Below are 144,179 nucleotides of genomic sequence, written 5' to 3' on the forward strand. Positions count from 1 at the left end.
TTTAGCATTAGTGATAGGACGAGGTGACTTGACCTTCAGTGAAAGGACAGATAAACCTGTGATCATGCTTCTTAACTTTCCATCCTAAAAAGTTTTATGAATTTTTTCTAAGAATGTTTTCCTTGGCATGTGTCTCCTATGCTTCTCTCAGAAAATTCTCTGTGGAATTGATTTGAGTGATAGGAGACAGGTTAATTCATGGGGGAAAAAGAGAGGGACATGAAAAATAGGTATACTTTCAATTGTCATGTGAATTCATGTGCCCATCATGAATTCTCATTTTGGCACTCGTTGAAATCATTTGTCACAAATTATTCCCTCTTATAGAAGTGCATTGACATACCAAATAATATGCAATTCAGGTACCTGAATTTAGTGTGTGTGTGTGTGTGTGTGGGGAAGGATCGCCACATATTTCCTATTTTCCCCAAAGTGACTAGTTATCTGGATTATTTCTTTTCACACAAACCAAGTTACAAAAATCCTATCACATCAAATGAAAATAAAAGATAAATTCTTCTTAAAGCAATTGTGTATGTATGAATGGAACCATTTATTTCTTAACCTGAATGGCAATAAAACTTACATGGGGTCAAATTAAAACCTACCATTGAGTAAGAGGAAATATGCTAGGACACTAATTTAAAAATTTGAATGTGCATTAGGATCAGATGGAAGGCTGGTTAAAACACATATTGCTAGGCTTCACCCCTAATGTTTCTAATCAGTAGATTTGGGGGTAGAGCTGGATAATATGTATTTCTCACAAGTTCCCAGGTGATATTGATGTTGCTAGTTTGGAGACCAAACTTTGATAGCCAAAGATCTAGGTCTTTAAGATTACAAGATGTATGCTATTAATTCTGAAACCAGAACACAACTCTTTAAAAAATAACTGGCAATACAAGGTAACACAGGGGCCTCAAACTAGCTGCACTGTGTATGATGAAAGTGCCATGGTGAGAGAGATCTCTGGGTTGGCAGGATTTGATTTGATTCTCTAGCATGGATCTTATTAAGATCACCAGAGATGAAGATGGAGGGCATTCTAGCAAAGGTAAATGAAACTAGTTAAGACTTCAGTGCCATCCCATAAGGAGTTCCGATTTTAGTAGCAGATAATAGTTCTTTCATCCACACATTCCCTTCTCCTGTGGCAGGCTGACACAAGGATCTACCTCCACATTAGGGCTTGCGTGTGTGTGTGTGTGTGTGTGGGGGGGGGGGGGGTGTTGTAGGAGGGGGTGGTTAGTGAGTCTGGTGATTGATGAAGATACTACTTTAAAGCTTAAGGTGGATTACTTGCAGCGTCAGGTCAATTTTTCCCAAGTTGTAGATTTGAGAAAGCTGGCAACTTTTGGCCATCTCCTGAAATACTAGGTAAAGCTTTCTTGGGTATGGATTTTGGTTGTTGATAGCAACAGGAAAAACCTTGCATAGCTGGGCCGACTTCAGCTTTTGTCACACACAGGGCCTGAAGGGCACAAGACGGTGCACTAGAATTCAGTGCTTTTTTTCGGTCTTTAAGGTGCACAGGTAGGAGTGATTCGCAGCCCCTGTGAAAATGCAGACACCGATTCAGCGGGCCCTGGATCATGCATTTCTAACAGGTTCCCAGGGGGTGCTGATGCTGTGGCTGGACCGCGCGTGGAAGGAAGGGACGAGGGGCCGCCAGCAAACACTAGGGAAAGAGAGGTGCCTGGACCACCTCCCCTGACGCGGAAACAACAGAAGCGCTCCCTGAAGGGACGTCTCTCCGGCCCTCCTGAAGAGCGGGGCGGTTGAGGCCAAGGGGACAAAGAAAAGGTCGGCCCGGGCAGGGGTGGAAGGGGGAGCGAGGGCGGGCAACGGCGCCCAGCGAGGGCGTCAGGTAGCGCGCGACGGCGGCGGGCGCAGGTTCCGGGCCTCCCGCGCGCCTCCCCCCTCCCGCGGCGCCATTTCTGCTCTTTCGGCCCTCGGCGGCTCCCGTCGCGGCCCCGGGAACGGCCGCCGCCGCCGGTGGCACCGAGGCGCGGGCGGGCGGGCACCCACCTCGCCGCCCAGGCGCTGGGGCTCCCGGAAGCGGAAGGGGAGAGCGGCCCGGCCCTGGCGGCGGCGGCGCCACCGACGAGGAGGCGGAGGACGCGGAGCGGGAAGGGCCGCGGTGGCCGCGCGAGCAGTGGCGGCGCCGGTGAGTGCGTGAAGGCGCGGGGGGCGACCGGCGGCCCCCAGCCCCGCCCCGGGCCTCGGGTTCGCCGGGCCCCGCCGCCCTCACCTGGCCCAAAGCCTGCCCCCCACCCCCCGCACCTGCCCCTGCTCTGAACCCCGCGTCTTCTCTGCGCCCCGCTCGCCCCTGGCCGGGCATTTCTCAGAGCATCTTCAGCTGGAGGCGCAGCCGCCCGCCAACTGCTCCCCCTCCCCCCGCTACGGCTGGTGTGTGGTTTCAGGCTGTGGTCGAGATGGTTTGGGGGAGGCTTTTTTTTAAAAAAACAAAAAAAAAACCAACAACAACAACAAAAAACATTAAATCTGTGCCCTGACTTTCTCGCCTGTGAGCTACCATGATTTCTCTGCATCCCTCCCGGAGACCTGCGCGAGGATCTGGGGTTTTTTTTTTTTTTCCTGTGCTGTCAGGGCAGAGCCTTTCATTCATTTCCAGATCGCTGGTGTGAGGCTGCAAACGACTAGCTGGAGGAGGAATAGTTTGCTCCTGTTTTAACCTTTTGCCACCCACCCCCAGATCCAAGTGTGGTTTTGAGAAAATGGCTTGTGGATGGCAGCAGCTTGCCCTTGTTACCGTTCACTGTTTGTAGGTCGCTGGATTTTAACTGGAGAGTCCTTTTAAAGTTGTGGTCGTTCTCAAGCTGTATTTGGGTCATATTTTAAGATCCTTGTGAGTCAGCGGAGGATGTCTGTATCTGCAGGGCTGCGAGGACCTGACCACTTATTACTGGAAAATGTCGCCATACAGCAATCTATAAAAGTACAAGAGGAAAGAAAAAGCAAGGTCATTGTGGGCTGGTCATAATTCAGTGTAAGGTTACAGTCTAAAATATAGAGGACTAAAATATAGAGGATAATTAAGTGCAAGTTAGATGTGTCAGATGGATCCTTGGCCTACCATGCTAATATGTGTACTTTAAAAATTCATTATCTTACTTGTAATATAGTAACAACAGTAGTGGTACTATGTGATGAGTGCTTAGTATGTGCCCTCCCTGAACCAAAAGACTTTTGGTGTTATGTCTTGTTAAATCTTTCCAATTCTTTATTGAGTTGAATTATTTTAAAGATAAATTCTGAGAGGTGTTGTTTTAATTGTGCTGTCTCTTAATTACAATAAGGTTTTTGAAGGAGAGGTGAGATGAGAAATCTTTCAGAAAGAATCAAGGGAGATTTGGGGTTGTAGAAAGAAAAACTAGATTCTAGTCACATTGCTGTCAGTATTTGGCTGTGCATTCATGGCTAGGGAAGTGATCATTCTGTCCCTCATCTATACAACTAGGAAGCCAGACTAAATCTTTGCAGGGTCATTTTAGCTTTCCCAAGACCATGTGACATGTTAATGGTACATTTAAAACATTTATCTGAGGAAGCATTAGTAAAATTATATCAAAATATAACTAAAAATGGTTGAATGGTTGAAATAGAAGCTGTAGGTGGAATAAGTGAAAGAGAGTGTATTTTCAGTAAAATGATGGTAACTGTGTCATTGCCTACCTTTGGGGTATTTTAGTTAATGAAAGGAATTGAAGCTTACAAAAATGTATATATACAACTATCAGCAGGTTTTAAAATAAGAAATAATCAGTGGATTATGAAATTTTTATTACTTGCCTACAACCTGATTTCTTTAATTTGTAGGGACTGATTCAGAACCTGTGTGAAAGCACATGGATAAAATAATACCTTGGATTAGTGAACAAACAAGTTGAAAAGTCTAGTAATATCTCCGTAGAATTTTTTTTTTCTTCTGGAATTGTAATTGCGTGTGAGTGAGTGAAACCTTTTTCAGTGTTGAAGGCTACATGTTGTTATCAGTACACAATGGAAGGCAGAGGAAACTAGAAAGTTGTTCCTTAAGCTCAGTTTTACTCTTTTAAGAATGAGGGCATCTTATATTGTTTTAGTAAAACCACTAGGGCTCAGATTCAAGTTTTCAAATCCATTAGATGTACATGGTAATTTAGCACAATACTGACAATCTAGTAGAATACTAGCAATCTTAGAATAATCTCATGTATTAATACTATTTGAACTATTTTGAATCAGTAAAATTTATAGGGGAAAGATCTAAATGGAAATACACACCACTTTTTCTTAATGTCAGGCTAGTGATTTGGGGAGGTAAGAATCTTTGGTAAGTTGAGTCAGCCTCGGTTAAGAAGTATGGTCATATATGTAAGTACTGTTGCTCTTGGTAGCTACCTGGCCAAAAGTAGTGTAATGGTAGTCATTTTATTTCCCTGGATAAAAATTTGCATTTTGAGTTTGTCTTCTGTCTTTCAGGCCTCCTTTTTCTGTAATTTTTCCTTTCTGGTGGATTAACCTTCCCCACTTAAGAGACTGACTAGTATCTACTCTCTTCAAGTAATTGTTGCTGTTTCCACAAATGACTCTTTAAGAATTAGTCTTTAGTACTCACTGATTTTACTTTAATTCTGACTTAACATGCTCCAGTGTGATTTCAACCATGCTTCTGATTTTAAGGCTTTTATCTGTATGGAGCAGATAACTTTTTTTTAACCTACTGCAAGATTTTCAGCTTCAGCAATTAAATGAGACTTTTTCCTTTTAGTGTTAGTGTTCTTAAATCCTGCCTGCTTTGATTAAGCCTGGTGTGAAGGAAATTGAAATCAGTCTTTTTCCCCCCAATCTGTCTTGATACAGTGGGTACTGGAGTTAAGCAGCTGATTTCCCTTCCTGTTGGGAAGAACATGTCCGATTCATGCCCAGGAAATACCAGAGCCTCTTCATTACCAGCTTTTACTGTATCTGAAGCTTTTTCCTTACACTGTTTTTCGAGCAGAGGTTATCTTTGGCCTTTTTGTCCCAACCTGACATTTAATTCCTGTTTTCCTTTTACCTTTCCTGGCTCCTTTCCCGCTCCCCTACCTCCGTAGATGAAAATTCCCACGTTGACATTTTGTACTGACTGAAAACAGTATTTGGTAGTCTTCGTATCATCCCAAACCTTCCAATTTATTTCTTGTTAGGATGTTCTCATTAGTCACTGTAGTGCTCTATTTTTAATAGAGGTATTTTATTTTTCACTCATGAGGCAGTCACTTAGAAGAGTGTGGCTTGTGTTCAGTGTTGCACAGAATTGAAAGACTTGATCTAGGGAAGGGGAAGCAGATTCTTGATACCACTGATGTTGCAAGTACGTTGCACTCTGACACTTTGCCCACCCACATTTTCACCAATTCCTGGAGAACTTAGCTATTGGGTAAGAATTCTTGCTTTAATTGTGCATTGTTCATATCTTCTGAAAGCAAGCTGTGATTTTTTTTTCCCTCCATGCTTCATTCCTTAACATTCCAATACTGCTCTTACTTGAGAGATTTAATTTACAGGTTTTAGTTCAGTCACTGTTTGACCACTATTTTAGGTACAATCTCTATTTTTGGTTTTCTGCTTAGAGAGACCTCATGCTAAAGTTGAAGTGCAACGTCCCTGCTAGCTTATAGTACCATAGTAGTTGAAAGCCTCTACTCTCTTCGGTTTCTGTTGTTTGACAAGTAGTTCTCAGACTTTACTGTTAAGAAAGTAGATAGTTGGGCCTCCCCGGTGGCGCAGCAGTTGAGCGCTGGGTTGCGAGGCTGCCCGCAGCCTCTGCATCGCTGGTTTGATCCCCGGCTGCTCCCCAGCCACCAGAGGAGGGTCCCACATGGCGCGCAGACTTCTCCTGCCACCCGCTGCTCCCCTCAGCAGTGTACTTTGGTCCTTCTGCCTGCTCTGCTCCCTGTTCTGACTCTAGTGAATTCTCTCACCCTCCCGTGCTTCTGACTGTACCCAGTGCTTGTATAAATAAATAAATAAATCTTTAAAAAAAAAAAAGTAGATAGCTGCTTTACCTTATATGGTTAAATTATATCACTTCCTTATTGAGGGGACCTCAAAATATGTTTCGTCCTGGACTTTGTAAGATTAGAAGTAAAGAACTCATCTTTAACTCTCCTTTGCGCTTCTTCCCCCTAACCTCTTTCAAGTTACCATTTTTGGAGGTGTTTATCATTTGCTAGGCAGTTTGTCATTTAAGGAGGACAACAACTCTGCAAGTTAGTATTTTTTTTAAAGATTTTATTTATTTATACAAGAACTGGGTACAGGCCAGAGGCGCAGGAGGGTGAGAGAATTCACCAGAGACAGAGTGGGGAGCAGAACAGGCAGAGTGATGGAAAACACTGCTGAGGGGAGCTTCGGGCGAGACAGGAGAGGTCTGCCGCGCCATGTGGGTATCTTTCTGGCCAGCCGGGATTCAAACCCATGCTGCAGAGGCTGTGGACCGCTTCACAGCACTGCATGCAACCCGCTGCGCCACTGGGGAGTCCCACGAGTTAATATTTTTATCTCTACTTTACAGATGGCTAATCTTGAACTTAGAGAGTTAGTAAGAGTCTGGATCATAATTGAACAGTGCTGTCTTTAATATTTGTACAAGATTAATTTCCTACTCTGTTGATATTAAACTGAATAATACCTATGTAATATAAAAAATGAATTATCACATTATTAGAGAAATGGCTAGAATAACGATGGCATGATATTTTAGGTAGAATTATTGAGCTGCCACATTTGACCAATTTTCAGAGTAGATGGAATCAAAAGTTAGCTATCTGCAGAAACATACTAAAAAGTGTACAGTTGTAATAATGTTTTTAGAATTCATTCTAATGTACAACCATAAGGTTTGAATTTTCTATGTTTGTATGATACATTAACCGTTTTCTTTTGACCCTGTGGGAAAAAAACTGGGGGGAGGTTTGTTTGACAATTTCTTCTGTAAATTGTTGTGTTCTTCCAGACATGGCAATGTTATAAATGTTTAATGATATAATTCTGAAACTTTGGATAGTCTAAGTTATTACAGAATTTCTTGAATTCTTAAGGCCAGTGTTGCTTTTATACCACACAGATGAGATTTGATTCCACAATGAAGGGGCTGAATTTGAACTTATTTTGGATACCCTGGTTGCAATGTAACTTTTATAATTGTAATGGTAAACTTAAAGTAGGATTTTGCCCTTGATGTTAAGCCAGTGTTCAGGGTTTGACTGGTGGATGGTTGACCTGTGCTATTTCCTAATTATGTTACTGACAGCAACTACTATTTTGCTGGAACATTAATAGGCCACCCTAGAGTCATGGCCTTAGTAGCGTTGTTGACGTTGGGCGTGTTTCAGAGTATTGTGTTGTGTACATTTATTGTTTTCTGGAAGAAGATGAGTTCATTCATTTACCATTACGGGAGCAGCTACTGTACTTTGTCATTCCAGATTTTGTCTCTAAGAAGTAAAGGCACGACCAAGCAAACCACTGAAAATTCTTTTAGAAAGTTAGGAGTAGAAACAAATACATTTGACAGTCTGACACTCAGGGGCAATAGGAAAACTACCCTGGGAAAAAATATAGGTTTAAAAAAAAATCTGTAAGGGAATGGAAATGTAATGATAGTGGTTTTACTGAATCTTTCCCATCTTCGGTATATAATAGTTTATTGCTGTAGTAAACAGAGTATGCTTAACAAATTCATAACCTTCCCAACCCCCTTTTTTTTTTTGTCTCAGAGAACGGTACCAACATCTGCCTAGTCTCTAAGAAACTTGGGAGCCATGCTAGAATCTGCGCTTTCCCTCTAATTGATCACCAAGCCCTGGAACTTTTATCATCACTTTCTTAATCTGCCTTTTCTCTGCAAATCTCCCATTTAAGTGTTCCTTCCTCACGTCTCCATCCCTCATTCTCCTTATAAGTCACCACATTTGAGGTACTTACCATGTCTCCCCATTTCTCACCTGGGTAATTAGTAAGACTAGCTTATTTCATCTAGCCAGTCTGTTTTTGAAAGTATTGCTTTTCTTTCCCCTCAAGTGCAAGGAAATTTCTTCTGCTTAAAATCCTTCAGTGGTTTCCCACTGTGTGCAGGGTGAAGTCCAAACTCATTGACATGGTTTAATAGTGATTTTCACTCTTAGAATCACTTTCTGTTTGTGGGTCTGTAATCAGTTTAGTAGGCTGTGACCAGCATTATATATTTTTGTTAAAGTGAAATAGAATAAAGTAGAATATCAGAATACTATACATGTAGAAAGGTAAATATCAATTCATTAAACTTTGAGAGTTATGTATTTCAGTTATAGATGAAGTGTATTCTTATATATTTTATATATTTCTGTGTGTACTAGTAATGTTATAAGATCTATTTCTTAGAGTTGATTATGAAAGGGTTAGACATGCTTTACTCCTTTCTCTCATAAGCAATGCCTCTGTCCTTTTTGGTTTCCTCAGAATGTGTTGGCATTTGCTTATCGTCCTCATGCCTTTGCTTATTCTACCTTGTTCAGAACAGCCTCCAGTCTTCATCTAGCTAACTCATAGGCATCACTTTCTCCAGAAATAATTTCCTGATGGCAGTACACTGTACGAAATTTTATAAAGTAACCCAGGAAACACATGCGTTGATATAACTGAAAAAGTTCCATGAGCCATTTCCCTTCCTATATGAGATGCTTTCTTGCCCTCTTGTCCTGCCTGATGTTAATCTTGTCTACTAATCTATCTTTATTGAGGATAGCACTCATCTCTTTTCACAAAGTATAGTATACATTTGAAAGATGTTAATTGAATTAATGAAATAATTGGGTCAGCATATTATATAGAACATTTTAGAGTATTGTTTAAGCTTAAATTGTAGAAACGAGCTTTCACTGCTGAGTTTCTTAATGGTTTCATTAAAAAAGGGTAACTTTCCTTCATTCATTTTAAGCTAAAGTTTACCTCTGTTTTAAACTCTTTATTTTGTATTTACCAATTGTGATTAGATAGTTCTAGCCTCACATGTTGATAGATATTACATTGCATTCTGTCACATCAGTATTATCATTTTGGGATTTGTAGTCAAGTAAGTTTGAACCTAAAAGCTATATACATAATGACAATTTGGGATTTGGGGGAATTGGGTAGTTTCTAAAGAGAGAGATTTCATGTATAATGGTAATCAGGTGGAAGTTTTTGAGGTTATGGGATGAGACATGAAAGTGTAGAATCAGTGGAGGTGAGTCCTTTTATTTATGAATTGAAAACTTTTGTAATTGATATTTCACCATTAGAATATTTATCTGTTTATTATTTTTACTTTTATGAGAGATCATTTTTTTAAACCATTAATAGATTCTCATGAAGAGCTGCTATTGAGGAGAGATCCGTTTGTTGGGATATGATTTAAAAAAAAAAATGAATGAAGATACAGCCTCTAAATGCAAGTACCAGAGAAATTGCAACACATCTCAGTGAATTTGCAAGTGGTAAGTCTGCATTTACTTTTACATGGGAATGTATTTTTGGATATATGGCTTAGGTCCTCGAAGTCTTATGTTTAGATGCATTTAATAATTTTTCATTAGCAAAAAAAATTGTAGTTATTTAAAAATACTCATATTAAATTTTAAGTAAATATTTTCTTAAGTCTTTTTGCACAGAAAAATAATTTGTATTATAATGAGAGTTTTGGAAACATCTTTTTGAATTGTTTATATTATATGGCTTTACAAATGATGTTTTTGCACTATATGTTAAAAATATTAATTTTAAAAGTAATATAAGGATGAGAGTGATGAGAGGCTTAAACATTTTGTTTCAAAGTTTGTAGTGTAGTCAGACCTGCTATGCTGTCTTTATCTTTCAGTTGGTTGAGAAAAATTTAGAAGCATATAAATTTATTAATAAACTTAGAACACATAAATACGTATATAAAATGTGAAAACTTCTCACTACTCTTAATTTCCTCACGCTGGTGATGGCTACTGTTAACACTTTGGTTGATGTGTTTTCCTCCACATTTTCTCCCGCTTACGTACACAGAAGTCATTTATACCAATAATATTTTCTAGTGAAAAGGAATCATGTAAATGTTTACCCTCGAACATTTAATTATGAAAATTTCAAACAGAAGAGTTGAAAAAAATGTATAGTGTGACATCTGAACCCCCAATTAATTATTTACTGCAATTAATGCTTTACTGAACTTCGTCACACATATCCATCTCTCTGCCTATCCATCAACCAACTTTTTTAATTTTTGGATCCATTTCAAAGTAAATTGCAGATTTCTGTACACTCCCTTCCCCTTCCCCTAATACTTTAGTGTACATATCATTAGAGTTCAATATTGGCTTACCTTTTTTCCCCAAAGGTAAATTTACATGCCAAGGAATGCACCCACCTTAAGTTTATATATGCTGAGCTTTGACAGTTCCGTTCATGTGTGTATCTCATTTAAGACAGAGATCTTTATCAACATTCCCAGAAATTTTCCTTATGCCTTTTTCTTGTCTATCTCTGTCTTTTTCTTTCTCTAGGAAATCACTGTTAAGATTCATCCCTTCTGAGATGTTTCAGTGGTGGCAGATGGCTATGACTGTTTTTCTCCTTCCCAACTAGTATTGCAGGGCAAAGTTTTCTAAGTGTTTTCTAAGTGTTTTCAAAGTGTTCTGTCCAACATTCCCAATAAGCCCCTGGTGAGTTTCGGGGAAGAAAAGCCTGGTGGAGGGTTTAACCCTTGAAATTTCTGGGACCTCCAGAATTTTTTCTTACGCTGGTTCATGTTCTGTTTTAGCAATTTATGTAAGGACTTTTAGTTTGAGTTTTCTAATCAGTACTCAATTGTTTATGTCAAAGGAAGCTGAAACTCAGTTATTAACAGCAGATTGGTCAGATTATTGTAGATGAGATACAGGAACTTAAATGGCAGAAGGTTTCCAGATATTTTTTGCAGTGAAATGGAACAGAAAGTCCAACTATATCTTTTGTCTGAAGATCATTGGAAATAATTAAATGAAGTTGAGAAATACTGTGCCCCAATAGCAGGTCAGTTTGGATTGGTAGAAGAGAATCATGAAAAGTTAAGTTGAAGAACTTAATGGAGAAATTAATTAGATTAAGAAAGTTTTCTTCTCTTCAATAAACTCATATTAAGTTATCAGAACATAACAACAAAGTATGCAAAGAGAAAAAGTTTGAGGAAGACAAGAAGTTTTAGGATCATCTCAGTAGTAAATACCAAACATAGTGAAATGTCAATGGAAAAAAACACAAAACAATGTCGTAGAGAAGTATAATTCTGGGCAAGAAATTAGGAATGAAAAGATTGTGGGTTTTTGTTCAGATCCTAAAAATGGAGGAAAGGAAGACCCATTTATAGAAGAAATAATAGAATATACTTCTAGCAATAGCAAAGTTACTCTCTTTAACTCAAGTGTCCATCCAGTTCCTAAGGAGAGCCAAGTGACAAGAGGAATGTAATTGCAAAGACTTTTTATGATTCTTCTTTTCTCACAGAACATGTGAAAACAAGGAATTTGAAATCAGCTCTGCCATAAAGTTATTTTCAGGCTATCAAGATAAAAGATACTACTGATTTGAGTGCATTTTTCACTAATGAAGATGACTGGCAGAGGCTGATAACAAATCAGATAAACAAAACTGAAAAGTTCTACCTTTAAAATGACTACCAACCTAAAAAAAGAAAAGCAGAAAATATGTTGGAGAAAGAACAGTTTAAAATAATGTTGACAAATGCTTTGAGTAGTCAACTGAACTGAAATTATCAGTGTTGTTTTGACTAGAACAAAATGACTTGTATATCACTTTCCAAACTTTTTCTGATGTGATGAAATATTTCTATTACATTTTTGCTTAGCAAATACCTCATTTAAGTTAACCATCCTATATTTGCAAAGTTAGCTCCTTTGCTCCTTAATTGGATTTGTCTTTCTTCCTAAATCCTTTCATCAAAATTGTGTACCTTCAAAACTCTTCCTTAATAGAATACAACTTATAATGACCCTTTGTAATTTTTCTTGTACACTCTGAAGTTTGTAATTTCTTTTAAATTTGAGACAGTATATGCCCAGACTGTAGTGAAATTTCAGCTTATGTTTTACTATGACTGAGATTGTTTTTCCAAAAAGAACAAAATTATAATCATAAAAATTCAGTTATCAAAACTCTTTAAGAAACTGTTTTTCACAAGTTCAAGTTTTGTTTCCCGGCATTGCATCATACACATGTTACCATTTCTGTTTTCCAAATGTTTGGTGTGTGCTACAATTAATAAATTGAATAATTAAAGACAAAATTATTTGTGAGTCAAAAAAACTCAGAAAAGATTCATCTCCTTCTTCCATAGAATTTGCCTAGGTAACTGGCTTTATCGACTCAACACTATGTGTAATGGGTAATCCTCTAGATAGTTCTCCTTAGAACTCCTTTTATCTCTACTTTTTTTCTTTTCAAAGTGCCTTAGCTTGGAAATGTATTTGATCATTCCCCTGTTTCTACTTGACATTTAGGTTGTGCCGTACTTTTTGTGATCACAAACAAGTGTTCTATAGACCATTCTGTGCATATATATACCTGTACAGTCTCATGAATGCATTAATAGTAGTATTAGAAATAAATTTCTGTGTCAAAGAGTTGATATTTTTTTATTTTTTATTTTTATATTCCCCATACAATTGCGACCCCCTGATTTTGACCCCATTCCCTCATCCCCCCCCCCCCAATAGTGTGTCTCTGGTTCATATAGTTGTTTTGTTTGTTGATTTTGATTTTTTTCTTTCTTATAGTTATTCTTTTTCCTGGACCCTTATTTAGGTTTTCTAGATTCCTGTTATGAGTGAGACCATCTGGTATTTTTCTTTTTCTTTCTGGCTTATTTTGCTGAGCATGATCCCTTCCAGCTCCATCCATGTTGCTGCAAACTGCATGTGTTTATCTTTTTTGAATGCTGAGTAATATTCCATGGTGTATATGTACTACATCTTCTTGATCCAGTCATCTATTTTTGGGCATTTGGGTTGTTTCCAAAGCTTAGCTATTGTAAATTGTGCTGCTATAAACATAGGGGTGCAGGTGCTCTTTGGAATTAATGTTTCTGTGTCCTTTGGGTAAATACCTAGGAGTGGAATTGCTGGATCATATGGAAGCTCTATCTTTAGTAGGTTGAAGAATCCCCACACAGCTCTCCGTAGTGGTTGGACCAGTTTGCACTCCCACCAGCAGTGCAGGAGAGTTCCTTTCTCTCCACATCCTTGCCAACATTTGTTGTTGCTAGTTTTTTTAATATGTGCCATTCTCACTGGTGTAAGATGGTATCTCATTGTAGTTTTGATTTGCATTTCCCTGATTGCAAGTGACGTTGAACATTTTTTCATATACCTGGTGGCCATTTGTATTTCCTCTTTGGAGAAGTTTCTGTGTAGCTCTTCTGCCCATTTTTTGACTGTATTATTTTCGTTGTTTTTGTTGAGTCTCATCAGCTCAAAGAGTTGACATTTTAACAGATACTGCCAATTTGCTCACCAGAAGTGATTATATCCGTTTATGCGCATGAATGTTCTTTTCCCCATGCCCTCTCAAGGATGGATATCATCTTGCTAAAATTTTGTCAGTACAAAGCATGAAAAATGTACCTAATTATTTCACATTACCCTCATCAATGATGTTCAGCCACTGAATTTTTTTTCCTCTTGTAAATTATTTGCATGTATTTATGTACATACTTGCCTTTTATCAACCAAGTAATATTTTTTCCAGGAATGCTTTATCTTTTTCATGTTTTTTTGTTTTCAACTTTGGAAATTTTAGTGTTTTTGTGGTCAAACATGGCTTCTAGTCTTGTTTGTAAAGACCCTTTTCATTCTCATGTTATAAAGGCTCTTGCTATTTTATTCTAATAGTTTTGTCTTTTATTTTTAATTTAGAAGACAAAGACATCACTGTGCACTGAGGTGCCAGGAAAAATTTCATGTGGAGAGTGAAGTTCAAATTGACCTTACATTATGAGTTGAATTTAAATAGAGTAAAGTAGAATGGTAGAGTAAAGTAGAAATAGAGTAAAGTAGAAATAGAGTAAAGTAGAATTCCTCACTTAGGAGGAATGGGAAAAGGAATATATTTTTCAAATTTATGAAACAGTAATAAGACCACTTTGGCTGAGATGGAGAGTCATATAAAAGTATAGATTAGAGATACATTTTTACTGGGTTTCTTATAAATTATTTTGGCTAATTTTTATCATTTTCTGAAATCTGATGGTAGTTTTCTGTCACATAATAGTTTTCTGTTATTTTCTTTTCATTGTGACTTTAGTATATTTTTAATAATTTATTCTCTTTCTGAGGAAAATATGTAGTGAAATTTAGTTTCCTGAAAAGGCACAAAAGGAAAGGAAACCTCCTATTAGATAAATTGAACATTGTAAATATTTATGTGGTCTAGTTTATTGGAGTTGAATTATAATTTCTTTTAAGAAAAGCTTGTGCTGTAGTAATTTACATCATTAATGAAGTTAATCATAGCACTCAAGTACCAGATAGCAATCTTAAAAAATGTTGAAATACCAGCCTGTCCTCTGGTTACATCAAAGTTTGAGTTATGAGCTCACCATTTAATATACAAATTAACATGTTGGAATCACCAGCTAATGAAAGTATTTTACAAATGCCATCCTTAAAACCTAGAGCAGCCATATGTTTGGTTCAGTTGTTGCTCAGAATGTGTAATAGTTTCTGTTCAACCATAGCCACGCCTGGTAGATCCTGCAGTTCTCCCAGTTATGTGACTCTGGTTGTAATCTGATTTGGTGCTCTTGGAGGACTACCGTTTCTTGTCTACACTCCAATTGTAAGGATTTATGCTACTAATTTTTAAAAATCAGGTACTTTTAAAAAAAATAATTAAAATCTTACTGCTCTTTGTTTTATTTTTCTAATCCTTGCTCACTTTTCCTTGGGGGTGCTTGTTCTTTTGAATTTGTTGTCTGTATATTTACATCCAGAAAAAAACAGACACATTCTAAACTATTCATTATTTAAACATCTAAGAAAAAACACATTTTAAACTATACTTTTCACTAATTTTCTGTTGTGGGAATTCTTTCAGTGATAAGAAAAATCTCCTCTTTAGTAGAGGAGAATAAAAAGAATTCAAAAAATGAATGAGTATTTGATAATTTTCCTACTTGGTTTGCTGACTTGATGCTTTTATGTTTCTAATAGTAATATATTTAGAGATAAGTAATTAAGTTTTTTGTATTCTATATAATTATTGGAATTTCTATTTTTTTTTTTTTTAGTCTTGAGTGGAACCAAAACATTAAAAAAAGAGGAGGAACATAAAGCTAGTAATATTGAGTATATTGAAAGACAGCCTTGTATCTTTTATTACTCACTGGTTGACAAGGATGAAAAAATAAACATACTGTAAAATATTTCTCTCTTTAGCTATGTAGATAGCTATGCAAATAAGTACCATTTGTCCTTTAACTTCTTTAGTTACTGAAATGATAACAAGGAAATTAAACAGCATGCTTTGTCTTCTGTGATTTTACTCGCTATGATACTCATAATTCTTTTGGTTTTTGAATTGAAAGATAGTGAAGTTCAGCTTTAAGTTTTCCAAGGTTCAGGCACTAGTCCTATTTTAGAATTCACATATAACTACTAATTGAGACCATATCTGGTTTAAACATTTGGGGGGTGTTGAATTTGAGTTACTGTGTTCTTTTTTGCTACCCCATTATTTGCAAGTTCTAGGGATGATAGGATAGGGCTAATCTATTATTGTTCTGGCAGTTTTGTAGCTTTGAAGAACATTGACAAAGCTTCTAAGGGATGGCACCCTGAGGCTCTTCAATTAATGACAATTCTTAGAATGAAATAGAGTGGGATATAAACTGAAAATCTAGGAGTTACACTTGACTATTTCATCTGTAACCCTTAGTATATAATCAATTAGTAAAATTTACTAGTTTGATTCTAGCTATTTCTTCAGTTGATCGCTTCTCTGAAATTAATTTTGGCTTTTTATCTTTTCTTTGTCTAACTTGACTCTGTCTTTGATATTATTCTTAACACAGAGCTGCAGTTATTTAAAGTATGAATCTCATTTTGTTAGCTCCCTGCTTCAATAGCTTTCCGGTATCTAAGAATGAAGTCCTAATATTTTAAGATGGCATCTTTATGGCCCTTCATGATAAAGCTCCTTTTTCACTATTTACTCTCCACTGAAAGCTTTATGACTTATGATAGCAGTTTATTATACCCTCCACAATTTTTACTCTTATTTACTCTTTCTTCTATTGTCACTTTTCTTTGCTTGGATAGCTGTTACTCACCTTTAAGACTGAGCTCAGGTGTTACCCTCTAATGGAAGTCTTACCCTGATTACCTCATAATATCTTGTCCACGTCTCTGAAATTTACCAAGTTATTTTAAACCCATCTAATCAGCCTTTCTCCCACTAGACTGTTAATTCTTCTCAGAAAAGACTATATCTTGTTCATCCTTGTATTTACAAGGTCTACAAAGTAACTGGTACTACAGTTAACTTGCTGGTATTATAGTTATTTACTGAACTGAGTTCAAGTCATTGTTGTAACAATGGCTCTGTGGTCCTGGATATCAGTCATCTGTGTCATAGACATCTTCAGGAGCATTTTAAAATATTTTATTTGTTTTTGAGCTTTACCGCATAAAGAACTATGATTCAGTAGCTCGGGAATGGGGCTTAGGGATAGTATTTTCATTAGGTTCCTCACTTGATTCTTGTTTGCTCATAGGTTTGAGAAACATTGTCCTAGTTTATTGTATTATTCCATTGTATTGTATGAGAAAGTTGCCCCCTAGAATTTAGAATTTATTGTTTAAGTTTTATGAGTTATCTATACTAAAGTATGTATATATTTATATGTCACTCTTTTGGTATGGTGCATGTGTAGAACTATCTTTAAGTATCTCATATGGAAGGTCTGTTAACTTTTTGTTAATCACCTGAAAAAAAATCCCCATTTGAAAAAGATTCTTCTTAAATTGATAGTAATAAGATTCCTTGAAGTTCATTCATGAATTCTAATGTTGTTGGAAATTTATATTTTAATTTTTCAAAACAATTTTGAACTTTTTTTGTTTAAAATTAAGTTGCATAAATCTTTCATGTACTGCTCAATGAATTTTCACATATGTGTATGTATTCATAACTCACCACCCAGGTCAAGATATAGGTGTTTCTAGTTTGGCAGTTTTCCCTCTTGTCACTTTTTAGTTCTGACCACTATTTTGATTTGTATAACAATCATTCGGTTTTATGATTAAATCTACTAAAATTTTTGCATATGTCTTTTTGGTGGATATGTGCTCCCATTTCTGTTGGGTTCACATGTGGAACTACTGATAGATTTGTGTTTAACTTCAGAAGGTAATGCCAACTTATGCTCTATAATAGCAATTCATAATGAAAATTGATATTAAATATTTGAAGGTATGGTTAAATTGAAATATCCCAAAACTTATGTTTGTGTTTCAAGTTGTGATATTTTGTCAAAGGAATCAGCTATACAAAGAAAACTCATTAAGTACCATTTTGTAGTTGCCTTATTTAGTTTTGTCATAATCAAATAATTTTTTTCTCTACAAGTAATTTTTCTCTTTTTCCTCCCTTTTTAGGATTTTATTTGTGGGTTAGCAGGCAGTTACAAGACTGCAAAATGGGTCTCCGGATTCACTTTGTTGTTGACCCACATGGTTGGTGCTGCATGGGTTTGATTGTCTTTGTCTGGTTATTCAATATTATTATAGTTCCCAAAATTGTCCTCTTTCCTCACTATGAAGAAGGACATATTCCTGGCATATTAATAATAAGTAAGTTTCTAGATCTTTATTTCTTTTCATAATCAAAGATTTTCTCACTGTGAATATTTTGGAGTTCCACTATGATAACCTTCCTTTTAATATTATTAGTGCTATTAATAGTAGTTATTTACTAAATTATTGAAGTTTTTTTTAAAAAAATAACCTTTTTATCTAATTCTGCAAATATATAAATTCCAATTTGTTTTTTAAAAAAACTGGCATAATAATACTGATATGCGTGTGTCTGTGTGTATTTTTAATATTTCTGATGTGTATTGTGGAAGGAGTTTCAAGAATAAAGATGGTAAACATTATTGAGAAATAAAAATTTTATGATACAAAAATTATTGAGTAAGATGTTGGTTGTGATAACTCTTCAAACTTAGTTATTTTCTACTCTGGTTCATTGGTAAGGCTTGCTTATGGTTAGAAGAAAAAGGTTGAAATTATATATTTTACATGTACATCGCATTTATAATTTTCATGTTCATTACATCATTTTGACCTGAGAAGAGCTGTGAGAAATACGGTCTCTGTTGAACAAATGATAAAACTGACAAACACCATGCAGTCAGCCTGGAGTTAGCACTAGCTCCAAGTTCCCCATTACTTGTGCAGTACTTTCTTCCCCACCTTCCTCTCCCCCTCCCCATGCCTATATTCTTTACCTTTAAAAGCTGAAATTAAAATGACTGAATATTTTCCCTTACTGTCATTTCTCTAGTTACTCATTTTAAAACTCAGGAGTTTCTAGATTCTTTATTTTCAAATTGAATCTTAAGATCCATCGAAAGGAGTGATTAAACTCACTAGCTTAAAGTAATTTTGAAGATAACCAGTTGGAATTAGTGAGAAAGTTTAGTTGTACAATAGGTTTTAAAATTCTCCTTTTACTTCTTGCAAATAAGAAGTAATTAAAAGGGAACCCCTTCATTTATATCATTTTTCACAGGGAATCTCTATGGATAAAGAATCTGATTTATAACAAGTTCATCAGTTATTAATATGCAAAATAATATTAAGAAAGAAAGAAAGATACATTAACTTGTAGCTGGTAGTAGCAGTAGTATTTGGTAGTAGTATTTCATGAGTGAAATGAACTGTTTAATTTTTCCATCTTTTGAAAATTATTTATCCTTATGCTATTAATTAAAATATGCATTTTAAATTTTAAATGTTGATAAAAGATTGTGAAGTGTTAATGATTATTTCTTTCTTTTAAAGTATTCTATGGCATTTCCATATTTTGTCTGGTTGCCTTAGTGAGGGCCTCAATAACTGATCCCGGAAGACTTCCTGAAAACCCAAAGATTCCACATGGGGGTATGGTATTTTTCAGATTTATCAGTTTAACTATGCCGGAATTATTATCTTTATGAATGTATTTTATTGCTTTTATTATATATTAGTTATATGTGTCACGGAAAATCTCATTTCAAGTCTTTTCTCAAATATTTCCTTTCCATACTACTCTGTTTAGGATAAGTCATTATCAGAACAAAGAATGTGCTTGAATGTTTTTTGTGGGATAAAGACATAAGAACTGCATAAAAATTCTTGAACTTTAAAAAAAAATAAAATTGCAAAACCTAACTGACTGCCAGCATCCCTCACTCTCTCCTTTTTACTTTACTGGTTTGTCCCACTCTTCTTCCCATTCTGTTGCTATAAGTTCTGTGAGATTGTAGGTTTTTTTGGTTATATTTTATTTATTCAGTACTATAGCCCTAGATACAGACAGAAAAGTCTCTGTCACTTAGTAGAAACTAGGTAATTATTTCTTGAATGATACATAGTTATCTGAGAAATTGTATTTCTTAGATTTTTATAAAGAAATTTTCTTGATTGTGCCACTTCATAAAAATAATATTGCTTGGTGTAAACATTTATAGTATTATGAATACAACTGCCTATATTTCTCCAGGTTCTAGTAATTCAGTGAAAACTTTGAAAACCTTTTATTTTTTGTCAGTTGATGAAAATTTTTAATCCCTTTATTGCATAATAACCATTTAAACCATAAGAATTGAAAATATATTGCTTAATTTATTACTTGCCAGATACAGTTATCCTCTTTTCAGGCTTCATTTTTTAATCATTTGTTTTGTAAATTTTGAGAACTTTGGTGCTTTCTTCTAATAAGCAATTTATATGTTTGTTGTACATATTAGAACGAGAATACTTTTAATTTGTAATTCAGTGGTTTCCAAAATTGCAGCACATTACAGTTAACTATTATGTGTAGCAAAATTTGAGAGCCAATGTAGTAATTCCTTCTGAAGTTAGATTCAGTGGCAAGACACTTTCAGAGCCTCCCTTGAATTCCTGATAGTTGTTTTTCAGATCCATCATTTAAGGGCTTACTTTGATAGCCTCGCAAGTTTAGAGATTATAAGTTAATAGGACATGGATGTTGAAGTTTTTAGAAACTATGTTGAATATTTAGTTTTTATTAATTTAGAGATGCATTATCAGTGTCACTTAGCAGTTACTGAGTATGTGTAAACATTTATACATGGGCATGTAAGGTGGCGCTTTGCAATATAGATTAATCTATTCTCTACTGGCCTAATCTGAAGTCTTTCTAAAATACTGATATACAGTGTTGTCTGCTTCAACTTTAAAACCCAGTGGCCCCAGCAAATCAAAGAAGCAAGCTTTTCATAATTCAGGACCTGTTCCTGAGTTGTTGGTAGTCAGACACACAAAATGTCACCTACTACAAATAAGTGTGATGGGTCAGATAGGAACTGTTTCATATTGAAAACCTCATAAATCTCATATTATCTATCATGGCTGGCAACTCCTCAACTACAGCAAAATTATCAAAACATGACGCGCAGACCTCTCCTGCCGCCCGCTGCAGCCCTCAGCAGTGTACTTCAGTCCTTCTGCCTATTCTGCTCTCTGCTCTGGCTCTGGTGAATTCTCTCACCCTCCCATGCTTCTGACTGTACCCAGTGCTTGTATAAATAAATAAATAAATAAATCTTTAAAAAAAATTATCAAAACATTGCTGGTAATCTTAGATCTTACAATTTATTTCTCAGAGAAAATAGAGGATTCCCTTTTTTATGAGAACTTTCATGATTCTTCAAAAATATAGCAACTTATTGAAAAAATTAAAAACATTCTTTTTAAATAAATATAAAACAAATTGTGTCTATGGGTCTAATTAAGTCCCCATGAAATTAGTGTGTTACCTTTAGTTTATAGACTTCAGGGATGGAGGACACCATGGCATCTTGCTGAATATATGGATATTCATTATATTTGATTTCAGTTAATGTTTGGTCTCTTTTTTTTCTTCTCTGAGTCTAGAAGACTGACCTTTTGCCCAATTGAGTAAAGAAAAAAATTAATCATATTTTAATGTGATCCTCAAGGTAATCGTGACCCTCAAGATAGTGATAGTCCCTTATGGGCACTCAGCCGGTTGTTAGAGAACTACTAAGGCCTAAATTCTTGTCTCCACTCTTTTAAAACCATGGATGGATCTCTATATCTATCGGCTGATAATTTTAGCTCAGTTTTCACCTTAGCTTTGATTCTGGGGAAAATTGAAGTCATTATATGTGCTTTCAGGTGCTGCTTACATAATTATTTTGTGAATATTTTTTTTTAAGCATACAAGAGCTGGGGTACAGGCCAGAGGTGTGGTGGATGAGAGGATTCACCAGAGACAGAGTGGGGAACAGAACAGGTAGATTGACCGAAGTACACTGCTGAGGGGAGCAGCGGGCGAGTCAGGAGAGGTCTGCCGTGCCATGTGGGTTGCTCCCTGTCTGGTGGGGAATCGAACTCAGGCTGCAGTGGCTGCAGATAGCTTCATAGGTTGTGTCTTAACCCTTGCGCCACCAGGAAAGCCCTGTAAATATGGTTTTAACTTAGTAAAAAACATAAAACCCAACTTTTAACTGTGAAAAATAATATAGAAGTTGGGGTTGTACAGTTTATTCAGCTCTGTTTTAACGTTGAGCAGTTTCATATTATTTTTTTAGAAAAGGAAACTAAAAACCACTATCTTTTTTGATTTTGACCATTTTTGTTGAAATACCCTGAAATATTTTACATGCCTGTCTAGTAGTCTGGTTTTATTTTAAAACAGAGTAAGTTTAGTATCTAAGTGACTCACAAAATATGAGGCAATTTGAATATAAGAGAATGTTCCAGTTCTCATACAAAGATTCCTAGAATTTGATTTTATTATCTTCTGGGCATGTAGATGAAATAGTCAAATGAAATCTTTACAAGTCTATATTATTCAAATTATTCACATGTGTATTTGAAATATATGAATATTTTTGTCACTTTCACATTTTATGAAATGATTTTATTGGTGCTGTTAAATTTTTTTAATAGTTTTATGGAGTATAGTTTACATGTCATATAATTCACCCATTTAAAGTGTATGGTTTAATGGCTTTTAACATATCCACAGAGTTATTAAGCCAATACCACTATCAGTAGTAGTACATTTTCATCATCAAGTGCTTCATTTGCATAATTTAACTTCAGAATTTTTGTCATCCATAGAGTCACTTTTGAACAGATTTACAGAGCAAAATCTTCCTTCTAAGTTTTTTAAAAAATATAGCACATTTTGAAGTTATCTGATGCCATCCCTTGAAATTCTGCTCAAAACTTAAGTGTGCATGTGCTATTAATGGCCTGTCATGTATTCACCAATAGTTTTTGTTTTTTTCCCCCTTTTATTGCTTTACAAAGATGATCTATAAAAGGCTTATTAGCATTTATTTCCTACATTGGCAGTCAGTTCTGTCAGAGAAATCTGTATTCAGATCCAAACCTTGTATTGGTTTTGGTAGTTTTTCTCCCAGAAGCATTATGTTATGATTTGAAATATAGTAGTTGAGAAAGGGTCTCTTAATATGCAAGTATTTTAGAAGGTTCAGAAAGTGATTTCTTCCTGAGGGATTAAACCAAGTCAAATCTTTATATTCATTTAGACATTTATAGCAATAATAAAGACTCATGGTAATCAGTATAATGCTATTAACTCATATTGAACAGCCTCAATCATTTATGGTGTTTGTCACTTTTTCTTTGTTTTATATTTTGATTTTTTTCTTCCCTTAAAAAATGTACCTTTTAGTTTTTAATTTTTTATAGCTACAGAAAATTATCAATTGGTTTCCCGCTCCCATAACTTTTTATTTTATATTATTAGCTGGCTAGTCTAAAAGTCTTTTAGGTATTATTCATCAGTCACCAAAATGTATCAGTCACCAACATTATATTTGGACATGAACAAACCCTAAAAAAAAAAGGGGGAAAAAAAACTAAGAAATCATTTCTAGATATATAGAATAGGTTGAAATAGATTTTTTCCTTGCTGTACAAGCAAAAACAAATATAATCAATTAAATTTTTAGATTTTTAAATTTTTACTTTTTTCTTTGCTAAACAAATGGGGTTGGTTGTGTGTATACTTGTGCATGTGTGTGAAGTGTGAGTTTTCATAGGTATTTTTCATTTGAGATACTTGTATATCTTAAATTTGACTAAAGATATGACTCTTAAGCACTTTCTTTAAATAAGTTAATCAGCCAGACCATATATTGGCAAACTCTTCTTTGCTATAAAGGGCCAGATAGTAAATATTTTCAGCTTTATGGAACATATGGTCTTTGTTATAACTCCTGAGCTCTGCTATCAGAGCACAAAAGTAGTCATAGACCATATGTAAATGAATGGGCTTAGATATATTTTTTAAAAAGCCTTTATTTATCAAAACTGAATCTGAATGTCATGATTTTTACAAACCAAAAACTATTTTTTTCCCCGGTCATTTAAGATTGTAAAAAACCATTCTTAGCTCATGAGGCATACAAAAACAGGTGGTGGACTGAATTTGCCTGTGGACTATAGTTTTGCCAAACTGCGGTCTAGACTACGCAATTACAGGCCTTCTCTGATGATAGCCAAATTGTGTCATCTTTTCTGAGGGTACAATATTTTAGGTATGAAGTAAATAACTTATTTCTAGTACATTACATGCTGATTTCTCTGAAATTGACAATAATGAATATGTATCTTCTATAATTTAATGGACTGGTTTAAGAACATAAAGTTCTTATGTTGTCTTTCAATGAAAATTGGCTCTTCAAGGACTCTCCTTCCTCACCCTTTTCCTTGCAGTACAGTCTTGTGCTGCATAGCAGTGTTTCTATCAATATAGGAGAAACTATACAACTGAAAGGGCCTGGGCTCCAAATTCCTATTGTCAAGTGCTGTCGTAACCAATGTAAAGTCAGCATTTTGTGCTGGCAGCAATCTTGTCCATCTAATGTTTACTGCATCTCTTTGATATCATCATTTTCCCTTGTGCTTGATTTAGTTGTTTTTTTTTTTTTTTTCATAATTATTCCTAAGCATATAAAATCTATGGTCAGTAAGAGGCCACATCAGACCAGGAAACAGAATCAGAGTGATTAAGGACTACAAAAGTAGATAATCAGGGATGGCTAGTTCTTGCCAGATGGTCTTGAAGAACAAGAACAAAGAGAAGGAAGCTGTTAAAAGGATCTGCTTCGTTGAAAACAAGACGACTAGCAAAAATTCAAGAAACGCCTGTATTAGAGATGGAGAAACATCTAATGACCTGGATTGAAGATTGAACATGGAAGTGTTTGCTGCTCAGCTCCTTGACAGTCAAGACCAAAGTAAAAATTTGTTTGCATTGTTGAAACAAAAGACTGGACCAAGCTACAACGTTGAATTTACTGTTAACTATGGGTAGTTTAAGTGATTTAAGAAACCTTCTTCACAGGCCTCCATGGTGGCCCAAGGGGTTCAGTGTCAGTACTGTGAAGCTATCTGCAGCCACTGCAGCACAAGTTCCATCGCTAACCCACATGGCGTAGCAGACCTCTCCTGTCTCACTCACTGCTCCCCTCAGCAATGTATTTCAGTCAGTCCGTCTCTGGTGAATGTTCTGCTCCCCACTCTGTCTCTGGTGAATCCTCTCGCAGTAGACCTCTCCTGTCTTGCCCGCTGCTCCCCTCAGCAGTGTGTTTCAGTCAGTCTGCCTGTTCTGCTCCCTACTCTATCTGGTGAATCCTCTAACACCTCTCCTCGCACCTCTGGCCTGCACTCCTGTTCTTGAGGGCATAAATAAATCTTTAAAAAAAGAAGAAACATTATTCGTTATTATATAATGAAAGAGTGATGAGTCTGTGAGTTCTAATGTAAAGGCAGCTGAAAAAAAATTTTTTGAAAGATTTGTTTATTCATACAAGCTGGGGTATAGGCCATAGGTGCAGGGAGGGTCAGAGGATTCACCAGAGACAGTGGGGAGTAGAACAGGTGGAGCTACTGAGTTACACTGCCGAGGGGAACAGTGGGCAAGATGGGAGTGGTCTGTTGTACCATGTGGATTAGCTCCCTGGCCCGGGATTGAACTCATGTTGCAGTGGCTGCCGATAGCTTCAGAGTGCTGATTCTTAATCCTTTGCACCACCAGGGATGCCCGGCAGCTGAAAAATTTTAAGAAACTCTAAATAAGGGGCCTCCCTGGTAGTACAGGGGTTAAAGTCTCAGTGCTATCAAGCTATTGCCAGCCACTGTGGCATGAGTTCCATCCCAGCCAGGGAACTACCCACATAGCACAGCAGACCTCTCCTGTCTCCCCTGCTGCTCCCCTCACCAGCGTATCTCAGTAGCTCCACTTGTTCTGCTCCCCACCCAGTCTCTGGTGAATCCTCTCCCCCCGCCCACACCTCTGGCTTATACCCCGGTTCTTATATACATAAATAAATATAATAATCTTTAAAAAATAAAAAGAAGCTCTAGAAAAGCTTACTGTGGAGGTAAATTACTTGTCAAAGCAAATCTTCAATATAGATGAAACCTCCCTATTCTGGAGAAGGGTATGTGAAAATACTTTCTTCTATTAGGCGTTCAAGTTAGTGCCAGGTTATAAGCTTTTAAGGACAGGGTAACAGTCTTGCAGACTTGCAGGGACAGTGTTGCAGACTACAGATTAAAACCTTTTGTGATCTGACATGCAACCCCGAGGACTTCAAGTATAGTAAGAAGTACACAGTGCCAGCATACTGCTGGAGCAATGAGAAACCATGGATCACTCAATTCTTCTTCCAAGAACCACTCCTGAATTGCAATGCCAGAGAAATGGAGAATTACTGTTTGAAATATATACATTCTATTTTGTTCACACAGCAACAAAGCTGCCTATCAGTGAGTTTCTCAGAATTATCCCTGTTTGGATTCACTTACGTGAATTCAAAGTTTTAATATTTGGATGTTTAATATTTGGATGTTTCCCATCTAGCTAAATGGGAAAAAAGATTATGCTTTTGACTTTGTATGATGCCACATATTAAATGAGGCTTTATTTCATTTATGGTAAGACTAGTTTAGTTTGTATGTATTGAACTTTTTATCATTGCTCTTTTTTGTTAAAATAAGAATTGAAACAATTTTAATGAAGTTTTAAATGTAAGAGATTTCTCAACTTTCATATTATTGGATCAGTTGGCTATAGATATTTTCAGTGGTACTTATAGCAAAATGTCTTCCTAAAACTTTACTATTTAAAATTTCAGTTTATTAATCTTACTCTGAGTCATTAAAATGAAATAATGGAATTAAAGTAGTGTATATTTTTTTGAACATTGAAATTTAGAAAATGATCTTCTTTTGCTTATATTTAGGATTTTTCATTTTTTAAATTGTAAAATTATATGTCAGCAGGCATTTAGTGACCACATACTATATACTAATGTCACATTTTGCATGTACTAATATTCATCCTAAACATGGAAGTTAGGTTAATTTTACTATGCCCAAATTTTTAATGAGGTTAGGGTGAAGTTTAAATGTAAGTGATGAAGGATTTAAGAATTTTATGAAAGTAAAATTCCACTTTAACAAATATGATAAATTCTGATATAATAAAGTATTGTCTTTGTTGATGACTCCCATACAGTTTCAGTGGATTTGTTTAGAATACCTTATAATGAAAACAATTAAGTTTTTATTTCTGCAAATTTCATGCTTTTATCACAGAACTTAATTTTAGGCTTTCATTCTTCACTACAGATTAGAGGTGGTCCCTACTTGTGAAGAACTCCTTTATTTCTATTAACTTTTCCTGTTATCACTTTCACTTCTAAAATTATTCTAATCCCCTCTAAACTCATTTGAAGTCAGGGTTCAGTTTCATTTCTTCTTTTGAGCCTTCAGGTAATAAATGTCTGGAAATTAATTTGCTTAAATATTTAATACTGCAATTTGATTGTATTTTAGGGTTTTGTCGTTAGATTTTACTTACTATTCTAGCTGAAACCCAAATACATTGTTTTCTTTTACTTTGACTATTAATAGTCTTATTTTCATAGTTTTAAATTAGAAAGACATAAATAAGAAATTAAATTAGAAAGAAATAAATAAGACATATAGAATAGAACAACAGCTTTTATGGCAAACACATTTATACTGGAGACTTAGAAGAAAAATTTCAGTATATGCTGGAGACTTCTTATATCTTTGAGAAAGTTGTTGCTGAATTTTGACATTACTCATTCGCCTTCATTAAATGGATTCTAATTTCCTTCTTTAGAAAGGGAGTTCTGGGAATTATGTAACAAGTGTAATCTGATGAGACCAAAGCGTTCCCATCACTGCAGCCGCTGTGGCCACTGTGTTAGGAGAATGGATCATCACTGTCCATGGTAAGAAAAGAATAATTCATTTTTAGTAAAAAGTAAATCTTGATACTTAACAGGTTTAAACAAAAATTATATTAAAGTTACACAGTTTTTAAAAGGTCATTTTTCTTTGGTCATATGGTTCTGTTAACTTCCAAAGTCTTTTCTGCAGAGATCGTATTCTAAAACAGAGTACTGAGCAGAAAACTAGGAAAGTACATGCACCCATGTAAATGCAAATGAACTAAGGTATTTGTATTAAATGAGGCAATGTGTGTAAAGCATTCAGTGCAACATCTGACCCAAAGAAAGTACCTAAATGGTAGATGCTACTGTTTCTACTTGTAATGAGTGCTATATATATCCTATTTTTTGAATTTCCCTTCCTGTTTACTAAATTAAATAATAATGCATTTCCGATATCCTGATACATCTTTTCTCTCTCTTTTAGTCTTTTTCAGTATTTTGATTTAGATATATTATAAATATTGCAGGCATATTGAGTGATTCTACTGAACTGTCAACATTTTTTGTCAATAGGGGGCTCTCTTGTAATATTTAAAGAAAAAGTTCACTTGAGAAATAGAATATTTAAAAACAAATGCTGTGAGAATTCTGCATTGTATCTCACTTCAGAACTGTCATAAAAATTTGTGAGCAAGATAGTGTCTTTAATTCTGTTTTCCTAACATGGGATTGCTGTATAAAAATTTAAGCTGATGTAGTGCAGTTCTCTATAAATATATGTACATGCATACATGTGTGTTGTACACACATGTATGCATATATACAAAATTAGCTACAAAATGAACTTCTTAAGTTTATAACTGCATATTTCTAAAGTTAACTAACTTTGCCTAATAGTAATGCTAATCAATTTAAAGTTTCTGTTATTTTCAGTATCTTTACACAAGTTATTAGTAGTCTTTTAGTGGAAATTTGTGTTTTATTACAAACTGATTATTTAAGTAGAAGGTAATTGAAATTGGAGAAAAAAAATTTCAGAAAACAGCATACTGCTATATAAAATTTAAAAATTTTGTGATTTTGTTAACAAGATAGGATATGACATTTAGTTACATTTTAAAAATTTTATCTTGAATCTAAATCTCAGTGATCATGTATAGTCACAATAGTAATAGATTTTTTTAAAAGCTAGGTATTTAGATAAGTGGCAGTATTTCTCATTAATGAAAAATATAATATTTTAAATATAAAATATAAATATAAAATATAAAATATAGTATTTCTCATTAACGAAAAATATAATAAATGTTCACGATACATTTGTATATTGATATTTCCTTCCAAAATAATTCAGTAGTTAAACTTAAAAGATAATCAGTTAAAAGTGGATGGTATGGGCCTCCGCGGTGGCACAGCCGTTGAGCTCTGGGTTGCGAAGCTGGCCGCTGCCTCTGCGGCGCGGGTTCGATCTCTGGCTGCTCCCGGGCGACGGGAGGAGGGTCCCTCATGGCACGCGGACCTCTCCTGCCGCCCACTGCTCCCCTCAGCAGTGTACTTCTGTCCTTCTGCCTGCTCTGCTCCCTGCTCTGGCTCTGGTGAATTCTCTCACCCTCCCGTGCTTCTGACTATACCCAGTGCTTGTATAAATAAATAAATAAATAAATCTTTAAAAAAATAAAAATAAAAAAAAAAAATAAAATAAAATAAATAAATAAAAGTGGATTGTATGATAGAGATTAGTGATATTATTTATTTTTAAGGAATAAAGACTAACTCAGTGACCAAATAAATTACCCTTTAACTTAAATTCTAAAATTGGTGTGGTTTCTCTATTTTGGGACCTCTTGTTTCCATAGTTTTACTTATTTTTTCAGAATGTTGTTGGGAGGGAGAGGGAAAGCAGAAACGGCTGGAGGATAAGAAGGGAAGGTGGTCTAGATGCAAATAGATTTAGGAATTTTCATGATTATATTCCCTAATATAGTACTGCAGAGATACGCAGAGAGTGAGGGAAATGTACAGTGTAAACTGGAAGGAAGTAGAATTTTTTTATATGTGAAATAGAACTGCCTTATTAAATTTTTATTGCAATAATAAGTTACAGATGTGCATTAATAAGAATCAACATGTGTATATACTACATTAAATTCCTCACTAAAAATCCAATTCTATCATTCATTCACCATGCCATTGTCCCCTTTTCTGGGTGTAGCCAGCCCCATTCCCTGTGATAACCACTAATTGGTCTTACAGTCCCAAAATTTATTTTTGTTTCACTTAGTTCATCTGTTTGCTTTCTAGAGGGAATTGTGCTTAGTGAAATTAGCCAGACATAGAAAAACAAACTGTATGATTTCACTTGTATGTGATAGAGAATTTTTGATATTTTCCACACTATTATTTTAACAGCCTGACAGTTTTAGATTTGGAGATTAATTCTCAGATCACCTCAGAATATTCTGTATTTCTGATTGTGATCATACTAAGTAGTTTAATTATTACAAAAACAAGTCTTACCTGTATAGATTAGTGCCACAGTGTTTCTTAAAGCCCTCTGGATAAGACGAATGCCATGATCATAGCAGTTATGTCTCAGATTTTGGGGGCAGGAAGAATGAAAAAAGGATAAGTCATCTTTCAAGCAACAGATGTTGAAGTGTATTTTTTAGTTCATATAAAAGCATGTTTCTCTGTTAGTCCTGCTTATAAATAACCACACACAGGAAATTTTCTTGTTTACAAAACATGAGCTCATAAGTCTTAGAAATTCCTTCAGGAGATTTTTCAGTTTAGTTCTATATTTGATTTTTTAAAAAATAGTTTTATGGACATATGTTTAAAATAACAATTGGAGTTAGGAATTGAACCTGGTTTTTTTATATATATATTTTTTTTCAGATAGTGACAGTATACTGAAAAATCTAACAATATATTGAAATGAAAACATTTTCATTGTGCAAAGTAATTTTTAGTTTTGAAATAGAGTTTCTGCTAAAATATTGAAAATTTGGGTAGAGTAAAAATTTGGAATAATAAAATATTCACCTGCATTAATCTTGAAAATTTGGGGATTGTAACATTAATCCTTTGTCCCGCTTAGGGTTATCTATTGTAGCCCTAAGAATTTGTAAATAGTTGGTATCTGCTTTTATTTTTAACAACCTTAGATAGTTTTTAAAATTATGAAAAATTGTGTATACTTAGCAAGTGTGTCAGAATGACAAGTTGAACTTATTTTGTTTTGAATCATTCAAATTTCTCTCCGCAGCTAAAAAGCTGTGATGGAAAGTATTATATAGGAGAGGAGCATTCTTGTTTGCTTGGATACTATCTCTTCTAACTGCGTGTGCTTTAGAAAGTGGCTAAAACACCTTCGTTCTTGTTCCCATATCAATGAAAGGAGGAGACTGCCATCTGTTCTTCCTGCCTCACTGAATTGTAGTTGAAGGGCATCATGTATGTGGACTTCCTGTGTGCAGTAGCAGTGCCTTACAGTTGTGAAATGGCATATTTATATTATCTTTTCCTGAATACTGTTGGCTTTTAATTTATGTGGCTTTAACATATTTCCGCATATGTGGAATGTATAAAATTGTTTATTTTCAGTTTCACCAATTTTGAAATTAATGTCTTATTAAAGTTGAAAATATTTCTTTTTTCATTTTTTTTCCTTCAGGATTAACAATTGTGTTGGTGAAGATAATCATTGGCTTTTTCTGCAGTTGTGTTTCTACACTGAACTTCTTACTTGTTATGCGTTGATAGTTGGTTTCTGCCACTATTACTACTTTCTGCCACTAAAAAAGCGCGACTTGGTAAGAGGCGTTTATATCCATTATTGTTAGAGGAGGTATAACATACAGTTATTATAGTTATTAATATACAGCAATGTCTTTAAGTGAAGAAGTTTGAAAACAACCCCCCTCCACCAAATTGTTCACTTTACAGTATTTACATTATATTGGGATTGTGAAAGTGGACCATAGCCTGACGTTTTCTTTACCAAATTTATTTGTGATTGTTTATTAGTATAGAGAGATTGTCTTTAAAAATCAACATATTTCTTTCTGAGTATATGTCATTGAATTTAAAAAATATTTACAATAATCAAAAACAAAGGGAAAGTGTTCACTTATTTTCAGAACTAAAAACAGTCAAATATATTACTTGTTCTCAAAGGACTGTTAAGTTCTTGAAAAGGAACTTTTTCCCCTATGACTTTTAACAATGATTAAGGGAATTTGTAGAATCCATTATAAAGTTATTATATGTGCCATTTGAGACAATGCTTTTCCCATTTTATCAAGAAACTGCAATATATGCTCATACGACTTGTTCAAAATGGTCACCATAGTGGTGGTGGTGGTAGTGGTGGTGATAACAGAGGATTTTTAAACACTTAACTATCTATCAATACTGCACAATGGGTATTGGATTTGATTCTTGATTTAATGGTTTTTCCTCCGTTTTTATAGATGAGGAGATAGACTTATTAGAGGTAAAGTATGTTACTGAAGTCACGAAGCCAGGAAGTGATTATTCAACTAGTTTTAGTTGTAAAACTGGGATTTGAACTTGAGCTTATATTTTTGTATTTTCTGAGTCTTGTGTGTTTTGTGTGCAGAGCTGGTGAGTGAGCCTGACCCTGTGTGTTATTTAAACTTTCTGGTTTTAAATACCATGAGAGAGAGAAAGAGAGAGAGAGAGAGAGAGAGAGAGAGAGAGAGAGAGAGAGAGAGAGAGAGAGAGAATATAAGAGTAAGAGAAAGAGCACATACAGTATGCATGTGAGTAAGCCAAGCAGAGAAGGAGAAAGGGAAGTATAGAATCCCTAATGAAGAATGGTAAAATTTCTTACTGTTCATACTGTTTACATTTTTAACAACTTTTATATTAAAAATAACAGTTTAATCTTGGAATTTAGTAGAGTAAGAGAAAGTCTTTTAAGTTCTATAGATTTAGATCTTGTGTCTTCAATTTGTTTTATCAGTGTCATATTGTTTTCAATGTAAAGAGCTTTAACCTCCTTGATTACATTTATTTTTATGCAATTATAAATATTTTTAAAATTCTTTTTCTGATACTATTATTGTATTGAATGCAACTGATTTTAGTATACTGATTTTGTACCCTACAACTCGACTCTGAATTCACTCCTTAGTTCTAAGAGTTTTTTGGTGGAGTCTTGAGGTTTTTCTATGTTTAGTATCATGTCATCTGCAAAGAGAGAGTTTTACTTCTTCCTTTCCAATTTGGTTGCTTTTCCTTTCTTTTTCTTGCCTTAATTGCTCTAGCGAGGACTTCCACTTCCACTTCTATGTTGAATAATAGTGGTGAGTGTAGACATCCTTGTCTTTTTCCTAATCTTAGAAGAAGAAAAGCTTCTAGCTTTTCACATTGAGTATGATGTTTCTGTGGACTTGTTTAATATAGCTTTTACTGTATTGAGGACATTACCTCAATAGGTAGTCTGTTGAGTTTTTATCATGAATGGATTTTGATTTTTGTTACATGCTTTTAAGGCATCTATTGAAATGATCATGTGACTTGTATACTTTTTTTGTTAATGTGGTGAAGCAAATTGATTTGTAGATACTGAATCATCCTTATATTCTTGGAATAAATTTCCCTTGATCATGTTGTGTAATCCTTTCAATGAATTACTGAATTTAGTTTGTTAAAATTTTGTTGAGGGTTTTTACATCTTTGTACATTAGGATACTGGTCTGCAGTTTATTTTTCTAGTAGAATCCTGTTTCTGATATCATTGTAATGCTGGCATAATAAAATGATTTGTAATTGCTCTTTCCTCTTCAATTTTTTGGAAAATTTGAGAAGTATTGGTGTTAATTCTTCTTTTTATGTTTATTAGAATTCACCCATGGAGGCAGCTGGTTTTGTTTGTAGAGAGTTGTTTTTTTTTTTTTTTTTTTATTACTGGCTAGTAATGGGTCAGTTTAGATTTTCTACTTGGTGGGTTCTAAGAATTTTTTAAAGGCTGTCCAATTTGTTGGTATATAACTATTCATGGTAACCTCATGATCTGCTGTATTTGTGTAATATCAGTTGCAATATCTCTTCTTATATTTCTAGTTTTGAGTCTTTCTTTTTTGCACATTAAATTCAAAGGTTTATCTTGTTTATCATCTGAAAAAATAATTCTTAGTTTTATTGATTTTTTAATTTTCTTTTTTGGTCTTTATTCCTGCTCTTGATCTTTGTTATTTCATAACTTTGTACTTCATGTGTTCTTTTTCTCGTTCCTTGAAGTATAAAGTTAAATTGAGATATTTCTTATTTCTTAATGTAGGCATTTATTGCTACATACTTCCCTTTTATATGCCCAGTTAGTTTTGTTAAGTTGTATTTCCATTTTCATTAGTCATAAGATTTTTTTTTAAATAATATTACTTAAATTTCAGGTGTATGACATAATAATCAGGTATTTGTATACATAGTGAAATGATTACCAGAGTCTATTATATATCTCTCACCACACATGTTGAGATTTTTTAATTTCTTTTTTGGTTTCTTCTTCGGCTCATTGGTTTTTCAGTGGCATGTTGATTAAACTATAGATTTGTGTATTTTCCGGTTTACTTCTTGTAATTGACTACCAATTTCATATGAATCAAGTTTTCATATGAATGTAACAATGTGTGTGCACTTGACAACATCTAAAAATTTGCTGATAATATTATGGGGTTCTCTTGTGTATAGCAAGTTGTTTTTTTCTTGGAATTTTTCTGATTCATTTTCTTTAACTTTTGACAATTTAACTAATATGTATTTTTGTGTGAATCTCATCAGATTCATCATATATGACTCTGCTTCCTGGATCTGGATGCCTAATTCTTTCCACAAGTTAGGGAAATTATTAGCCATTATCTTTTAAATAACCTTTTTGTCCCTTTCTGCTCCCTCTCTGAGACCCGTAATGTGCAAATATTGATCTACCTGATGTGTCCCATAAGTTCCATAAGCACTCCAAACTTTTTCATTTCTGTTTCTTTTTTGCTCTTCTGCAAATGAATTCCGCTGCCCTGTCCTCTGATTTGCTGTTCCTTTCTGCCACTTGATCTAGTCTGCCACTGAACTTCTCTTAAAATTTCATTTCAGGGCCTCCCCGGTGGCGCAGTGGTTGAGCGCTGGGCTGCGAAGCTGCCCGCGGCCTCTGCGGCGCTGGTTCGATACCCGGCTGCTCCCCGGCCACCGGAGCAGGGTCCCACATGGCGCGCAGACCTCTCCTGCCGCCCGCTGCTCCCCTCAGCAGTGTACTTCGGTCCTTCTGCCTGCTCTGCTCCCTGCTCTGGCTCTGGTGAATTCTCTCACCCTCCCGCGCTTCTGACTGTGCCCAGTGCATGTATAAACAAACAAAAAAAAAACCAAATAAATAAATAAAAAAAAAATGCCTCTATTAAAAAAAAAAAAAAATTCATTTAAATTATTTTGTTCTTAAGCTCTGTGATTTCTCTTTGATATTTTCATATATTTTCTGTTTTTTTCATGAAATTCTCACTTTGCTCATTCATGATTTTCCTGATCTCAAAAACATCCTTAGGAGCATTATTCCAAATTCTTTATAAATCACTTATCTCATTATGGTCTGTTTCTGGAGTTTTATTCTTTTCTTTAGAACATATTCCTCTGTTTATTAATTTTCTTAGACTCTTTGCATTGGTTTTTTTATTCCATTACATTAAATAGTCACCTCTTTAAGTCTTGACAGAATGATCTCATGTAGGAGATGAACCTTACTGTTCACCCTGCCCCACGCTCTTGAATCTCTCTCAGACCTCTGTGATTGTCAGAGTCCCTTTCTCTGTTTTGAGTGACTCACAGCAGGTAGTGTATGCTAAGACCCATTTTTCTGTGGGTATTTTCTCTCTTTCGTGATGTACAGGAGTCATTCAGATAATTTCTGGAATTTTTTCAGAGAGCTGTAGATTCAGTAGGCCTGTGGGAGGAGTTGGGATCAGGAGCCTTTTGTACCATCTTGATTGAAAGTCATGAGATTTAAATTTTTGTTACTGTATTTTAGCAGTTATTCCAAGATGTACTTTGGTGTTCTTTTCTTTTCTTTTTTTTTTTATTTAAGATTTATTTATTTATGCATGCAAGAGCTGGGGTACAGGCCAGAGGTGCGGAGGGTGAGAATCTCACCCTCATGAGAAATCTCACCCTCAATTTAAATCTCATGACTTTCAATCAATCAAGAGGATTCACCAGAGACAGAGTGGGGAACAGAACAGGCAGACTGACCAAAGTACACTGCTGAGGGGAGCAGCGGGTGAGTCAGGAGAGGTCGGCTGCACTATGTGGGTTGCTCCCTGGCCAGGGATCAAACTCATGCTGCAGTGGCTGCGTACAGCTTCACAGGTTGCATCTTAACCCCTTGCGCCACCAGGGAGGCCCTTTGGTGTTACCTGTTTGAGAGTTTCATATAACTTCTCTAATCTGTGACTTGGTGACATTCTTATGTAATGGAACTTTCTTGGCCTGTTTCCTTTTAAATACTACTTCTGCCCAATTTTCCTCTTGCCCATCTTTAATTCTAATTGTGTATACATGAACTCTCACTAAACTGCATACATTTTTGTAGTCTTTTTCGTATTTTCCTTTACACTCTACGCTAGATATTTTCTGTTGATCTATTTTCTGGTTTACTGATCAGCTTTCTGCTCTGCCTAATTTACTGGCAAGGTCTTCTGTTGCTTAATTATATAATTTAGTCATTATATTTTTCACTTTTTAAAAAATGATTTATTTATTTATGCATACAGGAACTGTGGTACAGGACAGAGGTGTGGGGGGTGAGAGGATTCACCAGAGACAGAGTGGGAAACAGTACAGGTAGACTGACTGAAATACAAGGCTGAGGGGAGAATTAGGTGAGACAGGGGAGGTCTGCTGTGCCATGTAGGTCGCCTCTCTAGCCGGGGATCAAACTCGTGCTGCGGTAGCTGCAGATTGCTTCATAGTGCTGACGCTTAACTCCTTTGTACCACCAGGGAGGCCCCTGTTTTTCACTTTTTAACTTTCTACTTGATACTTTTTTTCATATAAATCACTTCTAGTAAAGTTCTCCATTTCTCATCATTTTTAAAAAATATTTTAATCAAAGTTATTTTAGTGTCTATGTCTAACAACTTCAATATTGAGATCTTCTTGTGGGTCTAATTTTGTTGCCTTTTTTCCTCTAATGTTTTCAGATATTTGGTTCTTCAGATATGTCTGATAAGTTGTATTGGATACTTGGGTTTTATAAGACAAATTGTGGAAGTTCTGGTTGATAATTTTCTTTTTCAAGATATGATTTACTCCTTTTTTGAATAGGCTATAAGAAAAGGCACCTCTTTATCCAATTAAGGGTTTGTATAGCAAATATTTCTAAGGCTAAAATATAAAACATATATAACATTTTTTGTAATACTCATTTTTCTGACGTTTATTGTATTTTTTAAGAATGCTAGAAAGTATCAGTAATTTCAGTACAAGAGTCACTGTTACTACCATTGACATTAAAAAAAGAATAGTGTTACACAGGAAGTTTTTAAAAATAATCCTTCTTGCGTTTGTCCTTCCATTTTCCTGTAAAACAAACAAAAAATTATATCCAGCTCTTGATTTTGTGTATAAAGCTAGCCAGAAAATGTAAGTACCCCTGCCCATTCACCTTGTTACCCTTTCCATTATTTGGGTTATGAAATAAAGATCCCCAAAGATCTCAAGCTACCTTTGGAGATTATATTGAAATTAAAGATTATAATTAAAGTATTCCATGGACTTGGACTCTATATTCTGCTGTCAGCCACAGTGAACTAAAGGCTTTAGTTCTGCATTTTATTTTATACCCTTTTGGATAGGTAGATGGCAGCATAGTATTTTTTGTAACCTTTTTTTTTCTTTTTTCTTTTTTTTTTTTAATTCTAAAGCTGAATGTTTATTCCCTGGGTGGGGAAAAGAAAGTGTTAACAACTCTTACTTAGGTTTTTTTTTTTTTTTTTTTTAAGGTGAAAGTGTTTATTCATTAAACAAAAGAGAAAAAATGGATTGCCCTTTAAACTTTGTTGTAATGGCACTTAACCTGTATTCATTAGAAAACTGGTACATTATGGTTAAGCTCATGGGAAAGAGAGAGTTGAGAGAAAGCAGGCTATTCACAAACTCTGGGAAATGAACGGTTTGGAACCCCGATTTTCTTCCCTTTCTCTCTCTGCCTAGATTTCTCTTACAGAGTTTTTTCTGAGTTGGATTGTTTTAATTGCTTTGCATTTGCCCCATTGTTTTGTAGAGTAACAATGCTTTTTAGATTTTTTGCTTAATCGTTGCTTTTTAAATATCTTTCCACACACTTTCTGTGTTTTATGTTTTTGCAATGTGAAGTTTTGATGAAATACTTTAATGTATCCTTTAATGAGAGGATAGTAAGAAGGAGGCAGTTAAAAACTTATTCATCACGAATCATTGCCTAACTTTAAAATGTATTTTTAAACTATAAATACTGATTTAAGAGCTTAGTCTTATATTAAAGAAGACTTATGGACCTAAAAAAGAATTACTACTCTGTTGAAAATAGTAACTAAAAAAAAAAAATCCTACAGTTTCTCAATATTAAGGTGAAATGTATATTCTAGAAAAACTGCAAAAACTTGAGTAATAGGTTACTTTTAAATAAATGGGAACAAGTTAAATATTTTTAATTGGAACTATAGAATACAAAATCTATAAAGGCTGCAAATTTTGAAATATTTGGAGAAGCTTTTCTATCAGACATTAAATTATTTTGACTATTTGTTTATCATCCAGATGTATGTTGAATTTTATCTTAAAGCCCTCTTGAAACTAATGTCTTGCATTAAGTAATTATTAGCATGAAAATCATTTTAAGGATTTCAAGGTTTGTAATTTGGAGGGCATGATTTAGCATTTTAAATAAATAAAATAAATGGATATTAAAGAAAATGAATTTTTATTTTTGACCAAGTTCCAGATTTTTGGCTATTTTTCACATAATTATTTCAAATGTTTATAAACAAATGCCTGGCTTTTTCGTATATTGTTAAATTATAATAAATCCATTTCTTTTTATTGTATGCCAGTTGCATATCAAAAATAGTTTTAGAAAGTTATAATTCTTTAAGTATAAAGAAAGGCATTACCATGCTTAGTGTACTTTGTTACATATATAAGTAGTGTGTTTCCCATATTAGAGATTAAGTGACCGAGATTTAGCAAAATTCCATAATTTGTCTAATCAGAATTACCACTTAGCAGAGGTGTGAATTGGGACCATTTCTTTCTGTCTCTAAAGTCATGCATTTTTCCCCAGGGAAATAATTTTAGCAATATTATTTTTGTAGCCTTGTTTATTTTTTAAAATACATATATTAAAAATACTCACAAAATCTGCTTGTTGAACCTCCTGATTGGTAATATACTTTTCTGTTTTCATTGAACCATCCCATTTGAGTGGTTTATCTAATATAAAGACTGTCAAATTATATCTTATAAAGGCATTGTAGTAGATGAAAAATATTTTTAAAACCAGGTACTTGCTCTGGTAATCAGATATTATAGGCATTAGCATCTCTCTACATGAGAAATGAAAGGTGCTTTTCTTTTTTAAAGAAATAATTTGTGATTCTTAGCATAGAGTTTATGCAACTAATTTGTGACATACCACTTCTAAAGTTACATCATTATTTTAAATGTGCTAGATTCAGATAATTTCTAATTGATTCCTTTGTATCTGTCTTTATATCTAACTGCATTTAAAACATGGAGAGAGTGGCAGAAGAGGGGAAGAAAGGAAGAAATTTGAAGAAAGGATATTTAATAAATAAATAAAGTTTAGCAGTCAAACCAACTTTCACCTAGGAAGATACATTATCATTATTCTATTGACTTATATATCTAATAGTGTTGCTAAGGGATTTGGTGTTAGAACTGTGAGACAGAATTATCCCTGGCTAACAGAGAATAGAAGAGTTTGTTGGAAGTAACTTTTTATATTTTAATCTTCAAATATCCTGAATACTTCTGTTACTTATTACTATTTTTTTTAAAATATCTTAGGCTTCACTCAGTAGCCTTCCCTATTTCTAGAAGATCATTTATTATGATCACTAAAGAATGGACAAAATTGCTGAAATATGAATTTAGCTTTTTAGATTTTTTAGCAAGAGTTGAATTTTAAATTCAACTATTAATACTTGATTGTAAAAATCTAGCCAACAGTAGCATGGAATTAAGATTAATATAAAATGGAAATTATTTTAAATGTTAGTATGACAGTCATTTAGTGTTTTTTGTTCATGTATTTTGAAACAGTAGTGGTGATATCATTGGTAATTTTTTTTCCCTTGCAAGGAATAAAGTCAGATATTTAATTAGTTCATCTTTGTAGAGAAAACCAGTTACAAGCACAGAAGCCATATAAATCTTAATTTTATTCTGTAGTACCGGTCTACTGAGCATATGTCGTCATTGAACGTGTTTGTGTAGCTAACAGTTTATCAATATTATAACATTAAGCATACAAAATTGGCTGTTTGTATTTCTCAATAAAAATGGTTTTATTACTTTGAATTTAAATATTAAACCATGGCAGCAATCATTTTTTTTCACCATGAAGGACACCCCTTTAGGGCAGAGCAGAGAGAAAGAGAAGGTAAGTGGGTCCTCTATGATGTTGAGTACATGCAGGGAACCACCAGCCTTTTCCTAGACTTTCCAGGAGTGAGAGCTGAGGAGACTCATTTTATTTGTTTGTTTATTTACTTACTTATTTTTTTAATAATTTTTTTTCTCTGTTGTCTCACCTATATTTTTCTTTCACCAAAAACTATGGCATTGTATTAAATGGTCAGTGCTGTAAGAAAATATTAATCTTTTTTTTTTTTGAAGAGTTGCTTTTTTAGAGATACTTCTGCAAAAAAATGATTTTTATGAAATATTTTGCCCTCAGCCTGGCCGTTACATGCCAGTGAAATTCACTCCATAAAAAAGTTGCATTCATTTCTGTATCAAAATTTAATGTGTAATTCTGAACACTCAATGATAGTTGGTAAGTTTGAATATTGATTTTTTTTTCTTAGCCATTTCCATCAGATTTAACAAGACTGAAAAATGCATTTTACTTGTATGCTGAAAGTCAGAGTTGATACATAGAATAATTCTATAATTTCTTGGCCTGTGTTTTAAAATATAATGATAAAACTTAGCTAAGTCGCATTCCAAAAAGTGTTGATAGCCATATAGATACAACAGGATTTTATTTTACGCAAGAGTAGTTACCACATAAACCTACCCTCAATATGAGAAGCTGGTTATTTAGTCATTTTAAAAATTAAAATCTGTATATTTTACATTTAACAGTGGCTGTTTCCATTCTTGAAAATATAGAAAAGCAAATCCCTAACAGTTGTAGAAGTAGGCAAGAGAGAGAATCTCCCCCAATCAGCATAGGGGACATAGGTAAACATAGGTAATGTTTGGAGATATTTTTGGTTGTCACAATTGGGGGAGTGCTACTAGCATCTATTGGGTAGAGAATAGGGATAGTACAAAATATTCCATAATGCATAGGGCAGTGTACTCCAACAAAGAATGATCCAGACCAAAGTCTAGTGCTGAGGTTGAGAAATATATCACTTAACTGTTAATTTTCAGATTAGTCCTATAAAAACATGATAACTATTTTTAAATAATAGTTCATAAAGAAAAAAAAATGTTTCCTACTGATTGATATAAAACCTATTAATATTTGAATGTAAAATATAAACATATTCATTGTGTGCCTACTGTGTGCACTGGTCCCTGTCCTAGGCTGAAGATACAGCAGTGACAAACTGAGTTCTGTATTTAAGGAGCTTATGTTCTAATTGGGGGAGACATCAGTAAACAGATATATAGTATATAAGGTAAGTATTACAAGTACAGTAAAGCAGAGTAAAGAATGGAGGGTAATGGTTGATATTATATTAAGAAAGTCCTTTTGCATAGTGACTCTTGTGTAGAGAACTAAAACTCAAGCAAGTCACAGATACAGGGAAAATATGCATTCCAAGGAGAGGAAAGAACTGTTGCCAGGAGCCTGAGTTGGAATCATACTTGGTATTTTCCAGGAACAGTGAGAAGGTTAGTGTGTCTTGAGTGGAGTGAGTTTGGGAGAGAGTAATTGGAGATGAAGTAAGAGTGTTGAGGGTTGGAATTAGAGGTAGAGACTTTGTTTTGTTAGGATGTTTAGTAGTTGGTGCTTTGGAAATTGTTGGAGGATTTTGAGTACTTGTACAAACTCATTCACATTTTACAAAGAAATTGTTATAAACTATAAATTACTATATGGCACCAACACCTGAAGTAGGGGATCCTGTACATATAAGACGCAAACAATGATATAAACCAGTGTTATCTCAATAAAAATAGTTTTAAAAGAATAAATTTGACAAGAATGGTGACAAGAAGGCCAGTTACTAGACTATTAAAATACAATGAAAACATTAAGTGATTGTGGACTCCTGGAATTATTGAGAAGTATTCCATGATATTTTGAAGAGCTAACAGGATTTGGCAATGATTTGAATAGGGAATATAAGATAGAAAGAGATAAGAGTGGAAGATTCTTTCAAGGTTTTATGGGCCAAAGTACTGTAAGAATGGAAATACCATTACTGCAGTAGGGAAGCCTGTAGGGAAGATAGGTTTTAGGAAGAAGTTATAGATTTTGGTTTTATGCATCATTACTTTGAGATACATATTTGACCTCCAGGAAGAGAGGTTAACTGGACAGTTAGATAAAGGAATCTGGATTTCAATGGGGTAGTCTGAGGTGGATATACACATTTGGGAGCTTGTAGCATACATATAGTATTTAAAGCCTTGGAACTTGGTATGAGTTTTTCTAGGGGGTTCAGTATAGATAGATAAGAGGTCTGAAGACCATTTTTCAATTTGAGAAGCCAAAAAGATGAGGATGAACCAGAAAAGTGACTAAGAAGGAACAGCTAGTAAAACAGCAGGCAGGGTTAAGAAAGTTGATGGTATATTAAAGGACAAATTATAGCAGTGTGCTGTGGAATATAAATAAGTTGGTAGTCATATAATAGTATTGGGAGGGCCTCCCCTGGTGGTGCAGGCGGTTGAGCACAGCACTGTGAAGCTGTCCTGCAGCACCGGTTTGATCTCGGCCGACCAAGGAGGATCCCACGTGGTGTGGCAGACCTCTCCTGTCTCACCTGCTGCTCCCCTCAGCAGTGTATTTCATCAGTCTGCCTGTGCTGTTCCCTGCTCTGTCTCTGATGAATCCTCTCACCCTCCCTCGAGTCTGGGAGTTAGTTTGAAAGATAGGAGATGTTCAGAGGCCAAAGTGTTTGAAATTGCAGCTTTGTTATGGATGTAGTTAGGGTAAACAATCATAGTTTGGATTTACATTATTGAGAAGAATGAGTCCAGGAAATTCACATTGTGAGTATTTTAAGAATTATTTGTTAGATTATAAGTAGTCAAATCTGACAATATTTACTTGATTGTAAGAAGTCAAATCTGACAAAATGGGTTACTTCATTTTGCTTTTATCAAGAAATGATACCCTTACTACTGCCTGGCTTTGTAACATTTTGAAATTTTAAATGATAAAATTCTAAAAATTCACCAAGTAGGAATATGGAAGTATTTTTGCACTTTGAAGCCTCTTTCCTCCTCTGCTGGTGTATGTGGCATGTATGTCTTATACATGTTGTCTATGTGTTTTTTTTCCCCGTTTATCTCTGCTGTTATATATATACGTAGCAGTCTTTGTAAATAATAGTTTCTTTTGTCCAAGGAGACACTATTCTTTTGTCTATCTTCCTCATTTTTACTCATTCACTCAGTTATTGAGCACCTCCTGAGCTAGTGATGGTTCTAGGCTGCCAGGGATTCATCGTTGAACACAAGAGGCAAAAATTCCTATCTTCAAAAAACTTGCATACTATTAAGAGAGGCAGACATTATGTAAGGAAATAAATATGTGAGGTGCAGGTGAGAAATAATAGAAAAAAATAGAGCAAGGAGATAGTGCAGGAATCTTCGATAGTTTGGTCAAGGAAAAAGCCTCTGATAAGGTGATACTTAAGTAGAGATCCGAAGATAGTGAGCAGGTGGGTATGTGAGGACAGGGTTTTTAGGAAAGAAATGTGGCAACCCTGATGTAAGAGTTTTCTTGATATGTTTGAGAAGTAACAAGAAGCTTAGTGTGATCAGATCAGAGTGGGCCAGGAAAAAAAGTGGTAGGTGACTTTCAGGGAGCCAGTCTGACTCTTGCTGTCTTTCCTCTGTCTTTTATATCCGTTTCTAAACCTGACATCTTTGTCTCTTTATTCACAGGCCGGTGGAACTAAATTTTAGTTTACATTTTGTTATATGTGTTTTGAAAGAGTTCTGTTTCTGTTTTCAAAATAAAGCTAATTTATACTTCATGATCAAAACTTTATTTTTTCATTTTTTGTACCTTTTATATTGTAAAATACACATGCCAAAGAGTACACAAAACAATGTACAGCTCAGTGAGTTATTGCAAAAGCTCTGAACAACATTAATTTGACTTTTTTTTGTTACGATATAGTTTATTTTCATTGCTTATAAATATTGTCATAAATACAGTACTTTAAGATAAAACAATCTATCCATATATTGATGAACATTTACATTGCTTCCTGTTCGGGGGTGTTACAGATAATACCACCATAAACAACTTTGTTTGTGTCTCTTGCTGTATGTATACATCTCTTAGATGAATACATGGATGTCTTTCACATTTCTACCAGGAATTGATTTTTGTGATTCTTATGAGGTAGGAGTCAGAGTTTAATTTTTTCACAGATGTATATGCAGTTAATTTAGTACCATTTATTGTAGAGATAATTCTTTCCCCCTTTTCTGCAGTGACATCTTTGTCATAAACCAAGAGCCATATATATGTATTTGTCTCCAGCTCTTTTTTAGTTCACTGTCTATTTGTCTATCCTTGTGGTTGTACCACATGCCTCATAACTATAGTTTTACAATAAATCCAACAGAAGACCGTTTCCCAACCTTTCATTATTATTATTACTGCTCCCCAAGGGAACCTTTTTAGACATTTCTTCCTTTTCCTTCCATAAAGTTAAGTACTAAGCAATATGATTTTGTCAGGTAGGATTGATTGGTGTATGGCCGTGAACTACTGTGATACCTAAGATTTATTTTCCCTCCAGGAGCCAATTTTCTCCCTCCTTGAGGGAGAAAACCCCTAATGAAAATGCAGTAAAACAAAACTCCTCCTGCCTTATTCTTTTCATATAGGAATCATATGCTTTTCTTTGTTCCTGAGATATATAGAGACAGATTTCTTAGCAGTTTCCACAAATCAAAACAAAGTAAAATAAAGATTCTCACCAGTTAAGTCTATACTGTATTGGTGGGGGTTTTGTTGTGATTGGATATTTGGTATTTGGGATTGGATATTTACATTAGTTATGTATTGCTTAAGGACATTTCTGTCAGTGACAGACCTCATATAGGATGGTGGATCCAACAGACTATACCATATATCCTAGGTGTGTGGTAGGCCATACTGTCTTGGTTTGTGTAATTATACTTTAATGTTCACAAAATGATAAAATAGCCTAATGATGCTTTTCTCGGGACATGTAACACATGACTGTTCTGAGTTTCCTGATCCATAAGGATGGTAAAACTCTTAGAAGAAAATTATTTCAGAAAGAAATTTGAAACATGGCTAATCCAATAATCAGAAGTGAATAGTTCAAACTTCACCTGCAAAGAATATTGACAGTTTTACCAGTGAGTTTTCACTTTACGAATATGAAAGAAAACTGTAATTCCAGTCATACACAAGCTCTTTAAAAGAATAGAAAATGAGAGAGCACTCCTCAACTCATTTTATATATATACAGCATATACTGACTACTAGTCTGATTATGAACATAAACAATTCCCAGACAATGTATTAGCAAACTAGTTAAATATAACCAGTTTGATCATGCTGAGCTTATCTTAAGAGATGAAACGTGATTTTTGTTATAGATAAGTTCATGTGTTTTATCACATTGACTACAAAAAGAAATCATACATATGAATATAATCATGTTATCAACTCTTAGCAAATTAGAATTAAAAACTTCTCTTGTCAGATAAAAGATTTCCAAAAAGTCAGGAACCCAATACACAACAATTCTATCATGCTTACTGGTGAAATGTTGACTTCTTATCCTCCATGTTGCGGGAGAAGGCATTAATGTCCATTCTGCTTAGTATCACCTCTGTTATTAAAGAAATGGTATAACTGCTGAAAGAAATAAAGCCATCATTACCCTTACATGATGTGACTGTGTAAATAATTTGTCCATGGATTCTTTTGAATTATTAAGAACATTCAAGAGGTGTAACTACAAAACAATATTGTGCAAAAATCAATTCTGTTTGAATATATTAACATACATTCCTTTAGACAATGAAGTTAATAGTAAAAACCATTTATAAAAGAATCAAGAAATTGGAAGTTCCTGAATTAAATCTAACCAAAAAAGTACAGGAGATCTCTAAGGAGGGAAATTGTTAAGCTTACTGGAGATACTGTTATATGTGTGTGTGTACCTGAGCATATTTTATAAAGGTGAAAATCTAATTTTAAAATATTCATGGAAATTCCAGTATCTTAGAATAACCAAGACGTTGTTTAAAAAGAGCAAGATGGATGACTTGATCTACCAGGTATAGAGAATTATTATAAAGCAATAGTAACTAAAACCTGTCACTAGTATAGGGATGCACAGTGGTTGAGCGCTGGGTTGCGAAGCTGCCCGCAGCCTCTGCAGCACCGGTTCGATCCCCGGCTGCTCCCCGGCCACCGGAGGAGGGTCCCGCATGGCGCGCAGACCTCTCCTGCCGCCCACTGCTCCCCTCAGCAGTGTACTTCGGTCCTTCTGCCTGCTCTGCTCCCCGCTCTGGCTCTGGTGAATTCTCTCACCCTCCCGCGCTTCTGACTGTACCCAGTGCTTGTATAAATAAATAAAAATAAATCTTTAAAAAAAAAAAAAGTAAATCAAGAAAACAGAATAGAGTGCCCATATCACTTTTGCATGCATGGATACTTGATCTTTGATTACTGAACTTTTTAAATAAACCATCCTGTAACAATTGTATATCCATATAGTTAAAGTCAGTTCAGACCCCTCTATTTCACTGCACAAAAAGTAAACACCAATTTCAGGTGGATTGTAACTTAAATGAAAAAGGCAGTACTGTAAAGCCTTGAAAACCTTTAGATGGATAAATTGGAGAATGTAATCGTTACCTCAGTTGGGAAAGATTTCTTAAGCAGTATAAAAAGCACTTAAGGAAAGATTGATAAACTGGACTACATTTAAATTAAGAATTTGAGGTTATCAAAAATGCTATAAAAAGAGTGAGAAGGTAAACTCAGAGAGGGAGAAGTTATTTGTAATATGCAACTGAAATACATTAGTATCCAAAAATGTATGAAGAATGAATCAGTAAGTAACCTTTACCTTTAAGGAACAGAGTGAGGGAAAGAATGTGATGAGAAGGTAATGCACAGGATCCTCTGCCTACTTTCAAATGTTTTAATATTGAGTGCATGGTGTTACTTTTCTTTAAACTGAACTTAGAGTTTGTACATTATCTGTGCATAAGCATATTTCTTAACAAAAATTGGGAAGAAATTAAGACAAGAAAGAAGTACAGTTATTGTATTTGTTTGCTAAGACTGCCAGAACAAGCCAGCAAAGATTGGGAGGCTTAAACCACAAAAATTTATTTTCTTACTGTTCTGGAGGCTAGAAGATCAAAATCAAGATGTCAGCAGGTTTGGTTTCTCTGAAGGCCTCTGTTCTTGGCTTGGAGATAACTGCTTTCATCCTGTATTCTCACATAGTTTTTCCTCTGTGCTGAAGCATTCTTGCTATCTTTGTGTTTCTGAATTTCCTCTTAAAAGGACAAGATTGAATTAGCACCCACCGTAAGGGACTCATTTTACCTTAAATCACCACTTTAAAGGCTCTGCCTCTAAATGCAGTCACATTCTACCGTGCTGGGGATCAGGATTTTAACAGAGGAATTTGGCAAGACACAGAATTCAGCCATAATAGTGATTATATCATAAAGATCATGAGCAGGAAATGGGTTCTTGTGATTTGGATAAAATTCCCAAGCTAATTTTTAGATTCAGAAAGTGTTCTATCAAAAAAATCTAAGGTAGAATTAAAGATGATGTTCCCCATGGTGCAGAACTAGATTTAATGACTCAAATGTAGATTTATTACTGAAGATATTAAGTATGTGTAAACTTGGGTACAGTTATGTTTGAAAATATAAGTGATAAAAAGCATTTTCTAAATTAAAGTATTTCAGATAACTGATTTACATAACTAATCTTTTATTTGCATAACTAATCTTAAATGTAAATATATAACCAGATGATAAATATAATTGTTTAGTTAAGTCTTTTAGTTTTATCTTTATCCCTAACATTTGTAAATTTTAAATTTTTTTCTTTTTGTTAGAAGATGATATTTGATCTTTTTATTTGATCATATATGAAATTTTTATTAAGCTCTAGTATATGTATTTCTAAAATTCACCCCACTATGCAAAGTCAGGCAATGGAAACCACAGGGAAAATGGAGGCCGAACACTTCAAAATTTCACTTGTGACACTTAAAAGGGTAGGAGCCTAATAAAAACAGCAGCACAGTTTACATGGATTAAATGGTCAATTAATGTATAAATACCATAAAGAACATAGTATTTGCCCGGAAAGAGACCTGGAATTTTCTTGTGAAAGTGGGCATCGGAAAGTGTTGCAGCAGGTAAGTTATTGTGAAGTGATGGAGGGAGGGTCATCTGAAAACACAAGGGAAATTGTAATATCAGATGTGGATGAATGTGCTTTGTGGTAAATTGAAGTTGTTAGGATAAATTGAGTAGATGTTTCAAGGGTGGTAGGTGTGTGTTTTGTGTATTTTTACATGGCTTGATTTAGATGGGTATGATTTTCTGTGTTTACTTCAGGTTTTCCACAGATCAAGTCACAATGAGCAAACAATGCTATAATCAAATTGTTGCTTAGTGTATCAGTCATGTTGGAACAAATTTGTGTTTTCAAGTGGTATTTTAGCAAAACTTACTATTTTTAATTTTTATATCATTCATAACTCCATCTTTTCATCTTTACATGTTTCGCAACAATTCTGAATTAGACTCTTTACTAAAACTCCGAAATCACTTATATTTGCCTGTAATATGACATCTTAAGTTTCCCATTGAAATTTGTTTTTCCACATTAATCAATGAGCAGTTTGGGTAAGGAATCAGATTATTGCTTACATTTGGTAGGTAATCACAATGATATACGGAAAAAACGTTAATTCTTTTGTTTCAAGCAAATACATTATGCTCAGTGACCTATTTTTGGTATTGTTACTAGTATACCTTTAAGTCTTAATCTGAAGCAGTATTTAAAAAAGCATGTTTGAGGATCCTTCTTCTCACTTACTGATTTTATCTACTGTGGTTCTTTTAGTTCAGATTTACCAACAGCTTTTGGAAAAAGAGTTCTTTCACGGTCATTCCATTGATCTCTCTGGTTGATAACAGTGGGGGTAAATAATATCCTTCTTGTTTTCCTGTCCTACCATCAGAATTTCTTTGGTTCACTTTCAAGACCCTTGCTTTTATATTTTGAGCCATAAAATTAGTTTCCTTCATAGTTTTTCCATTTCTTCTTCCTGTCTTGACATTTCTACCATCCTCAGTGCAAAGCTGAGATCTCTCTAAATAAACTGCATACTTCTTGAGGACATGGACCATATCTTTATCATTTTTACAGCATAACATAGTGCTTGGCAGTGGCAGTTGGGTGAGTGGATGAATGAATGAATGAAGTAAGCTTAAAGAGAGTTATCCTTATGATTTTATTATTTTCTCTTCCTTTTAACTAAGTTACATAATTTCAGTGTATCTTGGTCACTTGAACTTTAATAATAGAAGCCAGGTTTGTGCATTTAAGCTTTTAAGCTGTATGGTAGTAAAATTTCCTTTTTGTAGAACCTAAGATTATATACCATCTGTTTTGTTTTTCTTTTAAAGATTTATTTATTTATGCATACAAGAACTGGGGTACAGGCCAAAGGTGCGGGGGGGTTGAGAGGATTCACCAGAGACAGAGTGGGGAGCACAACAAGCGGATCTCCTGAAATACACAGCCAAGGGGAGCAGCAGGTGAGACAGGAGAGGTCTGCTGCGCCATGTGGGTTAGCTCCCTGGCCAGCCTGGGATCAAACTCCTGCCATGCTGCAGTGGCTCCTGATAGCTTTGTGGTGCTGCAACTTAACCCCTTGCACCACCACGGAGGCGCGCCACCAGGGAGGCCCTCCACCATCTGTTTTGTGCTTGTTTCCCCCTGCAAATAGTAAATGAACATACCTAACTTGCAACATTAGGATTAAGGAGTTTCATTATTTTTAATACAATAATGTAGTAAAATCATTAGTTTTGTTACTCATTTTTCAAGTATGTATTTATGAACTAGAACAAATTCAAGGGTGGATGCAGTTTTTAAAATAATGGGAAATATTATGACTCAGTTCTGCATTGTTATTGCAACTAAGTATTAAAATTATTTTTAAGACTTTTATTTTTTCTTTATTATAGGATCTCTTTGTTGTTAGACATGAACTGGCCATAATGAGACTAGCTGCCTTTATGGCCATTACTATGTTGGTTGGAATAACTGGACTCTTTTATACTCAACTGATTGGCATAATCACAGTAAGTATACTTGTAATGAAACATACTTAATGAACATATTCCATAATTATGAACTTGATTCTATAGAATTATAGAAAGTTTGGAAATTAAAGAATAAAATAACCTATAGTCATTTTATATATTAACATTTCCATAGGCTGTATCATTTTAAAGTAGCTATGAACAGTGTACATACAATTTTGTAAAGTACATTTAGAAATTGTATTTTTACATGAGCGCAGACTTTGTTTTTATAACTTTTAATCGTTTCACACTGTTTAGTGAATATATTATATTTTAATTAACCATTTTCCTGTTAATTAGCATCTTGTATACAGTAATTTTTTCTGTACCAATTAACACTACTTTGTATATCTCTTTAAACTATTTGGAGTAAATGCCTCCAAATGGAGTTGATGATTGAAACATTTTATTAGTAATTAAATTTTTACATGCATGTATTAGCCAGATAGGGTTTATCAAATTAGAGAAGATCAAAAAGTGAGAAAGATCACGAGTTAGAATTTAAAAGTTTGATAGTACATTACATTGAAGAAGATAAACACTTTCTTATGTATTATTGGTGGGGATATATGTTGGTATGACTATTCTGAAGGGCCAATACCACTATCTATATCAAAATTTAAAGTACACAGTTCTTTTGACCAATCTCTGCAAATTTATTTTGTATAGATTATTTATCACACGAAGCAGTTTTTCAGAATATATTCAGTGAAAAATATATAGTAAGAAAAATGCTTCAAAATAGAGTATAAAGTGACAGCAATCAAGAAATTGTAGCGTAAGGGTAGACATATAGAATTATGAAATAGAATCAAGAGCCCAGAAATATATACTTGTGTTTTTGGTTAATTATTTTTCAACAAGAATGTCAAGACTATTAAATAGGGGGAAGAAGAGCCTTTTCAACAAATAGTACTAGACCATTAGCTACTCACATGTAAAAAAAAATGAAATTGTATCCTTACCTCATACCATATACACAGATTAACTCAGAATGGTTCATAGTTCTAAACGTAAGATTTAAAACTATAAAACTCTGGGCCTCCCTGGTGGCCTAGAGGTTAAGTCTCAGTGGTATCACCACTGAGGCCTGAATTTAATCCCTGGTGAGGGTGCTAACCCACATATGGCACAGTAGACCTCTCCTGTCTCTTCCAGTGCTCAGTATTTCAATAAATCCTCCTGTTCTGCTCCCCACTCTGTCTTTGGTGAATCCTCTTACCCCCTGCACTTCTTTGTATAAACAATACAAAACTATAAGACTCTTAGAAGAAAACAAAGGCGTATATCTTGGATTAGGCAGGGTATCTTAGATATGATTCCAGAAGCACAAACAACCAAAGAAGAAGATAAATTGGACTTCATCAAAACTATTCAATATAAACTTTTGTGCATCAAAGGAAAAGGACACTGTCAAGAAAGTGAAAAGACAACTCACAGATTGGAAGGAAATATGCACAAATCATTTATCGGAGGAAAAACTTGCATCTACATTATATTTAAAAAACTTGATAAAACTTCAAAAAGGCAACTTAGTTTAAAACATGGGAAAAGGATGTGTTAATTGACATTTCTTCAGAGAAGATATTCAAGTGGGCAATAAGTATATGAAAAGATTCTCAGTACCATTAGTCATCAAGGAAATGCAAATCAAAATCATAGTAAGTAGTACCACTTCATACTCACTGGAATGACTACAATAAAAAAGATGAACAATAGCAAATAATAAATCAGAACCATCATAAGCTGTGAGTGGGAATATAAAAACAGTGCAACTGCTTTAGAAAACAGTCCGGCAGTTCTTTAAAACGCTAAACATGGAGGGGCCTCCCTGGTGACGCAAGAGGTTAAGCACCGCGCTATGAGGCAATCCGCAGCCTCTGCAGCACGAGTTCCATCCCCGGCCAGCCAGGGAGCAGCCCACATGGCTCAGCAGACCTCTCCTGTCTCGCCCGCTGCTCCCCTCAGCAGTGTATTTCAGTAAGTCTGCCTGTTCTGTTCCCCACTCTGTCTCTGGTGAATCCTCTCACCCCCCACATCTCTGGCCTGTACCCCAGCTCTTTTATGCATAGATAAATAAATCTTTTTTAAAAAAGAATATACTTAAAAAAAATGTTAAACATGGAATAATCAGCATCTAATGTAGTTTATCTCCTAGGCATATACCCAAAAGAAACAAATTTGTACATTTTTATAAAAGGATAATTCATAATAGTCCCAAACTGATAGTAACCCAAATGTTCATCAGTTGATGAATGATACATAAAATGTAGTTTAGTCATGTGTTAGAATAATAATTTGACCATCAAGTGAAGTGAAGTACAAATGCTGGTAAACCTGGAAAATAGGCTAGGTGTTCTAAGAAGCCAGTCACTAAAGATTGCTTGTATTTTTGTGTGTTCTCATTTATATAAAATGTCTAGAGTAGGTAAGTTTTTAGAGATAGAGGCTTGGTAAGATGCTTAGGCTTGGAAAGCTGGGGATTTGTAATAGCTAACGAATGTAGGGATTTTTCAATGGAGTTATGAATGTTCTAAAATTGATTGTGGTGATAGTTGCAAGACTCTGAACATGCTAAAAAAATCATTGAATTCTATACTTAATTATGTGAGTTGTAAGGTATTTGACTTATATATTAGTAAAGCTGTTACCCAAAAAAAGTATTTCTACCATAAGTTAACTATTAATTTTAGTCATTTGTTCATTTTTTTATATATTTGTTGATATTCTTTTTCTACTTTCTATTAAAGATCTTTTATTAATAAGGAATGTTAATGAAAAATTAGCTTTCTAATAAGAAACAGCAGGAAATAGCTGTTGCTTTATATCCATCTATCTAGTCTTTCACCTAGTCTTTGAAGGGTATCTTTAGAAAGATATATTAGAAAGTAGTAATGGTACTGGCATCAAAAGAGAAGAATTGAAAGAAAAAATATAAGGAATGGAAGGAAAACATATTTACTGATAACCTTTGAATATTTTACAAGGAACTTGTATAAACTCCCTCCCCCCAAATTTTATAAAAAAATTTTAAGCTCAGAAAATTTTAAAGAATTTCACAGTGAATACCCATCCAGAATTAACATGTTTGACTATTTGGATTATCTCATTTCAAGCTATCCATCTACCAGTTCATTATATGTTTTCATATATATCAAAGTAAGTGGCAGTCATCAAATAGTTCATTACGCAAATCATTAACTGGAGCCCAAAGCTTGTTTACATTTTTTTTCTTTTGAGAAAAAATTTACATATAATGAGATGTACACTTTAACTTATATTATAAAATAAACTCTGACAAATGCACACATGGGCAACCCAAGTCCCTTTTGTGTATATCATGTTACCATCACCTCAGAAGGTTCCTTCATGCTTCTCAGCAGTAAATATGCATCTTCAGCAGAAGCAACCATTCATCTGATTTTTTCCCTCTATAGTAGTAATTGTAGAACTTCATATGAACCCATTTATGTAAGTCTTCTTTCACACAATATATTTTTTGAATCATCCATGTTACTGTATGTATTCATAGTTCCATTTTATTGCTGAGTAGTATTCCAGCGTAAGGCTATTCCACAGTTTGTTTATCTGTTCTATTGGTGGGCAGCCAGACTGGTTCCAGATTTTGGCAAATATGAATAAAGCTCCTATGAACAATCTTATTCAAACAGGTACTCATTTTCTTGTATAAATACCTCAGGGAAGAATTCCTGCGCCACTTGAGATAGCTTTGCATTTTATTTTGTAAGAAACTAGCAGACCTTTCCCCCAAGTGATTTTACCATTTTGAACATATATCAACAATGTATGAGAATTCTAGTTGCTCCATAGCCTCGTCAACATCTGTTGCTGTCAGTCTTTTTAATAGTAGCTATTTTGTTGGCTTTAAATACTATTTCACTGTTTTAATCTGCATTTCCCTGATGACTAATGATACTGAATACTTCTGTGTGTGTTTATTAGATTTTTGTGTAATGTCTACTTAAATATATTTTTATTCATTTTAGACATACTTTCTAATATCTCATGATTTCTCTGATGATGTTAAATAACATAATGATATTATTTGTAACAATGCCAAGGTCTTCTCCTAATGTCTTTTTTTTACCTTATTGTCTATTCATAAATCATGTCAAAATTGCCAGATTATGCCTGCAGTTTTTGTAATTTCTACTTTCAAATTTACCAAAATCATTGATATATATTTCTACCACTTAGAACATGATTTCTCAGATTTCCCCAATTTCTTGCTATTAATGATTACAAGTATGAATATTTGGCAACATCCTGCTAAGAGTACAAATTACTTAGGAGAACTGTTGGGTTTCTAACTAAGGGTAATTATTTCCTTCTCATTTGACAGCCTTCCTAGCTTCAGAGAAGGAGGTCTGGCTGCAGACTTCAAGATATCTTAAGAATCCCTACTCTAAAATTATAGCATTCACTTCTGAGTTGGACATCATAAGTAATTTATTTATCATATTTGTTGGTTTTTAAAGAATGTGCATCAAATGCCATTCTAACTCTGTTCCATATACCAACAAGATAATGTTTTCAAATTGCATGATTTTCTTTTGTGCTGTAATGTTTGCTGTAATAACATTTCATTGATTAAAATAGCGGAATTGGTTCTCATGTGATATATTTGAAGTGGAGTAGAAACCACTTTGTACTCTTTATATATACTGGTACATATAGTACTTTCTCAGAACACTGTACTAGACAGAGCTGATATCTGTAGGGATTATGTATCTGCAGAAGCGTTCAAAAAAGAATGCAGGTATTAAAAGAAATAAAGAGAATATATTATTTTTGTTTGTCTACCCTATATTTACTCTAATGCCCTTGAATCAAAGCATTTTTGGTGAAAAGTTACAGTTAATTTTTACTCCATTTATGTGGGATTTAGTAGTGAACTTCAAGCAATACTATTTGGATTAAAAAAATTTTTTTCAAAGGTATCCAGAATGCATAGTTTAAAGGTTAAGGCTTAATTATTTAAAGTTGATTTAAAATGTCATGGACTTTAAATCTAATTATTAGCATTTAAATATAATGGCTTGATATTTCAAAGTTAAGAATACAGATTTTGCTTACTTCTTTGTATAATATGCTTGCTGTTTCATTTTGTGAAAAAACTTAGATTACCTACAGGAAATTCACACTTGGACACACTTTTGTCCTCTGAATCATTTGTCCTTACAGTGTAAAAGAAGGCAGATAGCATCAGAAAGTAAATGGGGAAGAAGGAATCAAAGTAAATTTAATCCTTCCTCTGAAATGTCCCTCTTTCCCTTTCCTCTATAGCCTAAAGACCAAGAATCATTTTGAAAAAATATTGGAGGAGTGTTATTATCATTGTAAAATTATGTATTTATATAGTTTGAATTTAGGCCTATTAGAGAACAATTAAAACAAATGCTGTCCTATTTTTTAGGTTTAGATTGAGGTTTTAAGGAAGCAACATATCAATTTTCAGTAATTTCTATTATTTGTTTTCACTTCTATTGACAGTAGAAGGTAATAGGATAATCATGGTAATGATAATCTAATGTCATTTTAGACCTAGTAAGAGCAGATTATCTGACCCAGATAAAATAATTAGAAATTACTGAGCTTAAAAATAGTGGATTTCTAATCCCATTTCAAAGGTTAAAAGATCTCAACACAACCAGATGTTTCTGTGGAGTTGACTAATCTTAGGCCCATTTTTAAAGTATTATCTTTGATTATATTTAGATTTAGTTTTAAATAGCATTAAAATAATGTTTTCACATTTTCACTGAAATTAATATTGAAGTTAAAGTGTTTTCAAAACAATCTGCTTTGAAGCATTCTTTAATTAGGGAACAGATTCTTCTAATTATTTCTTACTTAGACTGTTTAGCTGTCTCCCCCCCACCCCCCGTTTCTGAATGAAATGACTAGTGATGTTATTATTAATGTAATTGATGTTATCAGAATTTCTTATTGAGCAGTATTTCACACACAGCCAAGAATAATGTCCATTCTGATGAGTACCAATACTAATAGTGCTGTGTGATTACATTAGTCATGTTTTTAGTCATTGGGCTTGGAGAGAGTTAATCAAGAAGTCCTGTAACAGCTGGTACAGCGCCTTCTGGTGAGGTTCTGACAGTGAGCTATTGTATACCGTGACACTGCTCTGACAGTTTATCTAAATTTTGTATGCAAGCATTTTTGTTTTCTGGGCTCCATGGAGTTTATGTAATAACTTAAGCTTTTGATGGTGTCTCTGAAGCTTCGTGCTTTTCTCAGTTGTGTTGAGGTTGACGCTAGGGTGGGGAAGATGTATTTCCTTGCAGTTTAGTAAAAGTCTTTAAATGCTCAGTGAAAGATTTTTGCATTTGGCCTTACAGGTACTAACTTTGATTTCTCTCCTTAAGTACTGACTCATGGTTATCTCAATAAATACAGAATCACAAATGCAGGGATGCCTTAATTTTAACTTGGCTATCTTATGCAACAAGAAGTATCTTATGTTCAAAATGGTAAATTATTTTAAATGAGTTTATTTATTAAATAGTGCTCTCTATATCTAGACAATTAGTGGACTTTCACTTTACTTTTAAAATATACCTAGAAATGTAGTCCTGAGGTTAATACTTAGCAATTAAATTTTGCCAAGTATCCCACTGACTGCTGTGAATTAGCAGCATTTAGCACAATCTCGGTACAGATTATATTGGTTTACTCAACTCCAAATCAGCATTGCAAATATGGAAATCAATGCTAATTATGCTGAAACCAGTTCACTTTTCATAAAGGAATCTCTACAGCATTCTGGGTTTTTTAAATTATATTTTTGTTTAATTAAAACAAAATGCATTTCTAATGTAGTATTTCCAATATACTACATATGAAATATCTTCTTAGTTTTTTAAAACCTAGAATATTCATTACAATTTAAAATGTTGCTTTTAGGTGTTTTTAATATCATATATTAATATTGTCTATAATAGTAATCTTTGAATTTTGGATATAATAGAAAGTTTCATAGAAACTAGACTCCTCTTTACCAAGGAATTTAGTTTAAATACATACTAAGTTACATTGTATGATAATATAAAAATCTTTTTAAAAATTCCTGCTATCTTCAAAATGATTATATGTAGAATTGGAGTGATCTTTATCATAAACTTATCCCTATGCGAAAATGTATTTGTATTATATCATCTCTGTTTGCTTAGTGTAATATACTCCTTGGAAATATTTCTCATAAGATTAAAAGTAATTAAAAAATGTTTTCAATCTATTTATATATATTTTTTCAGTAGGAATAGTGCATTTTAATTTTAAAGCATTGTTAATTGCTTAAGTGATTAAACAGATGCTTTTTTTAATGGTAAGGAAGCTAAACATTTGAGTTTTCCTTTTACTTGCAGCTTTCCCTAGACAATCATTTTATTATCTCATGTTCTGAATCCACATAAATATTTAATATGACTTTCGAACATTATAGGATAGGAGAAAACAGTAAAATCTTATGTTTTAGTTAACTTGTAGAGCCTTTTCCCTCAACGATTCATTTGTTTCTCTGTCCCTTTTTACCAATATTTAGTTACTACCATCTTACATCTACTCACAGCCAAAAATCTTACTGAAAGTATACTTTTGTTTTAAACTAAGAGTATTTGAATTTGAGTATTAACTGCAAGTAATTTTTAAGCTATTTTATATGTTTCTAAGCTCAGATTAAAGTCTTATTAATACAGTATGTCATTGTATTAATCGTCCTCTCTGATGGCCTCTGTGTTTTCTTGCAGAATTACTTTTTTGTATATTTACTTGACTAATTTCTCTAGGTAACAAACTCCTTGATTAATAGGTACTCAGTAAAAATTTTGAGATAAGTGAGTGTGGTTTATGCCAACTTTAGAACTTTTTAAGAAAAAGATAGATTATAAACTTGTACACACTGGGTTTTATCTGTATATCCTCCCATGGTCTCTGTCATTCTGTCTTCCATTATAAAAGCCATTTGTTTGTGTAACCATTTTTAAAAGTTAAATTCTGGTGTAGTGAGAGGTTATATCTCTAAACTCTGTCAGAAAGTGTTTAGTAACCAACTAGTAAAAACTAGGAATGTCAGTTATTGAGGAGTTATTAAGGGATTTAACATATATTAATTAATCTGTACAAAAACCTATGAGGTAATTATGACTTGAAGAATGAGATGCAGAGTTTTAGGTTTTTGACAGTCAGAAAGTGGCTTGAAGAAGAAAAGAATGGGAATTATTTTGGAAATACATATTTAGTGTCTATAATGATAAGATCTGCCCTCTCACTTTAGTTCCATGATTGATTAAACGTTTATGTGAATTTCAGTTCTCTAATGAATGACTTATCTGGTGCTGAGTTAGAGATGGATATTTAACTCTTTCAAATGAGGGATAATAATGGATCATGTCTTCATTAGATTGGCAGGAAATTTTCTCTCTAGATTTCAAAAAGAGAGAAAGAAATTTAAAATAAGGAATCTGTTGTTTCTCTCCATGTTCAATTAATTTAATGCGGCAGTGTATGTATTGAGAACACACTTTATGCTTGTTAGTGCTATGATGCAAAGTTCAGTGAGCTGTGTTGATTAAAGTTCAGTTGATTAGAGTTCAGTCCCTGTGTTGATTAGAGGTCCTAGAAAGTCACAGAAGTCCATTTCAGAAGTAGTAGAAATTAATAAGAGATAAAACAGGTATATAATCTCTAGTTGTGGAAAACTTTCCTGAGAATGTTTCTAAGCTCAGATTAAATCAGCAGTCAATGAATTAGGTATGTGCAACAGTTGAAAGCATTGCCAAGACCTATAATAAAGTGATCATTGAGGTTAGATTGAACTCACTTCAAGGAGTCTTTTTGATAGAATGTTCTTACTTTCATCATGTCTTCAGACTGTCAGTCTATAAACTCCATTTAAAAAAGATTTCCCAAAGAAAAATAAATAAAATAAAAATATTTCCAGTGTTAATCAGATCCAAAGGCAATTTTCTTACTTCCAGACTCCAAAGCAGTAGTCTTATAATCAGATAGATTGTTTATTCCCTTATATGCCATCTTCAGATATGCCAAAGGACTCTTCAGCACACTCTCTCTGCCATATAAGAACATATATGGCAGTGTTGCATAGTAAGAATGAACTCCAAGCAGGACGAGATATTGGATGGATTGTATCATTAAGTTGTCGTGTTCCAAGAGGACTGGATTCTCTGATTTGTTAACCAAGGAAAAGTTTGGTGATAAATTCTTACTTGTCCCCCATCTCTCATTTTTCCTAATAGGCAATGCATACCTTTTTTACCTTTTCTGCTAGGAATTTTTTTTTTTTTTTCCCTCATTCAGGCATAATCTCATTAGTTAGGATACAGCTTTCATTTGTAGCCAAGCATATTTCCTTAGAACTTGAAAGACCATTTCTTAGGGTAAGATCAGCCAACCATCATGAGAAGAAAAGCATGGTTGATAAAGTAGGTAAGGCCTGTGTTTCTGTAAGTCTTCTGTTTCTAGTTTATTCTTTTTTGTTTTTAAAGAAAAGAAACTTACCCTTTTTTTTAAATAGGAAAGCATTCTCATGTCTCTTTTACTTGTATAGACTAATGAAAATCTTAGATTTTTTAACATAAGATCATATTCAGACATAAATACTTCTGTGGAAGTAAGATAACCTAATGGTAGATCCTATACAATCAAAGCTTGTTTCTTATCAGTCCTTGAAGAATGGATTTTACTGGATAGCTGTGATTTACACATAACTAAGATTTTATAAGCTATACTTAATGAAGATATATATCTTACTGGCTATTTTCTACTGGTCCCTACAGGAAATACTAAATCTTAAAGGAATTACATGTCCAAAAATATTTTAATTATTTTTAGTGTGTTTTTTTCATTTTTCATTTTTTTTTATTTTTTACATCATTGTTCATTTTTAAAGAGTATTTGCTTCCCCCACCACCCCCAGGTATAGTCCTCATAAAGTTTCCTTCACCAATGCACCTGTGCACCATCACCTCAGTCTCCTGTACTCCTCCCCCTTCCCTCTGACCCCTCTCCCTCCCCCCACCTTACAGTATGTCTCTGATTTATAATAGTCCCTTTTTTGCTTTGTTGTGTTTTGTACTGTTACTATTTTTTTACACTGATGTCTTATTTGGTTCCCCTATATTCCTGCTATTAGTGAAACCATCCGATATTTTTCTTTTTTCCTTCTGGCTTATTTCACTGATCAGAATTCCTTCTAGCTCCATCCTCATTCTGCGAATGGCATGAGTTTGTCTTTTTCGATAAAATATTTCATACTTCTCTCTGCTTTGTAAAATCAAAAAACATGTATTATATGTAATTTAGCACTTGAGAATAACTTTTGGTACTCAGTATCCTTTCTTCTTCTAGTTTGCTGTTTCAATTGTGAATGTGTTTGTGTCATAACTTGTGTTGCTCTAGTGCATTTAATAAGTGCCAGTGCAATAATGTTGTGACATGTTTGGCTGTTCAAATACAAATTATACTTTTTCAGTAGTATTCTGGATATCAAAGAGATAAGCATTTTCATTTCTAGTGGGGAAAAATAGCATTTTTTAGCTAGCCTCTTAAATCCTGTTCATAAACTCATGGTGAACATCACATCCTTTGATAGAGTAACCAAACATTTACAATGATTTAGTAGGTAGTAGTCTACTTATTTCTTGGAACACATTCTAGAAAGATGTCAGAAGTACTTGAAAAAACTTTTCTTAGATGAAGTCCTCAAAGTTATAATCTAGTATATTTCCATGTAATAAAAATTAAGTGGTCTGATCTTGCAATGTTACCATAATTTTTCAGTCTATTCATAGATCTTCTGTTAATGCTAATGAAGCCAGTATGTTTACAATCTTTTTTTTCTGTTTGTTGAATTGTTTTTCTTATATATTTGTGTTTTGAGCCTCAGAAAACACATAATAAGAAATTGCATTATTATGAAGAGACTGACTTTTCTATCGAACAAAAGGAAATAGTTTTTATCAGGATACACTAATCTGTTAACTTCCCTGTTTTGAAGTAATAGATATTGTAGTGTGGTGAATGCCTTGTTGAATTTGCGTTTGCTTACAGAAATCCAGAGCCAGTAACCCTCTTACGCTGTTGGCAGTTTTCTGTTCTTTAGTATCTTTCATTTGTCATTGGGTATTTATTTTTTTTTGTACATTCACTGACAGTTGAATTAAAAATAGATACTAGACTTTTAAAAGGATTATCAAGGAAAGGAGTATAATAAAAGGTTGTATTTCAATGAGGTGAGTTTCTATAATTTTTGTGAAGTTTGTAATTGAAAAAAAATTTTGTTATGCTGTAACACTGATTCTGTTTTTTCAGGGGAATTTTGGCAATGTATATAGATAATTTAAAATTCTTAGTACTCATACATAAACTCTGTATCTTTAGAAGAAACTGAATAAAAACATGAAATACAAAGTCTTGATAACTTAGTTACTAAGTATATTTTTTTAATTTTTAATAGGATACAACATCTATTGAAAAGATGTCAAACTGTTGTGAAGAAATGTAAGTATAAATGAAGTCTATGGTGTTATTATTAAAAATGGAAACAACTGGTCACATTTGAAAGATGTGTGCAACATAATGGAAACATAATTTTCCTGGTGTCTTGTCTAGGGCCTGAACTAGACAAGTGTAAATCAGTCTTATAGCAGGAATCTTCTAGCCATGATAGTTTTTGAGCAAAATAAATACTGATAATTCTTGTTCCTTGTCTAACTAAAGTACATTGAATTATTTGTCCTGAAAGTACATCAAAAGAGATTTGCTACTGTGTTGTTGACACACATTCTGTTAATCCTGAGATTCTCCTCTGCTTCAAAAGTTCCTCTTGGTTGATTGACGACACAGATACAATATCTGCTATCCAGAGTTAAAACTCAGCTGCATGCCATAATGAAAGAAAAGCTGTATTTGTGATGCTGGGACACAATTCATCAGAGTCCAGTAATGGATCCCCAGCCAACCTGTATTGTTTTAGCTGACTGAAGTGCACCATGGGAGTGCTGTCTTTCACTAATAATGCTGTCTTCTGTAGATCGAGGCCCCGAAAGCCATGGCAGCAGACCTTCTCAGAAGTTTTTGGCACTCGTTGGAAGATCCTGTGGTTTATTCCTTTCAGGCAGAGGCAACCACTGCGAGTTCCCTACCACTTTGCCAATCACGTCTAAACAGATGGATGGTGGGCACAGATGGGTCCTCCATGCTGGAAATGCGTTACAGGTTTTCTGATAATAGAACTATGACAGTCTTCAAGTCAATTAAAATCCACCCACCAATCTTAGGCATCATAATGTGCCCCAGGCTTTATTTTAATAGTGATCTTGATCCTGTTGTGGGACTAATACAAGATCTATATTTAAGTTTTAAAGCATGTTTACTTTCAAATTTGGTATCCACAGGGATTTCTTTAAATGCTTTTGTTATTAATATCAAAAGGCAATGATTGGTTTAAAATAATTTACATGATTTCTTTTAGTACTGACAATATTACTTATTTTAATTTATTGGACATTTCAGATGTTTATTTAAATTTTCACTCTAAGCAGTACTAACCAAATCTGAAATTAATTGTTCAGGTTTTACAAAGGTTGATACATCTTATATGTAAATTTTCTTTTTCAAGTACAATATAAAATATATACTTCCTTTTATATGTGCTGCAGGATTTTTTAAAATACAGTTTAGGATTGAATGACAATAAAACAAAATAAAAGGGGCAGTGTTTTCTTAGAAGTAGCTTTCTAGCTTTTTCTACTTTTTCTTCATCAAAAGAAAGTAAAAACACCACTAAAATAAAACACCAACTACCTACCTTATTTAGAGAAAGCTTAAATTTTTGGTTCACATTAGCCCTCCATTTTCCTCCCTATACCGTTGTGTTAAGTGGTGGTGGTTAAAATATTTGCTCCAAGGAGAAATTTGTGAGCAGTGGGCATGTAGTCCTATTTTACCCTAAGGTTTTGATGAGGGAAAAGGGTAGAGAATTTGCAATAATTTCACAGATACTTTTTCTAGTGCAGTTATATTAGAATGCATATGTTTTTAAGATGCTAGTATAACTAGGTAATATATAATGTACAGTATAAAGAGGAATATTGTGCTTTTGAAAATACATATACTTTTATTTACCTACTAATAGATCTAAAACTGTACAATAAAGGTTTATATTTAATAGATATTGGCCAATTGACATTGAAATTTTATTTATAGGAAGTTACTAATAAATGTAACTTTTGTCTATCCATAATCAGTCCTCCAAATTGAAATTAAATTGAAATTGGCCAACGATGATTTAGATTAAAAGACCTTTTATTAGTAGCTAGTGTTAGGAAATGACTTTGAAATAAGAAAATTTAATGATCTATATCACTAGCCATATACAAATTAAATTGCAAATAGTGATGGTCTCTTGAAAAGCATAGAAATTTGTGTGAAAAGACATGTAGCATGCTTTGAAAAAAATTCAGCTTTAAAATTTTTTTCCATTAGAATACTGCAAAATCCATGTATCTTTAAAATATATATATATGTGTGTGTGTGTATATATGTGTGTGTGTGTGTGTATATATACATATATATATATATGTATATATATATGTGTCAGTCTTTCCCTTGAAGAGAAGATTGAAGGGGTTTTCTGTTCTTGGCGCATGTCAATATTTTCCTTTTAGTTTTGATAATAAGAAGTCATACCTGGGAAATCACGAGAACAGAAGGTTACAATTGTCAGTCAATTAATTATGTTCTTTCAGAAATTGTAAATATCTTCTAAAATAATAGACTAAGCTGTTCTCAGATATAAGTACCATGTTTTTCGTGTTTGATTAGAATGCTTTATTTAAAAACTTAGAGTGGCAAATGAAAATACTTATTGGTGCTGATAAGATACATAGTAAATTTAATATGAAATATATTTATAGAGCTTAATGAATCACAGAATTGGTAGTTTGTGTCAGGCAAATAGGTTCAGTTTGTGCTAGCTAATTTATTGACCAAATTGACCTGGTATTAGAACTATCTATTATAAGGAAATAATGTATAGATATTGTAGATAGATCAGTTGAATGCCTCATGTTGAATATATTCATTTCAAATGAGGGCCTTGAGAAAATCACAAAGTTTAGTCAAGACTCCTTAAAGTGCTTTATAAAACATATTTATATTTCATATAATAACAGCTACTTTGAACGGTACTAGAGATATTCAGTACCAACATTTGCTTTAATAATGAGAAGCAGTGGTGGTCACTTTCCCAATTATGAGGATTTTGTTTTATTTTTTCTTAGCTATCCCACTTATAGCACCCATCCTGTTCCCGCCTTCTCTTTTACCTTCCTTGGTCCTCATCCCTGTGTATTTACAGTTTCTCTAAGTTCCTTGAATACAAACACTAGGCAAGGAATGTGTGTGTTTTGTTCGAATGGCAGAAATGCTATATATCAATATGCTTATATAAGAACCTATATTAACGTATCGCTATCTATACTTAATCCTGTAACTTTTGGTATTCCCAAGTTAGCACACCTAACTCAGTTTTGTAATTCTTAGATAACTTGAGTTTCCTAGGGAGTATGTAAACTCCAGTGTTCTCTCTGCGCCCTCTTTTGGCTAATTGGTGTAATTATACTGGCTCTAGAGAGTTACTGCCTCATAAGTAAATTGTATAGTCAAATTCTTCATATCAGAGGTACAAACTTAGGGGGAGTATATGTACAAAAATGTAAAATTTTATGAAATGAATGTGTTCTTGTGTATATTGTCAGTGTCTAGTTCATGAAAATATGACTGCTTTTCTTCATTTATGTATTGTCTTTTATTTTTACTATCAAATTTGTATTAGATAAGGATAAACAAATGTAAACCATTTCATGAATTTTATGTTAAGCCTTATTTTGACAAATTAGGTTCTTAAAATGAGAAAAGATGTTACATTAAAATTTTACACATTTAAGATGTTACATTAAAATTACACATTTATTATGAAACAGAGAAACTTATTGTAGTTACAGTGGCAAACAAGTATCTAATATGTTTTATTGCATATCTAAAAAATACATTTAGTTTTCTTAATCTCAGTTTGGAATGATTTTTATCCTACTATTGCATTAAAATGTTAAGAAATAAGAAGTAAATAATTCTTTCTATACTTCCTTTCCTCATTTTTTTTAAACTTCCCTAGTCAGAGTTAGAGTTACAGCTACAGTTGTAGTAGCCAATTATCTATATATTCTGGAGAATCATGAAAATAACCAATGTTGTTGAGCATTTGAAATAATTATGAGTAGTGAGATTGCTGATCTGATCTATTTATTAGATGACCTATTTCTTCATCTTCCGTTACATTTTAAGAAAAATGTATGCTAAAGGATGTTTTACATCAGAAAAGTCGTTTATTAGACTTTTGGACATGAAAGATTTTTACCTAGAATTATGTTACATGTCCTGAATAGTTGTGTTTGTTGTTCTTTTCTGCAAAGAAAAATGTTTATGGACATAAAATTGTAGGTAAAAGTTGACTGAGTTCAGAATCCTTCAAACAGTGAACATTCAATTGTACTTTGTAACCAAGACTTACACTTTAATAATCAATGATCTTCCAGCATAAGAAAATGACTATTTTGCTGGAGTTGTATTAAAAATATTTATGTTTAATATGAGATAGCTATATTTAAAATTACAGTTAATTAACCTCTTAACAGAAGAAGGCATAGTTTGCTTTTAATAGTAATAGAAGTAGAGACAGTAAGCATACATAAAGTATAGTTTAACAACTGAGTTAGAATTGTCCCAATTAATGAGTGAATTTCTGCTAATGCTTAGTGGTATTTTTCTCTAAGGATTAAGGATTACAGCTATTTTTTATTAGACTTTTTCAAGTGACTTCTATTCTAGTAGTTAGTTGAAGTGCATAGAAGTAACATATTTCACCCAGAGGGGCATATTAATTCTGAATGCTAATCATAAACACTTAAGTTAGGACAACACTTCTATCCAGGAAGCATCAAGTTATTTAGATTATGACCACACAGTTTTACATGTGTTGGATCACAGGGTACTACAAGTGTTCTCACATGTGTTGCTATAAAATCATAGTCTGTCCAGCCCTGGTTTACAATGACATTAATATTCATCAAAAGAGCTGCTTGTTTCTCCCTGGACTTTTCTCTAAAAGTTTACCCAACACAAGTTCATTAGTTTATAGCTGCTTCCATTAAGCAAGTTTTTTTTTTTTAAAGATGTATTTATTTATACATACAAGAGCTGGGGTATAGGCCAGAGGTGTGGGGAGTAAGATGACTCACCAGAGACAGCAGGGAGCAGAATAGGCAGTTACACTGCTGAGGGGAGCAGCAAGCGAGACAGGGGAGGTCTTCTGCACCATGTGGGTTAGCACTCTGGCCAGGGATGGAACTTGTGCTGCAGTGGCTGCTATATCTTCCATAGCTTGTTAATGCTGAAATTTAATCCCTTGCGCCACCAGGGAGGCGCATTAAGCAAGTTTTTTACATGAACTCTAATATATGTAGCTATATCTCAAATTTATTTGCTAAACTTTACACTTACAAACATTAAGTAGTTTAGTAATAGGTACAAGTATTAGGTTTTGTTTCTTCTAATCCAGCTACTGTTGCTTTCAAAAATGTAAGTATTGGCAAGTGTGGTTAGTAAGTCGTTTAGTATGTTCTGCTTGCTAGTATTATTAACCATATAATTAACTAATGAATGAGTATATTATTTAATGTGCACATTTATTATTTTCAATACTAGAAATCATTCTTGTAATTTTCTTATTAATCATAATTCGCATTATATTCTGTTTTTAGCCATTTTCAGGGGAATTCTAGACTATTCCATTGTAGAATTTGAGAAAGTAATAGAACCAACTTGCTTGAAGTCTTCTGATCCAGTGTTGTTAATTCTTTAAACTGATATTTAGCATTTCTGCTGTCTTTATATGATGGTTTTAAACTTCAGGAAAGAGCTTTCGCTGATGTATGTATCCTTTTGTTATAATTGTTCAATTTTTAACAACAAATTTGCTGCATATTTGTTCTTTGGATATTGCAATACTGCCTGCTAGTGCTAATTTGAAACAGATATAAGTATCTTATTTAAAAATTTTATCATTGGTATTGCCAGTATTTTCCATTATTATATCTTTAATGTTCTTATGTCCTTTTCTTCTTATCCACTGTAGAGGACAAGTACAAAAGAGTAGTGAGTAGTCAAAATATTGGACAAAGAAAATAGGAGACCCTTATTAAAATTGAGAGAAGGTTAGCTAGAATATGGATAATCAACTTCTCAATAACAGGGCTGACTGCATAGACTTTCTATGACATTGGAAAACCTCCCTGCTGCAGTCATTTCAGCCTTTATCTCTATTGACACCATTTTAATGTAAGAGTTGTTAGTACATGTACTTATTTTATTCAAGGAATTTATAATGTGGGTCTCTTCAGCTGGCCAGATACTTTTGAGATGATATTCTACTTTTAAATATTATAAGTGTCGTGTATGCTAATATGAAGTATTAAGAATAATGTGGAAGGTGCAGCTATTTAATGTCAAGGAGGAATGAATAGGTTGCCCAAGTTTGATTGAGAAAACTGAGACCTTATTTATAGGTCTCAAGTATTACAATGAAGTTTATCACTAGAGGAAAAGTGATTTTGTATATAAAAGATAATTTTTACCTTAAAGTTTGGGCAATTTTGGAATTCTTGATACCTTGAAGGTCTTCATATCTTTCGGTATTGTGAATACCTGCAACATGTAATGTGCTTTTCACAGCTCAACACAACATTCTGATCTTTTTTGGTATTGATAGCTTTATATATAAACAAAAATGTGGACAAAGCTGCATCAACAAAAGATGTGTTTTCTTTTTGTAGATTCACTTGCCTGTTTGACTAAGTACAGGGTTTAGTTGCACTGACTGTTAACTAAAGGGAAAGCTTGTCTGCATATTGCTAAGCTCTGTGTTCTTGCCAGTATGCACTGGGTGACATTGTAACCTACTGGTGCCTGAAGTTAGTGTTTTACAACCTCAACAACTACAGCATCCTGGTGCTACTCACTTTAACATTGAGTGACATTTTTAATTCCTGTACCAAAGAGTTAATTTTCTTTTTGGTTGACTCAGAGTTTTCTTTTTACATCCTTGTGTTTGTAAAATAGAATTTAATGTTACAAAGAAATATTAACAGATCTTAGTTTTTGCACACTGCTGCCTCAGTTTGGTTGGTTTTAAATCTCACTTGAGTACACTTTTTTAGTTAGGCAGATTAGTTTGGGTTTCCTTTTGTATTTTAGTATAGATTGGCTATTTAAAAGGTAGTTTAATAGGTAGAAGTTACAAAAAGTAATTGAAGCACTTTTCACAAAATTTTTTTTGCAGGAATACATAAGAAATAATAACTATACTTTTATTTCTATAAATGAATTATATAGTTTATTGGACCCCTTTAATGAATGCTGAAACAAAATGCTAAAATTAGAAGTTATGGGTCTACTCTGATTACAATTGAAGAATACTGCATCTGTGTGTGTGTGTATGTGAGTGTGTATAATCTTTAATGGCATGAAAGAGTATTGCCATTTATCTATTTTCAAATAAAGTTTAAAGAATGCTTTAAAACCCACTTGCATATATAAACTTCCCCAAGAGTAAATGATGTTAATAGAAAATTGAACTTTATAAAAAAAATTAGAAGTCTGGATGTTGTTACTCGCTTTACGTAACAAAGAAGGGTAGGATTATTTAAAAGAAACTTAATTCTGCTTAATGATTCATTTTACAAAAATTATGGGAGAAAATGCCCTTTCGAAGTACTGTAGTAGTCCCAATATAATTGTGATATATATTCTATCCTGGATCCCATTTTTTTTTTCCCCACAAATTTTCAAAACATTCATTTAGTGTCCTTGAACTGTCACTGAAATGGTTAAAAATTCGGGCAAAAAGATAACAGTTTGTATGTACTGGAAAAGCAGACAGTCGCATTTAGGAATGTTTTGCATTATTTTCAGTCAACTGAAATCAACCTCATCTTGAATGTAGGTATTATTTATGGTTTTGCAGTGTATTCTGAATGGAAAAAAAATTCAAGCCTGAAATTTATGTGAAATGTGACTCCTGTATCTTTGAATGACACATAGAAATACAGATGTACATGTCATTAGAGGTAAATGCAAAATATGTTTGAAAAATTGGATGAAGCAACATTATGTCCCTAATCTGCCAATGATTTATTTCCTAGATTTTGTTGCTACATACTGATTTCTGAGTTATTTGCCTTGTTTATGTATCATATAATTTAGTGTGGCTGAATGTAATTTGTTCAGGGTACTGGGTGGTAGAGAATTTACCACTATCTGCTGTCCCCCAGGGATAAATATAAAAAGAAATTTCTACTTTAGCACAGGTAGAATAAAGCAACTGATATGATAGGAAGAATTTGCACTACAATCAGAGTGAGGTTCAGACAAGGGAGTTGAAAGTCCCAGGTGGGGGACAGGACAGGCTGTTGGTGAGACTGAGCACAGATGATCAAGCTGTATGAACTCTGTGTGTGGAGTTAAGTCTTTTAAATTCTGACTGCCAAGATTGACGAATAGGGACTATCTGTGTTATTTTTACACTCCTAAAATCTTGTCGCAACCTCAAATTGTGTCTATCATCTCCCTGAGAAGAAAAACTTTTATTTTAATAATGGTATGTTCCAATATCCATATGAAGATCCTGTTTCTAAATCTGTTGGGCATTTTTGCATTTAGTGCATATATTTAAATCTGAGTGCTGTTTTCCTGTGCTTTGTCTGTTGTTTTACCTTGGCTGTTCCCCTAAGAGCATTTAAAGAGAAATTGTCACAAAACTTCTAGTGCTGATGAATGATAATAAAGAATATACTCGTGGAGAGATAACAGGGAAGAGGGAGGTTAATGACATGTGAGAACCATGTTCCTGAAATATTCCTATTTACATGAAACATCTACACTGGTTCTTAAAATGAAAAAAAAACAACACATCATCTACCTTAAGAACAATTTTTTTTGAAATTTATTTTGTGATTTAATTTTATTCATGTAATATTTCTATTTTTCTTTGCATATTGTGTTTAATTTAAATTGTGGAATTTTTACTTCTCCTGAAATGTATTATGTATTGTATTTTTAGAAATCTTATTTTTAATAAATATTTTTTAAAAACATAGGGTTGTTTTTCTCTCCCTCCCTTCTTTATTAAAATCAACCCAAGTTCTAGATTTCAGCCCTTATCAGCCTGATAGCTCACTTTTTTAGTTTTATACAATTTGGATGACTGTTCAGTTAGTAACCTTAGGATATTATTGTACTATAATCTCACTATTAATTCATTTTCAAGAAGAAGAATTAATTCATTTCTCAGGTATACATGAGAGTTGAATGCATATTTGCCTACAGATGACTAAGATGGCTAGATTCAGTCTCCTAATTTAATAAATAATTTTGTAAAATTCTATTTTGTGGAAATTTTTTTTTTGAGGAATAATTTACACAATATAAAATGCAGAGATTTTAAGTATACGTCTAGGCTCTATTTTAAATCTGGGCATATTGAGTTAAAGCTTTTGCTCTCCTGAGATTACATTTTAATTAAGAGTATTTGGACAGCTTCTTATTGACAGATTTCTCAAGTCTCAATTGTCTTCTGTATGCCAGAATTCCCATAGGAGGAGTCTGTATTAGTGAGTATAAATTAGTCAAAAATATCACCTGAAATGTCTTAGAAATGGTGAAGGAATAGAAACTGCCTGGAGATTGTAAAATGGGGCTTATTAACTCTGTTTAAAATTCTTTCTAAAATTTGTATTATAAAAAGTTGATAAACTGGATTAACAGATAAATGAATTGGTGATGTTGCAAATAGAAAAAATTTTTTTAAAGATTTATTTATTTATTTATACAAGCACTGGGTACAGTCAGAAGCGTGGGAGGGTGAGAGAATTCACCAGAGACAGAGTGGGATAACAGAACAGGCAGACTGATAAAATACACTGCTGAGGGGAGCAGTGGGCGAGATAGGACAGGTCTGTCGTGCCATGTGGAACCCTTGCCGGTGGCCGGGGATCGAACTGGCGCTGCAGAGGCTGCGGGCAGCTTCGCAGCCCAGCGCCCAATCGCTGAGCCACCAGGGGAGACCCTGCAAATAAAATTTACTTTTGCTACATTGGTAAATCAAAGCAAACTGTTACATTCTGATAACCTTTCAAGAATTATAAAACTTTAATCTTGTTCCCTTTTTAATTTCTCTTGCTCTTATTCTAAATAGCATTTTCAGAAATTGTGCTCTCAGTGATGATTAGTAACAGCAAATCTCAAATGTTTTGGTTTCAGGACTGACTCCTTTAAATTCATGAAAATTATTGCAAGTCCAAAGAGTTTTGTTTATGTGGGTTGTCAGTATTGACTATATTGAAATTAAACAGAAATATTTTAAGTGCTTCTTTATTAATTCATTTAAACACATTGAAGCCTTTGCATGTGAACATAATGCATTTTTTAGAGAGCCATAATTTTACATTTTTGGAAAAATTTAATATCTGCCTTCATAAAAGAGAGTTGGATACTTGTACTGGTACTGCATTCAACTTGTTACATTAGTCTGGTTGGAGTACCTGGAAAAATCCAGTATTGTGCAAATAATGCAGCTAGGAAAAGGAGGAATATTTGATTTATTTTTATTGCGGTGACATTATTTTGTAACACTGTATATGTTTTGGAGTACAGGTTTACACTTCTTGAAATGTGTGATACCAAGCCATACCTACCACCAAAATACTAATGATTCTCCACCAAAGTCTACTGGACCCACTCTCTACCTTTTACTCCCATCCTCCCATCCCCCAATCCTCCACTTTCACCCCCTCTGGTAACCTCAATTCTGTTGTCTGAATACAAGGATTTTTGTTTTATCTGTTCATTTGCTTTGTTTCTTTATATTCCCCATATAAATGAGATCATCTGGTATTTTTCTTTTCCCTTCTGATATGTTGCACTTAGCATAATCCCCTCAAGTTCCATTTTTCTTGTCCCAAATGACAAACTTTTATCTTTTCTATAGGTGAGTAGTATTCACACACACACACACACGTCTTTATCCAATCATTTGTCCATGGAAAACTAGGTTGTTTCCATAATTCGACTATTCTAAATGCTGCAGTGAACATAAGAGTACATATACCTTTTTGAATTAGTGTTTTCATAGTCTTTGAATAATACCTAGAAATAGAATTGCTGAATCATGTGGTAGTTTTATTTTTAATTTTTAGAAGAACCAAGGAGGAAGATTTTAATATTCCTTTCAAGTGACTAGATATTCTTTGCAGCTACATAAAAACTCAACAATTGATGGTTCCTTAAATTTTAGTTTCAATGTGGAACTAGAAACAATGCCAAGGAACTCTTCATACTCTGTTACATTAAAATCTACTCGTCTCTTTTTTACTTTCAAAGGCCCTTAACCCATACATGATTTTGTGACATTATTCATTGGTCATTTGGAAACTATTAGAGTAATGCAAATCTTACAAGTGTTGACACATTTCCTTTTATAAAGTTAAGTATAAAAAAATCACCACTGATCTTGTTAGAAAAATAAGAACTGGAAAACTGTTGTGCTTATAATAACATATTACATTTTTCCAAATTTTGTTTTCCCTTGAAATCTTGAATTTTATCATTGGTAACCACATACTAGTATTGGTTCTCCTTGAACTGACAGGTTCACTCATTTTTGAGAAAATGTTTGCCAAGTACCCATGACTAAAAATCCTTGGTTCTTCAGTTACTTTTTCAAGTAAAAAACAGTGTTCCATGAAAAAAGTGGTTAGTTCAGCTGGCAAATCCAACAGTCACACAAGTCCTTCTCCTCAAGAATAAACAATCAAGCAACTAGTCAAGTGCTGTGTATGTCCCATGTTGTCAATATTTAAAATGTACTCAAAAATCAAGAATTTATGAAGCTGGCCATTTTTACTGCTTTATCAAGTGCATGTTAAGTGATACTGACTTTACTTCATTTTTAAGCTTATGTTCGTTTGTTTGTGTCAGTTTGTTTAAATCTCATTAATTTGGCTCCGTTTGGGGAGGAAAGCAGTGAGGGAATATAGGACAGAGTGTAGGCATCTAAGCCTCAAGTTCATGGACTCTATTTGATAAATGAAGAGAAACATTAACTGCTAAAAAGAGGATTTATGCTTGCATATTTCTGCTTTTGAAGCACTAAAAATACAACATCCTTAATGAGTCATATCTATTCAGCCTTGTTATATGGACAAAAGCTAAAAATACATGATTGTATTATAATACTTCATTTGAGAAGCTGCCAGGTACTATACATAAACAAATGCATACAAATGCTGCTTCAGGCTTACCAGTTACCCACATGAGCAACAATTATATTAGCGTGCAAGGGCAATTGGAGGGAAAATTGGACCCTGTGGACATCCAGCTGAGCAAACAGAAATGAGGAAGGATAGAGGATGTGTGTTAGTTTGGAAAAAAAATCTAAGCTTACTTAAAAAAATATTTGTATCAGTCACAGCACATTCTTTATACGTCCTCTAGTAGCCTAGTACTTTTTCAAATTAGCCCTCTTCTCCAAACAAGAAAGTGCTTTTGCTTAAAGATCAAACACCCAAAGAGCAATGTGTTTTGCATGGAAATAGGAAACTTGGAATATGCAAGTCTAAGCTCAGTTGCTGCTATTATAGAAATGCACTTAAGTGTGTCAGCAGCAGTTTAATTGTGGCATGGTCATTGATAACTACCCTTAATGCTGAAATTTACTATTTTTTATAAAGAGAAGTGTTCTCTAACAATATAACTTGTGATTCTTGGAAGATGCAATTATTGAGACTCTAATGTGATGCAGAGGTGTTATAGTTCTACTATCAATCTATGGATGAGTGATCATTGATGGATAGTGACCATTATGTTAACGAAATTTGTCCTGTGAATTGTCTAAGCTATGTAGCTGTAGGCCAAATACCCTCATTCTGATGAACAGGTTCATATTTTAGTGACAACCAATAGTAACCAATATCAAAATTTTGGGTGTGATTAGAGAGTTCTTAAATGACTGAAAGTATTTAAAACAGCCTATGCAACGTGGGTTCAATCCCTGCCAGCCGGCGATAATCCCACATGGAGCAGCAGACCTCTCCTGTCTCGCCCGCTGCTCCCCTCAGCAGTGTATTTCCGTCAGTCTGCCTGTTCTGTTCCCCACTCTGTCTCTGGTGAATCCTCTCACCCCCCGGGCCTCGGGCCTGTATCCCATCTCTTGTATGCATAAATGAATAAATCTTTAAAAAAAAATCAACAATGAAAAATATCCATAGTAGAAAACACCAGTTCATCCAAATATTACTGGTTGGTTTTCTTTTTTAATGGTTATTGGCTTTTATTATTTATTTAAATAATAATTTATTCTTATACTGTGCTAACAGAGTTCTTCCCATCAGGTATGATCATTGTATGGTCCCCACGACCAAATCACCCCTAGTCCACCACCTTCCCTCTTTGTTCCTATTCCTCCACCTTCCCCTTTAGATGCTTCCAATTCTATAGCCAGTTTGCAAGAGTTAACTTTTGAGGTTGTCATTGTCTTTCCCTATTTCTTATTATGGTTTCTCTAAATTCTATATACTGGTGACACCATCTGGTGTTTATCTTTCTCCTTTTGACTTGTTTCACTTACCATAATCTCTTCCAACTCCATCCTTGTGGCTGAAAATGGCATGAGGTTACCTTTTTTTTGATGATTACTTTTCCATTATATCTTCTTTATCTACTTACCTGTTTTGGGATATTTAGGCCTTGGCTATTCTTAATATTACTGTGAAGTGCTCTAATTTTTCCTGTTTTATTTTTCATGTGCATTTTTATATTAAAATAAGTAAATGCAATAATTTGGGTCATCACTGAGATTGCTAACCTCTACGAGAACCCCTGGTGTTCCCTACCTCTTGTTGTTCAGCTTGTAGAATCTTCTTACCAGAAGTAAATACTATTCTAAATTTGGAATGTATCATTCCCATATATTTTTATACTTTTATGTGTAACCAGGAAATCTATTTGATCAATTCTTTAAAATTATAAATCTCCCATAATAGCCCCTATCTTTCATTCCTGTTACCTTTTTTCCCATAAAACCATGTAGAACAAATGTGAAAAGTCCCTACTCCCACTGTCCTCCCCAAAGGTAACTGCTGGCAGTAATTTAGTGTGCATCATTATTATTGCCCTTCACATAATGACAGACAGACAAATAGATCCATCAATCACATGCATGCATGATGGTTTGGTTTTCATAAAGAGAATCACACTAATCCACTGATCTGCATTAGTAACATAATGTGTCTTGGTGATCATCCACCTCAAGATATAAGTCTGTCACATTCTTTTTGAATTTTCCTCTAGGTTTCAACATATCAATATCCTTTAATTTATTTAACTGTGCCTCAGTAATGGACACCAAATAGAGTTCTGAGAGATTTTGGCTGCAAGTAACTGTGCTATAGTAAATACTTGCATAAAACTCTTTGTGCCCATTTGCTAGTATTTCTGTAAGGTAGAGATAAGAAATAAAGTTGATGTTAGAAGATACGCATATTTTTAGTTTCAATAGAAAATGCAAAATTGCCTTCCGAACCCCTTTATTTACAGCCATATTAATATTAAAATTTGTGTAAATCTAATAGAGGTAGGCATCTGTTCATTTTTTTTGTCTCCAAATTCCTTGTTCATGGCATTTGGGTTGTTTACTTCTTGTTGAATGTTAGTAACTCACTATTTTCTGATGTTTTTTTATTTATTCATTATGCTTGTAAGTTTTAGCCAATTGTTTTTCTTTATGGTGATTGATGCTATAGTTATTGCTGTGTAACAAATCACCCCAAATTTAGTAATATAAAGCAACAACCAGCAATTTTTTTTTATGGTCACAGATCCTGTGTGTTAGGATTTGAGCATTTTTTTCTTGATTCCATGTTATCTAAAGCCTCAGCTAGAAAGACTTGAAGACTGAAGGTCTGCCACTGGGACTTCAGGCAGCTACTGCCTCGTTTATTCACATGTCTGTCGGTTGATGCTGGTTGTCAGCAGGGACTTTAGTGGCTGCTGTCATCCAGACCATTACACGATCTTTCCACATCTGAACTTTTCTACAGCTTGGTGGTTGGGTGTCAGAAGACAATGGTCCAAGAGATTTAGAAGTTATATCATGTTTTCTGACCTAACCTTAGAAGTCACAAGTTTGCCTAGATTCAGTGAAAGGGGCTGAGACGCCATCTTCTGGAAAGAGTGTCACAGTCATATTTCTCAAGAAAAATCTGTTGAATGGGATATATTATTGAGGACATCTGTGGAAAATAAAATTTCCCATAATCATCATATTTTATGGAAGAAGTAAATTATTTTGAAATTTAATTATTTTCTGAATAATTAAACTGTCTAGGTTTTATCCTGTTTTAAAAGGCCTAAATCAAGATTAGTATTTTTCAAAAACTTTGGTAGTTTTGTGATTTTGCATTATGGTTCTGAATCTGTTTGCAAACTCCAATGCAATTTTAGTTTTTGTAAACTTCAATAATTTTTTATATTTCTGTAAACTAATTTTTGTAACAAGTTTATAGTGGGAGAATAATAGTGATTTATTTTAGATCTATAAAATGTCAACCATCATAATTTTTGCATAGTTCATTTTTTGATGTCTGGTTTGTAGTGGCACTTGTTTTTCTTGAAAGTATATATAATTTGCATTTTATTTTTCCCATAGTTACTGTTAAAATTTTCAGAAGTGTGATTATATTTTGCTAATTGTAACTTTCATACAGGAAAGAGTATTTTTAAATATTGCTACATTAGAAACAAGAAATATTTCATGATTTTATTCTCACTAATTTTTATGAACATAATTTGAATTTTTAAATAATATTGTTGTGTCTTCCATTTAAAAATCAGTTTCATTGAAGCATAGTTTACATACAGCAAAATATATACATTTAATGTGTCTGTTTCCTTTGGTTCTTACCAATATATTCGTCTTTGTAACTACCAACACGATTAAGCCATAGTATATCCAATCACCCTAAGAAGTTCTCTTGGATCCTTTTGCAGCTCAGCTCTAGGAAACACCTGTCTGCTTTCTGTCACTATAGATTAGATTTGCCTTTCCGAGAATTTCATATAAATGAAATTATATAGTATGTCCTCTGTTTTTGGCTGGCTTTTGTTTGGCATAATGATTTTGAGAACCATTAGTTTGCAAGTATTTGTTTATTTTTGTTGATGAGTAGAAGTTGTTGATGAATAATCCTTACTTTGCTATGTATTCACTTGTTATAGATACCTGGGTTGCTTTCAGTTTTTATTATAATGAATATAACTGCCATGAACATTCACATAGAAGTCATTATACAGACATATTTTCATTTCCTTTGGATAAATGCCTTTGGATAGAATTACTGGGTTGGATGCTAGGTATATCTTTATAAACACACAAAACTTCCAAAGTGATTGTGCCATTTTACTTTCCCACCGGCAATATATGAGAGAGCTCCAGTTACTCCATGTTTTCTTCCACCACTTGGTATTGTCAGCCTTTTTCAATTTTAGCCACTCTCATACATCACTTGTGATTTTACATTTCCTTAAAAACTAAGATGTTGAGCATTTTACATACATATTGATCATTCTTACATATTTTTTGGAAATGTCTTTTCAACTCTTTAGGCCATTTTAAGTAGGACTGAAGTTAAACTGAGGACTTTGTTATATATCCTGGATACTATTCCTTTGTCATGCATATTTACTGTAAATTTTTTTTTATTGTTGTGGTTTAAATGCCATAAAACTAATCTGCTGTATGTGCATAGTTGAATGCTTTGTGGTAAATATATTGTTGTGCAGCCATCACCAAAATTCAGTTTTAGAACATTACCATCAGTCCCTGCACCCACCCCAAGAAATAGGTACCTGCTGCTTTGTTTCATTATAGATTTACTTTGTAGAAAGTTATGATAAATGGAATCATACATATTTAATCATTTGTGTCTGTCTGCTTTCAGTAGTTTTGAGGTTCATCTATGTTGTACTGTGTATCTGTAAGCCTTTCTGTTTTGTTGATTAAGACTATTTATGGAAATAACTTTTTTTGTCTATCTGATCCATTACTTGATGTATGTGTGACTTGCTCCAGTTTGATGCTGTTCTGAATAATACTGATATGAACACTTGCATAAAAGTGTTTATGTGGACTTATGTTTAATTTCTCTGGGATAGAGAGACCTTGTTGTGAAAATCATTATTGGATAGTATATTTATGTTTGAGAATAAATTACCCAGCTGGTGTCAAAAGTGACAGTAACATTTTATATTCTCACCGGGAATGTGTGAGGGTTTCAGTTACTCCACATCTGTGACAAGGTCTGATAGTGTTTTTAGCCATTTTAGTAAATGTGTAGTGGTATTTCATTGCGGTTTTAATTTGTAATTCTCAAATGATTAATGATGTTGGGTATCTTTTTCATATGTTTACTAACTATGTATTTCCAAGCATGCATTTCTAGGAAAAAAATCCCTCTTGGTTGTGACATATTATCTTGCTTAAAAACTGTTAATATAGTAGCATTTCAAGTATCTTTGTGTGTGTGTGTTATAAGGGATATTGATCAATAGTATTCATATATTGTATTGGCTAGGTTTAGTGTTAAAGTATTACTGGCCTAAAGTAATGGGTTAGACAGTGACTCTTCCTTTTCTGTTTCCTGAAACAGTTATGTAGTAACAGTTATGCTGTTACTTTAAATATTTGATAGATTTCATTGGTGAACCTAATGGGACCTGGGCTTTTCTTTGCTGATAGGTGTTTAGTGGCTTATTTAATGTATTAATTTGTTATAGGTCTATTAAGGGTTTCTATTTCTTCAAGCTTTTTTGGGGGGGAATTTATGTCTTTCTATGAATTTTTCTGTTTCATCCAAACTTTCTAATTTATTGGCACAAAGTTGTTCATAGTATTCCCTTACAAACCTTTTCATTTCTGTAGTCATTAGTCCTTCCTTTCATTCTTAGTTTTGTTATCTTCCTTATTTAAAATTTTGCTTTGTTTTATATATATATATATATATATATATAAACATATATATATATATATGTTGGGGTATTGCATTCTATGAAGGTAAATTATGACAAGTTGGTTGATACATTTGTTCAAGTATTTTGTATCCTAGGATTTCTGTTGTTCTATAAGTTATTGAGATTATGGTATTGAACTCTCCAAATATTGTTGAGTTATATATTTTAATTGTTTCGGTTTTTGCTTCATATATTTTAGGGCTCCATTGTTAGATAAATATGGATTTATAATTACTGTATCTTACTGGTTATACACCATATTTTGGGTTTATATATATTTATATTTATTATATATTTATATATATTTATATAAAATAAACACTATAAATATATTTATATAAATATATAAATATATTTATAGTGTATATTTGAAATATATTTATATTTAATATATTTATAATGTATATAAATTATATATAAATTTAATTTATATATAATTTATATTTAATTTTAAATATATAATATTGAATATATTTATATTATATATTTATAAATTTATATATTTTTATATATATACACACACACACAACAAAAAATATCACAAAAGAGGAGAGAAAATGAACCTGTACTGGGAAAACGTTTCTGTATTTTCTTGAATTTAATCTAGTGTTGACCTATATTGGCTTATGATGTGTTACAATAGGCATTCTAATGCCTGGAGTAATCACTAACAAATATTCCAATAAAATATAGTTTTAAATCAGTAGAGGAAGTAAAATGGCACACACAGACACAATGCATATACACATGAGAAAAGGCAGTATGGGAGGAATAGAAGAAAAATATACGCAGTATGAGAGGAACATTGGAGAAAAGATGTAAGATATAAAATGATAAAGTAGAAATAAAATAGAAAACAAAAAGAGAGTACAAAGGATCAGTGAAACCAAGAGTGGTTCTTTGAAAAAATAAATTGACAAGCCATTAACTAAGCTTATGAATAAAAGAGAAAGCCCAAATAAATACAATCAGAAATGAAAGAGATGACATTACAACAGATAGTGCAGAAATACATAGAATGATAAACACCCTATTATGAATGTCTCTCTGCAAACAAACTGGGGTATCTAAAAGAAATGGACAAATATTTAGACTTATACAACCTTCCAACACTGAATCAAGATGAAATAGACAACTTAAAATGGTTCAATCACAGGTGCTAAAATCGAGAGTAATAAAAAAATTCCCTAAGACTAAAAATCCAGGACTAGATGTCTTCTACAGTGAATTCTACCAAATCTTCAAAGAGGACCTAATATCTACCCTACTTATAATCTTCAAAAAAACCAAAAAGGGAAGAAAACTCCCCAGCACATTCTATGAGGCCAATATCACCTTGACCCCAAAACAATACAAAAACCGTACAAAAAGAGAAAATTATAGATCAATATCTCTGATGAACACCAACCCTCAACAAAATCCTAGCAAACCCAATACAGCAACATATTAAGAGAATCATCCACCAAGTAAGCGACATCTCACATATGCAAGACTGCTTCAATATATGCAAATCAATCTATGTCATTCACCAGATTAATAAAAAGGAAGATAAAAATCACATGATTTTTATCAGTGGATGCTGAAAAAACATTGGACGGATTCAGCATCAATTTATGATAAAAACTGTAAAATGGGAATAAATGGAACATATCTAAACATTATAAAAGCCATATATGGCAAACCTACAGCCAAAATCATACTCAATGTCAAAAGGCTGAAAGTGTTTCACCTGAGATCAGGATAAAGACACGGCTGTCCACTGTCACTACTGCTGTTCAACATAGAATTGGAAGTCCTAGCTGAAGCAGTTAGGCAAAAAAAAAAAAAAAAAAAAAAAAGACATAAAAACAATCCAAATTGGAAAAGAAGAAGTGAAACTCGCCATTTGTAGATAATATGCTGATATACTGAGAGAAACCAAAAGACTATCAAAAAACTAATAGAAATAATAAATGAATACAGCAGAGGGTACAAACGCAATACACAAAAATCAGTGGTATTTCTGTCTACAAGCAAAATATCAGAAGAAATAGAAACAATGAATACAATCCCATTTACAATCACACTCAAAAGAATGAAATACCTGGAAATAAGCCCAACAAAAGTGGTGAAGAACCTACACACACACACACACACACACACACACACACATATTGAAAACTATAAAACTGTTAAAGGAAATAAAAGAAGACCAAAGGAACAGAAAAATTTCCCTTGCTCATGGATTCTAAGAATATTTTTTAATACATAGAAGGAAATATAGGCAAAACACTACGGGATTTGCACATCAAAGACATCTTTACAGACACATCACCCAAAGCAGTGATAGTGAAGACAAAGATAAACAGCTGGGACTACATCAAATTAAAGAGCTTCTGCACAGCAAAAGAGACAATAACAAAAACAAAGAGAAACCCCACCAACTGGGAGAACATTTTTGCACCCAACACTAATGATAAAGGACTGATCACAAAAATCTGCAAAGAGCTGATGAGACTCAGCAACAACAAAGAATATAATCCAGTCAAAAAATGGGCAGAAGAGCTAAAAAGAAACTTCTCTGAAGAGGAAGTGCAAATGGCCAACAGACATATGAAAAAATGTTCAACATCACTTGTAATCAGGGAAATGCAAATCAAAACTACCATGAGATACCATCTCACACCAGTGAGAATGGCACATATTAAAAAAACTAGCAACAACAAATGTTGGCGAGGATGTGGAGAAAAAGGAACTCTTGTGCACTGTTGGTGGGAGTGCAAACTGGTCCAACCACTATGGAGAGCTGTGTGGAGATTTCTGGACCTACTAAACATAGAGCTTCCATATGATCCAGCAATTCCACTCCTAGGTATTTACCCAAAGGACACAGAAACATCAATTCCAAAGAGCACCTGCACTCCTATGTTTATAGCAGCACTGTTTACAATAGCTAAGCTTTGGAAACAACCCAAATGCCCAAAAATAGATGACTGGATCAAGAAGATGTGGTACATATATACCATGGAATATTACTCAGCATTCAAAAAAGATAAACACATGCAATTTGCAGCAACATGGATGGCGCTGGAAGGGATCATGCTCAGCGAAATAAGCCAAAAAGAAAAAGAAAAATACCGGATGGTCTCACTCATAGCAGGAATCTAGAAAACTTAAATAAGGGACCAGGAAAATGAATATAAGAAAGTGAAAATCAAAATCAACAAAAAACTATGAACCAGAGACACTTTTTGGGGGGTGGGGGGCGGGAGGGGAAGGATTGGGGTCAGAATGGGTCGTTTGCAATTGTATGGGGGAATATAAAAATAAAATTTAATATTTAAAAAAAAAAAAAAAAAAGTCTTAATTCCTAAATCAATTTACAGATTCATTGCAATTCCCATCAAAATCCCAATGACTTTTTTCAAGAAAATTGAACAAATGATTATAAAATTTATATGGAAATTTAAGAGTTCCCAAATAGCTAAAGCAATTCCTGACAGAAAAGAAGAAAAATGAAGTCATTACACTTAAAACTAAAAAGTTTCTGTACCTCAAAAGAAACCATCACAGAAACAAAAAGGCAGCCTACAGAATGGGAAAAGAAATATTTGCACATCATACATCTGAAAAGGGGTTAATCTCCAAAATTTACAAAGTTCGTACACAGTTGAACAGGAAAATGACAACCCAATCCAAACATGGACAAAAGACCTAAATGGACACTTTACTAAAGAAGACATTCAGATGGCTCCAGACATGTGAAAAATTGTTCACCATCACTTTTTATAAAGGAAGTGTAAGTCAAAACTTCAATGATATATCACCTTATCCCTATGGGAATAGCCCATGTAAAAAAAGAATGAAATCAAAAAATGAAAGCAAGGATCTAGTAAAAAAAGAAACTCCTCCACTGTTAGAGGGAATGCAAGCTGGTACAGCCAGTTTGGAAAATGATATTTCCTAGGAAAATAAAAATGGAAATTCCTTATGATCCAGTAATACCACTTTTAGGTATTTATCCTAAAAATATGAGAACTCTAATATGAAAGATTTATGTATACCAATGTATATAGCAGCACTGTTCACACTTGCCAGTTCATGGAGCCAACCTAAGTGCCTTTCAGAAGATGAATGGGTCAAGAAATTGTGGAAAATTACATGTGAAAGAAGATGAAATAGTGGTTTTTAGGACAAAATGGATGGACCTTAAGTTGATTATATTAAGTGAAATAAATGAGAAAATGAAAGATGTCAGACTTTCCCTCATCTGTGGAATATAAATAAAAAAATACACAAGCACAATTTAGTAGGAACAAATTTTGAATTCAGCCAAAGAATTTAATGGTTAGCAGAGGGAAAAGAGGAGCGGGAGGAGGGGGTGAGAGAGGGAAGCAAAGGGACTTATAGGCACAGATGGGTTGGTGGAGGATGAGTGGAACATGTGCACATGTGGAAGAGCAAAGATGTAACTCCAAAATCAAAAAAGAGAGACATGATTGAATTAGAAAATCAAATCACCATTTATAATTTTTTTTTTACAGTGCAATATCATTAGCTAGAGGTATATTGCTGTACAATGTATCTCCAAACCTATCTATCTTACATATCTGAAATTCTGTACCATTTGACCATTACACCCCCCTCTTCTGCACCCCCTAGTCCCTGCCAACCACCATTCTATTCTTTGTTTCTACGAGATTGACTACTTTAGATTCCACATGTGGATGAGATCATGTAGTTTGTCTTTCTGTGTCTGGCTTATTTTACGTGACAGAGGATCCTCCAGGTCCATCGCTGTTACCATAAATGGCAAAATTCCGTATTCATGGCCTTGATGGTGGTGATGGCTTCACAGGTAAATACTTACGCTCAAGCTCATTGAGTTGTAAACATTAAATATGAACTGATTCTTACATGCAGTCATAACTCAAAGTATTTTAAAGAGCATTTAAAATCTATTTAAGAATACTTTGGACTCTTTGAGTTTACTCCCTACATGTTTATTTTACAGCTGGTCACAGCCTCACTTGACTCATGTGACCTCTTATTAGCTAAAAGTGCATATTGTTTCCACTTAGTTCCTAGTTTCCAGAAGCCTCGACCCAGTAAACCTCTGCTCTCACAGATGTCTCTTCTTTTCCCATGTGTCTCTCTGATATTCTAAGCCAAGTGTGGACATGGAGAAGCGTAAGAACGGAGTGCACTGCCATCAATACTCTCCATTTTCTCTGGCCTCCAGCACTCTGTCAAAGTGGGCTGTGATCTCAGACAGCACTGCCATTTGCCCTCTAATTTTTGAGCCAGGTTTTTTTGTTTGTTTGTTTGTTTTTGGTATTTGTGTTATTTGATGCATCGCAGCAAAATGCTGCTGATGAGGATTACTGCAGGAGAAAAAAGTGTTTTCACACAGCAATTTCTAATGGGGAGAGAGGAATGGCAGCCCAGTTTCCTGATTTGTACAAGCTTGATCAGGTCATGGTGGAAAGATATGGGACCCTTTATGCCTTTTCTCAGACAATTTCATGAAATAAAGCCAGGGTTGGTTGTGAATGGCAGTCACTGTGGTTCTTTATAAAAATCTCTCTCCATCACCTTTATAACCAATAATCATAATAATATATAGTTTATTGAGAAAGTTCAACACAGTGAAGCAAAAACTATTTCCTTAATTGTTATTTTCTATTAACTGCTATTTCCAGCACCTCTCAGTAATCTAGAACATTTTGTGCCATTACTTTGTGTATTGGATTGTTTATCCAGAACAATGGGAAAGTTCTGTTTTGTTTTGTTTTTTACAATTAATAACTCTGAAACAGCTACTCAGAGCTTACATTTAGTGAGTATTTTCTATGTGCCATGCACAGTGCTGAGAGCTTTACAGGCATCATCCCTAATCCTAGAACAAGCCTATCAAATTGTCCCCATCATTTTCATTTACAGGCAGGAAAATCAAGATCACTCAGCTATTAAATAGTAAAGTCAAATTCCAGGCCTAAATTGTGTATTTTCAGTCACTAGTGCCATTTCCCCCTCAGATTTTGCATTTGACTGTCGGTCTTTGTGGGGCCATTGAGGGTCTCCACCTTCAGGTGTATCATCATAGGGATCAGTCAGAGAAACTGAAGCGGGTGCACTGGTACTCTTAAGCACAAGCCATTCTCAATCAGAATTTTTGTTTTTCCCTTGGCATCTTTTCAACTTCAGGATGCTGTGATCAGACATAAGTAATAAATTTTGTGAAGTAGGGGTTGGCAAAACACTCTTTGACTTATTGCCAACTTTGCTATTGGTCCTACTTTCTTTGCTTCTTTTAAGGAATCACTACCTCTTTGGGAATTAATTTCCCCTTGTGGATTTGAATTAATTCCCTCAGGCCACATAATTGTAATCTGGAGAAGTTCATTTAGCAAATGGCACCCAGCTTTTCTCACCCTGGTTTGCCAAAGACACTGTCAGGCTTTGTTTGAACACAGGCAACAGCCCTGGACGGCAGATGTTTGCAAATACCATTTGTTTAATTGTTCAGGCACTTTATAATATCGTTTTCTCCTAAGCTGTGGGAAACACATCTTTTATCAGCTTTAAAACAGAGCGCTACATTGGAGGGCTATTTTGTCTGTCTTTTTTCCTTGTGCATTGGTCCAGACAGATTGAGAGAACAAAAAGAAGAGAAAGGGGAAACTGTTGGCAGTTACCCTCAACTTTGCCTCTTTGTAGCAGCAAGAGCAATATAGAAATAAGTGCCCTTTCCCATCCTGCTCTGCACCCCCTAAAATACCGAACCAACAGAAAAGCACTCAACTGTCAAGTTGAAAAGACAGGAAAGGTTCACATGGCAGCAGCCCTCACCAGCAGCACATCTTACAATCTGCAGTCAATCGATGTCTGGATTCTGGGAATTTCACAAGGGGGTCGCATTGCCTTATGGCTGCCACAAGCACTAATGGGGGGGGGGGGTTCCATGGGCACAGTCAGTGTCCGGCATGGCCTTTCACTTTGTGTGCTGTGACTAGTTTCTTACATACCCTGCTGAGCCCCTGATATTTGCACCTTATAGGGCACAGGTATCAGGAAAGCAGGTCTAGGTTTCAGATCTGTTGCTGGTCCTAGGTGAGGTCCACAATAGGAAATGAGGTTCGTGGGAGTCAACTCCAATGATGTAGCCTGAGACTCTTCTTGTCCCAGAATCAGCATATCAAACCTCGGTACCATTCTGCTTCACCTTTACTGATTTCCAGTGGTGCCACACACTTCCAGGCATCAATCTGGAAGTTTGATTCAATAGGTCTTGCCTCCAGAGAACCACTACCTTAGTGCTTTCCAAAACGGGGCACTAAATGAATCCATCATATGTAAGAGTTACAAGGAAGGTCTCTAGAGCCAGGATTCTAATCTGGGCTCTGCCATGTATTCATGTGATTCTGGACACTTACTCTATGCCTTATTCTCATCCTCTCTGATGTGGAGATGATCATAGTACCTACTTCATGGAGTAGTTTGAAAATTAGCACATATAAAAACTGCAAGGCGGTTCCTCGATACATTGTTATAAGTGTAAACTTGTTTAGAAAAAAGAAAAAAAAATGTTCATGTATTTGCTTTGAGGTTTACTAGTTTGAACCATGTAGGAAAACAGGAAATTGCCTTGTTGGACATCTTTTTTAGCTGTTACCTCATCCAGGCTGTGTTAGATTAGTCTTTTAATTACTGCTTTAATTTATATCTTTATTTAAAATTTCTCATAGAAGCCAGTTTGAATAGTTAATTTTATTAAAAATATATATATAAAAGGATTACTTCTGACTTCTGGAGTCAGTATATTATCCAGACAAGGCATCAATCCCCCGTTACAAAAACACATCTTCTAGGCACATATTCCTAGTACTTTTTAAGATCCTTTAGTAAATGTTTGCTAAGTTTATACCAGGTAAGGCATTTTTTCAAAAGGGAGGAAATAAGAGAAAGCAATCTGCCATCCATTCAGCTGCTACTTTATGCCAAGTAACGTACTAAAAGCTTTATAGTCACTTGACTTGTTATCTATGATTGATACAGTATTAGCTGTGTTTTACAGACAAGCAATATAAGACTCCCAGAATTTGCTGTCCTAGTAGTTCATAAAATGTAAGGCTCAACTCTTTCTACTTTGCCATATGCCTCAAACCTTGAAGATGAAGCTGGATTGGGGTCTGACTTATAGCGCATCAGGTGATTCACAGTCATGTGCACATCTACATTGTACAGGGTACATAGATGCTAGAGCTGTAGGCTCTCACAGAATTGTTAATAATTGGAGTTTGTGGGGACCTTGAAGCTAAGGGAGTGCTTTTGTCTTGTGACTCTCAGAACATTCTCGCGAAGGAATTAGTAACAATCATAATGATGGACAGTATGTGGTAAGCTCTCATTTTGTGCCGAACACTAGGCTACAAGGGCTTCACATTGTCTCAGTTAATCCTTAAAATAGCCAATAGACCCTACTGACACATATATTTTATAGATAAGGCCACTATAACAGAAATTGAAATGCTAAGGTGATGGCAAAAACCCAAGGTCATCTGCATTTTGTGAGGAGACCTAGTCTTAAAATGATATGGACTTACTCTGGGTATCACAGCCAGGCTGAGAATCAAGCCCATTTTACATTGACATATTTCTGATCAGTCTAGTAAAGGATTAAACAAATATGCAGACAGCTATACTAAAGGCAAAAGAGAAAAGGAGATAGGAAAAATAGCAAGTGTGTGGTTGGATGGGATCAGGAGAGGCTTGCAGAAGAAGTGACTGGGTCTAATAGGATGAATATGATTTCTAGATATAGAAATATCTAGATATAGAAAGTTACTTTGATGAATGCAAGGGTGAATGAAAGTGCAGGACATGGAGTTCAGAAAGCAATAGATACACCGTGGAGTAAATTCAACTCAGTATAAGGACATAGGGTATATTGGGAGACTGGGCTGGAAGCTTTGTCTGCTAGGATGCAAGTCTGAAGGGTGTATTCTTACACTGTTGGAGAATGGGAAGCCAGTGAGCTTCCTTTTGGGAGAAAGGGATGTGTCATGGCCTCAGTCATATGCTAAGGAAGACTATTGAGGCAGGCAACATTGAGAGCAGGAGGGGACCACTGCAAAGGTTCTTGGTGTAAAAGGAGGATCTGAACTGGAATCAAAAGTGTGGAAGGGGAGAATTCAGAAAACCATTGAAACATAGGATGGGAAGAACATCCTGTCTAGATGGTGGAGGTCACAGAGAATAAGGTTTCAAATATAGTACTCTAAGACTAGATTTATTTTAAAAAATAACTGTGGCTGAATAGTGGGTGTGGTGTGGTAACATACATATGAAGGGGGTGATCCTATACCTCTAAATCATAGAGTATTGTATAGGATTGTAAACCAGTGTTACCTCAATAAAAAGGAGAAAAAAATTAAATTCAATAAAAATCAATTTAAATAGTTCTGAGTCATCTTCCACTGATGTTATAATACCATCACTATTCTATATTGAAATGGAAAAACTTAGAAATTACCAAAAAAGTTGCCATAAAACAAAAAAGGGAAGCGAGGAAGAATAATTTGGTAGGAGAGACAATAATCTCTGTTTAGAATAAAACAATGAAGTCCATCAACTTGACTGCAAAGTGATGTGAATGTATAGTATGAGAAGACATTGAAATGAAGATAATAGTGGATTAGGCCATGAGGCAGCAGATATGAAAATAAGAGAGGCAAGGTGTAATGTTTGGAAGTTCCTACATTTCAAGGACAGGCAAGTAGTGAGCTCTTAAAGGAGGTGAGGAAATAAGCAGAAATGACAAGGATGAACCAAAAAAGTACAATGTCATAAAACCAAAGAAGGGAGTTTTTAGAAAAAGGAAGAACTAAACTAACATCAGGAGATGGGACAGTCAATGAAGATAAAGTCAAAGAACAGAGCTTAAGAGCAAGTTTTATTGCAGGTGGGTAGTGAGCAGAGAAGGATTAGTGGCTGGAAGCCAAGCAGGAGGGGGGGCCAAGAGAGCCAGGGCTGAAGAAGGAATAGGCTGTAACAGGCAGAGAATGCAGCACCAACTCTCTCAACAAGTCTGCCAATAAAAGTCAAGAAACAAGTTCAGTTTAATCCTATTTTGCGGTGTCAAATGGAATCTAGCTTGCAAGTCAAAGGGAGTATAAATTCTTCTTTCAGAAGATTTGGAGTAAAGGGTGCCTGGATGGTGGGTGTGGTGTGGTAATACACATTGCAGGAAGTGTGATCCTGGACCGCTGAATCATATGCAGTATTATAAACCAAATTTACTTCAATTAAAAAAAATACTTAAAAAGTGTTAGCAATCAACATGGAAGAGGCTTCTAGAGCAATTATTCTATAAAGGATAGATGAAAAATATAATACCACAGGATGAAAATGAACTTGCAAACTAAAAGATCACAATGTTGGCTTTCATACAACATTCCACTAGTAAAGGAGAGAAAACGACAGCCTCTGGGAGAACTATAGTCAAGTCACTTCCGATTCGGACACCAAGTTTCTGGAAACAACTAATGAAGCACCTGGCTACACATGGCCCTTGTAGATAAACAAGACAGCTTCCTCATAGCAACACAGCATTCCATGTTCTCTTATTATATGCTTCATTTCAAAGCATTCATCTCATCTTTTCCAACAGATTACAATAAAATAACAACATTCTTTTCCTTTTTTTTTTGGTTAACTGCTGTCTCTGTAACATGTTACAGTGATGATCAGATTAAAATAGGCTCTTTCAAAGCTCTCAGTCAATATTCGAGTATTTGAAAACGATACACGAACTTGAGTTCATTAGCTGTCTAGAGCTGGTAAATCAATCACATGCTTATATAATAAAACCACTTTATGTAATGAAAAACCTCTGATTTCATATCGCCGATGTTTATCTCTGACCTCAAAAGATACGCGCATACACACAAACTAAGTTCATGCTGTTAGGGAAGCAATCCTCAATTCTTTTATTGAGGTACCAAGACCTACCCTTTTGGGGGGATATAGAAGTCTCAGTTTTTTATGATTTTGTCATACGGCTGCCTTCAGATGGTGTCTCTCCGTGTTTATAACCAAGAATCAAGAGAGTAACGAAATGTTTATGATTTACTTTCCTATGCTTTCTACCTCAGGCCTTTATAACTTAAGAGACCACTGTTGGCCCTATTCTTATGTGTTCCTTTTATTTTGAAAACTGTAGAATATGAAATAGTCACTTCATTAATTTTAATGACACTTTCATAAAACTACATCACAGAAGATCAAAAAAATAAAAGTATTACCCCCAACTACATTCTAAGGGAGACCACACTATTTTGGTGTACCTCCATCCAGTCTTTTTTTGCTATGCATTTTTCTTTTTTTTTTTTTTTTAAAGATTTATTTATTTATTTATACAAGCACTGGGTACAGTCAGAAGCACGGGAGGGTGAGAGAATCCACCAGAGCCAGAGCGGGGAGCAGAGCAGGCAGAAGGACCGAAGTACACTGCTGAGGGGAGCAGCGGGCGGCAGGAGAGGTCTGCGCGCCATGTGGGACCCTCCTCCGGTGGCCGGGGAGCAGCCGGGGATCGAACCGGCGCTGCAAGGCTGCGGGCAGCTTGGCAACCCCGCGCTCAACCGCTGCGCCACCAGGGAGGCCCTGCTATGCATTTTTCAATCACATAATTGTACTCATATTCTATACATGATTGCATTCTTTTTCACTTAATTTTATACCTGAAGCATCCATTCATTCTCCATCTTAGGGAATGACAAAGATTCCATTTCTTGTCGAAGGAAACTCTATCTTGGTTATAACTTAATCTAGCTGCGGCCTATTTACATTTCTTCTAATTCCTTAAAAACAAAGAGACTGTATCACAATCCAAAAAGCAAACTTTCCTCACCTTCAGCAGTGTGACAGTGATTTCATCTTCAGGAACTCTGAGAAGAAATAGGCTCTCCGTCTCTATATTCTTATTTCATTCCAAATGTGTAATCATGAATATTCTGGGACCAGGATGGAAAAGGAAAAAAGGGCAAGATGAACTGCAGGGGAATGTCTCCATTTTCCTTCTTACTTCCTGCCTGAGAACACTTCAATTTTTTTTCTTATTTTTAATTGAAGTGACATTGAATTTAACATTATACTAGTTTCTGTTGTGCATCATTAAGAATCAACATGAGAGGCCTCTCTGGTGGCCTCTCTGGAGAGGCCTCATAGTGTCACAGCACTATGAAGCTACCTGCAGCCACTGCAACACAAGTTCGATCCCCGGCCAGGGAGCTACCCACATGGCGCAGCAGACCTCTCCTGACTCACCTGCTGCTCCCCTCAGCAGTGTATTTCAGTCAGTCTGCCTGTTCTGTTCCCCACTCTGTCTCTGGTGAATCATCTCACCCCTATACCTCTGCCTGTATCCCAGTTTTCAAAAAAAAAAAAAAAGAATCAACATGAATATATACTACATTAAATTAATGGCTTAAAGTCCAATTTTATTCTTATTCTAACATTCTAAGAAGATTGCAAAGTATATAGGATTTTAAATATAAATGCAGCTGGTGAATTAGTTCAATAGAAGTATTCAAAGAATCTAGGATCAGTCTCATTTTCTAATTTTCCAAACTTAAAGCCTGGATAAGCGGTGAAAGTTGTTAACATTATATCAATTAAAAAATTGACGTCATCAAGTGTTTTTTTTTTTTTTTTGACTGACCCTAGCATGGGCTTTGCTAGTGTCTGCTAGCCCTTCTCTCTGGGCCTCAGACTCATGTCTCTACAGTTTGTGGGACACCACCTCACTGTGTCTGCTCCATCCCCACACCTGCCTGCTCCTTGGGAAATGGATGGAGGGGGTATTGCCTTTTTTGGACTTGTCCTTCATCTCTGGGTGCCCCTCCTGCCTGGTTTACCACAACACTCATGTCTCCATCTCCTTTGGCTAGATCCACAGCAATCAATTTGCCTTCCCCTTCAGCTATGGTTATGAACCTTGGTTTCTGCGCCAGCATCTGCCTCCTCACCCACTCACTCTTTGATTCTGAGAGTTGAACTTCCTCCATATTTTTTCTGTCCTGTTGGTTCCTGGTGATCATGAGGTACTTCAGTTTCCATCCCTGCCCTGGCATCCTCGGAGTTTGGTGCCTAATTGGACTTCTTAGTTTCATTCTTCCCAGAACACAGCAGGGAACTTCTTCCAATGCCATCTTGCAGTGAGACTGCCCCTCAGCCCTACTAAAAAAAAAAATCTATTATATGAAAAACATCAAAGCCAAAATGAAATGGAAAATCAACTGGAAAAATAAACAATGCTGACAAAGGAGCAATATTTATATCACATAAATAGTTAATATACATTAATTAGTAACATCAAGAATATAAATAGATAAATGAGTGAAGGGATGAAACTGACAAATATGGAAGTAGGAAGATGAAAATATTTTCAAAATGCTAATAAAATTAGAAAAATCTAACACCTGATAATGAAGATTTTTATCTCACACAATGTTGCACTGCTCACAGCATTATAAAACATTTGAATGGAATTGGGAAGCAATTGGCCAATTCTAGACCCTGGAATCATGTGCCTGAGAGCTTATCCGTAGGAGACAATTTTTAAAGGGGAAAAAACATTATATGTACAAGATACCATTTTAGAATTGATTTAAAAGCCTAAATGTCAAATAAGAGAATGAGTTATTAAATTATGGCATGGTGACAGGATGTAATATAAGTATAACCCTTTAAAAATAATTGTCAAAATTGTAGTTTGCCAATTTACTATTCCCATCCAAGGAAGTAATTTGTGACTTTAAAAATATTACAGAATAAATCATAGTATAATATTGTACTATGCTGTGATTAAAAGATATTAAATGGGTGCACATAATAATCACTAGACGAGAATACGGAAGACCGAGAGCAGTAGCTGATTCATTGTAACTCAAGGCTGTTGAAATTTTCTGCTCTCCTCCCTCACTCCCTCGTCTCTTCTCCCTTCCTTCCTTTATCTTTTTGTCCCCACTTTTTTTTCTTTCTTGTTTTAGATAACATGTTGGCATGGCATTTAAAAAAAAAAGTTTTTCCTTTGTCCTGATTTCTTCTTTTATTTCTTTTATAATTGGATTTTTTATGAGTCAGTTTAAGTTCTTTTAGAGATAAGGCTGATTATGAATAGATAAATTGACAATAAATAAAATAGAAGGACAGTGAATAAGGGGAGAAAATTTTGCTTTATGAATTGGCTGTAATTTAATCACCACTCTCAGCTACCCAGTCCCAGGTAGAGGACAGCTCCTGAGTGCCCAGCACTAGAGGAAGATGAAATGCTGACTCAAAAGACATAAAGCCTGGTGGGGAGATGGACAATGAAGCAGACACATGACAGATAGCACATGTCCAAATTCATGAAGGTAGTCTCATTAATTTATTAATTTATGAACATTTCAAACAAGTAATCTAAGAACACAGTCATGTGAAAACACATAAGCAGAGCCATAGGCTTGCCTAGGAGATGCCAAAGAAGAGAAAACATTTGAGTAGATTTTGCTTATTTAAAAAAAAAATTATCCTAACAAAATAATGCATATACGTAGCATGTCTCATAGATTTCTAAGGCTTTTCATGAAATCAGCTAAGCCCTGCTCGCTCCTGTAGAATTCTACTCCTTAGAGACAATAATTTTTAGCACTTGTAGTATTAGTTCCACTACCTATATATGTATATAATATGCTTATGATGCTATTTTTTCATCTTTTCAATTGTGATATTGTATAACAACTCATGGCTTCCTTATTACTTACCGCTCTCTGCTGCCCATCTCCCTTCTCTGACTGGATGTTGGTTGCTGTCGGTCACAGTAGAAGCTTTGTGCAAAGGTCTCTTGACCTTGCCAGATTGTTCGTGTTTAAAGCTGCCTGGAATAAATTGCACAGAAGGGCTAAGTCTGTGACTGGAGGCTTCCCTAGAAGGGAACCAGGAAGGTATGTTGACATTTTATTGGTCAGCTCACAAATGTCATTTTTACTTTTCGTATGGGCTGGCCAATTCCCCTAAAGAGGAATCCTACAGTCTTTTGCTTGGAATGTACCAGTCTGGTTGCCAGTTTTTCCAGAGCCAGGTTGGTCATGCAGCTGGCAGTTCCAACCTCTAATGTGTAGGCTGCCTTAATTCCTGTCTTCAGAATGGCACCCCTGTGTGAGCTATACCTGCTCTTTCCCACTGCACAGTTTTTAGTCTTACCCTCTCTGGGTGAAGAGGGGTCGCCACCTGGCTGTGTGGAGAGAGTGAATAGATACCCGGATGTCTTTTTATATGTTTCAAATATCTTCCCTTTTCAGCCCTCCCAGCCCAGTTTGTGTAGCATCAGTTTTCTAGTTCCTGAAGCCTCTAGGTCTGTGAAAAGATTTATTTTGTTGTCTCGCTCCCTCACACATGTGGGCAACCCTTTCTGCTCTGCTTCACTGGACACCATATCTTTGCTTTCCATATTCCGAAGTTTTGTTGCAATACTTTGTCACCTGTTATTTTCTCCTCTTTGTACTTGTGGATTTATGCATGTTTAGAAATTACCCATTTTATATGCTTTCACTAGATTTCTATGAGGGAGCAGAGGAGAGACATATTCAGTCAACCCTTTTTTAACTTGGAATCATAAGGTACACTCTAAAGGGCAAATCCAGGATGAAAGCATGAGGGAATGGAAAAGGTATTTTAGGTCAAGAAAATAGCAAGTCTGAAAACAGATTGCTGAAAGAATCTGGCATCATGGGGCCTCCCCTGGTGGTGCAGCGGTTGAGCACTGGGCTGCGAGGCTGCCCACAGCCTCTGCAACACCAGTTCGATCCCCAGCCGCCGGCGAGGGTCCCACAAAAAAAAAAAAAAAAAAAGAATCTGACATCATGTATGGGAAAGAAGGGTTACCTTATAGCTGGACTATAGAGTATCCTTGGTAAGGGGAACTAAGTAAATTAGGCAAGACCCTTGTGATACATTGGTTGTAAAAATGGCCAAATTATTTTCCTCTCTACATGCATACTCCTTGCAATGTGACTTTGCAACTTTCTCCGTCAAGAGGAAGAGTCTGTTCCCCAATCCCTGGAATCTGGGCTGGCCTTCATTGTAATAACTGTCCATAGAATGTGGTACAAGTGACAATGTACAGTTCTGACTAAATGACAAGGGGACTTGTATCTCCCACTTTCTGTTTTGAAACCTGCACAGGAGACATAAGAACAAACAGCCTGCTGGAGCATGAGTGACAGATGACCCCCATCATTCTGGCTGACAGCCACTCCGTCCTCAGAAGCAGCCACTTAGCTGATTTATAGCTGACAACACCCACAAGGGAGTTTAACTGTGATCAGAAAAAGAATAAAAAAAAAAAACAATTGAAATCTAAATTACCAATCCACAGAATTCTGGGCTAAATATGTGGTAGTTGTGTTAGGTGACTGTGTTTGGGGTGATGTGTTACTCAACTAACACTAACCAAGATGGCCCCAAATAGAAATTTAAAGAGACATTGTTGGACTAAGAAGACTGGTTATAATTTCAGAATAAGATACTGGTTCTTCTTTTGCTATGAACTAGCTCTGTGTATTTGGGAAAGTCACTTAACCTCACCCTTGCCATCTATAAATTAAAACTACTGGAAGATGGACTAAATCAGTGATTTTCAGTTTCTTTGCACAAATAGCTTACTACAGAGCTTATTAAAAATAATCATTTTCTCCATAATCATATAAAATTGAAAAGTCTGTCATTTTCTTTAGTTCCCTTGCTAACTGGAAGGCAACCAGACTGGTGGGCCTCTCAGACACCTGTGGTTCACAACCACTTTACTGCGAGATCTTCAAGGTCACGTCCATGGTTGAAAGTTCTGTCAACTTTAATCCCTTCATTGAATTTCACTATGACTTTGGAGGTTTTCTGTAGCCTCCACTGAGGTGTCTAGGTTTCATTCTCAGAATATTCCACCGTGCGTCCCCTGGTGGCGCAGTGGTTGAGCACTGGGCTGCGAAGCTGCCCACAGCCTCTGCAGCGCCGGTTCGATCCCCGGCTGCTGGGCGAGGGTCCCACATGGCGCTCAGACCTCTCCTGCCGCCTGCTGCTCCCCTCAGCAGTGTACTTCGTCTGTCTGCCTGTTCTGCTCCCTGCTCTGGCTCTGGTGAATTCTCTCACCCTCCCGCACTTTTGACTGTACCCAGTGCTTGTATAAATAAAATAAATTAATTAAAAAATAAAAAAGAATATTCCGCCCTACCCACCTCCCACCACTGGGGCCTTATGGGTCTTCACCTCTGGGCTTTCCCACCAGCTTCCATCGCATGGGCTTTGGCAGCCGTCTAAAGCCCAGTCTTGTCCCAATCTCACCACCTCGACTCTGTTACCAGGCACGTACTTACCTCCTGAGAGTCCTGGCTTTTACGTTTCCACATCTACTTCTTAACCCTCCAAAAACTCTTAATTATTAAAGAAATGTTCATTCCATCTGGGCTGTCTTTATCCCTCAACCTTAAAAGGAAATACTTCAGCTTTCCCATAACCTTAATTCACTGATTGATGGTCCTTTGGATTCTCAATAAATTACTGCAGGTTTCCAGTGCTCTGACGGGCTGCCTGTGCAGCATTACACCTTGTTCAATTAGTTATTTTCTTAGACTTTCTGAAGCAGTGTTTTTAAAAGACCTCGGTCTTCTACCCCTTAGGCCACTGTTTCCCATCCGGAATATACTTCCTTCAGGTCCAGGTCACCCAAACCAGAGTTCCTCTTCAGTAACAGTTTTACTGTATTACCAGTATTTCCAGCTCTAAGTAAGTTTAAACCTTATTCTCCTTGCCTCTCGTGTTCCTTATTCATAAAAAGGCATAGGTGAATTCTGGCTCTGGTGAATTCTCTCACCCTCCCGCGCTTCTGACTGTACCCAGTGCATGTATAAACAAAAAAACAAACAAACAAATACATAAATAAATAAAACATGCCTCTATAAAAAAAAAAAAAAGGCATAGGTGAATAATTCCAAGAGCTCCTTCAGCTACAACATTTATGAAGTGAACATGTCTTTGATTATTTTCCAGTCCTTCAGTACCTGGCTAGGAGGGTAGGCTTTGAGTGACCATCCACAGAATTCTTGACCGATTGATGGAGTTTGAGGGGTATCCATTGTCTTCCAATCAGTCCTGGGAGTCACCTCTTAATTCAGATGCAAACCTTGAGTTCTTTCAGTTTCTGTTCAAAAGAATCTTAACACTAGGGCCTCCCTGGTGATGCAGCGGATTGAGTGCAGCACTGTGAAGCTGTCCGCAGCCTCTGCAGCACAGGATTGATTCCTGGCCAGCCAGGGAGATTCCCACATGGCACGGCAGACCTCTTCTGTCGCGTCCACTGCTCCCCTCAGCAGTGCTTTCGGTCTGTCTGTCTGTTCTGCTCCCCACTCTGTCTCTGGTGAATCCTCTCACCCTCCTGTGCCTCTGGCCTATACCCCAGCTCTTGTATAAATAAAAAAAAAAATCATTAAAAAAAAAGAATCTTAACACTAAATTGCATGAATCTGTTCACACTCCAAATGCCAACATGATATTCGGAATACGTTTTCTCATTTGATTCTCACCTGAAGAGGACATTGGGGCAATGCTTAGTACTTTTCTTTAACAGAACAGAAAAATATGTTTGTAAGAAAATTCTTCATGATTCAGTATCTCTCCAACTATGTAGCTCACATTACTATTCTGTGTCTTGACGGTACCCACACTGAACAATTTCCTGACTATCCTACATGTTCTCTTACCTTCCACACTTTTTTTAAAAAAAGATTGATTTATTTATGCATACAGAACTGGGGTACAGGCCAGAGGTGTGGGGGGTGAGAGAATTCATCAGAGACAGAGCAGGGAACAGAACAGGCAGATCGACTGAAATACACTGCTTAGGGCAAGTCAGGAGAGGTCTGCCTCACCATGTGGGTAGCTCCCTGGCCAGGAATTGAACTCTTACTGCAGTGGCTGCAGATAGCTTCATAGGTTGCATCTTAACCCCTTGTGCCACTAGGGAGGCCCACCTTTCACACTTTGTGAAGGCTCTTACCACTACATGAAATGCTCTTCCCCCAACCTCTCATTTACCTTTCTTAACAAAAACAAAAGAAAGAAAGAAAGAAAAGAAAGAAAGAAAGAAAGAAAGAAAGGAAGGAAGGAAGGAAGGAAGGAAGGAAGGAAGGAAGGAAGGAAGGAAGGAAGGAAGGAAGAAGGAAGGAAGGAAGGAAGGAAGGAAGGAAAGGAAAGAAAGGAAGGAAGGAAGGAAGGAAGGAAGGAAGGAAGAAGGAAGGAAGGAAGGAAGGAAGGAAGGAAGGAAGGAAGGAAGAAGAAGGAAGGAAGGAAGAAGGAAGGAAGGAAGGAAGGAAGGAAGGAAGGAAGGAAGAAAGAAGGGAAGGAAGAAAGGAAGGAAGGAAGGAAGGAAGGAAAGGGAAGGAAGGAAGGAAGGAAGGAAGGAAGAAAGAAAGGAAGGAAGGAAGGAAAGAAGGAAAGGAAGGAAGGAAGGAAGGAAGGAAGGAAGGAAGGAAGGAAGGAAGAAGGAAGGAAGGAAGGAAGGAAGGAAGGAAGGAAGGAAGGAAGGAAGAAACATCTTGTAGTTCTAAGTGACTTAAGGCTAGTGTGGGTGAAACTGCACTAGAACCAGGGCTTTGGACTCTGTCATACCAGAGACTTTCTGAAAAAGAATGACAGAGCCCAAAAGAGCTAATACCCTTGTTCCTGCTTTTTCAGTCTTTCCTTCACAGATATTCCCCCAAACCTGGTTTGCAGTAATTGGAAAGAATTGTAACTGTGTGTTCATTTTCAAAGTTCTCTCTCCATAAATTGAAGGCAGGGCTAGGGAAGGAGGGGAGAGGAAAATCCTGGAAAATGAACACAGTCATTCACACAGCCAGCCACACCCCTTCCTTGGACAAATGCAGGGGCCTCTGTGCCAGACTTCGTGCCAGGCACACAATGTTAATCAGACACAAGTCTCCATGGCGGGGAAGGGAGTAAGATGGATCCCTGACATCAAAGGAATTAGGAATTAACCACCTCAAACCATAGGAATTTGCAATCTCAAATCAGGAGCTATAGGCATTAGGTCCACACATTACTTTGTTCACTAGGACTTTCTCCTCCATTGTAGTCACTTCTTTATCCAGTCCCAAAAAGGGAACAAGATGAGAAAATCAGGGCCATTCAGACCACATTCTCCAACACAGCACCCTCTAAAAGAAATTACATATCAGTCATGTATATAATTTTAAATTTTCCACAGTCACACCTTTTTTTGAAAAAAAAAAAAAAAGATTTATTTATACAAGCACTGGGTACAGTCAGCAGCACGGGAGGGTGAGAGAATTCACCAGAGCCAGAGTGGGGAACAGAGCAGGCAGACTGACGAAATACACTGCTGAGGGGAGCAGCGGGCGGCAGGAGAGGTCTGTGCGCCATGTGGGACCCTCACCTGTGGCCGGGTATCGAACCGGCTCTGCAGAGGCTGTGGGCAGCTTCGCAATCCAGCGCTCAACTGCTGCGCCACCGGGGAGATCCTATAGTCACACCTTTTAAAAAGTAAATAGAAGCAGGCAAAATCCCATTATATCTAAGCTTGTAATCAACACAAAAATTATTGAGACATTTTACATTTCACATTTCTTTTTTCATGTACACAGTTTTTCAAGTCAGGGTGTCTGTTAAAGTGTCGGCATACCTCATTTCTGAGCGACCACTTTTCAAGTCTTCAGTAGTCGCTTTGACTAGTGGCTGCCGAGGTGAACGTTGCTCTCCACTGCATTCACCTCAGAGAACAGACAGGTTAGTCTCTCATCTCCTGTAACTCTCCTGGGCCTCCCACCCCAACTAATGCCAGACAGGAGTCTTCCGGATTCCTGCTCTGATTATGTTTTCAGGTAAAGGCTGCATCGTCCTTCTGTCAATGGTTGATAGACTAGGGAAGACCTTAGCCTCCCTCAGGTTCCAACTCCCGGCAGGCCGCCTCTCCTTACGGTGTAACATGACCACTGGCCAAGCCAGGCCAGAGGCGCACCTCAGAGCAAAACCCCTGTTTGCAGCTCTCATGAATTGCTCTTTCTTTTCCACAGCACACAAAAACCATTTCCCTGAATCCTTTGATCCCATCACAGCACTAGAACGACCTGCAGAGGGATCTACACAAGGCTCGCTTTGTTTCTCCCCTGGAGTTGTACAATGTACCTGCTGACGATAAAAGTTTTACCTGAAAAGTCACATTTTTGTCCCTTTTCTTCCTTTCCCATTTTTACAGAGCCAACAATCAAACCTTCACTTTCAACATTTAACCTTATAAAATATGAGGAGGTTTCAACTTTGGAAATAGATTTGAGAATTTTCCAATTCCCCACTAGAGATTTGGCTTTCTGAGAGGAAGGCTAAGGACTGGACCTTAGTGACTAGGCCTCAGAAATCCCTTTATGATGCCCCTTGATAATTTGGTGACCCTACATCATCCTCCATTTTTCACTAAAATCTTTTCCAAACTCCAGGGGCAAATGTCCTTGAACAAAAGGAGTTTGATAAAACTACTGTGCAGTTAGTTCAAAGAGCATTGGGAAGCCTGGACAATTTGGGTTGCTTCCACCTTTTGCTTTGTAAATAGTGGTACTGTAAACAAAGGTCTACAAATATCTCTTCAAGATACTACTTTCAATTCTTTCAGGCATATAGCTAGAAAGGGGATTGCTGAACCACACGTTAGAGTGGATGGACACAGACGCCATTCCTGAAGATGACAGCTGCATGTGTTTTTGCTAAAAAATGGAGTCATTCTCCTCAGCTCCCCACCCCACCTCATGTAATCTGTGCCTCAGAGGATGTTTGTAATGTGAGGTTTAGCTCACCAGTACTTTGTCCTCTTAGTTTATGCCCAGCAGGACAGTTGGAAACACTGTGGAAAGATTTTCTGACATTGTTCAGGCACACATTTTCTTAAAAGCCAGCACTGACAGTACAACAGCCCCATGGTGGGACATCCACACAGGGACTGGTCAGAGGCTTGGACATGGGATACTCTCAGTCTAGGCCACTGGAACTTTTACTATTACTGGGGGAGAGACTTGGTGTTATTGAAATCAGTTTTTTTCTACAAGAAATAATGTTTGTTACTCCTTTCTTTCTCCTGCCCCTCTTTGATACACTCCAGTCTCAACTCTCTATGAGTTTGCTGTTCAAAAACTACAGCTCAATTTAGTGTCTATATGTTGAGCCATCTATGATTTGCCACCCACAAGGTGAAATCCTAGAGATGCAGAGAGACCAAGGAAATGCCCTGTCCTTACAGCACTCACTGCCTGAACAATATTTCTTTGTGTGTTTATATTATATTTTGGGTTGCTTCCACCTTTTGCTTTGTAAATAGTGGTACTGTAAACAAAGGTCTACAAATATCTGTTCAAGATACTACTTTCAGGTCTTTCAGGCATATATCAAGAAAGGGGATTCCTGAAGTTAGTGTTAGTTCTATGTTTAGTCTTTTGAAGAATGCCCTTTCTGTTTTCCATAGGACTGTCCCACCTTGCGACTCCACCCACACTGCTGCAAGGCTCTAGTTTTTCCACATTCCCACTATCCCTTGTTATTTTTTTAGTTTGGGGGGTTACTTTTGATTAGAGTCGTTCTGAAGGGTGTGAGATGTTACCTCAATGTGGTTCTGATTTACATTTTCCTAATGATTTGTGATATTGAACTTGCCACGTACATTGGTCACTTGCATTTTTTTTTTGTTTTGTGCAGAAATGCCTGTTCAAGTCCTTTACCCATTTTTTAAAAAAGATTTATTTTATTTATACAAGAGCCGGGGTACAGGCTAGATGCGCAGGAGGGTGAGAGGATTCACCAGAGACAGAACGCCTTTACCCATTTTTTAATTGGGTTGTGCAAGAGGCTTATTTTTGAAAATAAAGTTTTCTTAGTATGCCCCTTAACCCATTCAAATGAAATCCAAATACATATTGTCTATGACTATTTTTCATGCTGTATCCATAAAGACCATATGCCCCACAAAGTCTAAAATATGTACTATCTGTACTGAAAAAGTTTGCCAACCTCTGCTCTAGATAACTGAGAATTGGCTATGGAAGTGCCCTCCATGTTGTTGAAAATGAACAGACTGTACACATAGCACCGCACACGTCATTTCATAAATGACAACTTTCACAAACATTTCTATGTGATGCTCCAGGGTATGGTATTTACAGATGAGGAAACTAAGAATTGAATTCTTGTTCCCAGTTGCCTCTTATTCTCCTGACTGTCAGCCATGTCTTGAAACTATTTCTACTACTCAGATTCCCTTACCCCTCATTTTTCACAAATGACCTTGCCTCTCACTTGCCAGGGGGAAAATGTAGCACAAAAAGGTTTCTTCAATCTTCTTCTGTACAAATGTATCTGCTTTTGAACTTGTTTTCCGTTTGAGGGCGACTAGTCCATCTACCTGGGCTCATAATTCTATTTCATCCTACGTTCCCTGAAATCCCCACCAGCTCCTCTAATAATATATTTAAAATTTCCATTTTCTCCTTATTTCCCTGTGCTTTCAAGCAGTGCTTACTTCCCTGAGTAGCTCTGTCTGTCTGTCTCTCTGTCTTCCTGTCTATCTTCTCTCTATCCATCATCCCCCTCGCCTGCTTTTCCTTCCAGTTATCATTGTCTATCAGAACTTTTTCGGTAGCAAATGACAGAAAGAAGCAAGCTGAATGAATCTGAGCAAAAAGAGGGGTGGACTGGAGAGACCCCAGGATGACTCAGAGAACTAAAGTGATAGTCCATGAGCTGAGCAACAGGCCCAGAGGACTGGAGCCAGGGACTGCGGGGCAGCTCCGGAGGACTCTCCACATACTGCTTATCTCTATTTTTCTCTGTGTGACTTCAGGGCCTTAGACTGTATTGGAAACATGACAGGGGCATCTGTCAGGGTCATCTCTTTTTAGCACTGTCACCAGAGAAGAACAACAAACTTTTCTTAGTTCCCATTTAATAATCTTCAATTTAATACCCAGCCTTACTTGGGCAATGTGTCACCCTGCAAGAGAGTATCATGATTGCAGCATGCTTGGAGCCACGTGGAGCGAGCAGGGCTTCAGAACACAGCAGCTTTGCTGGAACTGGAAGAAAGCAAGGGCACCGAGCAATAAAAGCAGGTGAATTTTCATATTATACCCTATCTCCCAATTTCCCTTTTCTACCAAATTTATTGTTGATGTTGCTGTCCTTTCTGTGTCTGCTCAATCAATTTTCAAATGATTAAGCTTCTGTAGTAACCTTTCATCACTGCATATGCCTTCAGCTTTTGACTTGGTGAAACTCACCTTCCTTCTCAAAAACATGTATTTTTAAAACACTCCTCACTCCCTCCAGGGTTACCTTTTATTCCATTTATACACAACACACACACACACACACACTATATGTATAATATATGCAATATATACACTATATATACATATATACATACAATATATATATGCAATTGAGAAAATATTTTAACTTCTGGCAAACAAATAGGACTGAATCACTGATTGGTATATGGAAAAGTAAGCAATATAAAAATTAAAAACCATGGTATTATATATATGAGTGTGTGTCTATACATATATACACACACACACGCACACACAATTCTCAAAACACTTTAGTGGTGTCACTCTCTCCTAGTTCTACTTCTCTGGTTACCTTTTACTATCTTTGTTCTTCCTTGCTCAGCTGATTATTTCTTCAAAATTGTATTCTCCAAAATAGGTCTTTGCCCTGATTTATACTGTAAGCTATACTTGGGCAGTGTCATGGCCTTCCAAGGCTGTCACCACCACACATAAACCAGGGGCTGCCAAATCTCCATCTTCCGGTCCTTTCTCCATTCTGGTCTCCTGATGAGTATTCACTAGTTTGTCCTCTGGACATCCCTCAAGCATGTGTACAAAAACAAATGCAACATTTCCCCCCCTGTCTGGCCACCCCTCTAGAGCCAGCCTCTCTTCTCCATTTTGGTTAATGGCACCACCATCCTTCCAATCTGCTAAGCCAAGAGCCTCGAGGGTTTTTACATTGCCCTTATCATTTCCCATTCAGGTAACACACACCACCCAAGCCCAAGGTTGGCTCTCTCTGTCCACACCCACTGCTTTGATTCTGGAAGTCATCCTGGCTTGCCAGGTCCATTGCAAACATTTGCAAACTGGCTTCCCTATTTTTAAAACTTATCTTACTCCCTGCAGGGTTATCTTTTATTCCATTCATATATATATACATTTATAAACTTAGAGACTTATTTTTCCAGAGAACTATCTGATCATATCATGCCGTTGCTTAAAAATGTGCCTCTTTTCCTTGTCTTCCCTGCATAACAGACGCAGCCAAAATCCCTTGTTCTCATACCTGGCACGCTCCTTCTCACAGCCCTGATTCAAACACTTCCAACTGAACACCATTCTCTCCATGCCTTTTCAAATATTTAATGTGTATTTATTACATTCATACACATACATCATTTTTAATAAAAAAGTGATACTTTACAACATTTGTCATGGAAAATAGTAACTTCTGCCCATGCTCCCATCCCAGAAGCAGCCATTTTCAGCTCTCAGAGCAGTTTCTTTGGTGCTGACCCCTAGGTTTGTAAATAACATGATTAAAAGCCCTATTTTGACTTTTAATATTTAACATTCTTACCTTGACTTTTGCCCTCTCCTGCTTTTCTGACTCATTCACATCCACTTCCATATCCTCTCACTATAGTTATAAGTTTGAGAGAGACATACTTTACATTAATATAAGTAGGTGCATATTTTCTCACAACTGAGTCACAAGCTATATTACGACTACATTTCCTTTCTTGAACAACTCTTTATATTCTCTGGAGTTAATAATTGCCATGATTTTTAAATTGCTTACTTTTCCATATACCAATCAGTGATTCAGTCCTATTTCTTGCCAGAAGTTAAAATATTTTCTCAATATATTCACACATGTCAGGTCATCCATCTGTTTCATTTATATTCTTGAATTTCATCTTCCTGAACCCTTCTGTCTCCTCATCTGATTTATCAATTTTGAGGGAATAGAGATGAGGTTAGGGGGAGGCACTCAGAAGCAAAATATATACATCACTCTTGTATTTGGAAGGAGGAGAAAGTTCTTTTCTCCATTTAACTTTATTTTTAAAAATCATCAGTTTATTTCCTGATGAAAACCACATGTGGGCTGTATGGCCTAGGGTTTGCTCTCATGTCCACTTAGATGCACCTGAAAGACATTTGTAAATTGTAACTTTCTCCATCAATATGGATGGGATGATGACAATGTTCCTAAGAAGATAATGAAGAAACATCTCCAAATTCTATCTGTTCTCATCTCACAAGGCACAAAAAGCAGCCACAGGACAGGCAGAATCAGCAGTGATGTTTTCTTCCTGTGGAGCTACACATGTGGCTCTGAGGAGACACACATCTTCAATGGAACACACATGTACAACGTATGTGCTTGTCCTAACAGCTCACTATTCTCCAGCACTTACAACTTTGTAAGTGCTATGCTGGACCCCCATTGTCTCACTTAATCTACAAAACAGCTTTGTGAGACTGAACTGTTTGGACTCCCATCTTACAGAGAAGGAAACTCCATTAGCTCATCCAAAGTCACAGAACTAGTATTTATGGGATTTGGGATTTCAGCCCAGGAAAGCTAAGCTAGAGCCTCCCTCAGTGCCTAACTGCTCTTGATCTTACAAAGTAATATATTGTGTGTGGTACCAACCCACAGAGTAACAAACGATGGCAGTGAATGAATAACAAGGTGTGTTGAAGAATATTTATGCCAAACTGCATGAGCATTGGGCCATTGGGGTCTTTTTATGTGCATCTTGGTGTCTTCAGGATTTCACTGGGTCTGTTTTCTGAATTTAATGGATAGAACACATCATGTCCACAAATATGTTCTTTCTATGAAGAAGGGAGAAAACACACGTCTTAGCATACCTACAAGATACTACATAATTGCAACTAGCTTTTTCTCTAGTCAGTCCTCTGGATTGACACATTACGTGTTCCAAATTATTAAACTTTACCATTCCTCTCTTCCCTTTCTGTCAAACCTCTGTGCTCTTATTCCTGCCTTTCTACCCCCATGAATACTACTGTTGCAGACTCCGTGAAATCTCTTCCTCCCCATCTCTACCTAGAGAACACTCACCCTTAGAACTACGGAAATAGCACCTTCTTGAGAGACACTTTCCCTACTTCCCTGAGGATTCCCTTCCCCGTGTTCTACAAGGACAATTTTTCTAACCTCCATAAAGCATGCCCTTGTGCTCTCTATACTATATCTAGTTCAGCATTAGCCTCTGTGAGAGTATTTAATAAAGCTTTAATGAATGAACAAATGAATGAATGAGAAAATATTTTCATGTAAATTGTCTTCCAAACCTTCTAGAACCACTAATTCTGAATATTTCCCAAAACTCTTCCCTCAAAGTTTTAACCTTCTCCTATCTGTTTTTTTTTTTTGTTGTTGTTTGTTTTGTTTTGTTTTTGGTGTGTGTGTGTGTGGTGGGGGGAAGGTGGCTGCAAATATAAATATAAAATATAACATAATGGAAAGTGGTTGACCCTTAATTTCTAACTGACTTTTTATTATACCCAAATGAATACGGATACTCCATTCCATTACTTTGGGTCTTTTTTTCAATACTCAACGTGCATATTACTCATAAAATGTGACTTCCTGCTTTATTTCCAGTGTAACATATGAGAGTTCCATAAAATGTACCAGAGAAAATGAAATATAGTGCAGGCAGGAGATTTTATCTATTCCTGTGGCTCCCCACTGTCGGCTCGTATCATGTAATTCTACTTAGCACTTCTGGGCCCATTTCCTTCAAAGTACTTTCCAAGCATTACCTAAGTGATGTAGTATATGTGAGCGGATGGGACGCCAGCAACTCGAGCTGTAAACGTAGAACTGTTAAACACAGTTCTGAGGAAATTAGATTTTAAAGTTGGAAAAGAAATACGGTCCTGACACTAACACCCAGTCTCCATTCAAATGACCAGCCCCACATCTCTATGAGGACAAGGGGGATATTATATTAGATGGAAGGACAACTTAGAAGTGGTGTTCCAGAGATTATAAAAGCTGTAATCCTTGATGGGCAGCCACATTAAAAGACTTTTCTCAAGAATGTCAGAAAAAGAACTGCCATCACTTCTTAATCAAGACATAGCATACTACACTTGCAAAAGCCAGTAATAGTTCAAGAAGAACCATTATTAATTTTTTAAAGATTTATCCATTTATGCATACAAGAGCTGGGGTACAGGCCAGAGATGTGGGGGGTGAGAGGATCTACCAAAGATAGACTGGGGAACAGAACAGGCAGATTGACCGAAATACACTGATGAGGGGAGCAGCAGGTGAGACAGGAGAGGTCTGCTGAGCCATGTGGGTAGCTCCCTGGCCGGCCAGAGATCAAATTCGTGCTGCAGAGGCTGTGGATTGCTTCTTAGTGTGGTGCTTAACCCCTTGCGCCACAGGGAGGCCCAAGAGCAACCATTATTTTAATTGTAATAATAGCAGTGGCTATATATTAAGTAACTATGGTGTGCCAGGTGTTTTGCAAGCTGTTTTGCAAGCTGTTTTGCAAACAGTATATTTAATGCTTTTCACAAAACTTAGAACAAGATAACAATTCGGCAAATTCTAAAACTGTACTATCTCACCAAGAAGCGTTTGCCCAGTCTGGTTTCTATGATCCCTTTTAACTTCAATCTGGAAGGACTCTCTTACATAAGAAGGACACCTTTTAGAAAATGTCATGAGTGGGGAAAGTGACCAGTGACTAAAGAAAGAATTATGCTCATAAAATGAACTTTTGCAGCTTTCTGTCTCACCGAAAATTCTGGGAGTTTCAGGTTAACAGAGTTGTGACCCATTAGGAAAGGGGACTAGAGGGCATTTGGAGAGGGGTAGCTTTCAGGCATTAGTTTATAGACTTTTTTCACCAGCAGTATTTTAGTAATATGCCTGCAGTGATTTAGAAATGTCAAAGTATTATAATGGAAAGGAATGTATAAAGATCCTTTATAACCATGCTAATCTTCACTTGTTGCTTCTCCCTTCCAGCTCATCATTGCAAATCCAAGTAGCAATCCTTCACTTCTCCTGGGGGTGGGAGCGTGCTCTGTCTATACCATCTCTGTATCTACAGCATCTAATAGCTGCCTGGTGCCTAATGAGTGCCCAGTGATTATTGGTTGAATGCAATCTCTGCAGGAATTTCTCTGTTTTCTTTCCAATGACTAGATAAGCTGAGAAAGATACCAGTTGTCTCGAGACCAACATGGTATTTTGTTGCAAATGTTTGCGTTATTATTTAAGATTGTGCTCACAACAAGTGACCTGGGCAAATAAGAAATGAAAATGAGGTAACTTAATGTGTAAGTGATGTGTATATGCTGGACCAAGGGCAACAGTCTACATCAGATTGACTGTAAAGACATCACCCTGTGACATGCACTTGAACTATTAATGTGCAGTTTGGGTATATTTTGTCATTTATGTAAAAATAATCATAATAGAACTATTACCCAAGTTGTGCAGTACCCTTATCCACAGCAAATAAACAAAGACTTAACTACTGCTTGTCAAAATCAAGACACACAATGTCTAGCTATGTACAATTCATATTTAGTAGAGGATACCAAATATCCATTACATATAACAACTATGAGTAATTCTAAAAAATATAAATTTAAAAATAGGACCATATTTTTGCCTCACAATTAGTACCTATTTAAAAAATGGTACATCTTTTAATGGTAACATTAGTATTTGATTTATTCATCTTTTTGTTGATTTATTTATTTAGTTTTGTCTGCCCATTCATTCGTTCATTCATTTAGTCATTTAATTAATATTTATTGTTAACTACATTATGCATTTTGGTAGGCACTGAATTCTTGTGACTGTAAATCTAGTTGATTAGAGTAAACATTATAATTATGGTGATATGTATATAATTTAAAATGTTGCACTCATTGCAACAAATTATCTTCTAGGATTTTATGCCATATCAATAATCAGGTAAGTGTGCATGGAAATAGTTGAAAGGATACTTAATATAACATTGTGGAGGATGTCCAAAGACCACCTTATGTATACACCACCTTTAATGTAACATTGCAGATTCTCCCACAAAGTGACAGCATCTCTTTCTCTACCCCTTGAATCTGAGTTGATCATGGGATTTAGGTTGGCAGGTGTTAGAAGTAAAGGCTTGAAAATCACTTGTCCATTGGTCTGCATCTGAGATCCTGAGTAAGGAGAGAGGCTAGCCTACTGGAGGGTGGAAGAGACCCTGCCATTTGAGTCTGGCAAGCTCATCTGGTTTCCTCAAAGAAACAAAACAATGCTGCTTTAATCAATGAAGTTTGGGGTGGTTTGTTACACAGTGAAAGTTAACTAATAAGGTACTGTTCATGATCAGCTATGTGTCCAACAGCAGGCAGGTGAAATGAGATCTCGTTTATTCATGCAATGAAATAAGAATGATGACATAGATCTATGTTTACTAAAATGGAAACTATTTTTTATTTGCTAGAAGTAAAAAAAAAGAAAATCAGAAAACTAGGCTATGCATTTTTTTGTATAAAAAACTTTTAAAAACCTAAACAAATAATGAATATGTCTGGCAGGTTATACTCCAATGTTAACAGTGGTTATCACTAATTATTTTTAAAAGTTTTACAATTTTTTTGGCTTATCTATATTGTCTCATTTGTCTACTTGGATTAAAATAAATAAGAAAGTGGGTTTTTGGTTTTAATATACAAGAGATCCTGAATCCAGTCTGCTTTGTATGGGTCATATTTTAATTAATTTTTTAAAAGCCAGTATCTGTGAATATGCCCTGGTCCCTCAACTTGTCTTCTCTCCTCATCATTCCTCACTTGTGCTTTGTAAGATATCCTGTGTGCCCCTGATCTTGACCTCTCCTCGCATGTGTCTCCATTTTGGCTTTCCTCTTCCCTGTGATTGTTGGCCTCCATGAAACATTCATTATAATTTTATTCCTTGCGTCTGTCACAGTGCCTCTCTCTCTCTCTACTCGGGTTCCCATGCTGGATCTGTGTTTGTGTAGAAACTCAAGATCACTTGGCTACAGGCGTACATTTGTCCTCTCAATAAGCAAAGTAATATGAGAAGACCTGGGAAGGCGCTACCCTGTCTGTGCTTGAGGAGGCTGATGCAGGAAGAGGGAGAGGGCAGAATGAGTGGATGGGGAAAATGTTTCCAGACTCAGTGATAACACATAGCACTACCCGCTCTCCAAAATACCTACTTAGTAGGTATGCCATGGCTTTTATTAGGAAACAGACTTTTAGGGCCTCCCTGGTGGTGCGAGGGGTTAAGACGCAACCTATGAAGCTGTCCACAGCCATCTGCAGCATGAGTTCGATCCCTGGCCAGGGAGATACACACATGGCACAGCAGACCTCTCCTGTCTTGCCGGCTGCTCCCCTCAGCAGTGTATTTCAGTCAGTCTGCCTGTTCTGCTCCCCACTCTGACTCTGGTCAATCCTCCCACCCCCTTCCGAACTCTGGCCTACACCCCAGCTCTTGTGTGCATAAATAAATAAATCTTTAAAAACAAAGAAGCAGACTTTTAAACAGTATTTTTAAAATTCTGACTAATCTTGAGGTAGGCGGATAACCCCCTTTCAAGTTAACAGAGTTCAAGTTAGCATAGTTGTGAATAAAATGACAAAGAGATGTGTCTTAGGGCAGAGGAATATCTAGTTCTAAACTCTGTCCTTAGTTTACAATTGGTATTCTATAGACCACACGCTTCCACCGAAAGACACTCTGAAAAAATAGTGTGACAATGTCACTGGGTACTTCTACAAGTAAAATGACAATTTATTATTAAAAATTTAAATGACAATAAATGAAAATGTAATGGTTAATAGACAGATTGGGAAAACTGTCTCTACATTTGTACCTATCTCCCACGGTCTGTTTCCTACATCTATATCCTGGAAATAATTTTTAAATGACATTATGCAGGCAAAGGCACTTTGTTTATGAGGTATTTTGAGGTAGTTTTGGGGCCTGTGTATCAGGTTTTTCAAATACCCAATCAAAATGCTAAGTGATGCAGTGAAATTATGTGGTTTTGTGAGCTTCAGACTAGTTTTTATTTTTTAAAATTGGTTCAGCCCCTGTTTTCCCTAGTGGTCATAAATGAGGCTTGGAGGTATGAAATCTGCTTAGTGGAAGGTAATCTTGCCCTGGTAAGTCATTCACGGTGCTTGGGGTAAGATGGGGTGGGGAGTGTTTCATATGTGTAAATGGTCCCACTGATGTTTAAACTGCAGGGACTATTAACTGTGGGTGTGTATGAATCCATAATTATAGTTGACTTTTGGAGTAACCAAAGATTTATCTACTTTTGGTTCCTTAATTCCATGCAGTAAGTATGGAAATAAATTCTTCTACTTATATAAAATCAGACTAAAGTACGTTCCTCTTAAATGTGTTCTCTAAAGTTTGTGTATAACTCTCTATACTTTATTGGAATTCCATATCTTATTGGACTATGCATTTTTCTGAATTTTTTTTCTTTATAACTTATGACCTCTAAATCCAAACATATTGAAGGATATGTAACATGTAACAGCGTTACTAAAATAATGTGGTTTGAACTAAACATTTTTTTTTAATCTCATAAAAATTGTCCTGTAGCTCTGGTGAACTGTACTTATTGACCACACTTCCCTATGAGAGAAGATTGGTTGGTTGGTTGTGAGGTGGTAGTACATAAACTCAAAAAGAGAATGATTGACCAGATTCTTGAGTCAAATTAGTGCTTTCAAATATTTTGTGCAGAGACTATTTGTTCATAAGCTATTTGTTTATTCAAGAATTGTGCTAAGTTCTCTGGATATGTAACCCAGACTCTGTCCTCAAGATGTAATAAGAATCTAATTGGAGACACAAGCCAGCAAACATCTACCTTGAAGAATGCAAAGTGAAAGCCACAAGGGAAAGTATCCATTACAATGATTACTCAACTTGGGTTGGAGCAGGCGAAAGAAAGTCTTCAGAGAAAAAATTGTGATCGTAGGCACAGAGGTTTCCAGCACACACATAGGAACAGACAGATCTGGATGTAAATTTCACTTCTAAGGCTACTCATTCCATGACCCTGGGCACATCTATTCCTCTGTACTCAGCTTTAGTTTTCTTACCAGTGGAAATGTGATAAATAACCGCAGTAAGGCAATACATGTGAAAAGCTTAGCACAATTACTGATTCATAGCAAGTAATCATTTAGTGACAGTTGTCATCATCACTGTTGTTCCTCACCACCCTCCCTTTAGATATGAGGAGGTCAGATTAAAGTCTATGGAGAAGTTAGCTATCCCAATTAGCACAACTCTTGGTGGAAGTTCTAGGAACAGAGCAGGGATTTCAGATTCTCAGCCTATATTCCTTCTGATACACAAAGGCACATGGGACGTTGAGACCAATTATTCAGATTTTGTCTAGGCTCTGTCACTGCATTTAACAACAAACTAATGGCCATGTTCCTTTTGTACTTGTGGATATTTCCCTGATAGGGTAGGAAGTTTCTATTCTTTCTCAGCAAGTCTGATCTGAGATAGCTAAGTGGGGCAATTAGAGGAGAAAGAAGAGAGAGAAGGATGGAAGGTAGATGGGTAGCAGTATCAGAGAAAAGGCTCTTTATGTTATGCCACGGACATTAAAAACTCAGTGCAAAATTGGCCTGTTGTCTCCAAAGTACTTAAAGCAGTATTGAGTATCTTTCTCCTCCACCATGGCTTTGCATTGGAGGGAGAATGGGCAGAGGAAATAGGTCTCTTCTGAAACAATGACCTTAACAGTTGATGGGGGAACAGTTCTTTCTAGAACTGTTCTTTCTAGTGTCCAGATGAAATGGATTTGATCTGGGGGAGACACTGAAGAGAGGGAGAGGAAGGAAATTTCTTTCCCCTAAGTTTGTTTCATTCACAGAAATTGTGGAAAACAAATAAATTAAAAACAAGGAGGACCTCTGTTGATCCAAGCATCTCAAAGTCTCTGCCCTTGTACCTGTCCAGGGTTCCAGAGACCCCTTAGAGACAGTAAGAAGCAGGGGCATGATTGGGATTGAATTTCTTGGAGATATAAGAAGGGAGCAAAAGCAGATCCTATTTCTCCTGTATCATATTGAACTCTGAGAGCTAAAATGCAGCTGGTAACACCCTTGTCTTCCTCTCAGAGATGAGCCAAACTAAACTCATTCATACTCCATTCTCCGAGGAAATGTATATTGTGTAGCACTCCACAGCTCCCTTATCTGGATCTCACAATAGCTCCATGCAGCTAGTAGGTGTGGAATAGTATCACTCACTTGCAGGTGTGGGCTTCACAGCTCAGAGAGATTCAGTGACACATGCAGTTGACAATGCTAGGAAGTGGTAGAGCGAGGACTTGACTATAGCCTCTTCTGATTCCAAGCCCAGTTTGCTTATCCCATGGTCTTCCTAATATAATGCATGCTTCCATAAATATGGATTAGCTCATGCATATTTGGTGAAAAGGAAATGAGGTCGGTAGAATGAGGAAATTGTGTTGGTTCATACACAATTTATCCTTAGCAAAGGGACTTGGAATAATGAGAGCAGAATTATAATCTTAATGGGAAAGAGAAAAATCCTCAGCTTGCTGTGCTGTCAAGAGGTGCTCCTATCAGTTGAGTTTTTAAATATTCAAAACAGAAACAGATTTTCCTGGTATTCTTTTTGTGGTTTATTTCTACCTTCATATCATTGTGGCCAGAAAAAATGTGTGATATTATTTTAATCTTCATATATTTATTGAGTGTTGTATTGTGTTCCAAGATACGATCTGTCCTTGAGAATGTTCCATGTACACTTGAGCAGAATGTGTATTCAGTTCAGTAGAACATGTTCTGTATATGTCTATTAAGTCAATTTGGTCTAATATGTTATCTAAGACCATTACTTATTTCCTTGTTAATTTTCTGTCTGGATCATCTCTCCATTGATGTAAATGGGATATTAAAATCCCTTGGTATTAAGTATGTTAATATTTGTTTATTATATTTAGGTGCTCCTGTGTTGCATGCATAAATATTAATGACTGCTATATCTTCTCGATGGATTGGCCCCTTGATCATTATATAGTACCCATCTTTATCTCATTATCTGTTTTTGCTGAGTCTAATTTATCAGATATGAGTACATAGCTGTACCTGCTTAAACGTGTAGAAACTAAAACATGCATTTGAATAACTCTTGGGTCAATAAAGAAATCAATGGAGAAATTGAAAAAAAAAAAAAAAACCTGGAGACAAATGAGCAATCAGAACCTATGGATTGCCACGAAAGTGCTACTAAGTGGGACATTCATAACAAAATGGATCTACATGAAGGAAAAGGGAAAGTCTCAAATAAACAATCCAACCTTACAGCTGAATGAACTAGAAAAAAAGAGCAAATTAAACCAAAAATCTGTAGGTGGAAGAAAGTAATAAAAATTAGAGTGGAAATAAATGAAATACAAATCAAAAAGAGAATGCAAAAATTCAATGAAACCAAGAGCTAGTTCTTTGAAAGAGGAATAAAATTGATAACCATTTAGCTCTACTCACTAAGAAAAAAGAGAGAAAATCCTAGTTTAAAAAAAATCAGAAATGGAAGAGTTGAATTTACAATAGATACCACAGAAATACCAAGGATCGTAAGAGATTAGTGTGAACATCTATATGCAAATAAATTGGATGACCTAGAAGAAATTGACAAATTCTTCATATCATACAAACTTTCAATACTGAATCAGGAAGAAATTGGTGATTTACACTAAACACCAGTACAGAAATTGAAACAATAATCAAAAGTCTCTGAAAAAACAGAAGCTCAGAGCTGGATTTCTTTATTAGCGAATTCTACCAAATTTTCCAAGAGGATTTAATACCTATTCTTCTCACACTTTCCCAAAGAATTCAAAAGGCAGGAATGTTCCCCAGCACATTTTATGAGGCCAGTTTTACTCAGATTCCAAAACCGGAAGAGAGACAGACAGACAGACAGACAGACAGAATAATAGACCAAAATAGGAACTGATTCCTGGGCTCCCACCCAGGCTTTCTTGACAGCCCATGCAGTCCCACCGGCTCACACAAAACTTTACTTCTAACTTCATCATTTCATTCCTTGTCAGTCTTGCTCTAATCTATAGCATTTCCATTCTATTACTTTGGTGTATTTTTAATATCTGCGGTGACAGCCTCCGGTCATGCTAAGCCGCCTGCTGGACAGCTCAGGTTATCTCCTCAGCCACACGTGGTTGTTGCTTTTGTGTGGGTGCTCTAGTTACAAAGTGCAGAGGGCTTGAATGGTCTGCCCCCAACCTTACATTTCTCATTAGTGCTGTCGCTTGATCTTTCAGCTTCTGAAAAGGGATGTGTATTCACTGGGTTAAACACTTTATACAGGTTATCATATGAGTTTATCACGCGAATAGGTAATGTAAGGTGAGCTCCATTATTAAGTTCTGCTATTATTCCAATTTTACAGAGGAGAAAACAAACTCTGAGAGGTTAAGTAACATTTTCAAGCGGCAGAATTGGAGTTAAGGCCCAGTCAGCCTGGCTGTTCTTAGATGTGTGACTGGTGACTGCTCTGCGGTATGGTCAGCCCCACTCCAACCAGTCCTGCTCCTCGTGGCAGGTCTCTGAGTTTAATAATTCTCTGAGATTTCTGGACTTGCAGTTTTTGAAATTTTAAAATAATGCCATAGGAACTGTCAATGGAAATGCAGAATCCACGCTTGGAGTCACAAATAATTTTTCTATAAGGGACTTCTTGTTTTGCCCCACATTTGCAAGTATTTTGTCTTAGGTTTTAAAAGAATATTTGTCTTTCTCCCTGTTTTCTTTGCTCCTAAGACAACATAGATATGGTTTAGCTGAAAAAAGAGAGAAAATTAGGAGATGTTGTAAAGTTCAAATATTTGAAAGACAATTTTATGAGACAGAACTAGATTTCCAGGTGACCAAAGGGGAAGAACTAAGAACAAAAGAGATAACCACAGGGATAACAATGGAGAAAATATATCATTGCCTCAGGCCTCCAGGCTCTAAGCAACTCCGGGGCAAGAGGTATATCTTACTCACCAGTACCTAGTTCAGTGCCTGACACATGGCAAGTAAGCAACAACTATTTGCTGGAGGAATGATGTCTGATGAATGGGTATTTTTATTGTAATCAATTCCTTTCTACTTGGGCAAAAGCAAGAAAACACATAGAATGCTTCCATTTACTATTTCCTTCCCTCCTCGAAGTTCGAATACTCACTCAATCTCAGAATGGCGACCCTTTGTCAATGCCCTGATTTGTTGGTACCACTTGTCTTACAGTGTGTGTGGCAGCAAAACAGAGGTGGGGAGTGGAGGGGAAAGGTGTCTGCAGGCAGGCAGGGACATTGGTCTCCTAGTGGCAGCCTCAGAGAGCTAACCCTGCCCTTAGGAAGCATGCAGTAGGAGACTGACACGATGATTAAGAATTCTATGTTCCTTCCTAAGAACTTCTACACTGGAGGGCACTCCAGGCCTCCTATCGTTACTTGCCATCAAGGCTTAGGGGTTTCAAGTTCATCTGTGTTATTCATAAGTTAAACTTGCGCCAGCCTCCCTAAGTGTACTTAGGAGCCTTAGTTGCAAAACCTGCCTATCTTTTGGCAAGATTTGCCTTGTTAGAAAGGGGCTGCGTAGCAATATATTATTACTCTAACTCCACTGCAGCTTTCATTTTTTAATTCTCTGCCTTCTGAAAGCAGAGCAAGTAACATTATCTGGTAGGAACCCAGGGGAAAAAAATCCCACCTAACCTTCTAGCAAACAAAATAACATCAGATGTGGATTTATTAACATCATACATAGAATTACTAATTAATCAGACATGCACTTATTCATATCATATGGGATTCTAATGTGGAATTTCTATGTGAAATTCTGAATGGAATGTGGTGTATGAGTTGAGCCCCAGTTTATCTGGGGCTCAAATTTAGTCAGAGATTTAGTGCCAGTATTTAGTCGTTTCCTTACCAGCTAACATAGTTGGTAAAACATGAAACTCTTAACCCAGGGTTATGGGTTTGAGTCTCCAGTTGGGTGGATCCTTCATTGCCCTCTGAGACTCATGACTGGGGAGAGCCTTGGGAGGAAAAGGTAGAGGAAAGATATGAGAGGAGGGATTTTTATATGGAGCTCATATATTGAAGCACTTATTTGTGAGTCTGTGCACCTAATGTCATTTCCATGGATTGTCCTGAAGTTTGGGACCCTGGAAACATGAACATTTTTATATATTGAATCACATGGAGTGTGTGATAGGAAATAAAGCAGGTGAAATTTGAGATCAGGGAGCCTTGGTGATATTGCTTTACAAGAGTTTCAAATTCATCTCCAAATCAACTCCCAGAGCACTTTGCATCTAGTCTTTGTCTAGACTTGGCTGTAATTTGTACGAGAGTGTTCGCTAGCACACAGGTGAGAGAAGGACCCAGCTGGAGATAACTAAACCGGAGCGCCATCTTGCTATGGAATATCAGGGCAGTCGGCTCTCACTGCTTATCAACATTCAGAGGAAAGTAATTGAGCACACATTTCAGTGGTGTGGCATCAGTGGTTTCTCTGTTGTACAACGAATATCCCTTCCACTTCCAACTCCAGATGGACACGCAACCATAACTTCAAGAATGTGATCACAGATTAGATGAAGACTCAGAGCAAGGAGCTGGAGTCTCTTCCGTGGGTGTTTCTGAATGAATACTTGGAAGAACATGACACTAATCCAGAGTGGTGGGTTTGAGCCTTATGTTGGGTGAATATTGCCTTGCCAGTAGAGGATGTAGCAGAGGAGAAAATGTATGTAATGTGATGTGGCTGAAATACATTGTCCACAATCTGGTCCAGACCCTGGCATCACCCTCATCTGGGACTCGGCTTTCCTTGGCCATTCGGCAGGAACTCCTCTGCTTTTTCTTGACTGACTAGTTTGGTTGTTAGGGCAAGAAACTGTTAATCCCTTGGGGTGGGATTGAGAGTCTTTTAATTTTTGCCACTTGAGGATCTTAAAGGAAGAGGTAAGGGGAGGGGAAAGAGAGAGGAGAAGAGAGGGGTTGCCACTTGTTCCTGAGCCTGTGTGAGCACACCCCTCATGTGTGCCAGCGTGCACACATGCACACATATGCTGTGAAGATGGAGACATACATTGGGGTGATATGGCCACAACAGGGGAACATCAGCTGCCACTGGAAGCTAAAAAAGGAATAAGGAAAAAATTTCCCCTAAAGCCTCTAAACAGAGCATGGCACTAGGGATACCATCACGTTATCTTAGAGAATGTGACTTGAACATCTGACTTCCAGAACTGCGAGTAAACGTCTGTGGTAGTAAACCACCAAATCTCAGTCCTTGGTACTGTGGCCGTAAACCATGAGTATAGTAGGTATTCAGTAAGCATCAGTGAAAAAAATGGGGACATTCTCCACTGACAAAATATCCTCTGTCCCATAAACTAAGGATTCGATATATCTGGTCCATTTTCTGTGTTTACTGAAGGGAGGCCCTGGTGTCACTGACCTCAGTTTTCTTTTCAGTCATGCGGCGGTTTTCACCCCAAATGCACATTAGAACATATAAAGTGGGGGGCTTGTACTGTGTCGTTGTTAAAGGAGTTCTTCGGTGATTCTAATGTGTAGCTAGGGGTGAAAACTGATGGATCAGGTGCTTCATAGACACTGGCGGGTCCTCTTGATGACTACCAAGGTCTTAAATGTGTAACTGGCTTCAGGAAAGTACAGTAGACACCAGGAAGTTAGGGTGCTGACACCCCTGCACTTATCAATGTCCCTGGATGCTCCAATCTTTAATGCTGATACAGCAGACCCCTGGTCCCTGGTGGGGGTGTCTTAGAAAACACCCACAGTAGTGATTTCAGCCTCCTTGCACTGCACCTTCATCTAATCTTTTGTGGTCACATTTATGAAATTATGGTTGTCAGTCCATCTGGGGTTGAAGGTGGAGGGGTATTTTTATTATTAATTATTTTTTTAATTTTCTTATACCATTGTTCATTTTTGTACAATATTTGATTTCTCCCCTCAGGTGTAGTCCTCATAATTCTCCCCTCACCACAGCACCCATGAACAGTCACCATAGTCCCATGTGCTCTTCCCTCCCCTGTTTTGACCACTCTCTTTGCCCCTCTCCTGCTGTATGCCTCAGATCTATGGTTTTCCTGCAAGTTTTGCCTTTTTTTAACCTTTTTTTGTTTCCCTATTTTCCCTCTATAAGTGAGACCATTCAATATTTTTCTTTTCCTTCTGACTTACTCGCTTAGCATAATCCCTTCCAGCTCCATCCATGTTTCTGCCAATGGCATGCATTTATCTTTTTTGATTGCTAAGTAGTATTCCATTATGTGTATATACCACATATTCTTGATCCATTCATCTCTTTGGGAGCATTTAGGTTGATTCCATAACTTAGCTATTGTAAATAGTGCTACAATAAACATGCGAGTGCAGGTTTCTCTTTGAATTAGTGTTTCTGTGTCCTTTGGGTAGATTCCCATGAGTGGAATCACTGGATCATATGGTAGCTACATTTTTAGTGTTTTGAGGATCCTCCACACAGCTATCCATAGCGGCTGGACCAATTTGCATTTGGTGAAGTAAATATTCTTGATATAACTAAAAAACTACGGATCCATGTCACTGAAGTGTATACTCAGTGATTTTTCTCTTATCACTGATCAAAAATGAGTGTCAGTTGCTCTGATAATCCCATAAGCAGTATGCTCTGCCCATCTAGTAATCTCCAGATGGATCCTTCATTCACTAACATGTGTGCCAGTTCATACTTTCACACAAGTTTCAGCTATTTGTCTCCTGAATCTCACTGAATAGACAAAGTACTCCAGGAGCTGATTCAGGATGAATGTGATACCATTCTAAGGAAATATCACCAAGCCTCCCTGGTCTCCGATCTCACCTGCCTCTTCTCCCATTACACGTTTTAAATGACTCTCCTACCCCTCTATATGTATACATCTTCAATGTATACAAATGTTCATGCTTCCAAGGTCGGAAATCTCAAGACAATGCATGGGAATGCCATTAGGTGCACACACTCACCAATAATAAATACTTAATGTAGTGAGGGGCTCCTTGCAGTCCAAGGAGCACTGGGTACAATTCAAAGGCTGAATGTGGGTTGAAGGTGGGACACTCCAAGTCATAATTTCATCTAGTCCTTGCTTTACACATCCAGAAAAAAGAGAATGGCACCCTTCCCATCCTAGAGATCTGCTGGTGCGGGGTAGGGGGGATTAAATTGGAGAAGAGTACTGTTGATCCTTGGCCACTTATTAGGGGGATTTTTTTTCAATAGAGTTGCCCATCTGTCACTGCAGGTTTTACATTCATGGATTTGATTGGATGCAATTTGCGTATGGAATTCACATATGGATTGTTTTGTGTGCTACTGAATTACATTGTCCACAGTTTGGTGTGCCCTGATGAGGGATTCTGCTTTACCTAGATTTTCAGCACATGAAACTTTCAAATTCATGGTAGAAGGTCTGAACTCCAATTTGGCTTGTTTCATTGAGAGGAGAGAGGTACAGGAGTGTATGCATTTGAAAGGGTAATGGGAATAAATGGTCTCATACATAGAGGAAATGGGTTCAGGCGAAGGAGCAGAGAGTTGATTGCTGGAGTGATGTTCTTGTGTAACCAAGACGGGCTGGGACCTAGGTCAAAGTGGAGAGGCTGGCCATTTTCATGAGGGTTGACCAGTTGATTAGTGAATGTGGGCAGCTTGTCAGAATGGTGGGGGGTAGCAGAGGGTCTTCAATAAACAGAGAGTAAGACTAGACATGAAGTGGTGGGAAGAGATGATGTGAGCAGGAAAAGAGCTGGGGTATGGTGTTTCTAAAGAGGCCCAGAGATTCTTTTTTTTTTTAAATAATAAATTTTATTTTTATATTCCCCATACAATTGCAACCCCCCCATTCTGACCCCAATCCCTCCCCTCCCACCCCTGCCCCCCAAAAAGTGTTTCTGGTTCACAGTTTTTTGTTGATTTTGATTTTCACTTTCTTATAGTTATTCATTTTCCTGGTCCCTTATTTAAGTTTTCTAGATTCCTGCTATGAGTGAGACCATCCAGTATTTTTCTTTTTCTTTCTGGCTTATTTCGCTGAGCATGATCCCTTCCAGCGCCATCCATGTTGCTGCAAATTGCATGTGTTTATCTTTTTTTGAATGCTGAGTAATATTCCATGGTATATATGTACCACATCTTCTTGATCCAGTCATCTATTTTTGGGCATTTGGGCTGTTTCCAAAGCTTAGCTATTGTAAACAGTGCTGCTATAAACATAGGGGTGCAGGTATTCTTTGGAATTGATGTTTCTGGGTCCTTTGGGTAAATACCTAGGAGTGGAATTGCTGGATCATATGGAAGCTCTATGTTTAGTAGGTCCAGAAATCTCCACACAGCTCTCCATAGTGGTTGGACCAGTTTGCATTCCCACCAACAGTGCAGAAGAGTTCCTTTTTCTCCACAACCTTGCCAACATTTGTTGTTGCTAGTTTTTTTAATATGTGCCATTCTCACTGGTGTAAGATGGTATCTCATGGTAGTTTTGATTTGCATGTCCCTGATTGCATGTGATGTTGAACATTTTTTCATATGCCTGTTGGCCATTTGCATTTCCTCTTCAGAGAAGTTTCTTTTTAGCTCTTCTGCCCATTTTTTCACTGGGTTATTTTCTTTGTTATTGTTGAGTCTCATCAGCTCTTTGCAGATTTTTGTGATCAGTCCTTTATCATTAGTGTTGTGTGCAAAAATGTTCTCCCAGTTTGTGGGGTTTCTCCTTGTTTTTGTTATTGTCAAAGAGGCCCAGAGATTCTTAACTAGAACTCAGAGTGAGACTCCACTGGAGACCATTTTCCTCCAGTTGTCCAAGGAAGATGCAGTGGACATACAAGCTCAAAGACCACAGGCTTATCTGAAAGAAAATATGAAAGCTACAGTGTCCAAAGGATGTGATGGTGAATTCAAGGGCATGACTGGGATTTCATGTAGGTGAGAACAAGTCCTCAAGTAGAGCTGTGAATAATTGGGAGTCCCGTGGGGTCAAAAAATTGAAGGGAGTGAGACAGAGAGGAACTAGAGCATGGTAATATGCTGCCTCCATGGAATTCATATGTTGATTTCTTACATGATGAGTATGGTTGAAATACATTGTCCACAGTCTGGTTTGCACTGATCCAAACTCACCAAGAACTGAGTAATTGGCTGGAAGGCAACTTTTTTTGGTAGAATATGAGACTTGTAAATGCAGGTTGTGGTTTGAGTCCCATGTTGGGTGGACGTTTTATTGCTAGAGGAGAAGGGAGAAGAGAGCAGGGGAAGGAAGGAAAGTGGAGGGGAGAGGATAATTTAATTATGCAGGCATGGATAATTATGTGAAAAATATTTAGTTTTCTGCCTTCATTTCTTTGAGTCTAGCTAAAGATTTGTCAATTTTTGTGTATATTTCTGAAGAAACTATTTTTGGTCTTATTGCTGCTTTGTATTATCCTTTTGATTTCTATTTCATTTATTTATACCCTATTATTTTTTATTTACTTCTACTAACTTTTGTTTTGTTTGTTCTTCTTTTTCAAGTTGCTTTAGGTATGGATTAAATTGTTTATTTGAGATTTTTCTTGTTTCTTATTGTAGCCCTGCACTGCTACTGACTCTCAGCATGGCTTTTGCAGCATTCTATGTATTATGTATCTTCATTTTTGTCTCCGGGTAACTTTGAAAATATTCCATGTACACTCGAAAAAGATGTAAATTCTGCTGTTCGGGGTTGGAATGTTCTGTAAGCATCTATTATGCTCGTCTGTTCTAGCTTATCCTTTAAGGTATTGTTTCTTATTTTCTGTGTTCTTGATGTGTCCATAGTTGTGAGTGGAATGTACTGTTATCAATGTCATTCTTTAGCTCTATTAACAATTTCTTTACGTATTTTGATGTTCCATCTCTGATATATATATATATTACAATAATAAGTGTTAATAATTCTTATTGTAGCAAGTCCTGATTGTGTTGATCCCTGTCTCGTTACTTTTTTTAAAGTGGAAATCTATTTTATCTGATATAACTATACCTGAAACTGCCATTTTTTATTACCGTTTGCTTGTAGAATTAGCTTCCAACTTTTTACTGTAAGCTTGTATTTGTCTTTACACAAGTTCCCTGTAAACTTTGTTTTCTGATCCATTCAGACACTGTATACCCTTTAATTGGTGAATTCGAGCCATTTCCATTTATGGTGATTATTGAAATATAAGTACTTATTGCCATTTTGTTATATTTTGTGTTCTTTATGATTTTTTTTATATTTTTATGATTTGTCTGTGGTCCTTTGTTTTTCTCTTATTCTCTTCTTTGTGCTTTGACATCTTCCTCTTGTATTATGTTTAGGTTCCCTTTTCAATTTCTTATGTTTCTTCTGTGGATCTTTGTTTTGAGGTTATCCTGAGGTTTATGTCTACACTTCTATACTTGTGACTTAATGAATGAATTGATCTCAAACTTGTTCTGATAGTCTACATTTTTACTCTCCTACCCCTCTATATTGTATGTTTTTGATATTTTACTGCTTCTAGATAGAATTTCATTTCATTTTATGAGTCCCTTTAGAATTTCTTGTAAGACCTTGAACAATGTGGGAGAAAGGCCAGTGATGAATTCTTTTAATTTTTGTTTGTCTATAAAGTTCTTTATCCCTCCTTCAATTCCAATTGATAAGTCTAGCAGGATAAAGTATTCTTAGTTGGAAATCCTCTTCTTTCAGGATTTCAAATATATCATGCCATTCCATTCTGTCCAGCAATTTTTCCACTGATAAATTTGCAGATAATTTGGAGGTTTCCTACTGAAGTCTTTTTTCTCTGGGTGCTTTTAGTCTTTCCTTATCATTAGTTTTTAGCAGTTTAATTATAGTAAGTAATTATGATATATCTTGGAATGTGTCTGCTTGGATTTATTTTGTTGGAAATTCTGTGGGTATCTTGGATCAAGATATCTGTTTCCTTTCCCAAGTTAGGGAGATTCTTGGCTATTGTTTCTTTTAATAAAAATTTTAACTCTTTCTCTGTCTTACCTCTTCTTGGGATTCTTATGATGCAGATATTGCTTCTATTGATATTGTCCCATAGGTACCTACACTATTTTTCACTCTTAAATTCCTGTTTTCTTTTTGTTGGTCTGTTTGTGTGTTTTCCATTATTTTGTGGTCAGCCTTGCTGGTTCTATCAGCTACTACTTTTTGCCTGCTGTTGTGCCCTTCTATTTTCCTTTTTCATTCAATATAGAGTTCTTTAAGCCCATTATTTCTGTTTGAAGCTTTCTTATATTTTCTCTATCCTTGTTGCAATTCTCATTTTAAATTTTTATGTCAATAAACATAATTAGATCTGTTGCTGTCAGCTCTTCTTTAAGCCCATTACCTAGATCTGCTGAATTTAGGTTTTCCCCTGGCTTGGGGATGGGTGGGTGTTCCATCATTTGTGGTATATTCCTCTGTCTCTTCAGCTTTAGTTTTTATGGGTTGAGCTAAACAGCTTCCCTTCCTTAAGTGTTGGCCTTTTATTAAAATTACAGGATACATGGTAGAATCCTGGGTTGTTTGCCCAGGATCCTGTGGTACCTGTCACTTTACAGACTGATGCCTCTGCACCTGTCTGGATGACTGGGGCTTTCGTGCTGATAAAGGGTAAGAGGCAGTGGAGACCCAAGAGGTCGATGCTATAATGGACTAAGTCTTCAAGTTTCCTAAGGAGCTGCAGGTGCCCAAGCAGGTGCCCAAGCTGGTGCCCAAGCTCACCTCTACACCTGTTTCTCAGTCAGAGCTTCCCCAGAAGCCTCCAGGTAATACTAACTCCTCAGCTAGGGTCCAGTTCTGGTTTCCAAATGCTGTGACCAGTAGTTTCTCAGGGGTGTGGGAAGGAGCAGAGTGAGCTGAGAACTAAGTTTTCAGACTCCGCAGAGGTTGCAGTCCCAATTGCCATCAAAGGCCAAGAGCATGTGTGTTTCTCAGGATCTGGAGGTGCTGTCCATTAAAGATTGCTTCCCTTGCAGTCCTCTCTCAATCATCGTCTCTCAGGGGTTGTGGCATCAGCAGAGGGGGCCGTGGTTGGAATAGAGTCATGGTGGGGATCTGCTCCCTATGACTTTCATGTGTTGAACCTTCCCTGAAGCACGAGCTGCTGCTGCCAGAACCTTGATGCTTTAAATTCTCATTAGAGGCACCAAGCCCAGTAGGTGAATGTTACTGCATGGTGGCCCCAGGCCTAGGTGGGACAGTTGATTCCACTAACACAGAAGCTAGTGTAGAATCGAACTGCTTATATGCAGGACCTCTTCTCACAAGTTTCTCTCCCCAGGTCTTTCCCACAGGTTCAAGCTCCAGCTGCCTATGTAGGATCCTACTTGGGTATAGGCAGTAGAAGCTGATGATTATTGCCTTAGATAAGCTCTATGCTGGCAGTTATGGGGACTGTCCAAGTTCCCCTACGTGACTGAGGTGTGGGATGTTTCACCCTCTGGCTCTGATTCCTTGGGTAATTTCTTGTAATACGGCATCTGCCCTTGTCTCTGTCTATCTCCTCCCCTGGCAATCAGCCATGAGTCTCTACTCCCCTTAATCCCATCATTCTCTGGAGGTAGGCACCTTCATTTTCCACACCTCATTGTGTGATTCCCCCCTCCCATGCAGTCCCCAGGTTCTAAAGTCCCTGATGTAAAGGTGAGCCCTTCAGTCACAGAAACAAAGAAAGGCTCCATGTCCCAGCCACCCCTCCCTCTCTTGATGGTACTGCCCCAGTAACATTCCAAGCAAAATTATATTAGGATTTTTCCTGCCTTTTCTGTGATGTAGTGTTTCCTTAAAAGAATGATGTTCCTCTGTTTATTTTTTAATCTGTATGGTATTTTGTTGTATATGTGGAGAGGAAGCAAACAGCCCTTTACTCTTCTGCAATCTTTCTGGAACTCCTTTATCATTTTTTTCTTTTGAAATAATTGTGCATTCACAGGAAGCTACAAATAAAAATGTGTACAAGGAGGTCTCATGCACCCTTCATCTTACTTTTTCTTATTTGGAAATACAATGTATGAACATTAAAAGATCTCAAAGAGAACAGAGGCATAAGTGTAAAATTCACCCCATTATAAACAAATAAACATTCTTCTAAAGTTTATTCTGTGCATCAATGAAATATGAATATTGTTGAGTTATTTAAAGCAACCTTCTTTTCTTCACCCAGCCTCTAAGCCAGACGTCCTCCTGGGGGTGGGTAGAACAGGTGAAGGGAGTCCAGAGGTACGACAGATGTTCAGTTATATAATAAATCATGAAGATAAGATGGGAAACATGGAAATTACAGTGACTAATACTGTAGCATATACTTGAAAGTTGCCAAAGGAGTGAATTCTAAAATTTACCTTTGTAAGGTGATGGGTGATTACAAGGTTTACTGTTGTCATTTCACAGTGTATAAAAATATTGAATTATTTTGTTGTATTCCTGAAACCAATATGTTATATGTCAATTATATTTCAATATATATATTTTTAAATCTTCCTGTGAAATACTGTATCACCCAGCAATATCTCTTCCAGGTATTTATTCAAATAATATGAAAACACCAATTCAAAAAAAAAATCTATGAATATCTATGTCCACAGCAGTGTTATTCACAATAGCTAAGACATGGAAACAACCTCATCTACAGATGACTGGATAAAGAAGATGTGACATATATGCTCAATGGAATATGACTCAGCTGTTAAAAAGAATGGAATCTTTTGTGACAACATAAATGGAACTTGAGGTGATTATGTCAAGCAAAGTAAGAAAGTGTAACACAATCATCAGATGGTTTCTCTCATATGTGGAATATAAGTAACCAAAGCAAGCTAACAAATCATAAGAAAAACAACTCTTAGACTCTGAAAAATATATTGATTACCAAAGAGGGGGGGGGTGAGGGTAGAGCAGTGTAGAGGGTCTTGATATGAGAGTGAAGAGGGTGCTAGAACTTTGGTGGTGGCTGAGGCGAGGCTTACACATATGGAGGTGAAAAAGTACCCCCAAAATTTATAGTTTTATAAGTGATAGAAAAATATATAAAAGAAAATAAAATTTAAAAAATTATAAATAACAAAATACATCAGCGATTTCCAAAGTCAACAGAAGGAGAAACATTTTGTGGCAGTAGAAATGCTTTGTCTTTATGTTGGTTATGATTGTAGGCATTTATCGAAAGTCATAAAATTGAACACTTTTAACAGGTAGAATTTCTTGTATGCAAATAGTCCCTCAATAAACCTTACTTTTATTTATTTTTTTGTTGAAGTTTATTTTTTATTTGAATTATTTTCTTAGATCATTGCTAACTTTTGTATAATATTTGATTTCTCCCTTCAGGTGTAGTCCCTGGTCTCCCCCAAACACAGCACCTGTGAATCATTACCACAGCCTGTTTTGCCCTCCCCTGCTCCCCTCCTCAGATCTATGGTCAACTTGCAAGTTGTCTTTTTCCTGACCCTTTGTTCGGTTTCTCTATATTCCGCATATAAGTGAAACCATCTGATATTTATCTTTTTCCTTGTGACTTATTAAATAAACCTTGCTCTTCAAAGGAAACTAAGGAAAGAAGTCTTCCTGTGTCAGTAGCTACAACTTCGGCACATTCTTATGAACAGCTATGTAACAATAGGAAAAATAGATTTATGTTCAGAATATGTGGCAGCTTTTCGAAACTTGCTAAAGAAAAGTTACTATAATGTAAACCTGCACACATTTCAATTCCAGGTTCACTCTTTGAAAAAGGAAAATTAAAAGCCATGTTCTGAGGAAAGTTCAGATTCTGTTCCTGGTTTTAATTAAATTATCTTTCTCTGGAAACAAAACACCTGCCTCTGGGAAAAGCTGCAGGTGGATCATTACCTTATGTCTCCAACTTTAATAATCAGTGGTTTTCCGTCCTTTAAAGTACTCAGTCTCCTTGTTTGGGAAGGTAAGATGTCTGCTACTTGCCTCAAAAACGGCCTTTTGTCCAGCATGCTGGACATGGCCCAGGAATCCCTTGGGGAGCCCCAGGGATGGGCAGATCTATTAAGATCAGGTCACAGGGCAGCAGTGGAAAGGCAGCGAGAGGCCATGGCTATAGGTGGTGGCTAGCAGGGTCCTCTCTGGTTGGCCTGTGTCTCAAGGTTGACTCATCTTCCCAAGAGGATGTCGAGGTGCCTGCGAGTATGGCCAAGAAGAGCCTGTGAAGACGCAGCATGGTGGGTGGTTGCCGGCTGGAGCAGATGAGGGGCAGGAAGCCTGGCAGCCCAGAGCCTGGATGTATCGCTTCTCTGCAGAGCTCAGATCAGGAGCTCTGATTTGAGGGGGTTGCAGTCTGCCGTGAGGGCATGTGAGGGTGAAGGGAAATAGCTCAGGTCCCCCCGAATCCCCAGAGAGGATAGAAAGGCAAGACTGCTTTCCTCAGAAAATCAGCATGATTCACTTCTTTGCCCCATGTCACCTCTGTAGGGACAGGATGGCCCTGTGCAGGTGTAGGGGGCAGGAGGACACGGAACAAGATCTCATGAATCCAGCAGATGGGTGAAGGAGAGAGTCCTGGAGCCCTCGGTAGCTTTTGCAGTCTTTTATTAGGATTTACCAGGTACATGGAAGGCCGGGGTGCTGGGGTGCTGGGGTGCCGGGAGGCTGTCAGGCCTCCCAGCCCCCAGCAAGTCTTCACTCTGTCTGGGCTCTCCTGGGTTCTCTGGTGGTCTCTGCTTCTCTTTCCCTCTCTCTTTCTCTCTGCTTCTCTGCGCTTCATGTGGTTCTGCTGGCATCCCCATGATGCTGCCCTTATAAGTCCAATCTCAGCCCAGGTGAATCCCATCTACATGTGCCCACACCCTACTCCAGGTGCCCGCCACCAGGCATGCATTCAGGACCGCAGGGATCCATCATCTATCCTGATGGCGGGAGGGCGGAAAAGCCTGACAATTTTTATTTACCTTACAACCTCGCATGCCACAAGTCCTCCTCTGTTACCCTCGTGCTTTCCAGTCCCCGTGGGAGACTCCCCTGAACTTTCTGAACTGCCTGGGGTCTTTTTCTGCCATATCTGGATAAATGATTGGATAACTGAGTATTCCAAAGAGATTCTTGACCAGTCATACTTCCTATAGTTAGCTGGACTTATTATTTTTCCCGCCCGCCCCCCCCCCCACTTTTAGATCCTCCAGGACTCCCAAGTCTGGAAGCTAGACCATTGTTGCCTGCTCTCTCCATCAGCCCCCACGCCCAGGGCCTGTCTGCAGGTCTCCATAATAACTCTCGAACCCACCATCACTCACCAGGACTTGACTGGTTCCTACTTCTTGACCAATGAGAGAATTCGAAACGCTTCCGGGGCATCACTGAGCAGCAGTTGGTGAATCCTCTGGGATAAACATCAAAACTTTTTTCAAACTTTTGTTCACTGGAGTGAGGTGTGGAACTTGGGGGAGGGGACTAGAGGCAGCATGGAGAGGAGACGGGGGTCAGGGGGGGGCAAGAACACTGGGCAGAGGCAGAGAAAGGCGTTTGAGAGTAGAAAACTGAGGTTGGGGGGTATGTCAGCGATTTCGGTCAGGGAGTGTGTAGAATATGCCACGATTCTCCCCACAGAAGCTCCTCATCAGTCATTAGTGCTTTTGGAGCTCAATTGATATTTTGAACCTGCTGCTAGTCTGTCAGGTGAGATTCTTTCAGCTGTGACTCCAGGCACGCTGGCTTCTTCCTGGGAGCCCAGCTTGCTGGATCTCCCCAGCTTCTGGACCATGGCAGCAAACTTGGAAGTCCCACTCTCCGTGAATGAGACCACAGGCCCCCAAATGGTGAGTGGTCAGCCCCTGGGCGTGAGTGGTCAGCCCCAGGGCATGCAGCTCGCACCCAGCGGTTTGTTGGTTCTAGTTCTGCCAGGGCCCTTCAGTCTCCTGTTCTCTGGCATTTCCCAGCCATGCAAGTGAAGTGCTGAGATTTGTCACTTGCAGCCCCGCCTCTTGGTCCCCTCTGGTTCACACATTTGTGTATAAATGCCGCAGCCTCTCACGTGTTCCCCTTCCCTTGCTTCCTTTGTCATCTTTCATCATTTCCCACTGAGTCGTCAACTCATCAAAGGCGGTGTCCCCACAGCGCCAACAGCAGCAGGCGCTCTCAGCAGATATACCTGTGTGTTAGCCATGCGACGTGCCGAGAACACTGAAGGATGTGGAGGCAGGCAGGAATGGTGGTGGGCTGAGCAGCGGTCTCAAACCAGTACCCTCCAAAGTCAGGTTCTGCCCTGAAGGAGCCCTTTGAGGGAGAGTAGCAGGGGAATTGATAAGGCACCTCTTTTCACTAAGAGCTACTGAGTGAGGGGGCCCATGCCGGGACCATCTCACCTCCAGGCCCACAAGTTGACTCATAAGAGGGCTCTGGGAAATGCATATGGGATGAGGGCCTGGTCTCCAGGGACCTGCTGGCCCTGGGAAGCAGGAAGGTACCTATCTGAACCCTTTCCTTTCCTTGCTCCTGCCCCCGCAGATGGCCCTCCTGCTTGTCATGACTTTGGGCGGAGGTGGTTGTGAGCTGAATGAAACAGACTGTGTCTCATGAGCCTCTGTATCCCCAAGGTCTCCAGCGGGCTACTGGCACACAGTAGGCGTTCAGCAGGGCTGCTATTACCCGGGAAAAATCAACACGGGAAACTATGATTACATGACTGGATTTCTTATCATTGCTCAAAGGGGGAGAATTACAAATAAGGATCTAGGACTGCAGTAGGGTAAGACTAGAAGGAAGTAAAGGAGCAGTTCATGGGGATCACGGGCAAGTCAAAGGCGGAGGCCTGGGTGGGGCATTCCCGCCCCCGCCCACCCGCCTGAGAATAAACAAAACAAACAGGAGGAGGGAGAAACCAGAGGCCCGGGCCATAAGAGGATAAGCCGGTTCTGTGAAGGGCAGGTTATTTTGCTGCCAGCCCAGAGTCAGCCACTGTAAGCTCCTGTCCTGTCTGGGACTGTGGCTGACATGTCTCCCCAGTGAATACAAAAATACTCAAAGGACGGAGCTCTTCGGCAGCAGTTGCTTTTCATCTTTGAAGTTCACAGGCTGAAACAAGTTGCCTTTGCAGTCTCATAAACCGCATGCAGAGAAAAGAAAATGCCGGTAATATAGCAATTTTTTCCCTTCACTTTGACTGAATCAGATAGGAGTTTGTCCTTTTAAATAGTCTGCAACAAATGTAAATTCTAAGCTGAGAAGTCATTCAGTACACACTGAAGAAAAGATGAAAAAATACCATTAGAGGGGTTGCTTGGTTTTGGGGTTGTGCTGTAGGGTACCCCAAATCAATAACTGTAAAGATGTTCCTGCCTTTTTATATTTGGCAAAAGAAAGACCAGGGATCCATCTGTCTGTTCTAGGCTGTTACTAAAGGTAGTGACTATTTAAGATTCTCCTTGAAGGGTTCAGATGTGTGCTCTTTGGAGAAGAAAAGCTATTCAGGGCAAGTAGCTTTATTAGTAAATATTAGTTTCTGCTTTCAGTGTGTGATGACTGCAAGAACTAGTGCAAAGAACAGGATAAAGCAAAAATGATTAGGGCTGAGGAGAAAATGAGCCTCCTTCCAAGAGGGCTAAGAGAAGTTAAGTGTATTGTCGGGATTATGGCCAGAATCTGCCCTGCCCTTCTCATTTTTATAAGGTCTTCCCTACCTGAAGGAAATAACTTTTCTAGGTCATCTTCAGGAGGGAGTGAGCACCAGGCCCCAGGCCTGATTGAGAAACTGTCCTCCAGGCTGATTTATCCTTGCAGACTGCAGGGCTCTTCTTGAACGGTGATTTCAAAGAGTTAAACTGCTTCCATATGTCCAGCATGAGAATGGAGTTTGTAGCCTTTGGCAACCTCGGCTGAATCCAGCTGCAGCTGCTACCTGTGTGTTCCACTGTGTGTGTGTGTGTGTGCGTGCGCGTGTGTGAGTGTGTGTGAGTGTGTGCGCGCATGCACACACCCGCACACCCTGTGTGTGCAGTGACATCTGAACCATGTTCCGACTGTGTCAATGAAACTGTTATGTCTTTGTTGGGGGAGATATTAATTCTGAGCAATTACAGCTCCCTCTCCCCTCTCTCCCTCCCACCCCCCTCCCCTCCCTTCATCTGCTCAGCAAGGACCATGGACCATGTCAAACAATATACAACAGAGAAGAATGCAAATAAACTTTAGTCTGCATACCCCAGCAAAGCAGTTAGCCGCCCACTTGCAAGATACTTAACTCTTGTACACATGATACACAAAGAACGCTAGCTACTTTCACCAATCCCTTTAGACCAAAAAAAAAAAAAAAAAAAAAAAGGCAAAAGAACTGATCCTTGTCTTTCTATCTGTGAGGTTGTAGTTCCTCCTGCTAATAAAGGAGCTTTTCCCATGATGCAGTGTGATAAGGATTGGCCTACATGTAGTCCAGAAAGCCACCGCCGATGTTTCCTTGATTAGGTGTCTTATCTTCCATTGAGCTGCATCTGATGAAGATTGCTGACAGCATAATGGCTGGGAAAACATCGGACAGCTCCATAAAATGGCAGCTATGTTATGACATGTCAGCCAGGACCTGGTGGATGGTAAGTTTGGCTGATAACATTTTTTTTCACCCCCCCCTCTTCTCCCCCTCTTTTTCTTTGGGCTCCTCCTCTATTGTTCCATGCACGTGTTATAAAGTTTGCTGCCTGCGGAAAGTTCAGGCTCAAGTTGTGGGAGCCTGGGTGCCTGCGCGCACCAGTGTGCTAGATAGGATTTCCCTGCTATTGTGGCCAGGGATAGGCCTTCTTTCTTAAAAAGGCAGTGTGAGTTTTTGTTCACTTTAGGGGGGAAAAAAAGAAAAATGCAAATAGTAGTCAGGCCCCAGGCTGGCTGGTGTGAAATGTATGGAGGTGGGGCAGTCGGTGGGAGACTGGAGCCTTCTTGGCTAATTGTTCTTGCATTAGTCTTAAAACAGAGTAATGTACTTCTGTCTTTGGCTTCTCTGAATAATGATTTAGATAGTGTATTGTATCATGTTGTGTGCGGTTCCCTCATCAGTATGCGACTGTCCCCCACGCTTCGCCTTAATTTGGAATCCACCTCCCTTTCAATGAATACTGTAACTGGAGCAACCACTGATTACTATGCCACTCAGCGTAATTAAATTTAGTTAATGAGGATATGCATATTCAGTTCATTATTTTTCTTTGCTCGGGCAAATGTGTGTGGGTTTGTTGTTGCTGGGTGTTTTTTTTTTTTTTTTTTTAATCCCCATATTTGTCCAGCTGCAAATTCGGGAAAGAGGAAAAAAGGCATAAAAATTCAGGACATTGATAAAACCTGTGACTCAACTTTAAAAATAATATTGAGAGGGAAGAAGTTGTGATAGTTTTGGAAAAGAAAACCTTTCCTATCAAAAAAGTGCGACATGAAAAATTTCAATCTACTGATTTCTGGTGGTGGACAATGGCCTCTTGTACGCAATAGTCGTGACATGAATGGGGAAAGCTTGGGCAGGCGAGCATTCCAGTGTGAATATCAAATTCGTCCTCCTGGTTAATTCATCGGAGTACTTACTGTTTTCTTTCTTTTCTTCCTTTCTCTCCTTCTTTCTTTCGCCCTTCCTTCCCTTTTACTTCTTTTGCCCTTTCATTTGTATTTTGACTGCTCCTGCTTGCTTACTTTGGTAATTATTATGCTTACTGCAAGAGCTGTTTTCTCACAATTAGTACAGTTGAAACAATGGGCACTTTATTCTACTTGGGGAGGGGTACAGCCTGCCCTGGTGGTCAGCCATCCCCAGTGGCCAGACAGAGGAGAGCGCCTTCCGATTAGTCCTGGCTTCTGGCACTGCTAGGCAAGAGGGTTTCTTATGAATGTGTTTGAGTTTCCAGAAAGGTAGACATTGTATTATGCTATTGCTTCTGGGCTGTCCCTGAGAGCTCAGTATGTAGAGCAGCTCCTGTACACTGCAGTTCTTCTGGGTTTTTCATTAATGCGAAATGTGTGAGCCTGCAGGGAAACTTTCTGCCGCTGCCACTTGTTGCTGTTTTGAGTACTCTGTTTCAGGAAAAAAAAAAAAAAAAAGGCCAGTTCCTCAAGAAGAGACAGAAGCCCCTCTCTCTTTTTACATCTCTCCCTCCCTCTCCATTTTATTCCAGTTGAAATACATTTTAAACGTGCTGTAAACTCTACAGTGACAATTTGCGTCTATGGTTGTGTCTCTCATTAGGCTTTAGCACTGTGTGTATATAAGTGCCATGAACTCTTGATATAACTGGCAGTTACTTGGAGAAAGATATTGCAAAATGTTTATGAAAAGATTTGTTTTATGTGACTGTACCAAGATTTAGAAATGATATTTTAGTAGTGACTGAGCTTCTTCACTGTAATTTTAGGATGTTCTAAGGAATGAATTTTTAAATGGAGATTTTTAAGAGGTGAAGCATTTTTTTTTTTCTGTTGGGAAAAAAATCAAAAGTTTAACTCTAAAAGTTTTTGCTTAAAATATGGAATTAGTTTGGGTTTAGTGACATAGTCATTCCTAATTCTAGTTCTGTACCGAGATCACAGCTTCCCAAGAGAAGTATGTTGTGAGTACTATTGTTAAAGATTTGTGTAAGCTGATTATTCATTAAAAAAAATATGTTCTTTTATTGCCTGAGAAGGTGCAGAATATGTGCAAGAACAAGTTCAGAGCTAAAATATTAAGAAAATTATTTTACATGATTTATTTTTGTATTTCATCATTACATTACACGAATAATAGGTTGGTTTCTTATTAGGGACAATTAATTCAGTTTTAGCAAATTTTGTTAATTTGGGAAAAATATATAGGAGATTAATATTTAATGTGTCATGGAAAACTTGGACTGACAGATGCTCTGTGGAAACCTAATTTATCAAATTAAATTATTGCTTACCATTAGTCATATTTAGAGGAGAGAGGAAAGTGCATGCAGCTTCTTGACCTTGATTCCCATTTGGGATTTAAGAAAAATTTCTAAAAGGTGTTTTAAGGTTCTCACAAACTAGTTTATTATGATTCTTCTCTCACCATGATACAACTTCTTTTAGTTTTATAATTAATCTGATGTTTTTGTGTAAGAAAGAATACTGTATCCCTATCTGGCATAATCAAATGGAATTTTAGTAACCAAATCCTGAATTCCATAGCTGCAGTGTTAAAGTATCCCAGCAATTGCTTCCTGACTTATTGTCTGTTTCACTTAGATTCTCTTATTGTGTGACAATGATCATAAATTCTACTTGACAGGGAAAAAACCCAAACAAGACGTCGTTGTCCAATTCTACATCTGTTTTCCTTCCTAGATAGGCATGTTTTAGTAAAACAGAGGGAGGAAAAACATTTTATTGAGACAGCTAAAAATAAACAAGTACAAGAAGAGTAAACTCTTGTGTGTCTATGTGTGTGTGTGTTAAATGTCATCTACATACATGCAGTTCTTAAAAAGATGCATCCTTATATTTTCACTGCTTTATTTTGCATATAACTTCTTTCAAGGAGGAAAATCATGCAAGCAGTTTAAATTACAGTTGGTTAGCTATATTTAGAGTTCTGTTGATGACCTTTCCACATTATTTAAAAATACTACTTGGAATGTATTAAAGATGTAGCTCATAAATAGCACTCTTTTATTAATGGTTATCGATGATGCTCTATGTTTCCTTTTTAACCATTAACAAACTAACAGGAACATTTTAGGCCTTTCCATTCTATTTCACATTGCTTCTTTAAATCTCGCTGAGAGACTTACTAGATCTTCTTTGTCAGCTATTTGGAAGTTCAGGGTAAAGAGTATGCAACCAGACTTTATTTTTTCTTTAAATTTCCTAAGTCTAATCCTTTGATCCCATCAGAACCAGGCTAGAACATTTGTAAATTTGCCTTAATCATGTAGGGCAATTATTTAAATATTAATCCATAAAATTAATTTGAAAAACAAATTGCTAGCTTGAGACTAAATTCTCACCATTGTGTAAAAACTAATTAAACACTCATGTAAACATTAAAATCTAGGTCTCATTTTATCAAAGGCAAAAGTGGTGACTCTTGGTTGAACACCAATTTACTCAATTGTAATTTTTTTTCAATTTTCCTTGAAAGAATATAATTTTCTTTTTGAAAACTGGGTATATTAAAATATTGAACTGATATATTTACATAACTTTGTATTTTATTAAGACAGTGACAAACATTCATTTGTTTAAAAAATCAAATTATATTTTGAACACAAATTTTAATTAAGTGACTTGACAAATGTCAATATAGATATGACAACATTGAAAAGACTTCATAGCAAATATTTCTCTAAGGTATTTGAGAAGTTGAGGCGAAGTTACGTTTACAAATGACTATTTTTAACTGAAAATCCTAGAATTAATGCATCTTACAAATGCTGGAACTGCTATATGTTATGATATGTATTTTATTTTTAATTAAGCAAGAGCTCTAAACAGTCTAATTAACATTCTAAAATATATATGTGAAGCAACTCTGCCCAGATAATGACTGTTTATATTCCTGTGGTAATCTAACAGCCTTGCAATGATAAATCTGAAAATCAAAATTCAGTATTTAATTTAAAATTTTGTTTTCCTTTCAAAATATAATAGAATGTAGAAATGAAATCGAAGCTAATACACAATGCACAGATAATAACGAACTAGTTGTCTGAAGTTTTTATGCCTACATACTCAATTTATTTCTAGAAAAAGAAGCTATAAGATTTGTTTCCTTCAACAAATATTTGTTAAGAACTTTGTATGTGCCAAGCAATGTTCTCAGTGCAGGAATAGCCTGCTATCTCTCTATTCTGGAATCAAACCCATATCCCAGTATTTTGCATGGGAGTATCTATCATATTGATGAAGGCTTCAAATGATGTCTGTTTTCTCTGTACTGATGGTGAATATGTAAATGTTACATTGGCAGATTTGCCACTCATTGTCAAAGTTGCTTTATACATCTTCTCAAAACTCTTACTCTCAGAGGAGCCATTAACATTACCATTACCTAAATTTTCTCTTGTATAACTAAAGACATGAGTAAAGACTAATCATTTATTAAATACCAGTTCTAACTAAAATGACCACAGTAATGATAATGATGACGATGGTGTCTGAGCGAAAAAATGATTTCAACATCTATAGGTAATGCTAATAATTTAATATTTCAAATTTTGTCATAAACTGATGGCACTTTTTTTAAATTAAACTTCTATTCCTATATTCCTTAGTAGTGAAGCATTTTCAGTTGTAGTACCATTTTATTATATTTAAATAAAAAAACTTCATGGAAGATGTGGTAAAATACATTATTGCTCTTCCAAAATACTTATCTGGGAATGATTTTTATTTCATTTTCCATGATTTATTTTCACTTACATGCTTGCAGAACAAATGCAACATATAAACTTTGGATAAGGAAAAGTATCCTTTGGAGCCTATCTTAATAAACAGTGATTAGATGGATATTAATTTAATCAGAGAGTAAGGAAACACAAGTGCCTGTCTATCCTCTTTTCCAGTTCTTTTTTGGAAGCAAAAGGTCATGTTCTCAAGGAGAGTTATCTCTTCTATCTATGGGAAAGCTGGTGTTGATTTTCCAGTTTAGAGACTCATCAACAAAGAGAGATATCTGATGCTCACAGTGTCATTGAAACTATAGCATATTTCTAGAACATAGATGAATGATGTCAATCACTACCACTAGGTATTTTTTTTTATTCCCTGAGATTGCTATTTTGTGACAATTTCTATATTGTAATATATATTCTAAGGGGCTGAGAGGAGAACTTGGATATAGGAAAACATACTAGTGAAAATGTACTGAGCCAATGAAAAAGGGAATTACATACCTCTGTTGCATCTCAAAGTGCAAAACATTTACGGTACTGCATCTTCATTATGGAAGTTGTTTTTTTTTTTTTACACAAGAATTTTGTTAAGGGATATATATAGTTATACTACATATTTCACTAACTTTAAGCATTTTAACTTTATTGCATTTTAAATGCTTAGTAAAGAGCCAGGAGTATAGAAAGTACTCAATGAATGTTAATTATGATAACTATTAATTCAACTTAACATGCCTTCCAGTGGGACAGATTTAGCATATACTGTAACAGACCCCTTTAGTAGCAATCTTCATTTCTCAAGTTATAACATAAATTTTAACCCATTTACCTCTATAAAAATGACTTTATTTAGAAGGCATTTAAAAAAACTTCTCACTACTGTGTTCATTTTTTTAGGTTATAACATAATGGATATGTTTATGAGCACAGGGCTGAATCCTGGGAAATGTAGATTTGGTGGCCTTTGGCAAATGAATTTGTTCCTCTCGCGGCTGGTAGAGCCAGCTGTAAAGTGCAGATAATCATACTCATTACTTGTCGCTCCAACCTGTCGTGAGGATAAATGAGTTGGCGTCCACAAGGCACCTGGTGAATGCAGTGTAAATATCAAGTTCAGGTCACATACCCAAGGGGGCTAATATAAGCTATGGCTTTTTATCCAGATTCATATCTGAGCACGTAGTAGGTGCTTCAAAAAATATACTTTCCTGTGGGGCACGTTGACTTTTGTAATTCATATAAACTTTTTTTTTGATGGGAACTGCATGCATTAAATGAACCCTAAAAGTTTACCTCTTTCCATTTCATAATATAGCAGATTTCTTAAAAGCAGAGCCTCTTGAAGTATTTCCTTATGCTTAGTGAGATTCAAAGGCTAATGTTATATACATTAGCTTAACTTTAAACATTAAATATTATGATTTTAAAGTAAAAGAAATCAATGATTCTTGAGGGCCTCCAGTTTGTGAGGTGTTTGCCAGGTACTTTGGGAGCCAATTTGTACCCATCATCTTACTCTTTTTCAGCGCAGCACATTAAAATAGGCATTACCAGGCCCACTTACAGATGAGCCGCTTTCTTTGAGGCTTAACTTGATGAAGTGCATTCCACTAGGAACTAAGAAGGGGGACAGGGACAGGCGAACATGAAATCCATGAAATCTGAGGTTTTATCTGTTACCCCGCACCCTACCAGCACCCCGGGTTATCACTGATTGTTAGTGTCCAACAGTCATGTATTTAGCCACTGCCTGCCCTGCACCTGCCTGGCCCTCAGCTCCCCTCAACTTCAAGCCTGACCTCATCTCCCGGCTCAATCTCCCTGTGTGTTCAATGGGCTGACAGTTTGCTGGAGCCGTGTCTGAGAACTGCACAGCTCTAGGATTGGAGGTGGCTAAATTCTTTGGAAATGTGATTCCATTCATCTTTCCTCGAGACAATTAGACTCGCTATAGTCATAAACCATCTGGGAAAAATATTTTGGAAAGAAATTGGCAAGCAAAGCATTTCCATTTTCAGGTTTTGATGATATCTGTTTACCGCGTGGGGCTCTTATGAGGCTCCAATGAGATAATACATAATAAAAGACTTGAAAATTGTAAAATGCAAAACAAATCAAAGGTACACATATTATTATCTGATAGTGTGAGACGTGGGTAAGTGAAGAAAGGCTTTCCAGAATTTCACCAGTGGAGTGCACGAGAACAGTAAATTTCTACCAGGCAACAGAGAAAATGTTGGCTGCCTAAAAGTTTACATGATGCACTTTGCACTTTTTTACTGATAAACTCAGCATCCTTAATCCTTCAGATAACAATGCACTGCTAGATTATCAACATCCATGCAGTAGCAGGAATACCCATGACCTCCTCTTAGACATTTAATGGGAAGGCATGAAATAAGGAACATTTCCAAAGTGTCATCTGCAACATCTTCAAGTTCAAATCTTAGATTTTTGATAAAAAAGTTTTCTCTTTCACTTGTGCCACCAGACCCATATTATAATTCTTCAGTGAAGTTTTTATTTCACCTCTCACTTAATATGTATTTCATAGGAAAGATTTAGCTTATCACATAATGTAATGGACAGCGAGTTATACTACAAATAGGAGTTTTTCCTTTAATTTTCAGGATTGTTGGGATACAAATATCAGCATCTATTTGAACTAAAAAGCCCCAGCATATTTGATGCTTTTTATGTTGCATATAAGCTGTATTACTGTCTTTGAATACAAATGAACCCACTTTATTATATGACATTTATTATGTATGGATGTGAGATTTACCTATATTATTTAGTCGCTCAGGTGCAACCAAGGTTATAAGTCCTGAGAGGTTAGGGACCAGGTCCTATTTACCAGCTCTAAGCAGTGCTTGGCCCATAAATGTCTCTTAATAAATACTAAATTATACCAAGATGGTCACTCTCCACTTAACAGACAGATTCCAAATTAGGAATCACCATGCTGTCCTTTTTAAGATCTAATTTAAATGTGCTAGAAGCGTGTAGGAATTGTGATGAAATTAGCAGCAAAATTTTAAAGCTGCGGGGAAGAGGAGGAAGAAGTACCAGAAACAAAGCAGAAAATCTGCCCACCCCGTCAGGCCGACAGGTTCCCGGTTATTACCAAGCGCTAGGGCAGCACACAAATGAACCCTCCTTGTCAGCAACCAGCACCCCCATGCTCTGAATTCTACCCTTATCACAGTGACTAAAACCTTTCAGAGAATTTGGAAAAGACTAATGTAATTTGGGGGATCTGTGACCCAAGCGAGGTGACTTTGGAATAAGTGAGATTTCTGTTCAATATCTTTTTATTTTTTTAAGAAATACCATAAGAAGATTGATTAGTTTTCCACTCTAAAGTTTCCATTATTTTTGCATGTGTGTTACCTTTATTGCAATGTCAGGAAAGGCCTCGTCGGGAACTGGTATTTTAAACTCAGTGTTTGGGTGAGTACTCGGGGGACATACGGGGACAATCAGAAACCTAAATGGAATGGGTAGAATATGGAGGGACATGGGTCATTGGGAAAGTGAGAAAGAAGTTACCAAACCACTTGAAGCAGTTAGAAGTAACTGCTTCTAAGTGATCTTAAGAAGAAGCTATTTAAAGTGAAAGAATCTATTTGTGCTGGGCCTATTTCAACCACTGTAAGTTAGTGCCTGAATAAAAACTGAGGACATTGTCTCCTACAGCTGCACTAACAGGGTTCCCGGGTGATAAATTCCGCAGCCCAACCTTCCCAGGCCGGACCATCTCCTCGCCAACTCTTGTGACCTCCTTTCTTCAGGACTGTTGTAAAGTGAATTTGGGACGGTATTCTGGAGGCCCCTGAAAAATATCTGAGCCTTCTTAGCCAGAGTCTACCCTCTATATACGAAGTCTTTGCACATGTAACAGAAACTAGTGCCACACAACAGCTTTTGTTGATTTTACTCCTCCTGCGCTTCTTTTCATGTATTTTAATGCAAAATGATGCTGGGGGGACATGGGAGAAAAATGTCCTTGTAAACCTCTCCTGCTCCCAAATGCTCCTGTCACTGTCACAAGCCTGGTACTGTTCTCCCTTCCAGAGCAGAGCCTCAGACAAGGAGGAGCAGTTTTCGCTTTATCTTCCGGGCAGCTTCAACTGTTCTTACCAAGCCTCAAAGTTCAGGAGTGATGCTTACAGCTAATCTGGTGGATACTATTGAGAGGGAAGTAAATTTGCATTTCCCAGATTTAGGCTTTTGGCAGAAATAGGTGGGAAAATATGAGAGTAAAAAATAATGTATATTTTATTGTGTGGGTTGCAAGTATAAATGCATAGAGATAAAGAACATCATGTCAGATATGCACTGCAGTTCTCTGTAGATATATAACACGTTAGCATGTGCACTGCAGAGGACAAGAGCTATTGTGATTTTCTAGAAACACAGGTGGTTTGCTATTATTGATAAGACATGAACAACCTCCCACAAACTTCTTTCACCTTCTCTGTAAAATTTTCTCAGATTTGCTCATAAGTGGAATTGTAGCATACTATGCAATACAACAGTGACCAAGACTCTGGAAGAGTCAGAAATGCTTTTTTTTTAAATCCATAAATAGAAGGAATACCACTAAATTGCCATTTTATTTTTCCAATAAGATATTAATTATCTTATGTGAGGCTATTCATTTTTTTGGCACCAAAGATGTTTATAAATTGTACCCCACATAATATAAACCGCATGTTTATGTAGGATGAATGTTCAATCAATTAGTTTACATACACAAATGCTGGAATATTGATGACACATGTTAGCTTTTAGTGGGACAAAAGCCAACGAGGCTAATTTGATGCATTGATCCTTGGGACACGCACACAGATGTGAACCTTTGACTTCATCACAAGTGATTTGGCTGACAAACAGTAGCTTGTAATTATTGTTGCACCATCATAAATTAATTAACAAATCAATCAATCAGTTCAGAACCGGCTGCCTGGCCACATTTGTTGGTTTGGGATGTTTCTCCTCACTTTGCCTTCTTCACCCATGCTTTTCTTATGCTTTGAAAACATTTGCTAGTGCCAGATTGACTTTTTCCTATTTTTAATAGGAAATTCCAAACAATAGCCTGGGCGTAAGGAAATGTCGCTGATGTGTTGCTTAATATTCGCTAAACTTTTGGCCCTAGGACCATTAGTGGGCAAAGTGAATGATTATCAAGCATTGAAAATATTTTGGCTTAAGCCATCCGCCTGGGCAAAGAATAGGAAAGTAGCATCCCAATCTCTCAGCAAAAGCAGCACTTAAAGGTATATGATTGTTAAAAAACTGATCCAATATTGTCCCCAAAACTCCTTTTTTGAATGATTTTCTACCCTATCTATAGTTTGAGAGTTTCCATTAACTGAACAAGTTGCATTTATTGAACTGTGAGTTATTATATTTTCAAAAACTAACATATTAAGCATTTTTATATACAGGTTCTCTGCTAGGTACTTTGTGTATTTTATCTTATTTAGTTCTTGCAACAAATCTGAAAAATAGATGAACCTCCCATCTTACAGCAGAAGAAAGTGAGTTTCCAAAGGTTTAAATAATTTATCCAGATTTACACAGCAAATAATAGCAGCACCATAATCGGCACTTCTCACTACACCACAACTAACCTGACATCAAAGAACTTCTGAGCAGTCCGTAGAGCTAATGTAATTCTAGCCAAAAGCTAGGAAAAAACACTTGACTGTTTAGTTATAAATTTTATCCTAGATAAACCTAATGCTTCTGAAGGGCTTAAGAAATATTGAGAATGAGTTCTTGGATATGCTTTACTCATTCATTCATTCATCCATTACCATTTCCATTTTTACTGAGATACAATTGACAATATTATGTAAAAGTAAGGAGTACAACATGATTGGATATATGAATGTTTTGTGGGATGATTATTACAACAATAACATCAC

At 36.4% G+C, this 144,179-nt stretch overlaps 1 protein-coding gene across 2 annotated transcripts; it reads left to right on the forward strand.

The window, feature by feature from the left end:
* Window positions 1–1,666: 1,666 nt before the first annotated feature.
* ZDHHC21 (zinc finger DHHC-type palmitoyltransferase 21) lies at window positions 1,667–70,671 on the forward strand. Of its 2 annotated transcripts, none has more exons than XM_037491849.2 (9): window positions 1,667–1,806; window positions 9,373–9,506; window positions 17,706–17,900; window positions 19,116–19,214; window positions 27,496–27,607; window positions 31,227–31,365; window positions 50,267–50,383; window positions 61,902–61,945; window positions 62,478–70,671. In XM_037491849.2, the coding sequence occupies exons 2-9, from the start codon at window positions 9,440–9,442 to the stop codon at window positions 62,608–62,610; spliced, it is 906 nt and encodes a 301-aa protein (XP_037347746.1). In that variant the 5' UTR covers window positions 1,667–1,806; window positions 9,373–9,439; the 3' UTR covers window positions 62,611–70,671. The 2 variants fall into 2 exon arrangements, with proteins under 2 accessions (XP_037347746.1, XP_037347745.1); XM_037491848.2 differs by lacking the exon at window positions 1,667–1,806 and adding an exon at window positions 2,108–2,170.
* Window positions 70,672–144,179: the final 73,508 nt, after the last annotated feature.

Source organism: Talpa occidentalis, unplaced genomic scaffold, assembly GCF_014898055.3.
Source record: "Talpa occidentalis isolate TD23 unplaced genomic scaffold, MPIMG_talOcc4v2.1 talOcc4.7, whole genome shotgun sequence".
NCBI lineage: Eukaryota > Metazoa > Chordata > Mammalia > Eulipotyphla > Talpidae > Talpa > Talpa occidentalis.

Bases quoted from the DNA above. Each gene is read 5' to 3' on its own strand.
- ZDHHC21 (XM_037491849.2), top strand. From the start codon at position 9,440: ATGAAGATACAGCCTCTAAATGCAAGTACCAGAGAAATTGCAACACAT. The intron at 9,507-17,705 runs GTAAGTCTGCAT...CTCCCTTTTTAG, and splicing joins TCTCAGTGAATTTGCAAGTG to GATTTTATTTGTGGGTTAGC. The intron at 50,384-61,901 runs GTAAGTATACTT...AATTTTTAATAG, and splicing joins AACTGATTGGCATAATCACA to GATACAACATCTATTGAAAA.